At 34.8% G+C, this 115,009-nt stretch overlaps 8 protein-coding genes, 2 long non-coding RNA genes and 1 other non-coding gene across 12 annotated transcripts; 5 read left to right on the top strand and 6 right to left on the bottom strand.

Annotated features, from left to right (window-relative positions):
* Positions 1-5,557: 5,557 nt before the first annotated feature.
* On the bottom strand, positions 5,558-14,298 carry LOC117133543. The gene is made up of 2 exons (XR_004457423.1): positions 11,634-14,298; positions 5,558-11,562 (listed from the first exon to the last, which is right to left on the bottom strand). It is a non-coding gene; the product is annotated as an uncharacterized LOC117133543 (long non-coding RNA).
* A 4,827-nt stretch (positions 14,299-19,125) lies between these two features.
* On the bottom strand, positions 19,126-22,261 carry LOC103863661. Its single transcript, XR_004457421.1, has 3 exons — positions 20,274-22,261; positions 20,104-20,166; positions 19,126-19,779 (listed from the first exon to the last, which is right to left on the bottom strand). It is a non-coding gene; the product is annotated as an uncharacterized LOC103863661 (long non-coding RNA).
* A 2,652-nt stretch (positions 22,262-24,913) lies between these two features.
* LOC103863662 (calmodulin-like protein 2) lies at positions 24,914-27,666 on the bottom strand. Its single transcript, XM_033289978.1, has one exon. The coding sequence runs from the start codon at positions 25,541-25,543 to the stop codon at positions 25,085-25,087; it is 459 nt and encodes a 152-aa protein (XP_033145869.1). The 5' UTR covers positions 25,544-27,666; the 3' UTR covers positions 24,914-25,084.
* Positions 27,667-39,059: 11,393 nt separating this feature from the next.
* Positions 39,060-43,109, bottom strand: LOC117133539. 2 transcript variants are annotated; one of them, XM_033289975.1, is made up of 3 exons: positions 43,009-43,109; positions 40,099-42,886; positions 39,060-40,027 (listed from the first exon to the last, which is right to left on the bottom strand). In XM_033289975.1, the coding sequence occupies exons 2-3, from the start codon at positions 40,975-40,977 to the stop codon at positions 39,299-39,301; spliced, it is 1,608 nt and encodes a 535-aa protein (XP_033145866.1). In that variant the 5' UTR covers positions 40,978-42,886; positions 43,009-43,109; the 3' UTR covers positions 39,060-39,298. The 2 variants fall into 2 exon arrangements, with proteins under 2 accessions (XP_033145866.1, XP_033145867.1); XM_033289976.1 differs by having other exon boundaries at positions 40,099-42,875.
* Positions 42,737-45,460, top strand: LOC117133323 (replication protein A 70 kDa DNA-binding subunit D-like). The gene is made up of 10 exons (XM_033289307.1): positions 42,737-42,877; positions 42,973-43,237; positions 43,315-43,411; positions 43,497-43,621; positions 43,712-43,796; positions 43,887-44,034; positions 44,113-44,309; positions 44,413-44,536; positions 44,626-44,841; positions 44,947-45,460. Exons 1-10 carry the CDS (start codon positions 42,737-42,739, stop codon positions 45,142-45,144), a joined length of 1,596 nt encoding a protein of 531 aa, XP_033145198.1. The 3' UTR covers positions 45,145-45,460.
* Positions 45,461-45,638: 178 nt separating this feature from the next.
* On the top strand, positions 45,639-52,519 carry LOC103834537. The gene is made up of 8 exons (XM_033289306.1): positions 45,639-47,293; positions 47,385-47,826; positions 47,928-48,874; positions 48,946-49,497; positions 49,596-49,683; positions 49,764-50,425; positions 50,513-51,586; positions 51,677-52,519. The coding sequence occupies exons 1-8, from the start codon at positions 47,197-47,199 to the stop codon at positions 52,249-52,251; spliced, it is 4,437 nt and encodes a 1,478-aa protein (XP_033145197.1). The 5' UTR covers positions 45,639-47,196; the 3' UTR covers positions 52,252-52,519.
* A 12,215-nt stretch (positions 52,520-64,734) lies between these two features.
* Positions 64,735-65,205, top strand: LOC117133322. Its single transcript, XM_033289305.1, has one exon. It carries the CDS (start codon positions 64,735-64,737, stop codon positions 65,203-65,205), a length of 471 nt encoding a protein of 156 aa, XP_033145196.1.
* A 799-nt stretch (positions 65,206-66,004) lies between these two features.
* Positions 66,005-68,207, top strand: LOC103863660 (gamma-interferon-responsive lysosomal thiol protein-like). Its single transcript, XM_009141407.3, has 5 exons — positions 66,005-66,388; positions 66,692-66,757; positions 66,862-66,987; positions 67,080-67,172; positions 67,273-68,207. The coding sequence occupies exons 1-5, from the start codon at positions 66,065-66,067 to the stop codon at positions 67,411-67,413; spliced, it is 750 nt and encodes a 249-aa protein (XP_009139655.2). The 5' UTR covers positions 66,005-66,064; the 3' UTR covers positions 67,414-68,207.
* Positions 68,208-84,104: 15,897 nt separating this feature from the next.
* LOC103863694 lies at positions 84,105-85,748 on the top strand. Its single transcript, XM_009141445.2, has 2 exons — positions 84,105-84,818; positions 85,032-85,748. The coding sequence occupies exons 1-2, from the start codon at positions 84,105-84,107 to the stop codon at positions 85,746-85,748; spliced, it is 1,431 nt and encodes a 476-aa protein (XP_009139693.2).
* Positions 85,749-87,988: 2,240 nt separating this feature from the next.
* Positions 87,989-88,094, bottom strand: LOC117133868. The gene has a single exon (XR_004457908.1). It is a non-coding gene; the product is annotated as a small nucleolar RNA R71 (small nucleolar RNA).
* Positions 88,095-94,185: 6,091 nt separating this feature from the next.
* On the bottom strand, positions 94,186-97,908 carry LOC103863659 (serine carboxypeptidase-like 20). The gene is made up of 13 exons (XM_009141406.3): positions 97,549-97,908; positions 97,138-97,360; positions 96,919-97,041; positions 95,996-96,098; positions 95,870-95,907; positions 95,677-95,778; positions 95,516-95,596; positions 95,200-95,436; positions 95,043-95,108; positions 94,843-94,964; positions 94,652-94,765; positions 94,530-94,575; positions 94,186-94,438 (listed from the first exon to the last, which is right to left on the bottom strand). The coding sequence occupies exons 1-13, from the start codon at positions 97,686-97,688 to the stop codon at positions 94,355-94,357; spliced, it is 1,479 nt and encodes a 492-aa protein (XP_009139654.1). The 5' UTR covers positions 97,689-97,908; the 3' UTR covers positions 94,186-94,354.
* Positions 97,909-115,009: the final 17,101 nt, after the last annotated feature.

The following is a 115,009-nucleotide window of genomic DNA, read 5'->3' as shown; positions in this document are numbered from 1 at the left end:
TATTTTGAATATTCCAAAAATATATGTTTAACTATTGCGGCTACCATTAATTATTTTCAACAATAAAATCTATCTATGCTAAGATTAAATATTTTTGAATTACTTGTAAAACAATATGGATTGTTTATAACCAAATATTCATTTTAATCTATCTAAATATCGTTTGCTATATATATATATATCAAATATTTATAAAATATATTTTTAACCTTTTCAGTTACTATTAATTATTTTTAACAATAAAATATATCTATAATCAGATTGAATATCATTAAATTACTTGTAGAATAATATTTAACTAGATCTCAACCCGCACAACCGTGCGGGTGTTATCTTTACTTTTTATGTTTGATAATTTTGATTTGTTTTAACTTTGTAAATAAATTTGTTGACAACATGTGTTATTAATGTTAAGAACTAAAGTGGTATGTTAGATAAATCATTTGTTTTTTTAATATTTATTATTTCTTAACTTACCATTTTTAAGTTTATTTATTTCCAAATCATACAATTTCTATGATTTGTATATATTAATATATATATATATATATGTGTGTGTGTGTGTGTGCGCGCTGATAAAAGAACAGATTTTTCATTTTTTGGTTTTTATATGCTTTCATTTATATATGTTGTAATTTATTTTATATCTTGTTAGTTATAAAACTTCTAATATTTGACTAATTTTTTTTTCTAGGATAGGTCCAGCTAAAAAATCACACATGAATTAACATTGTGACTTCTATTTTAATAGAATATATGATATTATTTCCTTTTTAAGAGAGTATAATATTTAACGTAATTCTGTTTCAAAAATATAGGAAAACATTTTAAAAGGTCACGGCAACAATAAATAAGTGAGCTTGATCTCCAAGCTTTAAAATAAATACTGTATGTAGAATATCATATATTTTAGTAAAGACATGAAAATAATATATTCTCCAAAAGTAGATATTCGGTTGATTAGTTATAAGGGAATAAGTTAATAATCTTTAATTCATTTGAATTTAAATAGAATAGATGTAGATAATTCTGTTGCAACTGAATGTAGATATTCTCAAATTGTTAACGACATAAACAGTGCACTAACTTCATCTTCTCCAAATACATGTGTTCAGTAAATTATTAATATATTTTCAGAGCTTACAATCAAATAAAAAATATCATGGGAAATACGTATATGAATGCCAAACTTGAGACATACAAAAACTGAAATAATCAAATAATATGGGAAAGACGTAAATGAATGCCAAACTTGACATGAACTTCATATTTATTATAAATCAGAAACTGGATTTAGATTAGATATATAGTACATGTCTATCTGAAAAACAAAAGCACTCTTGATTATTTCATATCTTTTCGTAGGCAATGTTATATATGTGAAGATGATATTAGTTCATTTGGATTTAGATTAGATATATAGTACATGTCGATCTGTGTATTTAATTTTTCTTTTAATTAATATAACTATTATTAATGATTGAAAATGTATTGTGATCAACTCTAGTAAGTAGTCCATTTTAAAAAAAATCACACATGAATCAAGATTGTGACTTCTCTTTTAATATATAAGATGTTTCTAACAATATTCCTTTTTTGATGTATATAAATCTCACCATATGACCTATATTCAATCAAAATATTTCAAATATTATTATATTTAGAAAACAATTTCGTGTTAAGAGAAAAATTACTCAAACATATTAATGGATCAATATTTGTCTAGCGCACAAGTCAATAATTGTTTACACTATGTTAAATATTTAATTATTATGTGTATAAATATTTTAAAATAAGATAAACATTTAAAATATTAACTAATAAACATTTAAAATATATTCATATATATAAAAATAGAAATAAATACCCGTACGGATCCAACACTAGTTTTTCTTCTAAAGATAGATATGGCAGATTTACATAATTTCGGTTATCAGGAGGAAACATAAAGAACAAACGTTTAAAGTTACATGAATCTATCAAAAGCAAAACATGTAACGTGTAATCGTGGTGAGAGAGAGAGAGAGAGAGAGAGAGAGAGAGAGAGAGAGAGAGAGAGAGAGAGAGAGAGAGAGAGAGAGAGAGAGAGAGAGAGAGAGAGAGCCACCATCTGGCAAATTCACTTCCTATTCTAATCAATACCGATGAGCCACCATCTGGACATTTTCAACTTCGATGAAACTAGGTGTCCAAGTCGTTCTGCAAGTCGATCGACACTCACCGTCAAATAAGCCCGTCAGAGCAGGAGTCTCACGGCCACAGATGCTGAATACAAAGGAGAACCGACAATTGAAACCTAACCACCATAAAAATCACATCGTCTCGCCGCTGTCACACAAGTCCGAGGAACTACACACTGCTTTGTTGTCATCACGGCGGCGAGAAGAACAAGAACCCTAAAAAAACACCCAGGAAACTGCCATCCCCAAGTTAGATTTATCACCGGCAGTTTCTTTCGAAAAACAAATACAAGCGTTAGATCCCGTGACTGACTAGTGGAGACAGACTCCCTCCTCCCTCTCTGTCGGCCTGTAATGGAGCCATTGACCCATATTTCTTGTTCCCGGTTTCTTGCCCATTCTTGGCACTTCTGGTATTTTTTTTTGGCAATTGCATGCGTGATGCCACTTAACTCGGAGTCACCATATATTATGTTGATTATCCTATCGTTTCGAGGTGGTGAGGCAGGAATAGTTCTAGCCGGTTGGTTTTCTCCTCTCCATTGTTGAGGAGGTTCTTGACTTTGTCAGAGAGGAATTCTTAGAGGTATCATTTCTTTACCAGCTCGTTAATTTCCATCTTTAGTGAGATGCAATATTCTGTGTTATGAATGTGGTCATTATGGAATTCACACCATCGGTCTGGGTTCCAAAATGTTTTTGATGCTTTCATCTTCTGAGGCTACTTGAGCTGTGGGCCCATCTGCCTCATAACGCTGGCCAATTCTGGTTTAGAGATATATAGATTGGAGATATCTGGCCAGGTTGACACTGTCATTTCTTCTGCTTTCTCTATAGGTTAGTTGTGTTACCTACCACGATTTTTGCCTCATGCCTTAGACCATCTCCAATGGCTTATTTCTGCTTTCTCTATAGAGTTTGATTTTGCTCCAATGGTACTCTATTTTAGAGTAGAAAAACAGAGTGATGAACAAAGAAAAAACAAATTACTCTATATTTGGAGTAAACCTATTTTTCACTCTATTATAGAGTGAGAAATAGAGTACCATTGGAGCATTTTTTACTCTAAACTCTATTTTAGAGTGAAAAATAGAGTGGGGTTGGAGATGCTCGTATTCCCAGTCTTCTGATAGGTTTTGTCATATTTGTCGCTTTTCTCATTCTTTGCGACATGTGACTCCTGCTTATGGGAGTGTTTGGACTGATACGCTGAATCTTCTTCCCATTTTACATGTCCCCAACCCCAAGATAATACATCCTCCATGGTTCTGCATTGGTATTTTGTTAGTTCCTTGTATTGGTCCCCATCAGGCAGCATGCCTCTCTTAAAAGCAGAGATGGCTATCGAGGCGTTACATCAGGTGATTTGTACCTTTTCCTGGTTGAAGCGCGTGATATAGCTGCACAGTGGTTCAACTCAATGTTGTAGGATCTTGTAGAGAACTTCGGCCATCTTTTCTAGGTTCATGCTACTTGCAAACTATTCTACAAAATGGTTGGTTAGGTTACAAATGAGTGTATCCATCTGTTAGGTAGGTTGATGAACCACTGCAGGGTGGGTCTTGTCAGAGTTGAGCTGAAACTTTTGCACATGGTAGCTTCCAGAGTTCTTTCTGTATAGCTATAGTAGGCATCCGCTGTTTGTATTGAGCCACATGATTATCCAGGTCACTAGTTCCATTATACATCTTCATGTTTTGGAAAGAGAACTTCCTTAGCATCCCAATCAAGAAATCTCGTCTGTCAAGGGAGTGTCTGCATAGGAATCATAAGAACTTATTCTGATTAGGGAAACATCACTTGGAAGTCTCTCTATCAGTGATTGGACCGCTTCTCTTTGATTATCTTCTTAATCGAGAAGATTATAGTTGTCATTGAGTCCCATGAGAAAGTAAAAAATCCTATGAGGAATATTATAGTCAAATATATAAGGATGTGATGCTCATGATGTTTTCATAGTTGTTGATATCACTCAAATTATCTTAGAGCAATTATATCTCTCAAATAAGAGATCACAGTGTAGTACTTATGGATCGAATCCACATGGAGTGTGGTCACACAAAAAACTATAGATATCAAGATTAAGATATGCAAGTAGTTATTGAAGCAGTAAATAGCAGTAAACAAATAAATAATCAGTTGTAATATATATGGGATGAAAGCTAAACGTAGGGTTTCAGGAAATCAGAATTATTAGTTATAGATGCTAAGGGTGTGTGATGAACCGTCCTACTAGATGATTAAGCCAGCTCTTGCATGTGCCTAACAACTGATATCACTCAAATTACCCTAATAAGTGACTTTACTCTCTCAAATAAAAGGTTTAGTCGTAGTACTTAGAGATCAAATCCACAAGGAGCTAAGGCACACAATAGATCCTAACAAGTTTATGATTAAGCTAGGGAAACAGTTAAACAGTAAATATCATAGATGAACAAGACAGTTGTTCGATTGATTGATTGAGATTGTAAACAATTATGAGAAATAGCTAGATTTAGGGTTTCATGTAATTGGGATTATAGTGATATATATGCTAAGGTTTTCAATCCTAGAACACGAATTCTAATTGCAAAATATTACAGCTTCTGCGTGCGAATAAATCATATTGATATAAGTATATATCTCAGTGTTGCTCGATGTTTACCTAGTCAAGCTTTACCGAGATGTTCGATAGGTTCACTAGTTTGACTAAATCAGCAGTCGCTTTTTTAGCAATCCTAGCTCAAGGGAATTAATTCAGGTAAGAGACCATGCTTTTGCTTGCGCCTAATTATCCTAAGTCCAGGGTTCTAGTTAGCTACTCTAGAACACAAGCATTAATAACAATTCATATGAAGGAAATCTTTAACACCTTAGCGTATCTATATTTTGGACTAATCCCTCATGACCTTACTTTTAAACCTAAATCTAACAAAGGTAACTACTCAGACATAGCAAAACAGAACATATCAAATATCTGAGTAATTGCCTAGATATAATAAGGTAGAAAAACTGGAGTTCCAATCAAAATCTCTGAATGAGTCTTGGATCTTCTCTCCAAACTACTATAAGCTCTAAATATGATTTTCTATGAAAAGTAGAAAGAATGAAAGCGTGTGTTGCCCAAACTTTGAAACATACTAAATCACAAGTCACCTAACGAATTAAAATTTGACTTTTGGCAAGACGTTTCAAAAGAAAAAAGGAACACAACGAAATCATGTTTTCGATTCTTAATCTATATATAATTTAAAAAATAAAATTAAATTCCTAAATTTTCTCACCACATCTCATCCCAGATTCAAAAGTTTCGGTTTACAATTTCAAACTGTTTTTATCCTTTAAATTTCCATTTTCTAATTTATTTCCTCTTTGCTCTTTTCACTTTCTCTTCTTCATTGTCGTCCTCATTGTAATCCTTTTGTTTTTGTTAATATTTTGACTGTGTACAGAAGAACTGTACAGATTTATAACTGTTAATATTTATTGTTTCTGTTGTGTATCTTGAAGATTGAAGATGAAACTTGAATCAGAGCTTAATTCTTCAAAAGAATGTGAAAATAGAAACTTCATCATCAGCGACAGCAACTAAGGTAACGAAGTATGTTCCTCACTTGTGGCTTTAATGCATTTATCCCTCTCAAAATGCTTCCATTTACTTTCAAAGAAAAAAAATATATAACCCTGACTTCATCATGCATTTAACAAAAAAAATACATAGGCTTTGTATGAGAGAGAGATGATTACTTAGAAATCCAGACTAGCCAAGAGTATTAATATTAAGTATTTACGTATCTGTTTTGTGGCTTATGTTTATTGAGTTACTTGTGTGGCCTTGCATCAATTTTATGATTTTAAAACGAATACTCTTGATATTATGTTGGATGCTCTAGGACGTTTATCAAAAGTTATACCCTATATTAACCTATAAAGATTGAGAAGAACAAGTATTCATGACACACCTTTCATACACATAAAACCACCAGAACAATACTATAATATCACGTGTAGCATTTTAAAATCGTACATCTACTTCAGTTTTATGCCGTGAATTGATCATCATATATAAATTTTTTGTTAAAGTAGCTGATTATCCTAGAATAAGTCATTTTCTTTCAATAGTTAAAAAATCCTTTATATATAAATCTGGATTTCAATAGTTAGAAGAACAAGTACATGTGTATTCTATGTGATTGTAATTTAAACATAAATTCATAAGAAATCATAAATTTAGAAGGAAGAAACTGACCCGTGCGTAGCACGTGGGTAAATACCTCTGTTCAAAACTACGTTAGGTGCTAGTGGGGCGGCTGGTCTGGATCTAGCGAGTTAGCAAAAAATGGGGGATAAAACGGAGATTAAGCGAGGATTAGTTTTTGGTACTATTTTCAGTTTTAGGATACTTTTTGTAATACATTCGATTATTTTGGACAGGGACCATTAATTTACAGTGGCCTAGTGGTAAGAGATGTTGAATTTGTTCACCAGTCGCTGGGTTTGACACTACCTAAACGCATTTTGGTTTCTTTTTTATTTAATTTTTTAATCAGTGGCATAATCGTAATTTTCATCATCTTCCCCTGATTTTTGTTTTTAGGGTTTCGACTCTGAAGAGCTATTTCCATGGCGGCCATCAGCTAATTACATTCAAAACATCAAATTGTTGTATGATTCCGTGTTAGCTGAGTCTCAAATAGATAGATTTGCCATAAAACATCAGTATTACACATTCAAAACTCAAAAAAAAAGATTATACACCTATCTCCGTGAAATGAATTTGCCATTGCCCAGCTCCACCGAGCGACTTCCCGGCGCCTAGTCGGGCACTTATATACCATGGCTAAAAGCATGTAAAATTCATGTATATCAACAACCCAGCTCAGCATAATTATTATCATGTAAAAAACTTAATTTCGTAGATGCCTATTATCCTTAATCCAGAGTTCTAGTTAGCTACTCTATAACACAAACAGTTAGATCAATGATGTGAAGGATCCTAATAAATCACCCTAGCAGTTCTATGTATCAATAATTCATCAAAATCATAATAAAAACCCTAAATCTAATAGGATGATTGCTCATACATAATTAAACAAGACATAAAGAATAACTAAATGAATTGCATGCATAAAATAGAGTAAGAGATACTGGAGTTACAATACAAATCTCTGAAGAAGTATTTGATCTTTTATCCAAAAACTACTAAAACTAAAAGGTCGATGAATATGTGTAAGGTGGTTTGTAAGATGTGTGTTTTGCCTAGACAATGGTAAAAACTAGAAATACTAGGTATAAAGTTGGCAAGAGGAAATCTTGTAATATGTGGTATAGGTTTTGAATATTGAGATGTGTATTAACATATGAGAATGTACAAGGTATATAAGGAAATACATGAGGAGAGGAGAGCCTAGGTTAAGATCAATTACGATCAATGTGTATATACGGCTTTACATATTTAGATGCACTATCCTTAATACGCCCCCTCAAGATGTAGGGGCTTCCAGTCACTATAATCTTGGAAATTGCAACCTGGTATTGTTTTCGAGGCAATGGTTTTGCTAGAGCATCTACTAGTTGATCACGAGTTTAGACGTGTGCGACACGTAAAGCACCCACTTGAATCTGGCTACGAACAAAATGATAGTCCAGTGCTATGTGCTTCATACTGGTATGAAAGATTGGATTCGCATAGAGATAGGTTGCATGTATGTTATAACAATAGATGACTGGTATGGTTTGGAGCTTGAGACCAATTTCATAGAGTAGAGAACGCTTGAACGCTTGATCTCAGAGCTCGTTAATGAGGTTGAGATCGTCTAGCAGCATCATATTGTTCAAGTCTTCTCGCTCCGGGATTGTCTCGGCGGTCATGGTTTGACACCGGAAAAGTTCCAAAATCTCTAGATGGATAGTCAAATAGTTCTGCTATTTCTCAAGCAAGCCTTAACGACAAGCTTGTGATAAGCTGCAGTACTGTTACGTGAGGGAGATGATAAACAAAGGAGAAGAAGAAGCACATGGGAAACCAGAAAACATTTAAATTCAAAAGAAGACTTTGTATCAGCCAGCTAGTCTTAAAAGACTGGGCCAGAAAAAAATATTTTCCGTTGGAGATCGCTGAACAGCTTAAAAAGGCACATAGAGTTCATTTGTTTAGCTACCTTTGTATGAGAGATTGAGTCGTGAAACTTGATGAGAGTCCGATTGGGTTAAACCATCGTTTCTAGATTGATCTTTGATACAAAATGCAATCTCAATCTTTTTATTCAATAAACACGAGTTTGTACTATTGGGATCGAGTTTTTGAAGAAGAATCCGAGTGCAAACTCTATCAGCTTGCCCCAATCGGCACAAGCTCCTTATCAAGAAGAAACGGTTCACAAGACATGACCTCACCTTTCTTCTTCTCTATAGGTCGTCAAGACAAGCTTCTATGTGAATCAAGCTTCTCTGTCAATCAAGTTTGAGAATGTTAGTTTCAGCATAACTTCTCCACGTGGAATCAGAAATTAAGGCTCAAACTCGGCACATTCAATATATAAACTCATCATTGAGTTCTACTAAAGATGCAGCCGACTAGCCGAGGCTTGGAAGGTCATTGGACTCAAAGAACACCGACATCCAAGTCTTCAATTTATTCAAAGCGAAGTCGCGACATTAACATCTTGCTTCCTTGTGAAGTAAGCTCACCCGGCGAGCTTTCCGCAACCGGCACAAGCTTCTCGTGAATGTTTCACTACAAAAGAGGTATTGATAGCATATTATGATAGCATTTTTTTCAAAACTGCTAAGAAATATTAATTTCTGATTTTGGCTTATATTAATAGCAATTAATTAACGCTACTATGGAAAAAAGTGAGCGGGAAATGAAAACCACTAATACCGCTAAGACATAACTTTTAAATCTAAACTATCACTTTATTATTTTAAATATAAAATAATGAAGTGATAGTTTATTAAACCACTAATATCGCCAATACTTAGGCGAAAACTAGGCGAGCGCAAGACATAATTTTTTCTCTTTTTCGATAGCACATTATGATAGCTTTGTTTTGAAAATTGCTATGAAAGATCAATTTCTAATCTATGAAACCCTAAACCTAAAAATGTTTAAAACCCTAAACTCTAAACATAAACCTCAAGACTCTAATTTTTCATACTATAACCTGAAATAGTAAACTTAAATTCAAAAAAATTATTCCTTTTAATCTTCATCTATAACTTCCAAAACACAAACCTTAAATATTTAGTCAAACTTTATACCCTAAACATACATCTAAGCCCTAAAATTTATACATAAACCTTATACTCCAAATTTTATAAACACTATCATACTGTATTCAACACCCCTATTGTTCATACTTTATGTCCAAATCTTAAAATAATACTCAAATTTTTTATTTCCAAAATTTAATCTTAAAACTAAGCCTTAACATTACACTTCAAACCCTAAACTCTCTATCCAAATCATAATCTAAATATTAATTTAATAATTTTAAGCTTAAGCACCAAATATTAATATAAACTATCACTTTATTTTTCTAAAAAATAATCTCAAATCTTACCGTAACTCCAAACCCCATATATTTAAAATTCATAAGTAAAACTTCAAATCTAATATTCTCTACTTAATTCTAAAAATTTTAAAATAAAAAGAAAGATAAAGTTCTTTTGGCCAATTAGATCCATATAAACCACAAAAGAAAACATAAATATTTAATATCCTAAACATGTAAATTAAAATTCTAAACTAAATTTATTTGAAAATTAATTAAAAAGAAAGTAAAAAGTTTATGACCAATCAGAAGAATATACAAGGATAACCCTTATGAGCTGTTAAATTAACTTAAATCTAAGGGTATCGATTTATTTTAGTTTTTTATCTATCTCCCTCTCCCTTTCTTTTTCTCTGCGGACAGATCTTCATTCTTTTCTCTTACTTTTTTTTTCCGGTAATTTGCCAAAATAGAATGAAAAAACAGACTCTTTAATTTGTCCCTATAGTATGAAACCTTTTTTATCCCATTTTTTCTTTAATTACTCTTTCCATTTTTAAACTTAATAAAATAAATAGTTTTAGGCATAAAAAAATATAAAAAATAGAAATAATTGATGAAATACCCATGCACACAAACTGATATTTTTTTGGTTGAAAAACTTGTTAAATTAAAAAAAATTAATTCTGTTCTACGAAAGTAGATTTCATCATCTACGAAAAATGTCATGGTAGAAATTGAATTCCACGTTAACAGATACTCTATTTTGTCTAGAACCAACAATCTACTTTTGTAAAGAACTCTTAATATGGAGAATGTAAAGTCTACCCATTGTAAAGGGTTCTACAATTATATCCAATACATCTTCTATTTTTATGAACAATTCTAAAATTTTAGGAATATTATATCTAGACATAACTCAAAAGGCTACTTATAGTAGAATCTGCTTATAGGAAAATTGTATGGTTTCTACGTTGGGTAGAAGATACATTATATTATACGAATAAGATACACATGATCTCCAAAAATTATGGAAGTTATTTATGAAAATATTCTAAAAATATATGAATTTTTGTTTTTGCTTTCCTAAAACGTGTTTATGCAGTTTTGTTTACAACACAAAAAATCAGAGACTCCTTTCTGTAAACAAATAAGAAATGGAAATACTCTAGGATAGCACTAAAAAAGTTTATATCACAAATATAGACTCTAAGAATTAAAATGACCAAAATGTTTTATTAAAGAGGTAAATATACACTTATAACCCTCGGGTTAACTAATCCAAACCTTAGGGTTTAGAATTAAGGGGTGGAGATTTGGGTTTGAGGTTTAAAATTGTATAAAATAGAAAATAAATATTAAAAATTTGAAAATAAAATTTTTAAAAATAGTTTCAAAATTGTTTTCGAATTACAAAAGGAAAATTTGAAAAAATTCAAAAAAAAAAAATTTATAAAAAAGTTTGAATTTGAAAACATATAATCTAAAACTATAAAAAAAATTTTTTATTTTTTTATATATCTAGGGTATTATTGTCTTTTTACCTATTAAATGAAATATTTTGGTCATTTTCCTCTTTGTGGTCTATTTTTGTGACCAAAACTTGAAAATAGTTTATTTATGAGAATTGCCCAATAAGAAACTTAATAAGAACTCTTAAATTCTACTTAGAGCTTTCATATTACACCTTAGCCTTACAAAGTGCTACCTTAGTAAAGCCTAGACAGATTACAAAATAGTATCCAATGCTTCGACAATCTACAGCCTGCTTGCATCATGCAGCATGGCTATGTTGAGACATTTTTTCTATAATATTTTTAAGCGTTGACTTGAAATAAAGCCATGCAGAAGAACTTTATGAAATGAGATGTGTAGTTCACTCTAACTCCCCATTGGTCTCTGATCAACTGCAAAACTAACATTTGATTTTCTCGTTAAAAATACATGAAACCAGAAAACAAAGTTAAGATGCTCATACCCTTCTTGGGACTTGTTAGTGACGAACTCAGCCAAAACGTTTGTACTCGTCAGCAAGCCATTCAAGAAGAGACATCTTCTCCTCCTGGACTCGTAGCTCAGCGTTGATCTCTGCACAATATTGTCTGTACACTTTGGGCCTTAGGCAAAGCTGCATGGATTTATTTTTGGTTTCCTTCTTAAAAGGTCTCGTACTAATTAGAGTTGGATATCTCTTTATATATTAGACACTTCTTATCTAATTTTTCAATGTGGAATTTAGTTTGATATCTCACAAATCATGTTCTAGATTTTTAAGCTTCGTGAGAATGGTCTATTTTTGAAGCTTTGCCACTTTCTTGAAGCCTGTACATTTAAAGGTTGAGGTCTGAACATTTAAAGCTAAATCACAAATTACCAGCTTTAGCTTTGTGTCCATGTTGTTGACCAAAAAGAAAAAAAGCTTTGTACATGTCACACGGATCCTTAAATTCTAAGTTGTTGATACAAGTGATCCCGCATTATTCATAGTCAGTTCAAATGCAAGGTCTCTTCCAAGCTTAGAAGAACTCCTTGATATTCCAATATAAGGTTCAAAAAGTATGATTCTGAACAATTATCATTGTTACAAAAATGTTATCTATCATTTTTATGCATTCTATGTTAATGTTATTTTTCAAATTTTACAAAGCATTCTTTATGATAAAATATTTGGAAAACAAGAATATTTTGCAGCAGTTATAACAATTTGTAATCTAATCACACTGGTATAAAATCGCAACTATATTATGTGATACTATCTGAATTGAATTACTTTCATAATAGGAAAAATTGTAATCACTGATTGTTGTAACTTAATAGATCTCAAATATTTGATATCCCTTGAAAAGTCCTCACATTAAGCGATTTAATTTTTTTTGCTATCCAAATCATTTACCTACGTTAAGATGTATATATAATTTTAACAAATACAAGAAATATATATGCCTACTAATTCATATATATATAATTGTACTTTAATCCAAATAAAAAAAAACAAATTCTTCAAAACCCTCGCTAAGTACATAATAGTATAATTATATATATATATTATATATTTTTTATAAAATAAATATTAATAAGTAGATACTATTAATATTTAATTATATGATGAAACATGTTATTAGTGATATTTTTATGAGTATAGTTTTACAGGTTTTTTCAACAAATATGTAAAATATTTATCAAATATAAAACTAACTGAACAAAACATAAACACACATTTTAAGTTAGGCTTGAGCGTTTAGGTATCCGTGGGGAAACGGGTTGGATATTTTAAATTTCGGCTATAATTTATATCACATCATAGATTTCATTCTGGTAAATTTATAAATACGGACCGGGTTCGGATATAACACATCGATTTTGATTCTAATTTGTATCACATCCTTAGACCCATAAACTAACCTATGTAGTTTGGATTCTAGTTATATTAGTTCGGTTCAAATATATCTGAAGTTAAATCCAAAATTTAAAAACAAAACATAAGAAATAAAAAAATTTATTTATGATTGGATATTTAAGGTACTTATTTAAAATATAAATACTTATTTTTAAATATCATTTAAAAATTAATATAGAATTGAATATTTGAAGTTTTTCAGATTTTTATGTTTTTTTAGTTACTCATTCGCGTTCGGCTAATAACATTTCGAGTTCATATATGTTTATACCATCCTACAATACCCATTTTGGTATTTCTTACCTTTTGGACCGGGTACAAATATTTTTTTTTGTTTGGGTTCAATTCAGACTTTGTGTTACAGATTTTATGCTCATACCTACTTTAAATAAAGAGAAAACGTGATTATATAAATATAACCAAAAATTTGTCTTATCTATTAAAATAGAAATCACAACTTCTTTTCATGTGTGGTTTTTTGAAAAAGTAAACCATCCTTAGAAAATGTATTAAATATATTTATATATATATATACTACTAAACCATGATCTTTTTAATGTTCTCAAATATTTTTACCTCATTTTAAGCATACTTAGATCTTTTGTTATTTGGTAGAATTTAATCATTTCTGTTTATTTTACTATTTAATCATCATGAAAATATTAAAAATATTTATCTTCAATCCATCGGTCTCTCTCATGATTGTTTTCTACTCATAAATGTAGTTCACACAATGTGCCAAAAATTTGGTTAGTTTATTTTACCTTACTATTGTTAATGTATAAAAAATAAATAAGAATCAGATAAGAAATGCTTACCATCGTTATATCTTCTCTATTAAAAGAGAAGTACCATTTTTATATACTACAAAATAGTCATAATAGAACTCTAGATCCATATATTTAAATAATTTTTTATTGTTTACATTGGTTATTTAATCTATAACATTTCTAAATAATTATAAAGATATTAATAACAACTATAAATTTAAATTTTAGTTTTATGAATAACAAAATCTGTTGAGAAAAAAACCTAACAAAATCTTTTTAAAAATTTAAATATTCTTTTAATTAATGCATTGTAATTTCGCAATTAGTAGTATAATGTTATTATAAATTAATTTTAATTACATTTTTATTATAAATAAAATAATGAAGTTATTTGCTAATTTTCTAAATTTTATAATGAAATTATTTGCTAATTTTATAAATTTTATAAGTATATTCTATATTATATTAAAATAGAAGTAATTAATGAGTTACATATTAAAATTATGTTTTTTGTGCAAACATATTAAAATTATGCTGAATTGGTAAACCAATATATTTTGAAAAAATACTTTCATTAAGATAAATAAATAAAATATCATTCACCGTTTAAAGTGACTAAAATATCATTCACATTTTAAAATAATTAATAATGTTTACAAAAAATAAAATTGTTAACATATGTTAAATTTTATTATTTAGAACTGTATATCATCTATTTAGTTATTTTTAAAATGACAGCAATATATTTTCATAAATTATTATATACAAAATAATATAAAATTTTATATTTATAAATGAAATATTATCCGCACGGGTGTGCGGATTAAAATCTAGTTGCTTATAAATGTATAGTTGACCACCATTGTTATAAGGGTCTACAACATATTCATGAAAGCTTACATTCAATAATATTTGTAGAAATAGTTCTGATATATGAATAATATGAATGGATGTATTAACTTATTTAACGTGTCAACATATCATAAGTATTTTCTAATTATTTATATTATCTTCTAAAAAATATAAATCATGGCGTCTTTCAGGTAATTTTTTTATTTGGATCATATTTTAGAAATTTCATTAAATGTATTTCTTCAGGTATAATAATATAATACTTTTGATTATTTTTTCGTAAAATATTTTCATTTTAAATATAAATATACAAATTTGTTGAAATATATTAAAAATTCTAACAAATTTGTTGAAAAAGATTATAACGAGATCTTAATTTTCAAAAAAAAAAAATAGAAATATTTTTTCTAATTTCGTAATTAGTAATGAAATATTATTATACATTAATATATATTCAGTTATTGTTTATAAGAGCTAATATTAAATTAAATAGTCTTATGATAAAACATATATAAAATGTTAGCAGAACGGATTAATATTAGAAAACCATAAAATACATGCATAAGAGATTAACATATCCTAAACTTTTATATATACGATAATATATTATCTTAAAAGAATAGATATAAAAACTTCTACAAGATAATATATCACATTAAAGTGGGGATCAGAAATAAGTATAATTAAATACAAAAAATATTCAGATATGTTGTTTCATACATATATTAATTTGTTTAATAACAAAAGTCTAATAAGATAAATATATAATAAAAAGCGATAAATTAATGTGATGTTTGTAACAATTAACTAAAATGAAAATTACTAAATATAAAATCATTGTATTTGAAATAATAGTATAAATATTTAAATATATGATTAACATTAAAAATATATACCATTAATGATGTAAAACAAATATTTAATCAAATATTTATTTATATGATTAAAACAAGAGTTAGTTTTGGGATTATGAGAATATTATATTATTGGGACAAATTTATGTTGGTATTATAATGGACAAAGATTATGAATTTTTGTTCTAATTTTGGTAATTTTCCCCTTTTTTTGTCTCTCTTCATCTTCTTCTCTTTCTTCACTATCATTTCTCTCATCTTTCTAAATTTACCAATCCATCTATTCTTCAGGCTTATCTCTCAATGTCACCATTTCTAATCTTAATCTCTATTATTTATCTTTTTTTATTTAATTGTTATTTTCTTGTTTAATTTTTTGTTTGGTTTGTACGAAGGTTAAAGAAGAAATCGTAAGGTTGGAGAGAGAAAGGTTAGAGAAGACATTGTACAAGAGGGTCGTCACCTTCTTGGCCCCTAGATCTCGAGAAACAATCGTCTATACCCTTCCCTAATCACCTATGCCTCTCTCCACCTTAATAAAACTTGAATATCTAATTTTACCCTTTTGTATTTTTTGAAATTATTTTCTTTTAAATAAATTCCAAAATTTCAGAATTTCAAATTTTAAGTTTAGATGTGTAACTGGTCGGCCGATATAGTCTTACTTGGTTGTACTGAGTTCTACTTTATTATACAAGTAATACTAGTTATATTGAGTTATAGTAAGATATAGTGTGTTATACTAAGTTATACTGAGTACAACTTAGTACAATTGAGTTAGTTATACTAAGTTCACTTGTGTTATTAAACCTTTTTTAAACCTAAATCGGATAAACCCAGAAAAGAGTAACTCTAAATCAAATCCTAAATCAATAGCATCCAGAAGAAAAAAAGAAAACAAAAAATCGAAAAAACCCAAAATTCTTCATTACATCAAATATTAATAGAGGCAGAACCCTAACCCAATGAAACGAAATATAAAACAAACTCCTAATCTAAAATCACAGATCCATGACTGTAGATCCAAAAAGACTTCAAGCTCTTTTTTCTTCAATTCCTTCATTTTCTTCACCGTTTTTGCAGGCTGAGCAGCCATAGATCCAAGTTCTTTCGCTGTTGCATCAGCCTGAGCGGCTACATATATGTTTCATCACTTAGATTTCAGATCTAGGAAAAAAAAAGAAAAAAAAAAGAAGAGAAATCATAAAAGATTGGAAAAAAGAAGAAACTGAAGAACAGTTAACAGAGAACGAGAGTAGAGAAAAAAGAGAAAGAAGAATAATAATGACCGACATCTTTTATGGAGGACATGATATTATGATTAGTAAAAATAAAGGGCAAATATGTAAGAGAAATTTCTTAGGATAGACCTAAAAAAGTTTTTGTCACAAATATAAACCTTAAAAATAAAAATGACCAAAATAGACTTAAATGTTTTATCAAAATAAGTAAATACTAGATTTTGACCCGCGCTTTTAAAGCGCGGGTTTATTTTTTTATTTTTTAATTGACAAATATTTAGTAAATGTCGTATTTTTATATATTTGTCTTTTATTTTATAAAAAACTTAAATTTTTTATCTTTATTTATTGTATTTTATTTTTAAATGACTATTTATGTTTAAAAAATTAAACTTTATTTTTTTTAATGAATTAAGTTGGTATAACTCTGATAAATTAATTTTATTATGTGGTTAATATTTTAATAAAAAAAATTATATACTTTTAATAAAGATTTGAACTTTTCAATAAAAAAATTAATATTTTTATGAATGCTTAATTATATTAAGAAAAGAAAAAAATAATAATTAAGAATAGTTGAAAAAAAATTATTTTAACTTAGACTCAATGGCCCAAAGGAAAAAAAAGTGAGAATTGAATCTGATTTTTTAATAGGCTCAAATGGCCCAAGAGAGATTGATTTGAGCTAGATCAAAAATAATGACCCAATATAGATTTGTTATTAATATTACTTAATTGCCCTTAATGAAATATGCAATGTTAGTGAAGGAAACATGCCCCTAAGGTAATTATGACAATAGGATCCTGCTTTAATAGTATAGATACACTTATATCCTTAGGGTTAATTAATCTAGACATTATGATTTATAGCTAAGGGGTGGAGTTTAGGGTTTAAGGTTTAGAATTTAGGGTCTAGGATTTAGAATTGAGGAGTGGGGTTTTGGGGATAGGATTTCAAATTTTAAAAATTAAAAAAAAAATTAAAATTTTCAAAATAAGAAATGCTATTTTGGTTATTTTAGTTTTTGGAGTCTATTTTGGTGACAAAAACTTAAAAATGTCTATCTGAGAAAATCCCCCAATATGTAATCTCCTTGATTTTCGAGCTAAAAATAATTCAAAAAAAAATTGATTTTAAATGAGGTCCTTCCTCGATTATACTAGGAGATGTGGGGTAGGGAAGGTGATGTTCCTTGTAAAAGGTGATGGAGAAAGCAGAGGAACGGCGGCGGAGATGGTATTTGAGAGGGGCTGGAGAAGGACAGATGAACGGTGCCGGAGATGGTAGTGGAGCGGGGCTGGAGAGGAAAAAGAGGAACGGCGGAGGAGATGGAACAAAGGAACGGCGACGGGGATGGAACGACTTGGATGTTGAAGTTAACGACGGGATGTCTGAGATGTAGGGTTAATTTGTTTTTTTTTTAAGTTAAGCTTTAGGCTTTGTAAATCGGTTTTATTAAATTTTATTGTTATTTAGATTTTGTTTAGCTTTGTAATAATTGTAAGCCGATTAACTTTATAAAGCCTATTTCTATTTGGTAACTATTTTATTTTTTAAATCAAATTAAACCACTAGTTATTAATGAAACAATTTTAATTTAAAATTAAATTATTATAAAAATATAAATTTTATAAATATAAAATTAATTAATTAATTAATTAGTGCTATCATATCGGATGCAATAGCATTTATAAAAGAGTGATTTTGTCAGATATACACAAAACGGAAGGATATTAGCCATGTACACATGACGTAACACAAGGGTAGTTTACAGTAACTTTTATGTCTTGCACTTCCCAAATTGCCCATGTGACACCCCCGATCGTAGTTAACCAGAAATGACACGGTTCATGTTCCTCGATGGTCGATCCGAGGTTCTCAGAATACTTCTGATCGCCTTAGACCAACAACCAAAGAACACCAACGCTCCTATCAGATATCACTCTAGGCTTTTTAATCCGAAAAAACAATACCCGATAGTTAGTTCGTCCGGACAAGGACTAATATCATATGAAACCCCTACTTTAAAAACATTCTTTATATATCATACAAAAGCATCTTACAAAATTTGTTATAAATTAACCTCGAGGTTTTCGGTCAATAAATCTTATAAATAAGAAATATCAAAACGCCTTTGCAAGGATAATAAAACTACCGCTGGCTAATGATGTTCCTTCCCGTCCTAGAGTAAGGTCTCCCGCCTATTGGTTACCTGCATCACAAATGAGTCATGAGTAACTAGTTTACTCAGTGAGCCTAGTCCCGCACCCCAACATATATAAATAATATCTCAAGCAATCAACTTCATTTATATGCAGTGGAAATATATTCCATAACTAATAAAAATACATATCTAAGGGATATGATTCCATCGATGTGAATCTTATCTTAAACATCACCTCCACGACACCCGCCATTCACTCATACTTATAATATATATATACTAAGCCCGGAAAACCACCAAGGCTAACCGAGCCTAGCGGAGAAATAAATATAACCATCATCTCCATTAGATATTCCAAGATCGAACATCTAACGCTGCATGCAGTTACACGGCCTCCAGGGTACGACACAATCATCGTGTCTTCCTGATCTTGTTCCGTATCGCAGGAACACTTCACGGTAATGCGGGAACTTTCGGGAGAGTGAGTATACAATAAGACTTCACATGATTTATACTCATATATTTAATACTATACATATGTATTAGTACTTGAGAACAAGTACTTAGGTTTGGAATAAACCTCTATGATCATTCATAAATATTTATTAAGTGTTTACACTAAGTAAACACCTCACTGATACAATATTGATCAAGAGATAAAGCCTATCAATCATCTACAATCAGTATTGATCAACCATCTATCTAGACTCACCTTTGAATCCATGAGATTGCCTATGGAAAACTAGACTCGAGCTCAAGCTAAACGTTCATCACTTGCTGATAACTCCCAAAACAGAATGAGGACAAGGCATGACCCGGCTGGTAATTTCAATTTCTTCGACCAACTGAACCAAAAGCACAATGGTTGGATATAAGGTTCATCAGTCCAGTTCAAGAAGAAATCAGTATGGTTAGACTCAGCTAAGATCAGCTGGGTTTGATTTTGATCAGCTCCTAACAGTTTGGTTGAGGACAAAATTACTTCAGTTTGGAATATATCCAATCAGCTCATATCAGTTTAGCTAATGATTCCATGAGACTGATTTAATCCAAAAATAAATAAAAATTAACCATACAAAGGTATAGACAACTGATCCAGGACAAGAAGCTTAACAAATCAGTCCACTGATTCCAAACAAAAATGTTCTGAACTAGAAGCTAAAGCTCACCGGTTTTCTCAAGGTTTAAATGAACATTGTTGCTATAAGCTTCAAGCTGAACCCACGTCTAACCTGATCAGAATAAGATATCCATGATAGGTTCAAGATCAGAAACAGAACAACTCGTTTTGGTTACCTAACAAGAGTTGAAGCTCAAGCAAAACTGATCTCGATATTACCGATAAAATCAATGGCTGAAGAACTTGGGTGATTCTAAACTCTTGAACGCCAAACCTTCAGCTCTAAACCACACCAGAACACAATGATAAAAGTCATAAGAGGGTGAGAAAGGATCGTGCAAGCTCACTTCTCTTCTCTGATTTTTTTTTCTGATTTGTATTTTCCTCACAGATTTTTCTCTCTTTCTTTCTCTATTTCTCTCTGAATTTTTCTTTCTTGTTTCTGAGATGAATGAGCTTGACCAGGAAGAGGACAAGGTAATAAATGACAGGGGAAACAGCAGGAGAAGGAAGAGTCAGCAAGAAAGGACAAAAGTTTCAGATCAGTATGAGACATGTGGTGAGCTGAATCACACTTTCCTTCCTATTAAGTAATGTCATTTCCTTTCCATGAAGAAACTTCAAGCAGGTGTACAACTCACATGAATTTAATGTAGCAAGGAAGCATGAAGGTGCAAGCCCCATGTTCAGGTCAGGAAGGAAGCAAGCAGCCAGGCAGCACATGACATGCACATGACTCGCAAGCAGCTGAAAGTATTCAAGACCAGTTTTCAAAAAATGTTTCCTATCCATCGGTTCTCGTCCAGCTTAGATAAAACTCGACCATAATAATTAACACTTGGTCAGAACTATTAAGAGTACGTATTTTGGCCTCGAGACAGTCCCATCAAGAATACTTCACCGGATCGATTTTTATTTTTAATTCTGGTCGAACCAACTCCAAACTGGTCGAGCGGGATTTTTCTCGACCAAAATTTTATCTGCTCTTGAGGGTTATTACAGCCCATATCTCATCTACACCATTTCTCTTTCTTCATCTCACACCACCGAATCTCTTTCTTCTTTTCATCTCATACATCATCTCTTTTTCTTACAATCTTTTTTTTATTTTCATATAGCTTTCATATGATTATCAATATATATATAATTTTAATTAATAACATCATCTTCTCAAATCCACTGCTCGTATACTCCATATAACCAACATTTTTATTCTCCGACAACGTCCTCCTCGTCTCGTCTGTACAACCTACACATCATTTCGTTGAGGATGAATGCAAATATTACAGTGAAATCATAATCTCAAATTCTGTCATGCTTCTTGGAACAACAGCTATTAAAAAATCACTATTGCGTAATCTATTTTTTAGAAGCTAAATCATGTATCAACTACTACAAGGTATGTTAGTCAGTATATAAATTGTTAACTAGTATATTTTTTGTTACATGATACATAATTTGATTCTAAAGAATAAATATTCAACTAACAAATAACATATCAAACAAGTGTATCAACTAACAAATAATTTATCAGCTAAAAAATAATGCATCAATTAAGAATAACTATTTTTACTCCTTTTTATAAATATTTATCAGTTAAAAGTAATTTGTTTGTAACTGATAACAAAGCATATATCCAAACAATAATATAAAATTGAGATTCTCCTAAAACATAATTAATATATGGTAACTTAGAAAATGTTGGCTAACATTGTTGTTATCCAGACCGAAAACTAACTTTAAAAACTCGCTCAATCGGCTCTCCTTTGGTTACTACTCGGAAAATTTCACCGATTATGTTTCTCGCGGGAAAGAACTTCAGGAGGATTGTGTCTTAACTCATCTTAAGGAGAAGGAACACCGCCTAAACATTGAAGTAGTTTCAGCGGTGACAGACGCGGTGAACTCCAAACGAGTGCATAAATAACAGAGAAGATTGATTCTTTGATTTCTTACATGATACTTTGATTAGAAAACGAAGGCATCAGTAATAGGGGAAGAGCTAAATATTGCCGATGAGTTCATTGTTGTTATGGTATGGAAAATGAAGAGAATTTTTGAAAATTGATAAAGAATAATCTAAAGTTTCAGATTTATAATTGATGGTTCAAAAAAAAGAGGAAAAGTCACTGCAAAAATGAAAAGGAAGAAAAGAAAAGAACGAGGTAGCAGGAGAGAGAGAGAGAGAGAGAGAGAGAGAGAGAGAGAGAGAGAGAGAGAGAGAGAGAGAGAGAGAGAGAGAGAGAGAGAGAGAGAGAGAGAGAGAGAGAGAGAGAGAGAGAGAGAGAGAGAGAGAGAGAGAGAGAGAGAGAGAGAGAGAAGATAAGGGTAATATTGGGATCTAGAAAAGATGAATAATAGAAGATACTTTCCTAATATTAGTGGCTTGTGGGTGTATTTACGCTAATTACTCTTTATAAAACTTGTTATAATAAAAGTAAAACATATTATAGGTGGGACAGATAATGCTTCCAACAACTTTAACAATGATATATAATAGCTTTTTCATACGTAAAAAAACCTTTTTGTAGTGTATTAAAGAGACATGGCTTTCTCTTCTTCAAAGTCAACAATAAGGCGATGGTTGAGATTTCACTCAAAGTCTCATTTCACTTATATCCGTTCAGAATACATCATATCATTCGAAACATGAAGCAGTGGGTTCCAGTACAGCAAATAATTTGTCCATGAATAAATTATCTCGTCATCTCTAAAATCAGATGAGACCTCTCCAAACTCGTGCAACGTCAACGTAGCTCGTCTTCATGAAAGAAGAAGAACAAAATTAGTAGCTCATGATGACAGATTGTTTAACTAGAAATTCGGTGAACCCCATCTTTTAACTCCAGCAATCATGGATCTCAAGAAATCAACAAGGCCCAGAATCTAATCAGAGAAGGAGTGGTGGTGAACAACAACAATGGGAAATTCTCCATCCCAAGAATCGATTACTGAAAACAAGATAAAGGGGAGATTGACACCCGGGCCTTGTCAACAAGTCCGCAAGCTCAAAAGGAACATTGATCCTGTTCGTGGGTGCTAGCCAACACAGTAACATCTTCACAATTCAATGGAGACAATGTAAAAATTAAAGAAACAGTCTTATCTGACTATTTCAGTAATTAGCGACGATCTGCTATCACCGCCGCGTTATCATGCCATGGATCTCGCATGTTTATCAAGCTCATCAACCCATCAGAGAAAAAGTATGAGTACAACTCATGGACAAAAAGTGTGACAACATCATGAGAAAAGATATTTGCAATAAGTGACAAACCTTTGATCTTGACGATTAAGAGCTCTTTGTCCAAGCCAACTCTCACATGTCGAGTACAACTGACCCTGACAGATACGAGTTACAAATAAGTTTTTGAATAATGCCATTCGCAAGTTGGGTATAGCCTAACTTGACAGGTACGAGTTATACACCGGATTGAATAACTTAAATAAGTTACATTCAAATAGTCTTTATAATAAGGCTGAGTTGATAGATACATCAATATCACACTAGAATTGCCAAAGCGAATGATATTCGCATATCATGTCCACCTCATTACCCATATATCTGACATAGTAAACTTGGCAGATCTTCGAACGTTGGCATAGTTGGTTTTCTTGAAGGATATAACTACACAATGCTGAGTTAAAGTAACGCTCAAAAATATGTTATCTTAGACTCGAGTTCGCAACATATCGACTATGTTTTAATCAGACACTTAGTCAATACGTTTGATTGATAATGTTGGCTCTGTCCTGATCAGACACTTAACCAATATGTTTGACTGATCTCATCGACTATATCCTGATCAGACACTTAGCCGATATGTTCATCTAGGCATGAGTTCAACTCACCATATATGAAGGTAAATTCGCATTCATCAAGCAATGAGGTCAAAGTCAACTCACCTTCATCTAAGCATGAGTTCACAGTAAACTTGCTTTCATCTAGGAATGAGTTTACAGAAACTCACCTAGATCGTCATAGGCACAAAGCGCCGAGTTCATTATCTCATAACCCCTTTCGTAAAATTCACATATATCAATTTCATTTCTCTCAACGAACTGTGGGGAGGAATGCGGCTTATTGTTGGAGATAGGCTTTGCCCCTCAACTAGTTCTATTAAACAATGAACTCGACCCATTAAAATATTTGAAAATCACCAAGGAAAAGTATGTCGGCCGAAAACACTAGAAGGAAAAAGAAAGAGACAGCATACCTAGGAGGGTATATACAGAAAAACACAGAGAACAAGACAAATAATCTCTGTTAAACACTCACTTCTCAAGGCACAATTGTCTTTCATCTATGGCACGATCACCTCTCTCCAAGCACATGCCTTCATCGAGGCAATGTGTTCTTTGTAATGAACTAAGATTGGTTTAATCCTTATTCAAAGAGTACATAAGAAACTTTTAACCGGGTGCAAAAGTAGTGAAAGTATACTTTAGCTCTATTATGCTCTCTGCCTAGATCCAATCTCAAGACAAAGACTTCTCCTAAGCCCACTGTAAAAATCGTGTATACTTTCAGTAGGTATTGATTTCATATTACACAATTAGCCAAGAAATAAAGCTAGAGTTTGGGTCAGTATGATTTATTTTTTTTTCAACAAAAGGCTATTCTAATCCTAAGAAGATTTTGAAGCTGACATAGTCAGCCTAGTGGAACTGAATCAACATGAACAATGGCATAAGGCAAACTTCTATCATTGTATTCAAGCTTATCAGCCATTTTAAAAGAATTCCTTACATCACAAAAATTAAATGATCGACATCAGAAGAAAAGAAACCAAAAGATCTGACAGCTTACTAAATGATTTTTAAATGAAACAACAAAACGGTGCTGTCTATAAAAGTAATAGGAGACAACAATCATTTTAACACAAATCCTCAGTTGCTTGATTAAATACAACCTCGTTAATCTTACTTCTTTTTGCAAAATCTAGTGTTCATTACGAAAATTCAAAACGTTTTTTGATAAATATCACAAAATATTGTGAGCGGAAACAGAAGGAAAATACAAGGAACGTTTAACTGGAGCTAAGAGCGGCAAATCCACCACCTCTCATCATTTGCTTAAACTCCTTAAAGTTAACCATACCATCTCCATCAACGTCAACTTTACTAATCATCTTCTTGCAATCTTCAAGTGTTCTTCCTTGTTTCAAACCCATCGATGCAAGAACCGACCTCAGTTCTTCACCTGTGATAAACCCATCACCGTTCTGATCGAATACACGGAATGCCTCTCGCATGTCCTCTTCCTCCTCGTTCTCTTCCATCATTTCTTGATACAATGATCCAAACTCATCTATATCCATGAATCCGTCTCCATTCACATCCATCTTTGCTATCATCTCATTAATCTCTTTTTCAGGGATGAGAATACCCACACTTTTAAAGAACTCCCTCAGCTCGTTCTTTGCGATCTTCCCGTCTCCATTCTTGTCAAATATTTGGAATACCCTACTTAATTCTCCACTGTCCATTTTTATCAATAGCGTGATGATTTAAAGGCAACGAATGATCTTAACTATGAAGAAGAATCAAGGGCATGACACAGTTTCACAAAACCCCTAACTTGGTAAAATATTGTAATAAAAAAATTCAAACAAAATAAACGAGGTCAAAAAGCATACAAGTACAAATGGAAGAGAAATTTGAGGGAGAGGGAGAGGTTAACGGGTATTGTTGATAGGTTCAACACTTTCTGATCTTTCATTTTCCTTTTGTGCCAAAAATAGATATACACGCCTTGAAATAGACTACATGATCATCTAATTCTGACATAAATCAGGAGATCACATTAGTTTATCTATAATGCAACACCCGTTTCATCATTTCTCGAAAACGACGTGTCTCTTACCCTAGCGTCTCTCTCAAGTAATCTCACAAGTCCAATTATTAACTTAATAATCGTTAATCATGTTTTCATTACCATTAAATCCGATAAAGAAATCAATACTATTAAAAGGGAAATAGTTTTAATAAATCTACTTAAAAAGGTCGTTTGGACTTTTTTATTTTGGTCCAACCTATTATATACAACCAAATATTAATAATTTAATCCTATTATATTAACCAAAATCTATGCTCGATTAGAATTGGTCAACACACCCATCTAAAACTACGTGCTGTGTTATGATTATTATTTTCTACATTACGTAAGTACGATATTCCTCTAATAACCTACACTAAAGTCTTAAACGTGAGTATCATGGTACATATTTTTAATGTTTCAATGAACCACCATGGAAGATGTATTCATGCTTCTGTGAAATTTTTTTTTTGGTCGAATGTTTATGTGAGTTTCACTACAAGAAAACATCAATATTGCTACAACAAGAATAGTTATAAGATAGTTGCAAATGAAGAAAATGCAACTATTTCGCAACTATTATATATAGTTAGAAAAAGCTCGTCGCAAAAAAGGATAGTTGCAAATTAGTTGTGAAAGAGCGACTATAGTATAACTATACAACTAGTGGCATATTAGCAACTAACTTGTGACTAAAGCTACGGTTGCACAAAATTTAACACCACACCTTTTAGTCATACTTTCGTCATAAAACTGTAGTTGCTATTTAGTCTCTTTTCTAATTTGCAACTAGTTTACAACTTTTGTAATTATAAGTATTTTTCTTCCAGAATATTATTTAGTTAGAAGTTAGTGGCTAAAGCTAGCAACTAATTGGTGACTACTATCTTGATAGTTAGTTACAAATTAGTCATAAAGATTTATGACTATTTAACAACTACATTATTGATATCTTTACGAATTAGTATCAAAAATTTAGTGGTTAATAAACTCTTAATTTATTAAATATTAGTTCCGAATTCAAATTTAAATATTAATTTCATATTAATTTAAAAGTTAAATTACAGAGATAAATACATATATATATATATATATATACAAAAATACACCATCATCATCTCTATGAGTTCATCCACTGCACGGGTTCCGCCACCGCATTCTCCACCGGCTTCGGCACAACGACGAGGCACCACGTAGACTCGGAGTGATTCCATCTGAAGCGACGACAGAATCTGGTTGTGGAGCGACCAGTGTTGGTCTGGTACACACGGACTCGGCCGTTCCGATCCGATCTGTTACGTCACAACCACCACCGGCACGTCTTCTGCGTCACGCCACAATTTCTCCTCCCCGTTTCATCACTGCTACTTCTTCTCAGATCTGTAAACAAAACAAAAAAACCAGTTAGAAATTGTATAATAAGATGAAGAGAAAAAAAGAATACCAAGAGAAATGAAAGAAGAAAAAGAAAAAAAGTAGCGATGATGGGAGAGCAGATAAAAGGAAGACGAAGAGAAAGCCTGAGAAAATTCAATCTTTGAAACTAACGATGAGAAAGCACAAAGCAGAGAAGAGAAAGAAAAGAAGAAGTAGAAAATTTTAAAACTTGATTAAATCGTGACCATTAGTTTTACTGATATCAACGGTGGATAACTAACAAAGGTCAATCCTTCCCTTTGTGAATTAACCAATCAGAAACAACCTCTTAAATTATTATTAATTTTTTATCAGTCAAATTATGCTACTAAAGTGCAACTACCTTAGGACATATAGTTGCAAAATAGTGACTAACAATACCCTAAACCTTGAATATTATTCCCTGCTTTTAAAAACTACTATATCTGAAAAATACAAATGATTATATATTAAGTAAGTATAGTTTACCAAATCATTAATGTAGATCAATCTATTTGAAAAAATCTCTATTCAAATCCAAATCATGACACAAGAATGTATTATATTGGATAACATAAATTTTGTGAAGATGTGCATATATCCAAATTGTGCAAGATATGATTAATTTTGGGTGTACTGGTATTTGCTTGTAATATAATAAAATAATTTAAGAAAAATAATATATTTTGGATAATTATTCCAATAAATATGATTACAGTGGCAAAACAGTAACAACTTCGCTATTACTTGTGACTAATTTGCAACTTGATTATGTTTTACAGTCCCAAATTAGTAGCTAATGATACCCTAAGCTCCAAATATGATTTTTATTTTCAAGAATTGTATGTTAAAATATATGATTGTATATTAAATAAGTATTACTTAGAAAATCATTAATGTAAAATAATTTAATTGAGCTTTTAATCTAAATGACTATATAAACTTGAATTTTTTTGGGACTGTATACTTGATACTTCATTGTAACTCCTTTTATATTTGAAGTCACAAGTTAGTTACAGATGCTTATAGTGTGTTGAGTGGCTGAATACAAATATTGTTGGTCACAAGTTAGTTACAAATGCTTATAGTAGTAAATTAGTCACAAAATAAGATTACTCTTTTAATTTTTTTAAAAATCACATAATAAGGGCAAAATCATAAATGTTACTATATATATATATATATATATATATATGTTTGTGATGTTGAGTTCGTATTAAAATTATAGAAATCTACAAGAAAATATTAAATTTACAATTTTGAGTGAAAACACCCTAAACACTAAACCTAACTATACTGCAAAATATGTAGCAAATAGTACAACTACTCTTCTACTACACTCGGACATGATAACTGATGCTTTTCTATTGAAAAAAACAAATTATTAATATCAGCTAAACTATTTTTAGCAAATAAGTTTCTATAGCAGAAAACTGAAAAGTTGCTTTACTTTGTTATAAATGTCTGTTCATAGTCGTGAAATAGTTATAATCTCTATATAACTGTGGCGGCCTGTGTTTTCAAAACCATATTAGCCACTAAAATACTACTCTTTTGATTAAAGTCACACAAGTGTCCCAAAATATAGTTACTTATTTGCAACTACGCAATTTAATTTATATTAGCAACTAATTTGTAACTACGTATTTGTAACTGTATACTTTGGTCCTAAATACGTTGTTTTTTTTGACACTATTTTGCAATTACACCATTTAGTTGCAACTGAGTTGCAAATAGGTCATAAATAAGCAACGAAATTACCACCACAAGTATTGGTCACAAAATTGCAACTAAATTACTATTCATAAACCGTAGTCACTTAATGGTTGCAAATTCATTAGAAATTAGTCACACATCTTTGCAACTACAGAGCACAGTTGCAAATGCAGTCTCTAAATTAATGTTTTCTTGTAGTGTTTTGAAGATTATATTTGCAACACTATGTTAGTCGTCATCATCTTGCAGTTTCCGCTTCATGTTTCTACAACACATAATAAGTTCCATGTGGTAGAACATGACAATCATGTCTTATTGATAATGAGTCGTCGGGTCACGAGTCAGTCTGTTTCAAAAACAATTCTTATCAGTCCAATTAAAAACGAGTTATATGCAATGGAGCCGAGGAAGACAAAGAAGGAGAAACGAAAAAGGAAAATGAGAAGAAAATCCTCACCGGCTATTAATGAAGTTTTTCAAAAAAAAATAATTTCAAAATTTAAGGAAATTTTAGATTTGAGATTACAATATAATCTAGAAACTTAACAAATAGCTATCTCTATGGAATTATCAATTTATCTTCAGCGTATTTATTCAAAAATATAATAATTATAAAATGATAATTTTACTAAAAAACTCGAAGTACCAGAAAAATGCCAGAAACACGAAAAATACTCAAAAACTCAAAACTACCTAAAAATACACAAATATCCAAAAAAAATCCAAAAATTTGACAAAATATTTTGTGTACTTTGGTTACCCAATAGAGTCTTGGATAGGACCCGTACTCGAACAAAGCCCCGCGGGTCCAAAGAAATACACTATATGTACTTTTTCCTTGACCCAAACCAAACCTGATTTTGGTTGGTTTCGGATAATATACCTAGATTTAAGAGAGAATTACGTAATAATGTACATACAAAACCCAAATAAACTAATTCATAAATTATACTTTTAAAAAAAAAATTATCTTCTTCTATATAATACGAATTTGTAACATAATAATGGAAAACAATTTTAAAATACTAATTCATATAAAAAATTATGTACAATTTAAAATCACGCGCTTTTGAAGTGCGGGTTAAAATCTAGTAAATGAGATTAAAAATGAGTAAAACCGAATAAATACCAAAACATTAATGAATTATATCAGAAAGAAATATTCTTTTAAAATTAAACGAATAGAAAAACCGAATAAACCCAAAGAAAACCCCTGATTGTCTATGGATACCAAACCATCGAGATATCCAATTATTTGTCAAACTCATCTGAAGAAGAGAAGAAAGAGGGTTGAATAATATGAGAGCTTCTCAGTGAGACATGAATGCTAAACACATAAACCATTGACTCAGCTGTAGAATACATAACATGTAAGCATAGCTCTATCATGAAACAAACACGAAATCTAAAACACCTCACAGAATATACAATGTGCTTAATGCACCATACAAATATAATCAATACGCTGATAGTACATAACTAGTCTCTAGACCCATCACTATCTTCTAAGGATATATATGTATATCCAGATATCGCTAGTACAATAGTCCATCTTTGTACATCCACAATCTCAGGCAGCTTGTTGATATTACTCAAATTACCCTAGAGTGACTTTATTCTCTCAAATAAAAGGTTCAATTGCAGTACCTAGGGATTGAATCCACTAGGAGGAAGACACACTATAGATCTAAAGTAGTAAAGATTAAGCTAGGCAAATAAGTTTAAAACAGTGAATAAATGAAAGCAAGGTGAACAAACAATTTTTCAGTTGATTGAGGTTGTAAATAATTAAGAGAAATAGCTAAACCGAAGGTTTCAGGTAATCAGGATTATAGTGATATATAATGTTTAGGTTACAATCCTAGAACTCAAAGTCTAATACAAAAGGTATCCAGCTTCCGATGTGAATCAATTTTATTGATTAAACTCAATATCTCACATGTCGTTTCGAGCATCGATCGATGCTATTGACTTAGCGTCGATCGATTCTATTGACTTAGCGTCGGTCGATGCTATTGACTTAGCGTCGGTCGATGCTATTGACTTAGCGTCGATCAATGCTTCCTTGGGCAAGCGTTAGCGAGTTGATCAATAGGTTCAATAAGCTTAACTAAATCAGTTGTCGCTTGTTTCTAATAATACTAGCTCAAGGGAATCTATTTTGGTGCAGAACCTACCGTCGTAGTTGTCCACAATCCTAATATCAAAGTCATAGTTAGCTACTCTAGAACACAAACATTAAAAGCAATTCCTTGAGGTTGTCTATTATCACCTTAACAGTTCTATAGTTTTGGCTAATCCTTCATAACCCTAATTAAACCCTAAATCTAACAAGTGAATTACTTAACATAGCAAAACATAATATAGCAAATATCTGAATAAACTGCATAAATAGAATAAGGTATAAAAACTGGAGTTCCAATACAAAGCTCTAAAGGAGTCTTGGATCTTCTCTACAAACTACTAAATACCCTAAACTTTGTGGTATGAAGATAAGAAAGTGTGTGTTGCCCAATACAATGGCAGAACACATAAATATTAGGTACAAATCGGCTAGGGGTAGTTCTGTAAATATGTGGAACTTGGGCTTCAAGTTGGTCATGAACAAGCGGCCCGCTTTGCTGTCGATTGACGACAAGAGCTGTTTGTCGATCGACATTTGACTCTGAATGTCGACTCTGGCTGGTTCGATGAACATGTACAAGTTTCTTCTAATTTTTATCTCCAAAATGCTCCATAATCACCACATTTTTCCAAAACATACCTAGACCTGTAAAGACTCTAAAAATACTATAAGAAGACCCCAAAACATAATAAATAGATTCTAAAACACTTATATACCATGGCTAAAACTGGTAAAATCTATGGTATATCAACTCCCCCAGTCTTACCCAAGTAAAACAAGAGTGGTCATTATGAAAGAGGTTTTGAAAACAGTAGGGACACACATAATTTTAGCCAAGAAGTTTTGACATGGAAGTCCACTGGAACTAAGGCATTACCAATCTGCACCTCAAGGTCTCTGATGATTCTTCCTGAGTTCCTCTGAGAATAGTGCACAAAAGTGAATGAATCCTTCAAAGGCTATATCTCAAGACCTAGATGGTCTGCCATCATCTTAGCTAGAATGCTGACTGATACCACTCAAATTACCCTAAGGAGTATTACTCTCATCAAAAGAGGTTCAGATGTAGTACATAGGGATCGAATCCACAAGGAGCTAGGGAACAATTAAATCTAGTGTTTATTAATTCTAAGAGTTGTAAATGTTTAAATGAAATAGCAATAGTAACAAGCGAAGTAAATAGTAAATGTAACTTGATTGGAAATGATATTAGATGCAGGGCCACTATTCAGGTGTTGGAGATTATAATATCTATAGATGCCTATTTGTTGCATGCATGATATGTTAGAGCTCAACCGCTTAACTCAGTGATCAGCTGTCGCATGTTTCACTGGTTAACAAGCTAGATCTCGTGTCTCAACGGTTAGTATGTTGACAACGAAAGAGTGTCGATCGATGGTCCTATAGGGACGTCGACCGATACACCTTTACCTACATCGACCGATAGTCTGTTGAGGACATCGATCGACGGGTTCTAGCCAGGCCTATGCGCGAGTATGATATGCCCTATTAAGATACTAAATTGGCGGTTAGCCCTCTCTAGCAGTCCTAATATGATAGATAGATGTCAGGATGGGATAACAAGGGTGCTTGAGTATGTAATCCTATGATCATGTTCTAGTTAGCAAGGCTAAAACAAGCAATGAATACAAATCTATCATGAATATCACAACAAGGCAGATCTATAGTTTGGGGCTAATCCCACAAACCTATCTGAACCCTGGATCTAATAAATGAACTACTCAGACATAGCAAATCAATTCATGACAATGAAGAAATGGGAATTCATAGTATAGATGAAAAGAAATGAAAACAAGGAGTTCTAATCACAAGTGATCTTCTCTCCAAAACTCTCTCTCTCTCTCTCAAAATAAAACTGTAACCAAAAAGCTCTCACTGCCGTCAAAACACTTAGGCAGTATATAATCTACTAGGTTAAAAACTCGTCATGGCATTTTTGTAATTTGGCTTGGACATGGGCTTCAAGTCCGCTGGATCCAAAATGTCACATGTCCAATGTCTCGACATCGATCGATGTATATCGATCGATATTAATCTTCATTTGTCGAGGCATCTCATAGTATCGATCGATAGCACTGGATGCGCATCGATCGATTGTTCTTCCTCTCGTCAACCTCTATATGGTCAGCTCGGATGAAATGTCCTTTAAGCTCCAAAATTCTCCAAAGTCATAGATTTACTCTGAAATGCACTTGAACCTGAAAACATACCTAGAAGAGTAGAAAACATACATATATATATAGTAAAACACCTATATACCATGGATGAAAACGGGTCAAATCCAAGGTATATCAACTCCCCCATACTTACCCTTTTGCTTGTCCTCAAGCAAAACATACAAGCAGTCTCTCTGAAAGAGGTTTGAAAATATTAGGGACTACAGATTTTAAAGCATAGAAATCTTTTCCTCAACAATTTTGCAACCACATCTAAAAAGTCCTAATCCCAGAAGCACACTATGCAATATCCTAGCTTAGCAACCATTTCTAATATAACACAACTCATCAATTCACGTTTGACATCCTCTCTACTGACTTCATTTCTTAGCAAAAATATAAAGTGAATGCTTTACCTTGGGAGTATCGATCATAGGATGCAAGGATTTCAGACAAGTATCTGGAACTGCAGGTAAATGTTAGTTCATAATTTCTCTCTCTCTCTAATTTTCTCTCTTGAGTCAAAGTCTGCTTCCATTGCAGGATCAGTGACCAAGATTGGACAGGCTTCCATGAATCAAAACTTAATGGTGGTTGCCACCAAGCTCTGTTCACTTCTTTTTGACCTATATCTAAGAGTTCTTTGTGAAAGCGAGCCTTGAAGATTGCCTCCTCCAAGTCCCGTTTCAAACTCTTTTATTGGAGTCTTTATGAATCAAGCCTTAATGGTTTTAGCCACCAAGTTCTGTTCAGACTCATCCTAAGTAAACAATAGATCTTATTATTATTATTTTTTTAAGAAATGAAATATAAATCACTAACTATTCTAGGGTCGAAATTTAGAGAGAGAAAATGTGATAAATAATCTACACAAGGCATTACCTTCCAGACCTGTCTGAAGAATCCGATCCCATGTATACCAAGCCCCAAGACAAGCGGTTATGTCAGGTTTAGTGTTGGAAATCAGCTTTGGTTACTTCATACGGTCAAGGCAAGTGTATAGTTGATAGGTTGATCTGCTTTAGCATCTATAGTGCTATCTGCAATCAGTAAATCTTAAATGGTGCTAAAGATTGGTTAGATATTCAAGTTTAAATCATTATAAGATTATAGTCCAATTTTCAATAGCTAAGCATAATTTATTAAAATTCCTTTTATATAAGAATAAAATAAATTATATTAGTAAATCTCCCCTAGACTTAAATTACACTGTCCCAGTGTAACTCAGCCGGAGTTATGATTGAATAATTCATAGGTACGAAATGTAACAAGTAAGGAAGACTGACCGGATTAGATATCGATCGATGGGAAAATGTTGCATCGATCGTCGTGTGTTTGTCTATGTCGAGCGATGTCGACGTCTCGTCGGAGGTCGATATTCAGGTCCTCCTACTTGGGTCTCCTAAATCTGAAAGAAATAAAACGAAAGTAAATAAATGCTAGCCAATAAAACCAAAATAAAATACGTAATAGTGGGTTGCCTCCCACTCAGCGCTTGGTTATAGTCATTTAGCTTGACTGTAGTAGTGATTGGCTATATGGTGGATAAACAGTTGTTTGTTGGGAAATAAGCATCCACGTCATCTCTGCACATTCTGGACCAAGATGCAATGAAACTTCTTGTGGCCTCATCATTTCTTGTCTATTTGTCATCCATCTTCTCAAGTACATTGGAGATGTTCTGTAGCCTATCTTGAACGTTGTCAATGCTGACCTGGTGCCAGCCTATGTTGTCATAGGCGTATGCAGAAAGTTCTGTCAGTTCCTCGTGCATTGACTCTATTCTTTTGTGTATCAGCTGCTCGCCGGTTGGTGTAGACTCGGCGTCGATCGATGCGATTAAGTGTTCGTCGGTCGATCTCGGCGACTTTCAATCGAGCGATTTCGCTCGCTTCCTGTCAATCGATGCTGAATCTGGTGTTGAGCTGCGAGTTGCCTCTGAATGGCTTTGACTTCTTTCTGTAGCCATTCTGCGTGGCTGTCTAGTCCACTGATTCTGTTGTCGAATGGAAAGTAGATGTCATCGCAGCGTTTTTCAAGTCGTTCCTCCATGGTGCCTATAGCAGTGTAGATCCTGGTTGTGATCTTGTCAACCTCTGCTGCTGTGTAGGGAAGTAACTCCACAGGATTCTTGCCATCGATCCATGGCCCTCGTAGCCTGTCGATCGAAGATGAGTTTGCTTGCAAAAAATTTTGATTAGTAATTTTATCAATATCCCCTTGGGCATGAGGTATTTGACTAGACAGTTTGTTTAAATATAGCATGACTGGTGATACGAAGCGGTCATGCATGTCCTCGTAAGTCTGCAGCCTATCATCCATGGCTGAGATCTTAGCGTCAAGCGATGTGATGGTACACACGTCGATGGATGTGGCTGGTTGTTGGTCCTTCTTGCGAATGGTGTCCAGATCTTGCTGTAGTAGCTCGATTTTAGTGCTCAGCCAGTCCACGTTGTTGTTGAGAGGGTAGTACACGTCGTTTATCCTCGTGTTGATGTATGAGACTTTCCATTCATCCTTGTGTTCTGCTGAACATTGCGGTTCTGCAGGGATTTGGGCTGTCGGAAGACTGACGTCGATCGATGGGTGCATGTGGTGCGTCGATCGATGCTGAGGTCGTGGCTTCTTTCCCAAGTTGTTGTCGTAAACTCTCAATTTATGTCCTCATTTCTACCATACTTCTGGAAAGCTCATTGTAGCATTTATCCAAAGGTTGATGTGTATCTTCTACCAATGATTTGAGCTCCTCTCCCAGTTTTTTCTGAGCTCCACAAACACCAGTCACCATCTCGTTGATTTCATCTTTGGTGTAGAGTTCTGGTGCCAGTCTTGTGAGTGTGAAGGAAGTGGTATGTTCTGGAAGACAAATGTGGCTCTCTTCAAAAAGAGATGCTATTTCAAGTAGTTTCCTGATGTCGTCCTTTGTGACAGGGATCATCTCACCAGCTACGCCTCGTGCGTGTCCACACTCATCTCTGTAGACTCCATACTCGTCTCATCGTTCCCAAGTGAACTTTCTGGCTCCGTACATGTCAAAAGCGCGGCATCCAAATTCATAACGCCTGTCGATCGACGTGGGTCATCCTTATCAGTCGACGTTGGTGTTATCCTGTCGATCGATGTCTGAGTTGTCCCGTCGATCGATGATTGGCTTTTGACTGGCATGATACATCTGGATTGATTTCTGTTGTGGCGACTCCTACATGTTTGTTTGGATCAGTTTGAATGACGTCTGGAGTGCCACGTTGCTGTGAGAATAGGTTGTCAGGTCCATTGGCCACTTGAAGTATATCTGCTATGTCCTCTCTGGACACTTGTAAGATCCTTCCATCTATTGCACGTGCGTTGCCATCTGGGTCCCTGAAAATACCAAATTCATCAGGTGTTAGAAAACCGTAATCAATGTTTGCATTATCATTCAATTTAGAAATAGAAAGATTAGGTTTAAGAGTAGTATCGATCGATGTTGATACAGATGCATCGATCGAGGGCAGAATAATTTCTGCAGAACTTGTGTTCTTGAGATGATTGCTCTTCATGAATTTTCATGTTGATGTAGATGGAAGAGTGTTCATCTTTTCTGCTTGTGTGTCTGCTCTGGTGTGTGGAGGTGGTTTCAAGGGTGCAAAACGTTTTAAATAGGTATCTATAAACCTAGTTGGAGAAGGAACATTCTCCTGCTCCTGGATTTTCGCTTCGGCGCGAATATCGATCGATGTTCCTGTATGGGTGTCGATCGATGTGGACGGTTGTTTTGCTGTACGAGGGTGGGTATCGACCGATGTGGAGTGCACTTCGTCGAACGATGTTGGAAACATGTTGGTGAACTTATGTGTTTCAAATCTTTCATCCTGCAAAGATAATTATGTTGTACGTTCCTTCCAATATCCTCATCGTATTCTTCTGTATGTTTCTTTGTTAGGTGAAGTAATTACAGTGTCGACTGCAAAATTTTCATGGAAACCACTGTCTGCCCAACTACCTATGGAATAATCATCACGTCCTCTCTTGCTTGGAGGTTGGAAGGCAAAGTGTGGGTAACAATGATTAGGTGGAACGAAATGGTCAACTGGCTGAGCAACGTCGAGCGACTTGTTGTTGTGGTCATCGGTCACCGTTGACTCATTGGAATCGATCGATGGAAAGGTGTGGGTGTCGATCGATTCCGAGTACTCTGATTCGTACTCTGCTCCACAATGGCACGTGCCAATGAAGCCAAGTTCCTTTCCATAATCCACAGAATTAATAATTTTTCTCTTAGGTTGGATAGGGCGTAGTGGATGTTGGGGTCTATCAGCGTCAGACACAATTTGTTTTTGTTCATGTCACATACAGCTCCTACTGTAGCTAGGAAAGATCTTCCAAGCAGAAGTGAAGAATTCCAGTTAAGCTTGATGTCCAGGACATGAAAATCTACCGGGACAAGGGCATTACCAATCTGTACCTCCAGATCTCTTATGATACCTCCTGATCGTTTTTCTGAAAGATCCACAAAGGTGAAGGATTTTGTTGAAGGTTCGATGGTCAAACCAAGATGGTCTGCCATGATCTTAGGGAGGATACTAACTGATGCTCATGTGTCACACATTGAATGGGGGAAATTCAACACCCTTGACTACGCATGGTATTGCAAACTTCCCAGGATCACTCTTCTTCGACAATGTGATCATGTGTCTCATCTTCTCTCTGACTTGATGAAACATTCTCCTAATGTCCTCCTCAGTTACCTTTGTTTCTCTGAACAACATCCACAACCGGTGTGTGAAGTAAGCTTCATCAAAAGCTTTTTCGATTGGGATTCTGAGGATTCTTTTAGTGAAACCATCCATCTCCTTATCGTTAGCTTCCCTCTTAAGGTTCTTAGGAATTTTCTCCTTTCTTTTCCTTAACCTTCTCCCTTCAGTTTCCTGATCTTTTTGAACTGGTTCTGGTGAACTATTTAAAGGGTTGGATTTTGGTTCGGGTGGGCTAGCTAATGGTTTCGGTGGTGGTTTGAGTGCGTTGATATAGTCATTATCGATTGAGGGTAACCGCACTCGGTATGTCAGAGGTGCCTGTCGATCGATGGGAGGTGTGTTGTGACGATCGACGTCTGACTCACTCTGTCGATCGATGGTTGGGTCAACCGATCGATCGATTTTATCATAGAAAGGGGAGGGTGGGTGAGGATGCTTAGCTGCGAATTCCTCATGAGTTAGAATTTGAACTGCATTGCATTCAGTCGATTTAGCGGACGACGTCGATCGATGACTGGAGTAATCCATCCATCGATCTTCGTCATGGTCTGTCGATCAATGCGAGTTCATCGACATCGGTCGACACCATTGGGATCCGCCGAGATTCATCGAGCTTTCGATTTCGAAGTCTCCTTCCTCAAGCTTTTCATGTCTCACCACTTGCCAAAAATCATCATCCATGATGGTATTTACGTGGTGTTTTCCTTTGTCAGCTTCTGCCTCTCTAGCAAAAGCTTCTTGCCTCTTTATAGTCTCGCTAGTCTGAATCACTTGCGTTTCAAGTTTTCTCACCTGAGTCCCTAAGGTCTCGATTTTGGTGTTCAGATTGTTGTAGGCGGAGTCTATTTTACCGTTGCAATCCATGGTGATTTGTTGTTGTCCCAACAGTACTCGATCAAGCATTTCTTCGATCTTGCTTTCCTGAGTCTGGGGTGGTGGATTCTGGTAGTAGGAGTTCAGGTAGCTTTTGCTGTTGTTGAAGGGTTTTTAAAATTGTGAAGTCTGGTTACTTCTTTGACCATTTCCAAAGAAGTTTCTGTTTCCGCCCTGGTTTCCAAATTTCTGGAATCCGATACCTCCAATGTAGTTCACATTTTCTTCTCATTCTGTATCTGCTACTTCTCCTTCAGCTAAACAGACTTGCTTCCTAAGAAGCTCGTGCACCACATCTAACTTAGCTCTTACTTCGTCCATCTGTTCCTTCCCGATAGAGGCTACAGACTTCTTCCGTTCAAAGACCTACATTCTATCGCCTAGTTCCAAGCTTTCAACAACTTTTAACTCTTTCTCTTAGTAGTTACCTTTTTCTTTGATGGAGCAGTGCCTTTTTTGCTGGTGCTAGGACCACTGTTAATTTTGGTCAAGCTAGGACCGCTTGCTTGATCACTCTTTCCCACCAATTCAGTCACCACTAAACTTGTCCTGAGCTGTGTAACCTCAGCCTCAATTTTCCCCAATCTGTCGGTTACAACGGTCTCAAATTGCTCAGTTCTCTCCGAAGCTGTCCTGAGTTGTGTAACCTCAGTCTCAATCTTACCCAATCTGTCCGAGAACTGCTGACAGAATTTCTCCCCAAAAGTAGTAAAAGAAGCTTGTACCAGATCCTCCAAGAAATTTTTCATATCTGTGTCAATATTTCCTTTTGATGAAGCAGCTAGGTGGCACAAAACATTATTCTTCCTTGACTCTGCTCCTCTGTCTGCATGATTTCTCTTGTTTCTTCCCGAAACATCAGCTGTGCCATCAACATTCCCTGCAACATGACTATTTTCACCTCTCTCAGTATCAGCTGTTTGATCCTCTACTTTCTCTTCGCCAGATTCCTCAAATTTAGAGTTCGTAGTTTCTTTTACTCCCCAAACATGATTGTTCCAATCATGTTTACTATTGATCATATCCAAAATGCGATCTACTCTTTCATCTTTCTTCTCATCCTTCTGTACAAAATCAGTTACCAAAAGGACCACTCCATTTATGTGGGATTCCATGAATGAATGCAAAATCCCCTACAAACAATCAAATCATTAGTAAAGTGAACAAGACAATAAATATTTTAATTTGAAAAAAATATGCATACGTTTTCTGGGAATAAGTTCTCAACGCCAATGATATCTTCATAAGAACATTTTGCACATCCTCTCCAATTACCACACAGTGGACCTGTAAAATTTTTACTGACTTTTGTGCCACAAATCTCTCCTAAAGTAGGAACAGCTTCCATTATCCAAATTTGGAAACCAAACAAGAATCCTTCCATCAGATACCCCTCTTTCTGCTCTAATTTATGCCTTGTTTTATCAATTTGCTTCAGAAGGAAATCAAACGAATATAGACCCCATGGGTAATTCCGAAGCTTTTCCAAATCCATCGCCAACTTCATGTACAGATGCGGGATATTCACCTTCTCATCCTTCCCCATCACCACACCCATAATAACGCAAAGATATATCAGTCTCACCCTATCAACCCAAGTCCAGGTATTGCTCTCTTTCAAATGCTTCTTTTTTATGATCTGCAAATTTATTTTTCCATTTGTCTTTATCTGCTTGCTCCAAAAACCATCATCGTCTTTCCATGTCACTAACCCACTGTTATTCTCTCGCTTCACTTTCAGACCAGTGACAGCATGATACTCTTGCAATCCAAAACGCAGAGGTCTCCTAGCGAAAGTGAACCACTTCTCAAGTCTCCTGCTTGTCATCAACTCCTTACACAAGAAAGAGTGTACCAACCTCGCCGAAAACTTCAGATCATTCTTCTGGATAACCATAATCTGTGAAAAAATGGGATCTTTCATAACTTCATCGAATTCTGATTCCATTTTTTCTTTTAGCAACTCGAGAAATTTTAGTCGGCAGCTGTTATTAATCTTCTTAACCTGAGGTTCCAATCCCTCACCGTATAAATGATTAGGCAACTCCAACTCCATACCTGAAAATTGAAAACAATACAACATATATCTATTAATAACAAAAACCTAAAATTCCTAAATCTATCCCAAAAATATGATTTAAGCCATGATTGTGTACAAAATCTTCTCTAATCATCACCTTAACACATGATTGAAGCCTAAATATCTTAACTAACTCAAAAAATTTACCTTTTACCTTTCTATTTTCAAACTCTAAAAAGAAGTGGAGATAGAGTTTCATACCTTTGCAGAACGAACTAAAGAGTGATAGATTCATAAAAAGCTCACGAAATCGTATGAGTTAGGCCAAATAATCGTCCAAATCACAGAATTGAGTGAGTTAGGGTTAATGAACTTTGGGTGAGAATTTGATTTTCTCCCCCTTTGTTCGTGAATGGGAAATTATGGGTTTTGTCCCAGAGAAATCGAGCTTAAAGAGTTGAAATCATGCTTGGTCGGTTCAAATCAAGTGGGAATCAACCCGGATATAATCATACAAAACCAAAAAAATCGATTTGGGATTCTTTCTTGGGCACGTGATCGATCGATCTATCTTTACAGATCGGTCGATCTGTAAGAAATCGACCTTCGCCGATCGAGTGAAAAGGACCAGGTCGATCAGTATATATTTCGCGTTTTTTTGTTCTGAATAATGATCGGGATCGATCGATCCACTGTAACTTGTAAAGCGGGATCGATCGATCCCGCTTGTCGAACTCATTATTTATCTTTTTAAAAAAATTACAATTTTAAGGGTATTACTGCCATTTTCGAAAAAATTAGTCTAATAGGACATAAAGTAGTATAGATTAGTCTAAAGGAACATAGTTACCTTTTTTTTGCTCTAAAAAAACAGATTTCCCAATAAAAAGTCACATAAAAAGACTCTAAAAAAAAGGATAGTTAAATAAAGTATTACTATATTTTTAAATAGTAAATAATTTTTTCATAATTTGTTAAACATATATATATATACATTCACTAACAAGGATAGTTAATAGAAAATAAATACAAAACTTGATTGCAGACCAACATATATAACAATCATTTGAAATAGTGAAAATAGATAAAGTTTCAGAAAATCTGGTGCATCTAAATATCAGAAAATCCAGGTTTACCATCACACGCAAATCTATACTATTAAAGCAGGATCCTTTTTCATAATTACCTTAGGGGCATCTCCTTTTTTAGTGTTTCCTTACATTTCAAAGATTAAAAAAGGGTAAATGCGTGAATTACGTACAACACGTTTTTTTCTGAGTTTTTAATATGGCCCAACCTTGATTGTTAGCCCAATCGAAATTCTCCTTACACTTTTGTCTAAATGGCCCACGGCAAGCACATATTAGGAAGATATGTAACAAATATTTAAAATCTTAACTATATAAATCCTCTTACGATTTTCCCTTTTGTGAATCACAATATACTAGCTTGCCCATGAAGCTAACGATTTATCCTTTAATGAATCAGAATATACTAGCTTGCCCATGAAGCATACGTAATAACTACCCAAATATTTGTTTCATTTAATTCGTTTATGTTAAAAAAGATTTTTAAACCAACAGAATTGTAAATATTGTTAAGATATGTAAACAACCAGACATTAACGATCTCTAAATATATTTTCTTGATCAATACTCTAACTGTTTCCTATAGAGAACTAAGAATATACGAGAGATATTTTTTTACCAGACATTTAGAACCATCGATTAACCTACTGCTATATAAACACCTACAACATGCCTAAGCTTTCTCACATTTACTCACAACTACATTCGCAATCAAAAAAAAAATGTCTACCGCAATGGCAATGAAAGTGACCCCTTTGAAAGATGTGAAACCCTACAAAAGTGGCTGGAAAGTACATGTGAAGGTTCTGCACTCTTGGAAGCAGTACAACCCAGTGCACGGGGACACCCTCGAGATGGTGCTATCCGATGAAGCTGTGAGTGTTCTAATAAGTAGTTGGTTATTTGTTGTTTAGCGTAATATGTAGCTTTACGTTTGTTCACTAACTTTTTTTTTTTCAACCTGAACTAGGGATGTAAAATACATGCCTCTTGCAAGCGAACTTACATGGAGAGTAAAGGCCGCCTTCTTCCTGTTGGAGCATGGAGGCACATCCAGAATTTCACCCTCAGTCCTTCAACTGGCATGTACCGAGCAACCGATCATCCCTTCAAAATGAGCATCATTCAGAATACGGCAATCACAAGGTCTCCTCTGATCAACGAAGACATGTTTCTGAGCTTGGTGGACTTCCAGACTGTTTTGGGTGGATCACTCAAAACATGTTTTCTCATTGGTAATTATTTGCGCATTCTTCTAATTTGTTTTACTCTCGTGGCCTCTGTATATTTATTGATGTTTTTTTTTTTCCAGATGTGATTGGTCAAGTTGTGGACTTGGGAGATCTTGAAACTATTCAAGTCTCAGGCAAGCCAAGGATGAAAATAGAGTTTACCCTTCGCGACATGAAGTTTGTATTCCTGAACAAATTTTTTTTTATTGAGATACTCAAGTTAAATTGGTGCTGCTGATGTTTTTCTTTATATTAATCATAGTGATGCTCGTGTTCCCTGCTGTCTGTGGGGTAAATTTGCGGAGATCCTCTACGAGGGGTGTAGTAAAGACGAAGAAGGGAAGCCCATTTGTCTAATAAGGTTTGCAAAGATCGGGAGATTTAGAGGTATAAGTTTATTTCAATATAGTAATGACTTTATAATAAAGTTTGTAAGGAACGTCTTATAATATTTATTTACTTTGAAAAAATCTTCAGGTGAACTCCAAATCACCAATGCTTTTGAGGCATCACTGCTCTTGATTAATCCTGACATAGCAGAAACTGCAGCTTTCAAACAAATGTAGGGTTTCATTACTTTAATAATACTTACTGTCTATACATGTAATTCTGGAGTACTCTTTTATCTTATTTGGTTATAACACTTTGTTAGGTTTGTTGATGAGGTTAAACCCCTCGCCATTTGTGAGGGTCGTGATGAGATACTTGATTTGGAAGAGGTGAAAAGTATCCAAGACAAGCGTGACAAATGGATGCTCTTTCCCAAGAGAACCATCCATGGACTTCTTGAATCCACTCAGGTGAGCCTTCATTTTTTATTGAGGTTCTTTGTTTCTTATAGTGATTCAATTATATTTTAAAACTACCTAATTTACTAGGTGGAGAAGTGCTTGGTCGAGTGCGAAGTCTATGCTATTGACTCGGATTGGGGATGGTATTACTTTGGTTGCTGCACATGCAACAAAAAGGTAGTGAAAGTGGGAACTTTAGTTAAGACAATTCATGGAAAGGAGGTCACTACACATCTCTGGTGGTGTGAGGTGTGCAAAGAGAATGTTTCAAGTGTGTCACCAAGGTGAGAAATTTAAAACATTTTTATATTCAAACCGCATGTATTTGACTCATTCCTAATCAGTCTCTCATTTACGCAATTTTGCTTACTGATGTTTTGATTGTAGGTTTAAGCTCCATTTGATTGTTAAGGATGACACAGGAGAAACAAAACTGATGTTACTTGACCAAATTGCCAAGGGAATGATTGTCGAATCGGCTGCGACTCTTTTGAATGGATCATTTGATGAGGTATGCTTTACATAGTGTATATTTTGAGTTATTTTCGAGATACTTGAATTATTTCTAATATATTCTGATTTGGTCTTTTTGTCATCTAGCTTGAGGATCCTACAGATTTACCTGACGCCATCCTATCTGTTGTTGGAAAGACTTTCACCTTTGGAATTTCTGTGGAAAAGGAACATGTTTTGTATGGATCTGAGATTTACAAGGTTGGAAAAATCTACCGTCAAAGCCAAATTGTTTTCAATGAGTCAGCCAATGTTGAGAGTTCTGAGTCTGATCAAGATCTAGCTCTTACAAGTGGAGAAGAGGTTTGACTGTATTCTTATATTCAGTGATGTGCAGTATTATTAATTTTAATGCATTTGTTGTATTAATACTGAGACTTGCTAAAGTTTATGTTTCTTATTTTTCAGAACTCTGTCAATCTCCTTGACAATGAAGAACACATTGAATGTTTGTCCACACCATCCACCACACCATCCACGAAGAGAAAGGGAGCATGGTCAGACCCTCCACGCGATATCACTTCGACTTCAAAGAACCTTCGCTTAAAAACTATCAAGGTGGAGAAGATGAGTGATTTGGATCTTGAAGCAGGCAAGAAGACCTAAATCTGCGAGGCTGAAGTTTATGTTTTTTTTTTTTTGGTTTTATTTGTTTTCTTATTTCTGAAGCAATTTCATGTTTTGGTTTTTTTTTTAATAATTGTTTGGTTTTGGTTTTTTATTAATGGTTATGTTTTTGGTTAAACTTATTATAATAAAGTATGCTTCAGATAATTTCTTTGCCTTTTTTCCTTTAATTTTTAAATTTCTATATTTATTATATAGCATTGCTTGCTGTCTAAGCTAACTATCGCAATCGACTATGTTCCCTATGTACCAATATCAGTTACATAACTAACCTCCAAAAATCTATGTATTGCAATCCACTGTGTTCCCTAACTACCAATCAGTTTCATACCTATAATGCATTTGCTATGGTTTTAAGAATGGGCTTACTTTATCGTGTGGAGTTCTTCTATTTGGGCGTATCTATGAGGGAGATTCCATTGTTCCCATGTCCAAATCATCAACTGATTGGTAGCACCTTAAGTAAACCGATGAAGCTGGAAGATCAAAGTTGATGATGGTTAGGAATTATTTTTTATGAATTGTTAAAAAAAAAACGCCTTATACTCACAAAGGTAATTCAATATTTATAGTTTATTTTGTAACCATAACTAATAAAGACAATAAATAAACTTGCAAGGGCAATCCAGTAACAAGATTGTATCCTATATTCCCTAACTAATTATTCTTCAATCTTAACAATAGAATAACGCAGAGTCTATTTTATTTCAGAGAACGATGAAAGATACAACCAAAAAGACAGTACCAACTGGATCTACCATTAAGAGAGAACAGAGTACAAAAAACAATGAAACTATTGCTCCAACCGAGAATTCAGCTATCTTGTGTAAGTCATCCTTAGCCTATGTTTTTAAAGATATTGGATTTGTGTCTTTTGAATTCAGCCCAAGCGTACTCACATCTTCAAATTCATACTTGACAAAGCACAAGCAAACATCGTGTCTACTCAAAGCACTATCAATTCAGCCCAAGCGTACTCACAGATACCACCCATTACGTTAAGTTCACGCTCAGTAGCTCAACGTCTTTGTTATAAGAGGAAGAGAACAACCAATTCCATTGAAGGAGAACTAATGGTGTTATCTGATATTACCAATCAAGTTCCTTCTGGAACCACACAGACACGACAATCTTATCTAACTGCAACGCATGATGAGAGAACTATAGCGAATACAAGAATTCATTCAACGACTACGCCTACCGGATCTAAAAAAGATTACCAAGTCAAAGGAAACCCATGTGAATCTGCTAAGAGGCTAAGAAAGAACGATTCTTTCTCATGTAAGTCCTATGCTATTTCAGTGCTTTGAGTGACTACGTGTTGTATTGCTCTTGGCAGTTTATTTGTTCTTAAATTGTCGTTCTGATGTGATTGTCCAGCCCGTTCTAACCTTCACACACCACCAACTTCTTTTCCTACAAGCTCTATACCTCTATCTGATACGACCAATGTCAGTCCTTCTGTAAGGACACAGACACAACAAGAGGTTCTACCATCTACGTTTGAATCATCTAAGTCCAGATTAACAGCTAAAGGTGATTATTATTTGTGTAAATCTGTTTATTTTTCTGATAAACCTTGGGAAGTTATCAAGATCATAACATTATTACTGCATAATTTATAAAATCTGTTTGTTTTCAGAAAAAGGAAAAGGAAAAGCTGTTGCCTCAGGAAAAAAAGCAAAAACAGTACATGGTATGTAGTTTATGTTATCTAGGGCGTATTGAATTCAAGGAATATGTTTACATTGTTTTGAGGAATTTATACATCCGTCTTGCTTTATTTTATAGCAACAGAAACAGAAGGAGTTGGCCTTCATGTTGATGGATACTCGAGTGAAGAAAATGATGACTCTATATATCATGATTACGAGGGTAATCAATACGCACGAATCCTATCGATAGTTTAATGTTCTTTAATGTTAAAAAATTCAGAATAGCGAAAGAACTTAACATGGAATTTTTAAAATAAAAGGTGCATATGAAGTCGAAGGAGAACAACATTATGATTGCAGCAGTGAAGAAAGTGACATGGAGTCTGAATCAAATGTGGATTTTGACATGTTCTCAAAAGAATCAGACACAGTTGGACCCTCCAAAAGGAAAACTTCTTCGAAGGGGAAAAACAGTAGGCAAAATTTTTATTTTAAAGTTTAATTCGTTATATTGACTGTGCTTGCCTATAATTTACCAATTAGTTTGGTTCATGTTTTTTCCAGAGGCAGTATACATCGACGAAGGTGATGCAACCCATAAATGTGAGCATTGTGGGGCTATAATGTGGTATGGTGAGCGCATAAACAGGAAGAGATCTACCCGTAAACCTAAATTTTCACTGTGTTGTGGGCACGGTCAGGTACAGCTGCCACTGTTAAAAGAATCCCCAGCCATATTGAAAAGATTTTTGACAGAGGATGATGAAATGAGTCGATATTTTCGTGAGAATATTAGAGTTATCAACATGGTTTTCTCATTTACATCTCTTGGTGGGAAAGTGGACCGCTCTGTTAAAAAAGGTATTGGCCCTCAAATGTTTCAGCTTCAAGGAGAGAACTACCATTTGATGGGTAGTCTAAAGCCACCAAACGGTGAACCCAAGTTTGGTCAGCTTTATATTGTTGACACAGAAAATGAGATAGGCAATCGATCTGGTATTATCGGGTAATTTTTTGATTCTTAGTTTAACCAGTTTGCGATATGATTTTCCACCATAAATGAGTTTGAACTAATCTGGACGACCTCGTGTTTATATTTTTTCTCAGGAAATACAAGAAATCAACTGAAAAAGCAAGGAAAGAAGAACTTAGGAAAAAAGTTATACAGGCACTAACGGCTATGCTAGACGAGTGCAACCCCTATGTCCATCAATTTAGATCAGCACGTGATCGATTTGACACTAATCCTGACCAGACATTTCATATGCGTATCATTAGTAGTCGAGAGAAAGATGGAAGAACATATGATACTCCTACCGCATCTGAAGTAGCTGCACTAATTCCTGGAGATTTCAATTTGGACATGGATAAAAGAGATATTGTTTTGCAAGAGAAACAGACGGGATGGCTTAAGAGGATTAGTGAAATTCACCCTGCTTATCTGGCTCTTCAATATCCTCTAATCTTTACTTATGGTGAAGATGGGTTCAGACTTGGGATTCAAAAGAGGGAAACGGAGGCAACAGCAAAGCTAAAGAGGAAGGCACTCAGCATGAGACAATGGTATGCGTTTCGTTTACAAGAAAGAGAGAATGAGTGTCATACTCTTCTCCATTCGAGGAGATTGTTTCAGCAATTTTTGGTCGATGGTTATACAACAATTGAGGCGAACAGGCTGTTTTATCTTAGAATGAACCAGAAAAGTCTCAGATCGGACAGCTATGACTCTATCCAACAAGCTGAAAACTCTGGCAAAACAGATATGCATGAGCAAGGGAGTCGATTTGTGCTACCAGCATCGTTTACGGGAGGAGCAAGATACATGAAGAATATGTATTTAGATGCCATGGCGATCTGTAAATATTTTGGGTTTCCTGATTACTTTATAACATTTACGTGCAATCCTAAATGGCCGGAGATCACCAGGCATCTACAACCCAGAAAGCTTAGTGCTGAAGATAGGCCAGAGATTCTCTCCAGAATCTTTAAAATCAAATTGGAATCTCTCATGACAGATTTAACAGATAAACAACTTTTGGGGAAGACATCTTCGGGTGAGTTATTCAGTACAATTTCACCATTCCTGTTTTTGGTCTGAAATTTATCAGTCTATTTTTTTTTTCAGCAATGTATACGATTGAGTTCCAGAAACGTGGCCTACCCCATGCACACATTCTGTTATTCATGCATCCTAATTCCAAGATTAGAACAAACGATGACATTGACAAAATCATCTCAGCCGAAATTCCAGATAAAGAAAAAGAGCCAGAGCTTTATGAAGTGGTTAAGGACATGATGATCCATGGTCCTTGTGGAGCTGTTAATGTGAACTCTCCGTGCATGGAAAATGGGCAATGTTCAAAGCAGTATCCTAAGACACATGTTGAAAAAACATTTGTGAACAAGGAAGGATTTCCAGTTTATAGAAGAAGGAAAGAGGGGAATGGATTTATAGAGAAAAAAGGATTCAAGTGTGACAACACCCATGTCATCCCTTATAACAAGGAGTTGTCTCTTCGTTATCGAGCTCACATTAATGTGGAATGGTGCAATCAGAATGGTGCTGTAAAATACTTATTCAAGTATATTAATAAAGGGCAGGATCGTGTTACTGTTGCTGTTGAACCTCCGGATAATGGTTCGTCGAAAGAAAATAGTTCTGTGCCAGCAGGTGATTAACGTGCATTAGAAGTTATTATTTAACTGCTGTGAGTAGTGTGTATTTTTCGACGACATTGTATCCTCTACTAACGGATTTGCTTTAATGTTTTTCAGATGTGACTGCGCCTAATTCTGAGACTTGCACAAATACAGCTTCAAAAGAAGAGAATAAAAATGAGATCAAAGACTTTTTTAACTGCAGGTGCAAATTTTCTCGACTCTGTTAATGCTTATATTTTGATTTTTGAAATATTTAAAAGTAAACATCTATGACTAATTTATTTACAGATATGTATCTGCAAGTGAAGGTGGATGGAGGATCTTTCAGTTCCCAATACATTATAGATCAACTCCAGTTGAGAGAATACAATTCCACCTACCAGGAAAACAGATCATTGTTTTTAAGGATGATGACACATACGAAAAAGTGACCAGCCGAAAGCTCATTGAAAATACTATGTTTATGGGCTGGTTCGAATTGTGCAAGGTTAGTGAAGTTGCTCGGACTCTGACTTTAGCTGAGATTCCAACAATGTTTACTTGGAATAAAAAGGAGAAGAAGTTTTATGATAGAAAGAAAGGATTTAGTATTGGGAGAATCAATTATGCACCACGTAAGATAGAAGAAGCTTACTACATGCGTGTCTTGCTAAACATTGTTAAAGGTCCGTTTGAGGATAAGGACATAAGAACTTTCAACGGTTTTGTTTATGAAACATATAAAGAGACATGTTTTGCAAGAGGGCTACTTGAAGATGATCAAGAATATATTGATGAGCTTGTGAGGACAAGTTTTACTGGTTCGGCATCATACATGCGCCATGCATTTGTGATCATGTTAATGTCTGGTACTTTGTCAAAGCCTGAAGAGGTGTGGGAGAAAACTTGGGAATTCCTTTCTGAGGACATTCAATATAAACGAAGACAGCAACTGCATCGACCAGGTAATATATGTTCTTATTTGAGTCTGATTGCGTCGATTCGGTTACTAAAATACCACTTAAACGATTTTGAACTTGTGACACATGCAGATCTTTGTTTGTCGGATGAAGAAAAAAAAGAAGCAGCCCTTATAGAGATCGAAAAGATTTTAAAAAGTAATGGAACTTCATTGGCTAACTGGACCTCTATGCCACAGCCAATCCCAGACATCATTAATGAAAACGTGCTGATTATGGATGAGCTCAGTTACAACCGGGAGGAGTTAAAAGCTGATCATGATCGTGACTTTCCAAAACTCACTGATGAGCAAAGGAAAATCTATGATGAGATTACCGATGCTGTTTTTACTAAGAAAGGAGGTGTGTTTTTTGTTTATGGGTTTGGTGGAACTGGAAAAACCTTCTTGTGGAAGCTGCTTTCTGCTGCTATCAGAATGAGGGGTGAAATCTGTCTGAATGTGGCATCAAGTGGAATAGCTTCTCTATTGCTACCAGGAGGAAGAACAGCACATTCTAGATTCGGGATTCCTATAAACCCAGATGAGTTTTCTTATTGCAATCTGGTACCAGGAACTGATCAGGCGGATTTGGTGAAAGCAGCCTCTCTTATCATCTGGGACGAAGCTCCAATGATGAGTAAGCACTGTTTTGAATCTTTGGATAGAAGCATGGCAGATATCATTGGAAACAAAGATAACAGACCATTTGCCGGGAAAGTAGTTGTCTTGGGTGGAGATTTTAGACAAGTACTGCCAGTTATTCACGGAGCTGGAAGGCCGGAAATAGTTATGGAGTCACTTAATTCTTCTTATCTCTGGAAGCATGTAAAAGTTTTAGAGCTAACAAAGAACATGAGGCTGATGTCAAATGATCTCACACCTGAAGATGCAAAAGAATTACAAGAGTTTTCGCAGTGGATTTTAGATGTTGGAGATGGAAAAATTGGTGATGGAAACGATGGCGAAGCTCTAATCACTATTCCAGATGAGTTTTTGATTCTTGATGCTGATGATCCAATAGATTCTATAAGCAAAGCGGTGTATGGGGATGCTGTTTCTTTACTGCAGCATAGAGAACCTAAGTTTTTTCAAGAAAGAGCAATACTTTGTCCTACTAATGAAGATGTGAACATGATTAATCAGCATATGTTGGACAAGCTGCCAGGTTCGTTTGTAGATATGTTTTTGTTTAGATTACTGACTTCTCAATGAACGATTTGTTTGTTATAAATTAAAATTTTCGTTGTCAATGCAGGTGAGGAAAAGTTCTATTTGAGCTCTGATTCTATAGACTCTTCAGACAGGTTTTCAAAGAATGACCAAGCTCTTACTCCAGATTTTCTGAACAAAATCAAGGCATCTGGTTTACCTAACCATAGTCTCAGATTGAAGATTGGGTGTCCTGTGATGTTGCTTAGAAACATTGATCCTATAGGGGGACTAATGAACGGTACTAGACTCCAGATTACAGAAATGTATGACTTCATGATACAGGCTAAAGTCATTACAGGGGAAAAGGTCGGTCACACTGTTTTTCTTCCTAGACTCTCAATAACACCTTCTGATAAAAAACTGCCGTTCAAGATGAGGAGGAGACAACTACCTATTGCTGTGGCATTTGCTATAACAATCAATAAAAGCCAAGGTCAATCACTTTCGGAGGTTGGTTTGTTTCTACCGAGACCTGTTTTCTCTCATGGGCAGCTATATGTGGCTATTTCTAGAGTGACTTCTAAAAAAGGACTGAAGATTTTGATTGTCGACCCTGAAGGCAAGCCTCAGCGTCAAACAATGAATGTGGTATTCAAAGAGATATTCTCGAATCTTTGATTTTCGTTTTGCATTTGTTTCTCAGGACAAGTTATACTACTTCCAATTTGATACTGCTATTTATTTACTTTTAAGCAAAACAATTTGTTTCAAATGAGTTTTTTACATTAAGGATATTGTAGGAATTTGAACAATTCAAACAGTCCATCAAACAGACAAAAAAAACACCACAATTCAATCAGCATTCATCAAACAATCTCCGGTTTTTATCCTAACTACCAGTATCAGTTCGCAATCTAATCTATACAATTTGATCCTTCTAAAATGCACTTACTTATTGGTTCGCACCAGATTGACCCTATGTATTTGTCCCATGGTCCTTCAGCTGAATTAATCTGTGTCTTCAACTTTTAACTGCACGACCAGGTCAAGAATTGTTAAACTTTTTAGTCAGCGGACTCAAATATAAAACACCTAAAGTTTCTCATGTATGTCCCATGTCAATAAATCTGTAACTAATCAACCTATATTTATATGTAAGTTACACTTTTGTATTAATGTAAGAGAAGAAAAACTTTCAGGAAGGAACTTATCTTTGATTTTGACCCGCAAGTTGTTGTCCATAGACAGATGACATCTCTATGATCGCTGTATTTCGAATATTTTATTTTCTCTGAGAGTACATTGTTCCTGAAAAGAAAGAAACAAATAACCCATTTTTAATAAACATACTTTTAAACACAGATTCTAAAGTCGTCAATAATACTTCATCAGAAATTAGACTTTGTCAAAACAATCTTACGCTTTATTGGGACAGTTACTTGGCTTTTATTTAGGCAGAGATGTTGTCGAATCAATTTTAATTGATCAGATTTTCACCCGCTTCAGAACTTCGTCGGATTCTTGGAAACCATTCCAATCTCACCTGCAAAAAAATATCCGAAAAATGTTTCATGCATATATTTGGTGACTACAAATCTGAGATTAACTTTTACCAAATGATTAAAAACTTAAATTATACTTACCGTTTAATTTTCTTTCAAATCTGATTATCACTCGGCCAAATTGAAACCCAAATATCAAACAACGGAAATAGAACTGAAGCTTTCGGATCTGACATGCAAAACAGTTACCAAATATTTCTTTAGATCTTCATCGAAAACGATCTATATAATCTGAAGAACAAAAGATTGAAAAAATAACCGAAAGAGAAAGGAATACGAGAAGTCCTTGGTGGATCTTACGAGTTTCCAACCAACGGTTTGATTTTGTTTCCAAATCAGATTTGTTACCCTCATCGTTGAAGATCTTCAAGCCATCGTTACTGCTTTACCGGTAATGATATTGATTTCTGAACCTTTAATCGCCATGGATGGGGATGAAGCGTCGATTTGTTTCTTTCTATTTTTTTCTTTCAATCGCCATGGATGGGGAAAGAAGCGTCGACGGATTTGTTCTTCTTTCCTTTTCTGTTTTTTTTTTCTTTAAACATAGATGTGTCCGTCCCTGACCACCTATTTGGTCGGTGAAATATTTTAACAAGGGCACTAATACCAATTTCAAAAATAATTTATTATTCAACTATTGTTAATATTTTGTACAATAAACAAAAAATCAGCAGAAATTTTTTTTTGTATATTCTTTTCTGAATATAATTCAAGCATTTATAAAATAGTTGCATTTTTTTTTCAGGAAAAATATATATTTATTAAAAATAATATACTAATTTAGGAACAGTTTAAATTATACAAAATATTTTTACAAAAATAAATAAACAAGATAATAAAATATATTTATTAAAGTTATACAAATTTTGATGCACAAAAAAATAAAGTTTAGTTTTGTGAATATAAATGTTTTATTTAAAATGAAACATGATAAAGAAAAAGATAAAAAAAGTTATATAAAATAAAACACAAATATATTAAAATATGATATTTATTAAAAAAAATCCGTTTATAGAATATTCCGTTTATGGAAACTTAACCCGCGCTTTGAAAGCATAAATGACTATTGGAAACTTAAACTTAACCCGCGCTTTGAAAGCATAAAACTTAACCAACTTAATTCATTAAAAAAATAAAGTTTAATTTTTTAAACATAAATAGTCATTTAAAATGAAATACGATAAATAAAGATAAAATTTTTAAGTCTTTTATAAAATAAATCACAAATATATCAAAATGTGACATTTACTAAATATTTGTCAATTGAAAAAAAAAAACAAAAATAAACCCGCGCTTTGAAAGCGCGGGTCAAAATCTAGTTATAGATTAAATGCAATGATCTACTACGTTTATGCAATATCAACACATGTTTACCATGCAACTTTTTTAATTTTTTAAAAAGAAAAACATATAAAATCTTTAAAATATATATTAAAAATACAAAAACCGTTATAGGTGAAATACCGTATCACACCGGAAACAAACTTCCAGAACCAAAAAGTAAAAACGGAGGTGGTCCATGGTCGTATGCTTACAACTAATAAAGTACACAGTAACGAAAAAGTATTAGCAATTGTTTATACGTGATGAGCAATCAATTACTGTTAAACAATTATTTTGCATCAAACAAAAGAAATAAGATTTATGCTGATCACAAACATCAAATCCCAAAATAAATATAGGTTAAAAACCTCACATTAAATAATCATATAAGACTTTTTATAGAAATTAACAAAACAATTTAGTTGAGTTAATATTAGCCATCAACAAAACCATAGATATTATCTAAAGTTGTAAATGGAGATTAAGGAAAATTTAGAATATGAAAGTCTATATCAATAAAGCAAAATAGCTATTCTTCACAGAAAATTACATCAGCTTTAATTTTTTTTTAAACCTCCACGTGAACATGTGTAATTTAATCAATTATGATTGACTAATAAGCCCACTCATGCAAAATTCTTGAATATTAATAAAAAACATATATACAATATATATATGTTTTTAAATTTTAGTTAACATTGGTCACCAGAAAAGTCCAACCAAAAATAATACAAGGTCTGATAGAAAAATAAATCAATAACTGCCAATTAAAAAAAAAAAAGTAAATTCAAGATTAAGTAACACAAACGCATAGAATCTATTTCACCACGACAACTTCCCGACTATAACAATGTTACATTCACATTCATAAAATAAGGTTCAAATACCCAAAATACATTGACATACAACTAGAAATAAAGTAGTTTTGAAGAAAACCACCCACCAAGCATCATCAACGTATATCAACACAGCCCATCTATAACAACATTTAGGCACCAACAAAGTTACAATATTAATCATACACAAAAAGCGGAATAAACATAACTTTCACAGCCAAATAGGTTTTTTACAACGAACATCTATTATATTACTCGAACTTAAGTCTGAATTAGAATAAAATAACTAATAAAACAACCAAATAGGTTTAAACTGCTTGGGCCCAACTAACCACATATCTTAAAACATAATAATCCTGCTTAAAAATAAATAAACACAAAATTAAGAAGATTAACCAAACAAATACGACCACACACATCATATTTACGTACAATCAAATTTATAAAATCCCGCGCAAAGCGCGGAAAAACCACTAGTTAGTATAAAAAACTCACTCATGCGTGCGGTTATCATGTAACTTATAAATATACGTAGAATCTAATATTCACTAATTAATGCTAGTGAGTAATTTTATAAACTACTATTAAAGGTACTCACTCTGGCTCTTAAACATGTGGACACAAGGTCAAACAAAAAAACAATAATAAGGGAAACTCCGCGTGGAAAATGTTACCAATGTATTAACACTCAATTAACCAAAGGTAAAATAAAGCTATCTATAAAGAGATCTCATCTATAAATGCATACACAAAGCAGTCGTCATAAACCACACTCAATTCAAACTCTAGAAAGAATACTGTGAAACCCGTCACTTTCGAAATAATAAAAACAATTCGATAATTAATAGTTTATGAAATTTCCATTTATAAATATAAAAGTCAGTACGATACCATAAGGCCTAAAGGCCAAATAACGATAACATTCGAAATATAAAGTACGACATAAACCGAAAGTCCAAAATACGGGATAACATAAACGATAGATAGGAGCCCAAAGGCCCAAAAAAGCGATAAAATATTTCGAAGTACGACATAAACCGAAAGTCCGAAATACGAGATAACATAAACGATAGATATGAGCCCAAAGGCCCAAAAGCGATAAAACGATAAAAGTGATAGAAGTCTAAAGCTCGATAGTAGTAAAAACCCAAAAGCACCGGTCTGGTATAATCACTTCTGCTCATTGGTCTCACCTGAAAGGGGAAAGAAGGAGGGGTGAGCGACAGGAGAATCACCCAGTGAGGTATGGGGATGCTAAACCACAAACCACTGACTGAGTACATAGCACTACTAAAATGTAGACCTAGCTCTAGTATGAAACAAACACGGCGTCTATTACACCACACAAAACAATCAACATATGTCTAGTGGACTAGACATGCTACAACCAATGTGATGATAGCATACCGCATTTCCTTATAAGAATATAAATATATATGACTCTACAAGCGTCGTAAGTACAATAGTCCACTCTGTACCCCCGCAATCTCCACAAACAAGCGGCCTAGTACAAACGTGTCTGTACCCCACTAAACACACGGCCTAGTACAGATATCTCCGTACCATGCGATCTCTCAAACAAAACGGCCTAGTACAAACGTCTCTGTACCCCGCTAAACACACGGCCTAGTATAGATATCTCCGTACCCCGCGATCTCTCAAACATGCGGCCTAGTGCAATCACCTCTGCACCCCCACAACCTCAACACATGGACTAGCATATATACATATATATATTTAACAGTTCTTAACATCAATCATTTTAATCAACCGTTGAATCTTCTATTATCCTATTTCCGGTTTAACAATCAATATCAATAATGAACAAGCAAGACTCTCAAACAGACTCGATTCACAGAGACAGATCATGTTTTGAAACTAAACTTTCCATAATAGTAGTACTAAACTAGCAAGGGATTTAAACGGAGAAGCCCTCACCTTAGCAACAAGAAGAAGTGGTATCTATGAACTTCAGATGCTCAAATAGACTCCAAATCTGAAACCAGGCCGAGAAATCGAGTCAAAACGCCTTTCAAACGGATTAAAACGGGTCTGGTCAAGGTTTATGGAAAAGTCCACTCGCTGGTCAAAGGTCAATCCGGTCAACCCTTGACCAGAAATCAATTTGACTTAACCGACTGGTTTACCCTAACCGAACCGAAATCAAATTAAACCGGTCAAACCAACCGGTTGACCGAGTCACCGAGTTGACTCACCGGGTCGACTCAGCCGGGTTGGCGAGCCACCGGCGCCGGTCATCGGCGGCGACGGCGGAGGGCAGTGGCTTACCGGGAAAGTCACCGCCGACGGCGGAGGTGCGACGGCAATACGACGGCAGCTTCCCCGCGGCGGCCGGACGGCGGCCGAGTACGGCGGCTTCGGCGAACAGCGGCCGGAGACGGCGGCGCGTCTGTTTCACGCATGCGCGAATGCAAAACTTTGGGAGGCTTTAGCGGCTTCGTCCGGGATCCGATTACGGCGTGGTTGGTGTCTACGGCTTCGTCTCGACGAAAGGAACACGATGGTGGTCTTGCATACACGAAATTCGCAACAGTTAGGGCGATATGGTTGATTTACTAAAACGGCCGAAACTGAACTAAATGCATGGCAGTTTTGTGGTGGTTACCTAGGGGGACGATCGGTGGTATCGAGCTGAACGTGATCACGGCACACGGTTGCTCCGGCACGAGCTCCGGCGACCCACTCTCTGTAAAATGATCACACTTCTTCTCTTAGCTCACTCTCTCTCTAGCTCTTCTTCTTTTTTTTGTATAGAGTTTGTGAGAAACTAAAGTGGATAAATGTGGGTTTTTATAGGAAAATACCATGGGCCTCTGGAAATAGATTTGGGCTTCGACCTGAATTCTTTGGGTTAGAATTTGGGTCATTACAAATACTTTTAACAATGGCTTCTTCTTCTTCTTCAAACAAGCTTGTGTTCTTAGCTTTCCTTCTCCTGTTCGTATTCTCAAACAATTTGTAACGACCCAATTCCACAAGCCCAACAAGGTCTAATCAATTTACAGAAAACCCTAGGTGAGTTCCTATTTAAATAGAGCTAGCCTATTATTTTATTCAGAAAAAGTTTAAGGCGTCGAATCCCTGCAGATTTAGAGCCGTTAGAGAGAGATATTGGTGAACTGTCTCAGCCATCGTCGACTGAGATCAGATCCGTCACACCGCCGCCGTCTCACTCCCTAGGTAATCCGCAAACCGCCTTTTCCGATTGGTTAAGTGTTGGCCGTTTAGTAAACCGTCGATATCTCTCTAACCATTGGGTTTCTCGCGATTTCAAGGCTACCAGAGTGTTCGTGACGTTGAGACGAGTCTGGAACAGGAGTAAATCAGCCGGAGATCCGCCGCGACGCGCCCACATGCGCAGGAGGAAGATTCCCGCGTGAATCTCACGTACGCCATCTCCGCCGGACGTTCGCCGGAGCCACCGCAGCCGGCAACCGTCCGTTTGCCACCGAGAAGCCGCCGCTGCATCGCCGTCGCGTCTCCGCCGCTGCTGGTGATTTTTTGGTAAGTCACCACCGTCATTGGCCGCCGCCGACGAACGGTTTACGGCGACTCGCCGGTAACGCGGTGACTCGGCCGAGTTGACTCAGCGAGTCAAGCCGTTGACCAGTCAAGCCGGTTCGGTTAGTCAATTGATTTTATTATTGATTAAACCAATCGGTTATTGGGAATTGGTTTGGTTTGGATTAAACCGAGTTGAAATCAATTTTAATCTCGTCCAATTGAAATCGAATCCGGTTAAGGAAAACCGATGGTTCAATTCGATTTCAATTTGGTCAAGGGTTGACCCGCTTGGGTCAGAGTAGACTGGGTTGACCTTTGACCGGCGGGTTGACTTTTTGACCAGATCGCCGGTTATCCGTTTTGGACCGTTTGGAGGGCGTTCTGACTCGATTTTTCACCCTGATTTCAGATTTGGAGTTTGTTTGAGCAGCTGAAGTTCATAGCTATCATTTTTATGCATTGCTAAGGTGAGGGTCTATTCCGTAAATCATGTACCAGTGTAGAATTATCTCTATCGTAGTTTAGATTTCGAATCATGATCCGTCTGTTTGAATTGAGTCTTGATTGTTAGTTAGTATATTCATTGTAAAACTGGAACTAGGGGTCTAGAGGATTCAACCTTTGATTGGATTGTGTGATCTTAAGAGATGCGATATATATATATGTATGTATACATAGTTATTAGTAGGGACTATGTGCGCGGACGGGGGCTCAGAGATGTCTGGGCTAGCGACGCTACTTTGGTTGTGCGGGCAGGGGTTCAGAGACGTCTGGACTTGCGATGCTACTTGTGCGGGCGTGTGGTGCAGAGACGTTTGTACCATGGACGCTACTTGAGAGGGCGGGGGTACAGAGACATACTGTACTAGCGACGCTACGTATTATATATCCATATTAGGAGAGGCGGGGTGTATGGACTAGCTTTATGCTATCTATCATCGCATTGTTTGTGTTTGTGTGATGCGCTAGGCATCGTGTGTATTCATGTTAGAGCTAAACTTCCATAGTGGAAGTTATATTTACTCAAGTCTGTGGTTTTTGTGTTTAGCATCCCATACCTCACGGAGTAACTCCCCTGTTACCCACCCGTCCTATTCCTTCCCCTTTTAGGTGAGACTGACGAGCAGGAGTGATTGCTATCGGATTGGTGCTTTGAGAGTTTTATTTAATTTCTTTTCCAGACTTGCGGTTTTATGCTTTTACCGATATTTTTGACATTTATTATGTTAGTTGGATTTATGGCTATTTATTGGATTTATGGCTTGGAGTTGACTTTTGGGAAGTAATAAATGGAGATTTCAGACTTTTTATTTATTTAAGTTATTTTGGAAAATACGGGTGTTACAATTTGGTATCAGAGCGGGATTCCGTCCCGGCTCTGACCTGGGATGACGATTTGTGGGGACTCGGTTTTTAATCGGTTTTAGACGATTTTTAAAATATTTATGGGAATATGGGGATTTTAAAAATAAAAGTAAATATCACCTTTTTGCTTGGCATTATGTCTTGAATCGTTAGTGTTTGGTTTCTGCAGAAGATAATTGAATTCCTATTTCTTTCAGATGCCGCTGCGTAAGAGAGTTGTTCTCACTCAGGCCGCTAGTGCTCCTCGAGAGGGTGGAGATGAGAATGTGCCGCCACCAGTTCCACCGATTGATCAGGATGCCCGTAGGCAGATGGTGCAGGATGCTGCCAGACAGGCCGCACAGGAGGCAGTTCAGCAAGCTGTCCAGGAAGCTGCTAGAGTAGCTGAACAGGAAGTGGTTAGGCAGATGGCTGCAGCTCAGCGGGGTCAGCAGGTTCCGCCAGTTCAGGCTCAGGGGCATCAGCAGCCCCCTATTCAGCCGGTTCCACCAGTTCAGGTTCAGGGACAGCAGCAACCCCCTATCTAGCATGTTCCAGAGATTTTCCAGGTTCCACCACCAGCCCAACGCGTTCTACCAGGGCAAGTTTCAGAGGTTGTGCCACCCGTTCTTCCAGGGTAGGTTCCTGAGGTTTATGAGACGCTTATGCGGGTAATGAGACAGATGAAAACTGTGGATTTGGAGACTTTTGAGGGAACAGTAGACCCTGGAGCGGCCTATAAGTGGAAGCATAGGCTGGCTTCGTGTCTGCAGACAATCAATTGTCTGTTTCGCCTTTGTCTTAATATCGCAGAGTTGTATCTGCGTGGAGATGCATTAGTATGGTGGGATGGAGTGCGATCAATGCGTGATGGCGACGTGACATATGAAGATTTCCTCATTGCATTCGACAAGAAGTACTTTCCCAGAGAAGTGTTGCATCAGAAGAGGAATGCTTTTGAGCATCTGAGGCAGGGTACTAGGAGTGTCAGGGAGTACGAGCGAGAGTTTTCCCAGCTCCGCTTGTTTGCTGGTAATAATTTTGATGCAGAGGATTTGATCAGGAGGTTCTTAGATGGTATGCGAGTCGATCTCCGCGGTAGGTGTAGTATTGTTACTTACACCAGTTTGGAGGATATGGTAGAGAAGGCTGTTGTGCAGGAGGCATGTATTGCAGAGGAGCAAAAGTACTCTAAGGCTCCACCTAAGACTGGAAGGACTTCAGAGCCAAAAAAAAGAGAACATGGGAACAGTTGGGAGAACCTAGTTGCGACAAGTGTCGTCGCCATCATTTTGGGGAGTGCATCACGTGCTTCAACTGTGGGAAGATGGGACATAAAAGTAGGAATTGTCGGAGTAGGCCATTTGGTGCACGGGGAGTAGCACCAGCAGCACCAGCAGCACAGGCAGCACCAGTAGCACAGGGAGCGCAGGCAGCACCAACTGCAGCATACGCACCAGGAGCTTGCTTCACTTAAGGCCAGTTTGGCCATATCTCCAGGTTTTGCCCGACTAAAGGGCCTGGGGCCAAGCGTCAAGCCATCACTCCGCGTGTTTATGCTCTAGGAGAGGCCAATGGAGCTGAGCCGATAACCGGTATGTATTTTTATCATACTCGTCTGTTTTTGAGTAATTGTGTTTTGATGGATATCATGTGTAGTTAGAAAAACAATTTGTGTGTAGGATCAGTTTATGTTGGAGGTGAGGTAGCTCACACTCTATTCGACACATGAGCTTCTCACAGCTTCGTGAGTTCGCGTTTGGCTAAGTCTTGGCCTTTTCGAGATGTCTTTGAGCCGAATTTTAAGCAGATTCTAACAGTCGGTACTGAGAGATTGGGAACCACTGGCGTTCACCGAGATGTACCAGTCCTACTGGGAGGAGCCGACTTCATAGGAGACCTAGCAGAGATGAAGATGGATTACTACGATGTCATACTTGGGATGGATTGGCTGTCACGGCATCGAGTGGTGATAGATTGCATGCAAGCGAAAGTTAATATTGCTAGAGGAGATGGGAAGATCACATTCCAGTGTCTCCAGGCTTACCAGGGAATTTCTGTTATTTCCATGTTGCATGCTGAGGACTTATTAGAGAGAGGAGCAGAAGGATTTCTGGCGACTATTTCGATGGTTAAGGATGATGGACATCCTGAGTAACAAGTTATTCCAGTGGCTGCAGAATTTCAGGATGTATTTGAAGCCTTAAAGGGGCTACCACCAGCCAGAGGAGATGTTCTCAATATTGAGTTGGAACCAGGAATGACACCGGTTTCACGGGCTCCATACCGTTTAGCACCAGCAGAGATGGCTGAACTTAAGATGCAGTTGGAGGAATTATTGAGTAAGGGTTTCATCAGACCTAGTACTTCACCGTGGGGAGCGCCGGTATTGTTTGTTAAGAAGAAAGATGGGAGTTTTAGACTTTGTATCGACTACAGAGGTTTGAATAAGGTGACCATCAAGAATAAGTATCCTCTTCCCCGTATCGATGAGTTATTGGATCAGTTGCAGGGAGCTTCATGGTTTTCAAAAATTGACTTGGCATCGGGTTACCACCAGATTGCGATAGCTGATGAGGATGTGCGGAAGACGGCTTTCCGTACACGTATGAGTTTGTGGTGATGCCATTTGGGTTGACGAATACACCTGCAGCGTTGATAAAGCTTATGAATGATGTCTTTCGCGAGCACTTGGATAAGTGTGTAATTGTTTTCATCGACGATATCTTGATCTATTCTCAGAGCAGAGAGGAGCATGCAGAGCATCTGCGGATTGTGTTGGATAAGCTCAGGGATCATCAGTTGTTTGCTAAGCTGAGTAAGTGTAGCTTCTGGCAGAGGAAGATTGGGTTTCTGGATTACGTGATCTCAGAGGCTGGAGTTGCAGTAGATCCGGAGAAGATTACTGCAATATCAGAGTGGCCTTCACCTAAGACCGCCACCAAGATTCGTAGCTTTCTGGGTTTAGCAGGATACTACAGAAAGTTTGTGAAAGATTTTGCCAGTATCGCGAAACCGATGACACGGTTAACAGGCAAAGACACCAAGTTTGATTGGACGGATGCTTGTATGGAGAGTTTTACTGAGCTGAAACGAAAGTTGACAAATGCGCTAGTGTTGGTACTACCTCGGGGGTACCTTATGAGGTTTATACAAATGCGTCAGGTACTGGTTTGGGTTGTGTATTGATGCAGGAGGGTCATGTTATTTCTTATGCATCACGTCAGTTGAGGCGTCATGAGGTCAACTACCCTACTCATGATTTGGAGTTAGCAGCAGTTGTTTTTGCGCTAAAGATTTGGAGGTCATATTTGTATGGAGAGAAAGTTCAGATCCTCACAGACCACCAGAGTCTGAAGTACATATTTACTCAGGCGGACCTAAATCTGAGACAGCGCAGATGGATGGAGTTGTTAGCAGACTACAACTTGGATATTATGTATCATCCAGGTAAGGCCAATCAGGTGGCAGATGCCTTGAGTAGACGCATGAACGATGTTTCAGGAACTAAGGAGGTTCAGGAGCTAACTGGGACACTGGCTAGTCTCAGATTGTGTGCAGTTACCGCAAAGGGAGAGACTGCCGGTCTTGAAGCATTGGAGCATGCATATTTATTATGGAGGATGCGCAGAGCTCAGGATATTGATTATACTTTGGTTAAGGAGATTGAGATCGAGAGTATTGGATATCATACAGCTTTGAGCGGGATGTACATGTACCGGAACCGAGTCTGTGTGCCAGATGATAAGCTGTTAAGGAAGGAGATTTTACAACAAGCACATAATTCACATTTTCCGATCCACCCAGAAAATACCAAGATGTACAGAGATTTGAAGCGCTACTACCACTGGCCTGCTATGAAGAAAAATGTGGCTACATTTGTATCGCAGTGTCAGACATGTCAGATGGTTAAGGATGAGCATCAGGTGCCTAGCGGGTTATTGTAGAACCTCCCGTTGCCAGAGTGGAAATGGGACATGGATAGTGGATATACTTATCAAATCTGCTCATTTTATAGCAATCAAGAAAACAGATGGAGCTGATCAGTTGGCGCAGATTTACCTTATAGACATTGTGAGGTTGCACGGAGTTCCTGTCAGTATTGTATCAGATCGGGATACCAAGTTCACTTTTACATTTTGGAGAGCATTTCAGAAGGCGCCTGGGACAAATGTTCATATGAGTACAGCTTATCATCCGCAGACAGATGGACAGTCAGAGAGGACTATTCAGACATTAGAGGATATGCTTAAGGCTTGCGTCCTTGATTGGGAAGGAAGCTGGGGAAAGTATTTACCTCTAGCAGAGTTTCTTACAACAACAACTATTACTCGAGTATTGAGATGGCACCGTATGAGGCGCTTTATGGTAGGCCTTGTCGTACACCACTTTGTTGGACAGAAGTGGGAGAGTGGCGAGACTTAGAACCAGCAATGGTTCAGGAGACAGTAGAGCACGTAGAGATGCTCAAGACTCGGCTTAAGGAAGCCCATGACCGGCAGAAGAGCTATGCAGATAAGCGCCGTAAAGACTTGGACTTTTAGATAGGACACTTAGTATACCTGAAAATGAGGATATTCCAAGGAGGATCTAAGACTCGGAAGCTTAAGAAGCTTAAACCGAGATATATGGGACCATACCCTATTGTGGAGCGGATTGGAGAAGTGGCTTACAGATTGCGGTTATCAGCAGAGTTGTCAGATTTTCACGATTTGTTCCATGTGTCAGTCTTGAGGAAAGTTGTGAGAGAGCCAGAGCTCATTTTGCAGCAGCCACCCAATGATCTTGAGAAAAATTTGTATGCACCTTGTCAGCCAGTTGATATTTTAGATCGGCAAGTGAAAGCCGTTCAGGGGATGATGACCAGTTTAGTTAAAGTTCGTTGGGAGAGAGACGGGATCCAGGAAGAAACCTGGGAGGCCGAGACTCCGATGAGGATTGATTATCCAGAGTTTTTCCAGAACAGTATTGGACAGTCGGTTCAGGAGCCGAATTTGGAGACGAATTCTCCATTGATGGGGGAGAATTTCAGTCATTGAACTTTACCAACTCTGCTACCGAACTTGTGAATATATATTATAGAGACAATTATATTTCGAGTCTGTACTTATATTTTGTAACAGTTTGATATATTAGATTTGAACACTAACATGTGAAAAGAGTTTGCCGGTGATTTTCTTCAAAAATTTGATTCTTAGATATGTATATGGAGTGGAACAAATTTTTACACATGTCCATCTTTTTAAATTGACAATTATGTAATTTACCGAATTCACAAAAGAAGAAGTTAAAAAGAAACAAAACTGATCATATCAGTGAAATAGAAACGAAAACGAAAACACAATTTTATAGTGGTAGAAAATGAAATCGAGAGTTAATAGTAAACAAATCGAGAAAAAAAAACCTAGCCTTCTTTTGTTATTTTATAATCGATGGTTTTGGTGATTTGTGTCAGCAACAAAACTTAATTTCTTTTTGTGCATATGAAGTCTTAAAAATAATTAAAATGAGTTGTAATACGTTAATTTTTAAACAACGATTATACATTTAAGATGCCAATATTTGTATTCGTCATTTTACAATTGATGAAGATTGCATTGTTGCAAAATGTTAAAACGACCAAAATCTTAGTATAAAAAACTTACTCATGCGTGCGGTTATCATGTAACTTATAAATATACGTAGAATCTAAATATTCACTAACTAATGCTAGTGAGTAATTTTATAAACTAACTATTAAAGGTACTCACTCTGGCTCTTAAACATGTGGACACAGTCACAAGGTCAAACAAAAAAACAATAATAAGGGAAACTCCGCGTGGAAAATGTTACCAATGTATTAAAAACCAATTAACCAACGTTAAAATAAAGCTATCTATAAAGAGATCTCATCTATAAATGCATACACAAAGCATTCGTCATAAACCACACTCAATTCAAACTCTAGAAAGAATACTTTTAACAATGGCTTCTCCTTCTTCAAACAAGCTTGTGTTCTTAGCTTTCCTTCTCCTGTTCGTATTCTCAAACAATCTTGTAGCTGGAAAACCCCAGAAAGTGAAACTCAATCTTTACTACGAATCACTTTGTCCATACAGTCAGAAATTCATAAACGATGATCTGGTGAAACTCTTTGAGTCCGATCTCCACAGGATCACCGATCTCAAGCTCGTTCCATTCGGTAACGGAAAAGTCTCTGATAACCTAACTGTCACTTGCCAGGTTCTTTTCAACCTTTTTTGTCAAAAGGAGATTCTTTCAGTTTAGTTGACCATTTTTTTCCCAATATAAATGTTTAAGAAGACCATCGATGAACGATATTCTTCTTCTTTTTTTTGACAAAATGGATGAATATTCTTCAGGATTATTCTTTTAAAAAAATATATACGTTCTGTTCTTTCTTGTTTATACACTAATCAATCTCTGTTAATAAAAAAACACTTAATCCCCTCCTATCTATATATCGGTTTAATCACTTGTATGCTTATTCTATGCTGTTTTAATTTATAATAAAATTTTGTGAAGCATGGTGAAGAGGAATGTAAACTAAACGCCATTGGAGCTTGCGCCATAAAAACTTGGCCCAATCCGGTAATAACAAATAAAAATATTACTTCTATAATATCTACTGTCTTCAAAATATATACAACGCAAATGATATCTGAATTTGAAATGGGATGATTTTTGGATCACAGAAAATGCACTACTGGTTCATAAGGTGCGTTGAAAAGGACACGAAAAACTGGGAATCATCATGTTTTAAAACATATGGTGGTGAGAAAGCCATAAGAGATTGTTACTCCAGTGATTTCTCTAAAAAAGTACGTATGCATAAAACAATCTTAATAATATACACATATATTGTATTTGTACGTATAATTGTCATATAACCCTATGCTTTATTTCAATTCAGCTTATACTTGGTTATGCAAAGCAGACTTTGAATTTGATGCCGAAGAAAGAATACGTCCCATGGGTCACAGTGAACGGCAAGCCACTCTATGAAGTATAACACTTATTTTCCTTAAGAAAAACGGAATTCATTTATTTGGATTGTTTAATAATCAGTTACATATATATTGCTTGTTTTGGTTTCTGGGATGCAGAATTATGAAGATTTTGTGGCCCAAATCTGCAAAGCGTACCAAGGAAAGGCTCCTCTCCCAAAAGTTTGCAATTCTTCTGCCTCGGCAAAGAAGAAAGTGTTGAAGCTTCAAGTCTCGTATGGTGAAGCTTTCCATCACTGAAAAAGTACTTATTTAACTATGTTGGATTTAAGCTTATGTTTTAGGCTGAGAGTGATTAATAAAATAATATTTGTACGACCCATCATCCCCTTGATCAACACAGCAACCTCAACTATATATAGTCATTCCAAAACCCAACATTCTAATAATTTTAGTGTAAAAATCATTCAAAACTATCTTATTTCAAAACAAAATCCAAACAAAAATCAAACCAGAATCTTAGACAACTCCCGTAACTCCTAGATCGTACCGGAAAAAATGAGCAGTGGGTAAATTGAATTACTAGATGAGGACATGTTCAAGGAACTCACAGTTCTTCTCAAACCAAGCAACACAGCAGCAAAATAATCATAATCTAATATCATCCTACGAAGAATCAATCAATCTATACTTCTATACCTACCCGTTTGTGGCTTGGTGTCTCAACCAATGTTTTCCATCATGCACCCACATGCGTCGTGGCCCCTTGGCTCATCTGATACTGTCCACCCCACAGTCACCATAGTCATTTATGCTCATGCATGGTATGACATAAACTTAACATGCCCAAACCCGACACCACATCATCATCCACGACCACACGATGTCACATTCTTCAATATCTCATTATCACATTCCTCAATATCACAAAACCGGTTTACCTTTTGACAACCTATCACAATATATGTGCTTCATCACATTAACACAAATCAACAACTATATCTAGAGCATATTATCACAACAACATAATTCAACAATAAGATATAGTTTAACGTTAACGATGTACTAACACACCAAATCATTACAAAAGAAAAACAGAAAGTCTACAACAGGTCCTCACTTTTGCCTTACTCCACGATACATCCAAATATAGAATAAGAAGGCAGCCAAAAAGGATTCACGTTCGGATCTGCCACTGGTTGAGTCTGGGATGAAGACGAGTGAAAGAGGTTAAACGAGGCGGCGTGAGCGGTTGACATTGGTGGCGTGAGCGGTTTACGGACGAGGCAACGATGGCGGTCGTCAGAGCGGGGCGGCGCCAGCTGGTGGCTCGAGATCCAGAAGAGCTTATCTACAAATTTCTCTGATGAGAAAAAAGAGAAGGCAACACCTCCGTGTAAAGGGAAAAGAAGGAAAAAACCCTAGTATTTACCTTATCGGCCTATGGGCAAAAAAATCTATTCCATAAAGTTGGACCTAAGATATCATGATCCTCCCCTCACTAATTAAATTATCATTCCGAATTCAACATGATATTCTATGATTTTTAATAACATTTTGGGGTGACTATTTTCATTTGTGATTATGGTTCCCAAATTTCGTTGTGGATCCGTTACCATCTGGTCTTCAGGTTCAAAATGTCCGTTGACTACTGACACACATTTACACACATATGCCGACCGTTTTTAGAATCAACTCATGTCCTCTAGCAACCTTTTGCATTACCGACACACAAAATCCATTGTAAAATCAGACATCTTCTCAACCGATATGCCATTACATCAACCCTCTCTATCAATCACAATCGGTCCCATGTACCACATCCTTAAATTAATTAACTTACAATACATGTCACTTCCCCTAACATTCATGCCAAGATATACTGTATCCCCCTTCTGATTTTTGAATTCAACCATTAGTAGATACATTTTCACTTGGAGTTCCATTCAAGGGCTTTTTCCAAAATTGACCTACAACTCAAAGTTAAACACAAAACTAACCTTTTTTTTTTTTGAAAATTGATTTTACCCTATTCACCCCACAAGTTCACATAATTCACGAAAATGCCATCAAATTTTTTTTTTTCCGAAAATGACATTTTTACTCTCTCACCCTCATCATCTTCAAGTAATTACAAGATTGTCATTGTCATCAACACCCCAACCACCATGAACAACCAATTTGAAGCTCTTAATGCTCCCAAAATCGATTTACCCTTATTCTTTTTCTATCCTTCTGAGCTAAACACAACATATCTCACTTTCTCTCCACATTAAGCTAAAAAAACCCAAGATTTTGATTCTACATTTTTTTTATGGTTCACAGAGTCATAGAAGTTAACGATTCTGGGTGGGTCACTTTCGTTTGAGATTTTGTGTGCTTGGAGAAGCCTTATGTGTGCTAAAGAAGTTATCTCACCAATTTAAGGTATGAAATCGAGTTTTTTTTCAGATCTGTTCGTCCAGACGACTTTCCTGGGAAGTCGTCTGGCTGTAGACAACTTACCTGGAAGTCGTCTAGTCAACGCAGAAATTATTTTTGTAATTAACTTTAAAATATGTTTTATGCGACGACTAAAAGTTAAGTCGTCTGACTTTGTCTGGTTACAAAAAAATCTCCAAAGAACCTAGACGACTTACATTTCAGTCGTCATAGGTTAGTTTTGCATTTGACTGGATTATTTCAAAAGTTTGACTTTCCTGGACGACTTACATTTCAGTCGTCTGGTGAAAATTGAAATATCAATATTTTATTAAAACTAGACGACTTACAATTAAGTCGTCATAGGTTAGTTTTGCAATTGAAAACAAAACTTTAATATTTAATTATACACAGACAACTTACAATTCAGTCATCCGCCCGACGACTTACATGTAAGTCGTCCAGGACATTATTCCGAGATTCTGGTCAAACCTCGTAAATCCTGGATGGACGACTGAATTGTAAGTCGTCTATATATAATTAAATATTGAAGTTTTATTTTTCAATTGCAAAACTAACCTATGACGACTTAATTGTAAGTCGTCGAGTTTTAATAAATTATTGATATTTCAATTTTTCACCAGACAACTGAAATGTAAGTCGTCCAGAAAAGTCAAACTTCTGAAATAATCCAGTCAAATGAAAAACTAACCTATGACGACTGAAATATAAGTCGTCTAGCTTTTTGGAGTTTTTTTTTAACCAAACAAAAGTAGACGACTTATTTTTCAGTCGCCCCAGATAACAGATTTCAAAGTCAATTACAAAAATAACCTTTGTGTTGACCAGACGACTTATATTTTAGTCGATTGGAAGACTTAGATTTAAGTCGTCCGTGTCGACCTAAATGGACGACTTCTCTGGAAGTCTACTAGACGACCTCCGTGGATGTCGTCTGCGTCAATGTTTAATAAACTTGCATTTTCTCTAAAACTATAAGACTTTTTAACATTTTCTTATTAATTCATGTTTATTTATGAATATTTGGGCTACTGAATGAAATTTATAACTTAATTAGTAATATTTATGAGGTTACCAACATTCACGTTAATTAAAGTTTCTAACTGATCCGATAAGACTTCCGTGGAAGTCTTCTACGCTAGTTTTTGAATAACTTATATATTTAAGAGTGATAAATAACTTCAAGATATGTAAAACTCATATTTTCAAAATATGTTTTCTCCCTTAGTTTTACTAAATTTGACTAAGTTTTTCAACACAAACTTATAAAAAAAAAATGATATGCTTTGACTAGTTACTATTGTTTGTTTCCATCTCTTAAGTATTATTGCTATAGATACTAATGATAATTATTGTTATGAGTTGGAAGAAGGGTTAAAATGCTTCTTAAATATTGTATCAATATGAAGTTACCAACATTCTTGTTTATAAAGATGAGAAAAAGGCCATTGAAGTTTATTATTGCATATGAGAGATCCAAAGATAAGAAAAAGGCTATTGAAGTCTATTATTTCATTGATTTGTAAATATGTAAACACATTGTTAGCACATGTATTAGATCTTGGGAAACATTATTACTGATGTTACAAAAAAATTACAACTAAAAAAGTAGACAAGTAAATCACAAAACATACCACAAACAAAACTATTATAGATCATACCTCTACAAAGACAAGCTTGGACTCCACTTCAAGTTTTCTGGACGACTTACAAGTAAGTTGTCCTGGAAGTCGTCTGAAAGACTTTTTGGAAGTCGTCTAGAATACTTCCTGGAAGTCGTCTAGCGCATTATATTTTAGACGACTAACAGGTAAGTCGTCCCAGAAGACTTCCAAATCAGAAAAACCTGCATATCAAATCGAGATCTAAAAAATCTTCATATCAAAAAACGTTCAAATGAGTGGAAGATTAGATATATCTACCTTTATAGAACACACAAAAATACATATCTAAAATTAATAGACCTACCTTTAAATGAGTGGAAGATGAGTACCATCTGATTAAAAACCTGCAAAAAAAAAAGATAGATTAGTATGAAATACATGAGACAAAACTGAAAAAATTCATATAAAGTTTGGTGTTTTCAAGTCAAAGAGATTAGATTGGGTTTGAAGAGTTTTACTTTGGGAAAAAAGTAAGAACTTTATACAATAAGAAGTTACCAAATAAAGAAAAATCACATAAAAGCTTACCAAAACGCTCATTTCTATTATGAAAGGGAGACTTCATCATAAGACTTCCAGAAAGTCCAGACGACGTCCAGGAAGTCCAGACGACTTCCAGGAAGTCCAGACGACTTCCAGGAAGTCCAGACGACTTCCAGGAAGTCCAGACGACTTACTTGAAAGTCAAGTAAGTCGTCTAGAAGACTTCCTGGAAGTCGTCTAGTGCATTATATTTTAGACGACTAACAGGTAAGTCGTCCCAGAAATCTTCCAGATCTAAAAAACCTGCATATCAAATCCAGATCTGAAAAACCTGCATATAAAAAAACGTTCAAATGGGTTAAAAACAGAGAAAATGAGTGGAAGATTAGATAAATCTACCTTTATAGAACACACAAAATACATATCTAGAATTAATAGATCTACCTTTAAATGAGTGGAAGATGAGTACCATCTGATTAAAAACCTGCAAAAAAGATAGATTAGTAAGAAAGACATGAGACAAAACTGAAAAATTCATATAAAGTTCGGTGTTTTCAAGTCAAAGAGATTAGAGTGAGTTTGGAGAGTTTTAGTTTGGGAAAAAAGTAAGAACTTTATACAATAAGAAGTTACCAAGTGAAGAAAAATCAGACATAAAAACTTACCAAAACGCTTAGATCTATTATAAAACGGAGACTTCGTCAGAAGACTTCCAGGAAGTCCAAACGACTTCCACGAAGTCCAGATGACTTACAAGTAAGTCGTCTAGAAGACTTTCTGGGAGTCATCTAGTACATTATACTTTAGACGACTAACAGGTAAGTCGTCCTAAAAGTCTTCTATATCTGAAAAACCTGCATATCAAATCAAGATCTGAAAAACCTGCATATCAAAAAACGTTCAAATAGGTTAAAAACAGAGAAAATGAGTATAAGATTATATAAATCTACCTTTATTAGACACACAAAAATACATATCTAAAATTAATATATATATATCTTTCAATGAGTGGAAGATGAGTAACATTTGATTAATTTTAGATAGATATATATATATATATATATATATATATATATATATATATATATATATATATATATATATATATATATATATATATATATATATATATTAGAGAGAGGTTAAAGAGTTTTAGAATTATGACCATTACATTTTTGTTGCAGCCATTTGAGAGGAGGAGAGAGAATGTGTAAATTTTTCTTATTATAGGGAGACAAAAAAATCTAATTAGGTTAAATATTTTTTATCCAGAAGGCTTTAATATTTTTAGTGGGAAATTAAAATATTTTTAGTGAGAAATTAAAATATTTTTAGCAGGAAACTAAAATAGAAGACTTCTCAGACGACTTACAAGTAAGTCATTTGGTTTAAATTATTTAAGCGGGAACATATTTTTTTTTAATTTTAAGCGGGAATATTTGGACGACTTACTTGTAAGTCGTCTGTTTTAATTTCTTCACTAAATAAACACTTCATTAAATCAAATTAAACTTCAAAAGTGTTTACTATACACAAAAATAAATACATATAGGTAAAATTTTAATTTATCAAAAAAAACATTCAAGCTTTCCAAAATCTAACCCTAAGAATACATACAATAATACAACATATGTTTCCAAACCCTAGATCAAAAAATACCATGATTCACTACCTACAGTCATCTATGTTGAAAATAATTCAATTTTGTTATATTTTAATTTATATCACTTAAAATTGCTTATAATTACATGATTTTTTATTTTTTCTCTTATCAAAATATTTTTTAAGAATTTTAAAAATTATTTTTAAGATCAGCTACACCAGAAGACTTACTTTGAAGTCGTCTAGACGACTCAGATGACTTACAAGAGACTGAGCTGTAATTTCACAAGGCTTTTAGGATAGTTTTGCATTTGATTCAAGTTTGGGTATAGGTTTGAGGTTAAAATCAAGGTGTGGGTTAGTTTTGGCAAATTCTCCTCCATTCAATCTGAAATGCACACAACAAAAGTTGACCTCCATGTCTTTGGCAAGGTCCATAATTACCATGTCCCATTTTCGTTGTGGTATAAGTAACTCTTGCAGTACTTCACTATGGATTCACCATTGAGTTTTATTACATGTCTAAACTATGAAACTCATGTAACAACAACATTTTTCATACCATCCTTGTAATAACCCATATGAAAGACTGACATGTGGCCTCAAAAGAACTGGTTTAACCAGTAACAGAGAAACACACAAAGAAAGAGTAATATTTTTAGTAACACTTGAAGGCTATTAAAGGTTGAGGAAATTTATATGCCCTAAGGATAAAGGTCTGGCTATGGAAAATTATATATGGTTAAGGCGCCTTACTCGGTTTGGCTAGTAAAGTGACCAAGCTCCCTACAATGGTCAAAATGCATCCATAACTATTGTTTTGGATTATTAAGGTTGAGAAAACCTTGACGCAGCCCAATTATAATGAAGAATAATTAGGAATGACATGAATTGTGCGAAATGATAGATAGGACATTCTGAGCATATGTCGGGAATTGTTGAAGTCAAGACCGTTTGCGTTGGATCAGATTGAATGTCAAAATCATAATTTCAGGAATTGACACTAGTTTTTTAGTTGAGTTGATTACAACATTTAGTAGGACGTTTCAGTTTTATCGGTTAAACTTGCTCAAAAAGGTTTATTGGAAGCTGGACGGTTGCTAGCCATGTTCTTCTGCTTCACCAGCTTAACGGTGACTCACCTGCTTGTTGATATACCATGGATTTTACCACATTTATACCATGGTATATGTTCTTTTATTTAATTTATTATATGTGATTAGAGTTTTTTACAGTGTTTTCAGATTCATGTATGTTTTGTAGAACTTAGTGATTCTGGAGCATATTGAGGTGCAGAACTGCACAGATGTGTCATAAGTTTAGCTCTGGATAGAGAAATTTCTACTGTGGGATTGAGCTCATTGTTTAACACAAGATAGAACTTTGAGTTAGCTTTCCAATGCCACCGTTTTGAGGTTTATATGGCGGTTATATCTAAAGTTATGCTCATTCTACTGAAGGTTGGCATGTCTGCCTCGGGAGAGGAAGCTTTCGAGGATTAGAAGGAGCGTCGATCGACACCACTCTTGGTGTTGCTTGACACTGATGCCAGAAGACGGGCAAGTATATTCTATGACCGACTTAAGCCTAGAAGTCACCACATATTACAAGATTGCCCTTGGCCGTCTCTAAATCCTATTTATGTATTATGTTCTACTAGGAGCATTGCCCCTGTGCAAGCGCGGGGTTTATCGACATAGTTTTTGTTTCATCTCAATATTTGCTAGGGTTATTATAGTTGTGAATATTGCGTTTTGAGTTGTTTTTCAAGTTTTGTTATTGTTATAAGGTTAGAGTTGTGATGATGAACTGTGTATGCATTGTTCTCCACTTATGAAGGATTAAACTGTGTTAGTAATGTGATTGATATAGTTTGTGGTGTCGTTTGCTTTGTCACTGAGAGTTATTGTTTTTTTGTCTTTTTAATTTGTTTCTTGTACTGTTGAGAGTACATAAATTATATTAAAATTGTTGAGAGTACCTTTTGTTTCTGGATATTTTTTCTCCAATTTAGTTGTGTAAGTTGTGTCTTATAAGTAATAATTTTCATTATCTTTATTATGTTTGTTGTACGTTTCTTTTTTATTTTTAACCTTGTTTCTCTTACCGGACTTTTAAAACAAATACATGATGACTTGTAGAAATAACTATAAAATGAGTGACAGTTCTGAGTATTTGGGTCTTAATGGGTTTTTAACGAATTTATGTATTTCTCATAAGAAGACAATAGCACTGGCATGTTGAGCAGGTGGAGATGTTCTTGCCTCCTTTGTGTCTCTCGGGATAGTCTCTTGTATCTTCTGGTGTGGTTGTGTTTGTTTCTCTTTAATTTGATGGGTAATATGTAAAAAAAATCAATGTTAGTTGCATTTATCAGAGTTCGTAACTTACTCTGATTTTTTTGTTTAAGTAATTTCACTGATCTTGGTTGTCGTCTTCGTCTTTTTTGTTGCGAAAGTAAGTTTTTAAATTGTTAAATAGTTGGCCATGTAATTTGTATTTGTTTAGCTGACTTGATGTATGTGTCGTTGAGTTTTAGTTGAGGTGATTGGTTTGGTATATTTGTTTTGAAGTTTATTTCTAAGCTTAGACAAAAAAAGAGAGGTGATCATTAATGATTCGTCTTTTTTTGGAATTCTAGTTTTTGGTGTTTTGATTGTTTGGGTTGTTGTGTTTTCTTCTAAGCTGTAAAATAAAAGTTTGTGTAAAATTAGTTTGATAAGTAAGGGAGATAAATAGACGATCACAGATTTTGGGTAAGAAATATTTTTGATTATTGATGTTAGCACAATATAGATAATAATATAAAGGGAATTGTGTGTTGATTGTTTCTTACGGATCAATAAGAAGACGAATAACGACTCGAGTTGTTTCTTTGGTAAGGTCAGAGGACATAACGGATTTGCCCAACCACATCTGCAAGATTAAATATCAGTTATGATATCAAAAAATAATATAAACCCAAATGCAATATGATAATATACCTGAGAGTTCTAGGTTTGTGTTCGCAATCACTTGGAAATTGTCGAACAGTTTATTTTTGACTGGAGATTGATCTTAGGAGCATCTGTGATGACTTCATCAAAAATATTTGGTGACATGAAACGAATGAGGAATGGATGATTAGTTATTTTGTACATGCTTGAGCACCTAGCAACCTCAAAACGATCGACTTTCACAATGAAACCAACTTTCAAAGATGGCATGTAATGATTAGCACGTCCGGCGGGAATAAACCCATGAATCACAGAATCTGCAAATAATATTATTCATCAAAGAATCAGGAAATCAATTAAAACAATTATATTAAATAAGTGTTATAAATCGATGATTAACTTACCTTATCAAGGAAGAGAACTGTGATTCCTATGAACTCACTGTCTTTCTTGAAATTCAGGGAATCCAAGAAGCGGGGATGTTAGAGGCTATGCTCTGACTACTACGACCAAGACGGAGGGACGCAAAGGTTGAGTGACGGACGCCGGGGACGCCGGTTTAAGGAACTGAAAAGACAGAGAGAGACATTTTCTAGAAGATGGTTAAAGCTAAGAGGAACCAATGAGTTTTGTGGAGATGAAGATTGGGTTCATCAAAAATTAGAATTATATATATAGGGTTTACGTAAGGGCTACAAATCAGGAACATTTATGATCAAGCGATTTTAGATGGGGAGATGAAGAGTTCACCGGTGAAAAAAATAGATTACGAACAAACACACGGTGTAACTCTGTAACTCATACTTGTCTGAGACAATGATGAAAAGAACCCTAACTCATGTTAAACGAAAACAATTTACAGAATGGAAAAACTATAATTGTTGCTTTTTTCATATAACGTGATGAATCTCATTTAAAAATGAAACTCATAATACACTTGTAGGCCCGGCCCACAGAGAAAGGCGAAGAAGCAAGGGTTTCCGGCCTTCATAAATATATAAGTTTCGGCCATCAATGTACAAAGTATCATTTAGTTTAGTGGTATAAATGTTGGTGTTTATATCTCAATAACCCAGATTCGAGCCATGTGTTTAACACTTTTTCACACTTTTTTTAAGTGAGGTCCACAAAACGCTGACGTGGCGTGCTGAGGAGAGAGCAAAAACTCAATCATTATAATATAGATTGTTGTAGGTTTTCTCTTACGTTAGGAGGTAATCTAGGAACTCCTTCAGAGTCCTCTTGAAACTTATTTGGTTCTTTTCTTTATTTTTATTATAGCTATTCGTCTATGATTTATGTGATAAATATCATGTTTGGACAGCTCTCCTGTTAGGTTTAGGGATTTTCTAGGGTTTTGATATTTTTCTGAATATAGAACTGGTAGGATGATTTATTAGGATCTTTCACAGAATTGAGCTGACTGCTTGTGCTCTACAGTAGCCAACTAGAACCCTGAACTTAGGAGTATTGACAATTGCAGTAATAGCTTCATTACATGAATATAATTCTGCTGAGCTAGGTTGTTTGATACATGTGAGAGCTGGTCTAGACATCTAGTGAACATATCAATTAGGTTTTTAATGCTTGTCTATTGAAGTATCGATCGATACCTAATCAATAGTATCGATCGACATTCATTCCTTGTTCACATGCGAGAGCTAGAACAAAGACTTAGTCATCTCATTAGTAATTGCATGCGAAAGCTGAATTACTTGCTTATTGAATTTGAGTTCTATGATCAACCCTTATCATCTATCGATTATACTTCTGATACATGAATGAAACTCTAAGTCTAGCACCCTCCTTCCATCACAAACACACAACTCTGTTATTTACTTTACTGCTTATATATTTATCGCTTTAAACTATTTGACCTAGCTTGTTCTGAAACTCAATTCTTTTGTGTGAGATATCGAGTCTCTGTGGATACAATCCTCAAGTACTACAATTGTTCTCTTATTTGACATTGTTGCCCTTGGGGTAATTTGAGCACATCAAATTTGGCACCGTTGCTGAGGAATCTGATCACCATTAGACTAGGTGTAGGATTTTGTCTAGGTTTTTTTTAGCTACTAATTTTTTTTACTTGTGTTTCAAGGACATACATATCAGTACCAGGAACAATAATAAAGCGAGGCTTTTGGGTTCTTCAAGGAAGGAACCTACTGATCAACGCATGATTCGTAAATCTATGAAGTATCGACCGACAAACTCCAAGCAGCGTCGATCGACATTGTAAACCATGTATCGAATGACACTACTCATCAAGTGTCGGTCGACACCATATGCATGAGGACAGAGAAGGTCAGGGTACTTATACTGAGTATTGATGAGAATGGGGTCTTAAGAGACAGAGAAGGTCGCGCTCGCAACAGTGCATGACAACTGATTTATACACAAGCTCTTGTAATCCCTGATACGATTCCTGAGAGTGATTTTACTCTCTCAAATAAGAGATCAATTATAGTACTTAATGATCGAATCCACAGTAAGCGTGGGCACACAATAAACCAGATGAATAGTAAGATCAAGCTAGAAAAATAAATATTATGACCGTAAATATTAAATAAGCAGTAAATAGGATAGATGGAATGTGTTTTCACGGATAGAACGAAAGCTAGACTTTCAGGGTAAGTAATCCAAATTATGATATAGTTGCTAAGCGCATGTGATAATCAATCCTAAAACTTGAATACTAATATAAGATTTTCCATCTCTCACTGCGAGTCTACGTGTTGGAATTCTATGTCCACACTCTCGTGTGTCACACAGAACAGGTATCGATTGATGCACCTATAGGGTGTCGATCGAAGCTCTTCCGACAAGCATTAATGATCGGATCGATAAGCTCACTAGGTTTCTAGACCAGATCTCTCATGCGCCTAATAACTTAGCTTGGCAGAATTACTATCAGGTATGAGCCTACTCTCGTAGTTGTCGACTCCTGAATCATGATCCTAGTTAGCTACTCTAGAATGCAAGCAATAAGTCCCAACTCTGTGAATGATTTCAATTTATCACCTTATCCGTTCTAATATCAATAATTCTTCATAACTATATAAACCCTAAGTCTAAAAAGGTAAATACTCAGACATAATCAAACAAAAAATAAAGATAAACTGAATGAATTTCATAATTAGATAGAGATAGAAAAACTGAAGTTCCAATACAATACGCTGAATAAGTTCTTAGATCTTCTCAGCAAAACCTTAAGCTAAAAACCTATTATGAGTTTTCGTCTGTGTGTGTTTTTGTGTAAACAATGGCACAACATATATATATTCTAGGTAAAAACTCGTCATGGGCATTTTTGTAAATATGTAGACTTTCGGGCTCAAATCTTGATCTTGACTTGCGAAGCTTCTCGCATCGGTTGTCGATCGACACTAAAGATGTGTGTCGACCGACACTTCCTCTGGTTATCAACTTTATAACTTCGTCATTTGCTCAGCTATGAGTTTGGCTCCATTTACGCTCCATAATGTCCACAATGTTTAATAACGTACCTAAACCCGTAAATACACTAGAGTAGACACCAAACATAACATTTTTTTTTTTGACAGCAAAAACTATTTACAGACTCAACTTGACTCTGTAAACCAAATCGGTAACTCCACATCCATGTGAACGACGAAAGACGGTTGTTTCCTAGCACTGTGTGCTAAGCTATCCGCCCGTAGGTTCTCCATCCGTGGTACATGAACGATGTACTATGTGATAACTCGCGCCCTGCGCGGGATGAGTTTTGTTTTTAATGTATTGGATTTTATTATTATAAACAATACACATTTTGTTATTAATATACTATGTGATAACTCGCGCCCTGCGCGGGATGAGTTTTGTTTTTAATGTATTGGATTTTATTATTATAAACAATACACATTTTGTTATTGATAACCATTTTTCACATTCGATTATCGGTGGGCATTTGGGTACCATGGGTTCATTTTGGTTATATTTGGCTTTCAGGTTTTGGGGGTTAAAGGTTTTAGCCGTATTCATGTATTTATAAATTTCGTTTTGGGTTCAGGTCGGATTCTTCGAGTTTGGTTCGGGTTTGGATAATCCGTTTAAATTATTAAAAAAATGAAAATTTATATATACTTAAAATTTCTCAAAATCTAAAAATAATATAATATATAACATACAAATTTGAATAATGTATGCCAAAATACTTAAACTTAACATAAATATTGGTTTGGCTTAAATATTTGGATAGGAAATCAATAGATATTTTCAAGTATTTTTTGTATTTTGGATATCGTTTAGCTATTTTAGACAAGTATTTTTAAGTATATATATATATTTCCAAGCATTTTGAACAACCTAAAAACATCTTATATATTTTGGATATTTTTTAGATATTAAACATAAAAATGATTAATATATTTAAGTATATAAATCTAATTCATATATATTTGAATACCTGAAATATTTTGGTTTGGGTCATGTTTGGTTTCGGTTTTCTAGATACCAAAATTTTGAATCTGTTCGAATATCTAACCAATTTCGGTTCAGATTCAGCAATAATTTTTTGGTTGAGATTTGATTCAGTTTTCCGGATTCAGATTTTTTTTGCCCAGCCCTATATTTGATTTTAACAAAGTTTTAAACGAAAGTGACGGTGGTTCATATTGATTTGGGTATGTAACAATTTTAAAACCAAAATACATTCTACCATATATGCGGCCCATTTAGTTAATCATTAAAAATTGTCATATGGCCATTTACAGAAAAAAAAATGGGCTGAAAGAACCGATTCACAAAAGTCTATAAAATAAGAGAAAATTTTGAAAAATTGTTAGATTGACTAGCTTACAAAATAACCATAAAAATCCTTACAAAACGTAGGGGGTTTGGTTTACAGAAACACAGTTGCAAAAAATAGTTAATTTATAAGATCTAACTAGATTTTGACCCGCGCTTGGAAAGCGCGGGTTTTTTTTATTATATTATAATACAAAGTCTTATTATATCGAAAATATAAATTTTAACAGTTATATAATCTATGAATTAGTTTATTTGATATTTTATATGTACACATTTACGTAAATTTCTTTTAGCCATGAGAATTATATCCGGATCAAAAAACAAACCGAACCGACTTGGAAATATAGGTTTAGTTCAGGTCCAGAAAAGATAATCTATTGGGGTTTTTTATTAGACCGGCAGGTCTTTGTTTGAGTCAGGATCCTACCCTAGACCCGATCATAAATATGTTGGGTTTATTAGGCATATTTAGATATTTCGAATATGTTTCCAGCATTATGGATATTTGTTTTTGGTTTTTTGTTTACGATTAAAGTTTTTGATTTCAGGTAAATTTTCAAATTAAAAACAAAATTTGGTATTTTCAGTTCAGTGACAGATTTTGAATAAGATTATGAATTTTTAGGTATTTGAATTTTTTGGGTATTTGTTTGGAGTTTCAAGTACTTTTCGTGTTTTAGATATTTTTCAGATTTTTTAGATATTTTTCAAATTTTCTTAGGATCCTAAATATCTGAACAGGTGTGGACCTATTACGTCCATATCGGGTCCAACAACCTTTTGATATAGATTTTTAATGTTATTGTACAAAAACATGATTGATGAAATATTTTTAGAAAACTCATTTTTAAATATGAAAATATCTATCAAACTATAGACGGTTGAAAGTTTAGTATATAATATGAGATTTTAGTAGGAAAGTTTATATATGATATGATTACGTTATTATAAAGGAAAGAGGAAGCTAGAATGTACACATATATGTGGTGTAATTTCTCTTGCTTTAAATCATATATTATATGATAAAAGTGATAATATAAAACATTAGTTTCAATGCTTTTATGATTAAAAATCAAAATGGTAAATATAATAATAGTAATGATTAAGATTTAGGAGTGATATTTGAATAAATAAAAGAATTGAATAAATTATTATAGAGAAATATATGGTAACATATTGTTAGTCTAAGTTTAAAGTAAGACCAAAAAAATAATGAATTAAATGAAATGGTCCAAACAACTTTTATAGGTAGACTTTTTAAGACTTCTTCCCTTTTAATAGTATTGATGTGACCATATTAAGCTCAACCAACTTCTCTCCCAAGTAGTATATGTTAATTTATAAAGATTTAGGCAGTTATTATAAGGGGGTGTTAGTGGGACTTAGATTTTTATAGAGTTTGTTGATTTTAAAAGTTGAGAGATTTGTTAAATTTGGAAAGAGATTTAGAGAATTTTGTATATTGTGAAAATCTATGAAAATAAAGTAATGTAATGATTCTAAGAATTCAAGGTAAACATGTAGTTTTCTCAAAATCTTAATTTGTGAGTTAAAATGAGAAGAATTCAACTCCCAATAACACTTACTTTAATAGATTTGTAGAATCATTAAAATCTAAACTTTTTAAATAACAAATGATTTTGTATAGAAATATAGAATCATCAAACCAATAACAATAGATTTTAATGAGAATATGAGAATCTATAAACCAATAACACTAGAATTAGACTCATTATAAATTTCATCCCCACTAACACCCCCTAAGTCATATATACAATGTAATAAATTCAGATATACTCTTTCACCAAGTTATTACCCCCTCCAATACGAATACGAATATACTATTGATTTCCATTATTAATTTCACACGTTTGAGTACACAATCAGCAAAAGTTTTTTTTAATACATTAAAAGTCGTAATACATGTAAGGAAAGATTTATAAGGTTATTTATTTACATATTCGAATAAGGTTCTATATATTATAGTTTTTAGTCATCCATTAAATGTTTTGCCATTTCTATCCTAGTAAATTCGGTCGATTAAAACAAGGAAAATTTGCCAATATGGAACTAAATCGCTAAAGTATTGTCCTCTTAGAACTAAATTCACAAACCTTGTCCGTATAGAAGTAATCCTTGTCATACCTAGTGAATCAACTGTTTTGTTCTTTTCTTTACAATATAGTTAATAAAATATTTTAAAAATTATATGACACTTAATTGAATAAAAATAGGGCAAAAAATTCCCAAATATCAATATCGTTCTCTCCGACTCTCTTTCCCAATCGAGAGACGATTTCTTTCTCGCCGGCGACACCTTCCGCCTCTGAGATTCTTGGTTCTTCGGAGAGCTTCAACTAGTACTCACATCGCTTCTCCTCCTCCTTCTTACGTATTTCCTCTTTTAGAGCCACCGGTTAGATTGTCGTTCTTATCTCCGCCGCGGATGATGATCGGAGCTGTTCAAGCTCGGGAGTAGCTTCTCCTCCCCGATCAAGGACGATTAGTTTCACAGTTGTTTTCTTTTGCTCTTCCTTCATCTCGGTTCCGACAATTTGAAGGTTAGGCTTTGAAATCCCCTTTACGATTTTGATTTTTTTTGTTTGTTCGTTATGTTTATTTGCATGTACTAGGAAGAGAGTTCACTGTTTAAAAACACAAATCGTTTCAAGTTTATGGTTTTCAGAGGCGGAATGTGGTTGAGTGGGGTGTGAGTTGATTGTGGCTTGTTGTTGAGGTGATGGTGATTTTGAGTTCTATTTTGTTTGGTATCGGCTTTATTAAGGTTTAGAATTCCTAATAGACTTGAAAAGGCTAATGACTTTGACATGCTTTAGACATCAATTTTACATAGTTGTTTGGGATCGGATTTGTTATTTGAATTGAATTTGTCGATAGTGTGTATACTTTTGTTATTCATTTGGTACATAGCTTTGACTCTGTTTTCTTTTAGAGGAAAACACATTTGCGAGTTGATTATATTTTGTTTCGAATTGTGTTTCTATGTAGTTTTGAATTGTCTTATAGACTAGTAAATGTGAGATGGTTATATTTGGTTTGCTGTTAAGTTATGAAATTCATGTTTTTAAGAATGGCTCACCAGTTTCCTAAACGCATTCTTCAAGAAAGAGCTGAGACGCAGATTGATAAGATTAACAACACATGTAGATGGACGCTTCTGAAGGCGGTAAAGGTTGCTCTGAAAGATGAGTATGAGGAAGTTTTGAAAGACCTTGTCTTCGGGCCTCTTCTTGCGATCATAGAGAACAACCTCATCTACTCAGGGAAGATTATTCACAGCTTCATGTGCAAGCAGCTCAGGGTTTCCAAGATTCACGAGCTGTGGTTTCTTTTTGCGAAGAGGCCTCTTAGGTTTTCTATGCAAGAATTTTATGATGTGACTGGATTGAAGTACAAAGAGGAACCCGACGTAGACTTCATTAACTGGAAGAATGATAAGGGATTCTGGAGCAATGCGCTGAAGACCAATGCGAAGATCAACTTATATACTATAAGGGATGAGCTCCTTAAAGTGTGTAACGAGTGGTCGTATGTGGACAGAGTGAGGTTAGTGTATCTGTCTATTATACAATCATTCCTCATGGCTAAGGATTGGAAAGTGTATATCCCTCAAGAATACATCCGTTTGGTGATGGATTTTGAGAAATTGAGGATGTATCCTTGGGGTCTTCGCGCTTATGATGAGCTGATTGCATCAATACTCAGAGCAAAAGAAGATGTGCATACGAAGAACAGCTACGTGTTGAATGGATTCTCATATGCGTTTCATATATGGATTATGGAGGTAATTCCAGACATTGGTTCTATGGTGGGTAAAAAGATAAAAAAAAAACGTGAAGAAAATGAGATGTAGGAATTGGAAAGGTAGTGGAAAAGTATCCTACCAAGATATCACCAGCCTAGAGTCCCACTTTGATAAGGTAACTGATCTTTCTTCTATTAATATTGAGTTCAATAATTGTTCAGTGTAAGCTTATTGTTTCGTTTGTTCTTGCAGGGAGAGGCGTTCACATTTATATCATCTACTGGTGATTTCGATGTGATTGATAATACTGAGTTCTTTAGGAAAGATGAAAAGGACGAAAGAGTTGGTCGTATTGTTGAATTGATCAATGCCAAACAAGACTGGACGCATTTCGATTGGGAAGTTGAGTCTTTGCCTGCACATATGGACCTTTCTGATTCAGAACAAGATGAACCGGCTGATGTTGCAGAGGAACCGTCTGATGTTGCAGAGGAACCAACTGTTGTTGCAGGGGAACCGGCTGTTGCTGCGAAAAGAGGCAAGCGCAAGCTAATTGATCCTGGTGCCGAGTCTCGAAAGAAACAACTGCTTTGTCAACGTGCGGCTGAACACAACAGTGGTGTCCCTAGTGAAATGAAGACCTTCATTGAAGGTTTGTTCACCGCTTCTTTCAACTCTTTTAAGGAAGTGGTGCAGAAGGACATCCATGAGCGTTTTGACAACGTTGCCAATGAGGTGGCTCAACTCAAGGAACAAGTCTCTCAGATTAAGGGTCTATCGGATACAGTGGGAAAAGACAACGCATCTGAGATTTTGTCTCCTTCAGCAACACTTGGGAAAGACCAAGGACCATCATCTCATAGTACGGGTCCTCCGGCAGCAAAGGGAAAAGGCAAGGCATCAGCAAATATGGATCCTCTTCCGGTTTGTCGTAGCCCTCGGCCAGTAAGAGAGGTAACCAAAAAATGAAGCTCTGTAATATACTTCTCTATGTATTTTGTTATGTCTACTGATATACCTTGGATTTGACCCGTTTTCATCCCTGGTATATAGGTGTTTTACTATATATATATCTATGTTTTCTACTCTTCTAGCTATGTTTTCAGGTTTAGGTGCATTTCGGAGTAAAGCTATGACTTTGGAGCATTTTGGAGCTTAAAGGACATTTCACCCGAGCTGACCATGTAGAGGTCGACGAGGGAAGAACAATCGATCGATGCGCATCAGTGCTATCGATCGACACCAAGGGATGTCTCGACAAATGAAGATTAATATCGATCGATGTACACAAGTACCATCGATCGATGTCGAGACATTAGACACGCGGCATTTTGGATCCAGCACACTTAAAACCCAAGGCCAAGCCAAATTACGAAAATGCCCTGACGAGTTTTTAACCTAGTAGATTATATACTGCCTAAGTGTTTTGACGGCATGAGAGCTTTTTGGTTACAAGTTTTACTTTGAGAGAGAAGAGAGTTTTGGAGAGAAGATCACTTGTGATTGGAACTCTTTGTTATCATTTCTTTTCATCTATACTATGAGTTTCTATTTCTTCATTGTTATAAATTGCTTTGATATGTCTGAGTAGTTCAATTATTAGATCCAGGGTTCAGATAGGTTTGTGGGATTAGCTCCAAACTATAGATTTGCCTGGTTGTGATATTCATGATAGATTTGTATTTATTGCTTGTTTTAACCTTGCTAACTATAACTTGATCATATGATTGCATATTCAAGCACCCTTGTTATCCCATCCTGAAATCTATCTATCATATTAGGACTGCTAGAGAGGGCTAACCGCCAATTTAGTATCTTAGTAGGGCATATCATACTCGCGCATAGGCCTGGCTAGAACCCGTCGATCGATGTCCTCAACTGACTATCGATCGACGTTGGCAAAGGTGTATCGGTCGACGTCCCAATAGGACCATCGATCGACACTCTTTCGTTGTCGACATACTAACCGTTGAGACACGAGATCTAGCTTGTTAACCAGTGAAACATACGACAGCTGATCACTGAGTTAAGCGATTAAGCTCTAATATATCATGCATGCAACAAATAGGCATCTATAAGTATTATAATCTCCAACACATGAATAGTGGTCCTGCATCTAATATCATTTTCAACCAAGTTACATTTACTAGTTACTTCGCTTGTTACTATTGTTATTTCATTTAAACATGTACAACTCTTAGAATTAATAAACACTAGATTTAATTGTTCCCTAGCTCCTTGTGGATTCGATCCCTAAGTACTACATCTGAACCTCTTTTGATGAGAGTAACACTCCTTAGGGTAATTTGAGTGGTATCAAATTTGGCGCCGTTGCGGGGGAGCTTTGATCGCCATTATATTTAGTTTTATTGATTTTTATTCTTTTCTCTACCCCCTTTCTAACATAATCTTTTTTCTTGTCTTTTCAGGTGCATGCCCAGCGGTAATAGAAGCAACAAGGAAAAAGACTTGATGTTCTCAGACGATCCTGCTCACTTGGAACGCACCATCCGTAGAGGTCAACGTTCCACATCGCTCGACGCAACAACATCGTCGTCGATCGATACGCACAACCCACCGTCGACCGACACCAGACCGTCATCGTCGATCGATCCCAATCGTTCGACAACGATCGATATTACACCGCGTACGTCGATCGATACCGTGTCGTCAAAAATGGTAAACATTATTATTCTAACACAGGGACGAGAACGGAAACCTGTATGACCAGAACGGTCATCTGCGTAATGCAACAGGTCAGAAAATAGACGCTCAGGAGACTGTAATCCCTGAGGCTAATGCTACAGGAGCTGCTCAACCTGTAGATGAGGATGCTCGATCGAAACCACTGGCCGACTACAATCGCCCAGATGAGTACTATTCCAACAGATCAGCTATTCGACTTCCGGAGATCCAGAAGCAGAATTTCGAGCTGAAGCCTCAATACTACACTCTTGTGTTGCAAATACCCTACTCTGGGTTACCGCACGAGCATCCTATGGACCATCTGGAACGGTTCGAGGATCTAATCGCTGTAATTCGGATGGAAGGAGTCCCCGAAGATTACCTGCTGTGCAAGCTCTTCAGATACACACCGAATGGAGAAGTGATGCACTGGCTTAGGCAGCAACCCACAGGATCTTTAACATCCTCGGCATACATCAAGAATGCTTTCTTACGAAACTTTTTTGATGAGGCGCGTGCTGAAGAACTTCGGAACAAAATTTCCACATTCTCGCAGGAGGCTGGAGAGTCCTTCAAAGATGCGTGGAATAGATTTAGGTTCTTCCAGCGAGACTGTCCACACTACGGATTTAACGAAGTGCAGCTGTTAAGCACTTTCTTCCGAGGTCTCGCCTTACAGTATCAAATGGCTCTTGATACAGCGAGTAAAGGAAAATTCACTACTCGGAATCCGTTAGAAGCTGTGAGACTTATCGAAAACCTTGCTAACAGCAGCAACACCAAAAACACTGACTCTGAACGGAAGAAGTCCGTAACCTCTATCCGGAAGGAACAGATGGACGAAGTAAGAGCTAAGTTAGATGTAGTGCACGAGCTTCTTAGGAAGCAAGTCTGTTCAGCTGAAGGTGAAGTAGCAGATACTGAGGGAGAAGAAAATGTGAACTACATCGGAGGTACCGGATTCCAGAAATTTGGACACCAGGGCGAAAACAGAAACTTCTTTGGAAATGGTCAAAGAAGTAACCAGAGTTCACAATTTCAAAAACCCTTCAACAACAGCAAAAGCTAATCGAACTCTTACTACCAGAATCCACCACCCCAGACTCATGAAAGTAAGATCGAAGAGATGCTTGATCGAGTACTGTTGGGACAACAACAAATCACCGTGGATTTCCATGGTAAAATAGACTCCGCCTACAACAATCTGAACACCAAAATCGAGACCTTAGGGACTCAGGTGAGAAAACTTGAAACGCAAGTAATTTAGACGGGCGAGACTATAAAAAGGCAAGAAGCTTTCGCTAGAGAAGCAGGAGCCGACAAAGGAAAACACCACGTAAATGCCATCATAGATGATGATTTCTGGCAAGTGGTGAGAAATGAAAAGCTTGAGGAAGGAGACTTCGAAATCGAAAGCTCCATGAATCTCAGCGGATCCCAATGGTGTCGACCGATGTCGATGAACTCGCATCGATCGACAGACCATGACGAAGATCGATGGACGGATTACTCCAGACATCGATCGACGTCGTCCGCTAAATCGACTGAATGCAACGCAGTTCGAATTCTAACTCATGAGGAATTCGCAGCTAAGCTTCCTCACCCACCCTCCCCTTTCTATGATAAAATCGATCGACCGGTTAAGCCAACCATCGATCGACAGAGTGAGTCCGACGTCGATCGTCACAACACACCTCCCATCGATCGATGGGCACCTCTGACATACCGAGTGCGGTTACCCTCAATCGATAATGATCATATCAACGCACTCAGACCACCACAGAAACCATTAGCTAGCCCACCCGAACCAAAATCCAACCCTTTAAATAGTTCACCAGAACCAGTTCAAGAAGAACAAGAAACTGAGCGGAGAATGTTAAGGAAAAAGATGGAGAAAATTCCTAAGAACCTTAAGAGGGAAGCTAACGAGAAGGAGATGGATGGTTTCACTAAAAGAATCCTCAGAATCTCAATCGAAAAAGCTTTTGATGAAGCTTAGTTCACACACCGTTTGTGGATGTTCTTCAGAGAAACAAAGGTAACTGAGGAGGACATTAGGAGAATGTTTCATGAAGTCAGAGAGAAGATGAAACACAGGATCACATTGACGAAGAAGAGTGATCCTGGGAAGTTTGCAATACCATGCGTAGTCAAGGGTGTTGAATTTCCCCATTCCATGTGTGACACAGGAGCATCAGTTAGTATCCTCCCTAGGATCATGGCAGACCAGCTTGGTTTGGCCATCGAGCCTTCAACCGAATCCTTCACCTTTGTGGATCTTTCAGAAAAACGATCAGGAGGTATCATAAGAGATCTGGAGGTACAGATTGGTAATGCCCTTGTAGATTTTCATGTCCTAGACATCGAGCTTAACTGGAACTCTTCACTTCTGCTTGGAAGATCTTTCCTAGCTACAATAGGAACTGTATGTGACATGAACAAAAACAAATTGTGTCTGACGCTGATAGACCCCAACATCCACTGCGACCCCATCCGACTTAAGAAAAATGTTATTAATTATGTGGATTACGGGAAAGAACTTGGCTTCATTAGCGCATGTCATTGTGGAGCAGAGTACGAAACAGAGTACTCGGAATCTATCGACACCCCCACCTTTCCATCAATCGATTCCAAAGAGTCAACTGTGGCCGATGACCGCAACAACACGTCACTCGACGTTGATCAGCCGGTTGACCATTTCACTCCACCTAATCATTGTTACCCACACTTTGCCTTCCAACCTCCAAGCAAGAGAGGACGTGATGATTATTCCATAGGCAGTTGGGCAGAGAGTGGTTTCCATGAAAGTTTTGCCGTTGACACTGTAATTACTTCATCTAACGAGGAACATACAGAGGAATACGATGAGGATTATTGGAAAGAACGTGCAATAGAAATGTCTTTGCAGGATGAAAGATTTGAAACACATAAGTTCACCAACACGTTTCCAACATCGATCGCCGAAGTACACTCCACATCTGTCGATACCCACCCTCGTCCAGGAAAACAACCGCTCACATCGATCAACACTCATACAGGAACATCGATCGACATTCGCGCCGCAGCGAAAATTCAGGAGCAGGAGAATATTCCCTCTCCAACTAGGTTTAGAGACACCTATATAAAATGTTTTGCACCCCTAAAACCACCTCCACACACCAGGGCAGACACAAAGGCGAAAAAGATGAACACTCTTCCATCTACATCAATAGGAAAATCCATGAAGAGCAATATAAGGATGATTCTCAAATTTGTCATTTAACCAATACTTCATGATTAATATATAGGAAATATATTGAATAATTAAAAAGTCAGTAACTATTACGTATATAATTAAATTGGTGCGAATATATAAATAAATTTTATTAATCCAAACAATAATTGTATTCACTTTTTATGTTTACCACTTTTTTGCTATCACTTTTCTTTTTTACCAATACTAAACGGACATTTTCAAAAATATCTTCTTCATTAAGTGGCAAAAGACTCTTATGCCCTTGTTCTTTGTATATATAAAAAATAAGTATTTAAAACATCAACTCTAAACCCTAAACCCTACACTTCAACCCTAAACCCTAAACTTCAACTCTAAACCCTAAACTATCAACCCTAAACCATAAAAAGTAATCAATAAACCCTAAACCCTAAAAAATTAACCCTAAACCCTAAAAAACAACTCTAAACCCTGAACCCTAAACCTTCAACTCTAAACCCTAAACATAAACCCTAAAACCCTGAAACATCAACTCTAAACCCTAAACTCCAAAACATCAACTCTAAACCCTAAACCCAAAACCTTCAACTCTAAACCCTAAAACATCAACTCTAAACCCTAAATCCTAAACTTCAACTCTAAACCCTAAACCCTAAAAAATTAACCCGAAACCCTAAAATATCAACTCTAAACCCTAAACCTTCATTTCTAAACCCTAAACCCTAAAACATAAACCCTAAACCTTCAATTCTAAACCCTAAACCCTAAACCTTAAAACCCTATAGTTGATGTTTTAGGGTTTAGATTTGAAGGTTTAGGATTTTAGGGTTTAGGGTTTACGTTTAGGGTTTAGAGTTGATGTTATAGGGTTTAGATTTGAAGGTTTAGGGTTTTAGGGTTAAGGGTTCGAATTTCAGAAAAAATATAGGGTTTAGGGTTCACGTTTAGGGTTTAGAGTTTATGTTTTAGGGTTTAGATTTGAAGGTTTAGAGTTTAGGGTTTAGAGTTGATGTTTCGGGGTTTAGGGTTTAGAGTTGATGTTTTATAGTTTAGGGTTTAGAGTTGATTATTTAGAGTTTAGGGTTTACATTTGATGTTTTAGGGTTTAGATTTGAATGTTTCGTTGTTTAGGGTTTAGAGTTGATGATTTAGGGTTTAGAAGTGATGTTTTAAGTTTAGATTAATCTTATGTTTTTTTTGTCTAAGTTAATTCAAAGGTTATAAATGTCTTTTCTCATTCATTAAAGATGAGTGTAAAATTAATAAGTGTAAACATGAAAAGTGGTATTTTGAAAATTGTATTTTTGGCAATTTCCCTTTTCTATTTGATATGGTATATAAATAAATATAAATGATATTAACATATATATATAGTATATTTTATATTATTATCTATTAAATGCTATGTTACATGGAAACGGAAGCGGAAACGTGGAAACGGAAGCGTATGAAAGCGCAGAAGCGAGCTTTTTAAAAAAAAATTAAGAAGCGGATACGTGTTGGAAGCGTATCCATATATATATTATATATATATATATATGAATTTATATATACATATGTAAGATTATTTTTTAAAATCTAAAACTAAAAATTATATGATTTAAATTTAAAATAAAGCATTTATTCATTTATAATAATTTTCAAATGACTTCATATTTAAACTGTGAAAATACACATAAATTAAATTAAATAAATAATATTATATTTTTTTATTATTTATAATTAATTGACATAATATATTTGAATATATGATTTATCTTTAATAAAAACCTCAATGCATAAAGATAATTTATAGTATTAGTTTTAATATTTGTATATTTCTATTCTCTCTATTCAATACTATTAAAATTTGGATTATATATAAATTAAAAATTATAATTTTATATTTTTATTGATATAAGACATTGTGTTTTTTTTTTAAATGGAAGCGATTCTAAAACGGAATCGTAAGCTTCCAATGTGTTTTTAGAGAAAATATTTTAGAAGCGTTTTGGAAGCGAGATTCCGTAAGCTTCCACAAGATTCCGATTCCGGTTCCGAAGCGGGAAGCGGACGTCCGTTGAAGCTTCCGTGCAACGTAGGTTAAATGATAATTTCTACTCATATAGATTTTTTTATCAATTGTATCTTTTATACCAAAAACTTTAAATTACTGATAACAAAATTTTCATTGTGATATTAATAGCTTTAGTAATTTATATTTTTTAAAAAAATTAAGTTTGCAATATTTTGTTTACAATTGTGAGATTAATAGTTTTAGATATATATCTGGAGTCAAACTTTAAATTAAACTTGGCTCCATTTAAGCTCTATAATGTCCACAATATTTCAGAACATACCTAAACCTATATATACACTAAACTAGACTCCAAACATAATATAAACACTCTAAATAAGATATATATATTATGGCATAAAAAGTGGTCTAATCCATAGTATATCAAAGGCTCACCAATGATCAAATCGTACGCTGGAGGAGAAAAAAAGCAGAGTACCTCACCGGTTAGGACGTCACCAAAACTTAGACGACTCCACGCGCTGAGACAAAACCGAAAGATACACACGCCGCAAAAGAGAGCCACCTGACACCGGGATGAGGAGAACCACCTAAACGTGCCGAGAAGAACCAAGTCTTACAAGCCTCTCTTCAGAAAATCCTAGAGCTCCTATGCAGTCAGGACACCAAGACATGGAGGAAACCGTCGGTCACCACTCCACATCGAAGAAGGTTCCGACATACCGAGCCGAGAGAGCCCACACCAGAAGCACTCGCCTGCGAAACCGACAGAAAAGGAATTCCTAAAAACAGATCTAAAAAATCGAGGAAACCCTTCCCTATCTTCCTAAACGCCGACATCCGCTTCTTCCCATTTACAAGTCTCGCTTGGACACCAGAGGGGACCGAAACCAAGCAGATATCATCTCTGGGGCCCTGGATTTAGGATTGACAATCCAACAGATCTCCAGGTTTTCATCATGTTGATTGGAAGGGAAGGGAAAGAAGGAGGCAAAGAGAAAAAGAGGGTTAAGAGAGAAAACGGCCACCCGTCGTGGCCACCATTCGCTAGAGGTGAAGCTTGGAGCATGAAGAGACAAGAGAGTTTTAGTAGAGAGATAACATTGTCTTTAGAGCATCTTCAATGTATGTTTCTATATTTTCCTCTAAAATAAGATCTCTATTATAGTAGTAGAATTGCTCCAATATATTTTAGAGGAAAATATAGAGTAAAATTATTTTTTTCTTTATATTTATAGGTGAAAATAACATATCTTTATACTTTCCTCTATAAATAAAAAAACTTCTATTATAGAGGCATACATTGGAGCAAATTCACTTCTATAATAGAGTTTTTTTTTATTTTAGAGAAAAATATAGAGATAAAATAGAGATGGATTGGAAATGGTCTTACGAGTCCGTTTGTTTCAACTGCACTTTCATTTCGGCTATTTTTCTCCTATGAACTCAACTTGAATTTCACTTTTTCTGAAAGGCGAAAAGTCCATCTGTTGAAGTTAGAAACGGCAAGCATTTTACTGGAAGAAGAGGTATGCATGGTGTTTTATCATGAAGAAAGAATCAACCATTCACAAGCTGAATAGGACATGGTCTTTTTTAATCGAAACGAGTCAATACACGATATGATGCTCTGTACTTATTTTTCAATAGAGATCTCTCTTAAATCTTGCTTCCTGCTAGAAATCGGCTATAGAAATCCAAAGCCTCCCGCGGTTTGTACTCAGGAACAGTATGTCCTGCACCCTGAAATTACCAACACAAAGATAATAACATCATAAGAATATAAACTAGGCAACCATTTTTCCAATTTCAGTAGAGAATTGTGATTCAGTGCCTTTATGGTTAAAAATGTGAGATTGTTTGCATATCCTTCGGTATACCTGCAAAAAAAATAAGCAACAATTGTAGAAAACATTTTGAGCTCCAGAAAATATTACTACACAAAGAAAAGTTTACCCTGCGACTTGGTCATTTGATATCCATGCCCTCCATTCATCAATCACCTTGTATCCAAGAGAATGTGTCCAAGCTTCAGAGCCAGTAAATGGAACACACATATCGTGATCACCGCTTCAAATCAAAACTTGATTCATTATATTCGAAACTACAGGCGTCAGAATCATTGTTATGAGTTTTGTTTGAAGTACCTGTAAATGAGAGCTCTATATCCACTTAGAGTGAGGTTTCTATGGAAGCTGATCATACTTCCTGCATCGTGATGGAACCATAGCTTACCAGTGCAGAGTTCCCATCTTCCTATCTCGCTCTCCTGTAATATTTTCAAGCACATCAGTGGTCCGGTTTTCTTAATATAATATTGCAATAGGATCAAAACAGAGTTTGAGACCTCTTTAGCATGAATAGCTTTCCTGATCGCTGGATCGTTTAGCCAAGCTGTTGCAACTCTATCATCCTGCAAATATAAAACGTAGACTGTTTTTTTTTTTTACTAAGAAGTGGAGAAAGGGAGAGAGAGAGACATTATTTTTTTCTTGTTTACTTACGATGCAAGGAACAGAAACGTCAGCAAGGAGTTGAGACCAGCTAGGAACAATGCCTGGAAGAATAGGCGCACGAACAGGCCACGCTCGACCAAACATTCTTTTTCTTACAGCCAAAGGCTTTTCGGTTTTGCCTAACTGAAGAAGAGTTGAAGGCAGCGATTTGATGTCAAATGCTGACAGCGATGTTCCATGGTAACATGGCTCAAGAATGTTGTATATGTTCAACCTGTCAATATCCTGGAAAAAAAATGAAAACTTTGATCACACAATATTCTTGATGTCTTTAAATTAACATCTTTGAAAACATTATATTTACCATTGAAACTTTAGCCATCTGTTCCTCGCAATCAGGGCTAAGATTGTCGTAGAAATTTCCATTGCAAGCTTTTGTAACGTTCTGCTTGTTTTCACGCTAGGTGTTAGATTTATTAACCAGAAATAGGAGTGCAAGAAAAAGTAAGAATCCATTGAGAAAACCTCAAAGAGCTGATCAGAGACTAGTCCCATCCCGTGTGCAAACGGGACAAGAGCGTTTCCGTCATACATGGAATCTGCAACTCCATTTCCAACCAAATAACCCTGTACCAAAACAAGAACAGATCATCCAATCCTTGAATGAAACCAAACGATAATTCATGAAACTGAATCTTGACTCGTTTTATATTGCTACCTTTAAATTAAGAGCCGGCTTTAACCCTTCTTTGTTCCCTGCAACATAACCAAACAAAATGGAGGAAAAAGCTCAGGAAGATGTATAGTCGATTATGTTTATACATGGAAGGAGAAGGTACATTACCTTTGACAACTTCTGAAGCCAGAGTTGGGACGTAAACTCCAGCATAAGATTCTCCAGAGATGTAAAACGGATTTGACTGAAACTCGGGAAACATCTGGAACCACTGGTAAGTAACATTCGGAAGAAGCATTTAGTGATCTGAATAACACCCAAATACTTGGGGTGTGGGTATTCAAAGAGATACATTTCTATTTAAAGAATTTTAATTTCTGAAGAACTCTCTTGGTTACTTTTGTTACTGGAATAAGTATTCGAAAATCTTTTTTTTTTCAAATTTTTTATTTTTTTAAATTCCATTATTTGTTAGAGTTTTCATGGTAATTTCTGTGAAATATTCGTTGAAGCTCTCATTTTGATAGCATCAATTAAATTCTGATAAAGCTTTAAATACTTTTAAAAAAAGGGCTATTGTCAATAATAGCACTTTTTGAAGTTTATGTCTTAAAAATAGCACTAGAAGGAGAAAATCATAAAAATGACATTCATTAAAGGGTAAAATATCCATAATATCCTTAGTTTAAAATTAAATAAACAAACAAAAATAAATAAAAATAAATAAATAAAAATAAAAAAAAAAATTTTATAGTTTCAGATTATATGTTTTCAGATTCGAAATTTTTATAATTTTTTTTTTGAATTTCTTTTTTTGAATTTTTTTTTTGAATTTTTTTTATTTTTTTTTCAAATTTTCTTTTTATAATATAAAAATACTTTTTGAAACTGTTTTTAAAATTTTTATTTTTATTTTAGTATTTATTTTTTATAAAATTTTAAAATAGAAGTGCATAACATTTAATTAAAAACTTTTTTCCAATAGAAATACATAACATTTACCTCTTAAAAAGTAAATTATATACGGTATATAGTTTATGAGTTCATTGAATTAAGTTTAATCTTTGAATGTAAATATTTGTTTGATTTACCTTGAGAAGGAACGCGTGAGAGTCAACCGCGGTTTTCATATCACCGGTTATGTAGTCAGATTCGTTCTTTGAGTAAGAGAATCCCACACCAACAGGTGAATCAAGGTATATCATGTTAGACACCTGATAATGAAAACAAATCGTACATGAAAACGTTATTTACAACTAGGGAAAAGAAACAGTAGATATTGATACGATTTATAAACTTCGAAAGTTTACCTTTGACCAACTATAAGGATTAAGATGCAGGAGTGGGAGACTATAATTTGTCTTTGCTGGTTCGAAATTGAAAGGACCATGCTCGTATACAAATCCATCCATGCTTGAGCAACCTGGACCACCATTGAGCCAGAGTACGACCGGATCTTTCGAAGGATTCATCTCTGATTCAACAAAGTAATACCACAGATTTTTCCCATGCTCCTTATCAATTGTGACGTACCTTTAGAATCAAAACCAAAGAATAACATAGAACCTCAAAAATCCAAAAAGATAGAACGTGATCTAAACTACAAAATTGATAATGAACTCAGTTCTGGCCATTGTACACGTTTCAAATGATGTTACTCGAGTTTTCGGCTTATAATGTATACAGCTCGAAAGAAAGAAAACAGAGAACTCAATTTTTACCCGGAGTAGTGTTTTGAAGGAAAAGTGCCACTGAAGCCAGGAAGTTTGGTGATAAGAGCAGACTGAGGAGCTGATTCTGTTGTTATTAGAAACACTAAAAGTAGTGTCACAAAGGCAAGAACTTTCAGTAAGAATCTCATTCTGATCTACAACATAAACTCAGGACAAAGAGATATTCGCTGTGTGATAATGAGAATTGTGGTATTTCTTTATATAGAACAACAAGATAGAGAAAAAAATTGGGAATATTCGGGTGAGTTTGCCTTGGAGTGAACAATAATTTAGCAAGAATTATTGGTGAATATCTATGGGAAAAGAGACAAAAGAGATGATGTGGAAAAAAATGATTATAAGAAGAATTGGTGGAAACATAGGATGGGATAAGTACATATGTGATTCTGCAAGCTACAATTTCCTTAAAAGGCACGATTCTGATATTTGAGCATCTCTATAAAGATATGTCTGTATACACATGTATGTATTTACCGATGCGAGCTCTGCGTATTTGTTGGGTTGCGTAAGCAAATTGAGTGGAAGCAGAGAAGCCAGAGTTGACATGGGGACCGCGTACATAATAAATCAACAAGCGGTTACATCAAGTGACGGCTGGCTTACGGAACAGTGACATGTGGCAAGAAGGACTCTTCTTTTGACTACCGTTTAAAAAAAAAAAGGATTCCAGAAGTAACTGCAAGAATGAATTAACTTCCAGACTCCGGTTATTAAATTCTGTAAAATAATAGGGAAAGGGTAAAATATTAGACAAACTTTGTAACCGTTTATTTTTGAGTTTTATACTTTTACTAGTATTCTATCCCGTACTCCGTACGCGGAAAGAAAATGATTAGAGTTAAAATAATATTATTTGCAGCAAAAATTGATTGTCGATCGGATGTTAATTCTCCGTGTGGTGCAATACTTGAGTTCTACTAGAATGATACTAATAATCTGTTCTTCTTTTTCTCGACGGAGAAGTGATATTATAACACTTATCAAAAAAAGAAGTGATATTATATTTTTCAAATTCATTTTATTTGATTGCAAGGTTTGTGTAATCTTTGGTATGTTTCTCAAAAGGATTCCAAAAGTAACTGCAAGAATGAATTAACTTCCAGACTTCGGTTATTAAATTCTGTAAAATAATAGGGAAAGGGTAAAATATTAGACAAACTTTGTAACCGTTTATTTTAGAGTTTCATACTTTTATTTTCTAAGAAGTGGCATTTTATCCCCTATATCCCCTATATATTATTTGAGAAGCATTACAACATTTTTTTTGTGGCCACGTGTTATCACTAGAATAATTTTTAGAATCCTTAGAGAAATAGGTTGGTCCTTCTAAATATATAATAATTTTTTTATTAAACTAACCATAAATACACTATTAATGTTCTTCATTATTTCCTTAAATAAAATCACAGAATTTCTTAATATGGCTAAAGTATATATGACAATTAAGGATTTTGAATAATAAAAATTTGATAAAAATAAGTGTATCTTATATTATATTTGTTTAATTTTAAACTATAAAAATAAATTAAACAACCATAGTAACCATATAATAAACATTAAAAAATTCTTTATATGTTATATTTGTGGTCCATGGTTTAAATTTTTTGTTATGACATGATACAAATGATTAAAAAAATCATATAAGTTGAAGTCTCATTTAATAATTATTAAAAATAAAAGATATATAAATATATATATATATATCATTTTAAATTAAATTATATGCCATTTAAAAAATACATAAATATCTTAATTTTGAAATTTACTTTGATCAATTTTTTTGATAAAAATTTTGAAAATATATTGACAATTTAATTTATAAAATATTATAATTTACTTAACCTATTAATCCTACAGTGAAAATGTTGTTATCAGTAATTTTAATTTTTTGCTATAACATATACAAATGATAAGAAAAACATATGAGTAAAAAACATTATTTCATAAATATTAATATTAAATTATACTATATATATGTTACTATCATTAAATTTAATTATATACCATATCAAATAGAAAAAATATTTTTGGATTAATAAAATTTATTTATATGTTTGCACCAATTTAATTATATAAGTAATAGTTACTGAATTTTTAATTATTCAATATATATTTATTATTTTCTAATATGTTAGAAACATATAAAATATGAAATAATTTATATATATAATGTTTATCCCGCACAAGGCGCGAATCTTAACCTAGTATTTATTATGGAGCATTACAACATATTTCCGTAGCTATGTGTCATCATTAAGAGGTTTCTTAGAATCTATAATAATAAAAGAGTTATTCTTGGGTTCACCCCCTAGGGTGAACCTATAGGTTCACCAACCAATAAGATTTAATTATTTCAAATCCGATATCTTTTAAAAAAAGAAACAAAATATTGTCAAATTATATTACGCTTTTAAAATTAAAAAAAAAGTATAAATAAATAAAAATAATAGTAGTTGCAAAAAAAAAATTTTCAAAAAAAAATTAATCAATAAACAAAACACTAAACTCTAAATCTAAACCCTAAACCCTTTGGTAAACCCTAAACGCTTTCATAAATTTTAAATTCTTGAATTAAAAAAAAAATATTTTTAACACAATCAACAAAACACTAAACCCTAAATCCTAGTTCTAAACCCTAAACCCTTGGGTAAACCCTACACCCTTGGGTAAATCCTAAACCCTTGGATAAATCCAAAACTCTTGGATCAAATCTTAAACTTTAAGATTTATGATTTATTCAAGAGTTTAGGGTTTACCTAAAGGTTTAGGGTTTAGGGTTTAATAATTGTTGGCAGCGTTAAAAATACTTTTGAAAAACAAATTCTTTTTTTTTGCGATTAAAAAATCTTCTTCTTGTGATTAATACAATTTTTATTTTAAAAATATAATATAATTTGATAATATTTTGTTTCCTTTTTTTAAAAGATACTGAATCTAAAATGACACAATCTTATTGGTTGGTGAACCTACATGTTCACCTAGGGGGTGAACCCAAGAATGTGCGATAATAAAATTGAGCTTTTGAGGCTTCATAGGGCGTCCACATCAGCGGAAAAAAACTTCTTCTAAAAGATGACACGTGACATTTAATTGTGTATGAAAAAAAAGTAAATATATAATATAAGTAAATAGAAATATTACATTAAACAATAATAAGTAAATATACAATATAATAAAAATAAATAAAACGTAAATATAAAATATAAGAAATAGAAATATTACATTAAACATCTATCATAATTTATCATTTGATATAAAAGCAAGAAAATTAGAAACTAATAAAAGGGAGCTTTTGAGGCTCCATAGGGCGTCCACATCAACGGAAAAAACTTCTTCTAAAAGATGACACGTGGCATTAACAAATCTATACTAATAAATATACATTTAAAGAAAAATAAATAATAAGTAAATATACAATATAAGAAATAGAAATATTATATTAAACAATAATAAGTAAATAAACGATATAATGAAAATAAATAAAAAGTAAATATACAATATAAGAAATAGAAATATTACATTAAACATCTATCATAATTTATCATCTGATATAAAAGCAAGAAAATTAGAATACGTAAATATATAATTAAAAATGAAAAAACTAAATTAAATATCTATCTGAAAAATCTATACTAATAAAATAGAGGCTCCATAGGGCGTCTACATCAGCCGAAAAAAAACTTCTTCTAAAAGATGACATGTGGCATTTAATTGTGTATTTAAAATAAAAAATAATAATAATAAGTAAATATGCAATATAAGTAAATAGAAATATTAATAAAAGGGAGCTTTTGAGGCTCCATAAGGCGTCCACATCAGCCGAAAAAACTTCTTCTAAAAGATGACACGTGGCATTAAACATTTATCTTAAAATGTAAAATATAGATATTAAGGAAATATATAATATACGAAAATAAAATTGATAAGTAAATACACAATATAAAAAATGAAAAAGTACGTTAATCATTAAACATCTATCTTAAAATGTAAATAATAAAAAATGGAAATACTCCATTAGACATCTATATGAAAATGTAAAAATTAAACACATGTAAATATGAATTTAAATATGTAAATATATAATATACAAAAAGTAATAATAATTAATTACAAAATTTAAAAAATGAAAATACTGCATTAAAAAGTAATATACAATATAAACAATGTAAATACTACATTAGTCAAAATAGTTTTTTTATGAAATTATTAAATTTATAAGAATTTATGATTTCATAATTAATTATCTATTTTTCATATTAAAAACTAACTGTTTTTCATAGACCATCCACATAAATATAAAAATCTATTTTTCAAAATAAGCCATGTGGTATTAAAAATAGATAATAAATATACAATAAAAGAATAAGTTAATATATAATTTCAGAAACAGAAATATTACATAAAACTTCTATCGTAATATTATCATTCGATATCAGAAAAATAAAAATATATAATAAGTAAATATTCAAGATAAGAAATATAAATATTACATTAAATCTATCTTAATATTATCATTCAATATAAAAACAAAAAAAATTAGAATACATAAATACACAATATAAGAAAAAATAAGCAGTAAAAATATACAATATAAGAAATATAAATATTACATTAAACATCAATATTAAAATTAGTAAATATACAATATTGAAAAAACAAATATAATATAAAAAATAGAAAAAGTACACTAAAAATCTATCTGCAAAATGTATAATAATAATAAGTAAATATTACATTAAAAATTATTATAATATAATCATTTGATATAAAAGTAAAAAAATTTGAATAAATAAATATACAATATAAGAATAACGAGATAATTAACATTTGAAAATCAATATAAGAGCAAGAAAAAATAAACAATTTAAGAAATGAAAAAAAAACTATATTACACATCGAGCTGAAAAGTCTATAGTAAAATAAATATTAATTAAACATGAAAATAAATATTACATTAAGCATCTAAAGTAATATTAAAATAAGTTAGTTAATAATATAAGAAAAAAACAATACTAAATAAATATATAATAAAAAAATATAAATATTTCATTAAACATCTATCATGTTATTATAATTTGATATAAAGCAAGAAAATTAGAATATGTATATATAAAATAAAAAAATAATAATAATTAAATAAAAAATATAAAAATGGAAAAACTAAATTAAATATCTATTTAAAATGTATATAAAAAATACAAAATAAGAAATATAAATTTACATTAAACATCTATCATAATATTAAAATAATTAAATATGCAATATACAAAATAAAAAAACTACATCAAACATCTATCTGAAAACTGTATACTAAAATAAATAATAAGTAAATATACAATATAAAAAATTATTACATTAAACAGTTATCATTATATTACCATTATATATAAAAGTAATAATATTAGATTAAGTAAATATACAATATAAGAAAAAATAAATAACAAACCTCTTTATAATATAAAAATAAATAATAAGGAAAAATACCATATAAGAAATAAAAATATTACATTAAACATTTATCGTAATATTATCATTTAATATAAAAGCAATAAAATTAGAATAAATAAATATAAAATATAATAAAAAATAAACAATAAGTAAATACACGATATAAGAAATAGAAAAATAAATTAAAATAAAATAAATAATCATTAAATATACAATATAAAAATATAAATATTACATTAAACATCTATAGTAATATTAGAATAATTAAATATGCAATATAAGAAAAAATAAATAATAAGTAAATATGCAGTAGAAGAAATACAAATATTATGTTAAAAATTGATCTCAATACTGTTATTTAATATAAAAGCAAATATATTAGAATAGATAAATATTTAATATAATTAAAAAATTAAACAATAATTAAATGTACAATATAATAAATAAGAATATTATACTAAATATCTAGTGTAATATTATTATAAGTAAATATACAATATAGAATAAATAAATAATAAAAAAATAATATAAGAAGTAGAAAAAGTATATTAACTATCTATCTGAAAAATGTTAAATAAAATAAATAATAAGTAAATAATACTTTAAAAATATATTTTAGTATTACCATTTGACATAAAACAATAAGAATAGTTAGATAATTAACATTTGGAAATTAATATAGTTCCGCGCGTAGCGCAGATTAATACCTAGTCTTTAAAAAAATAAGTTGATCCATACAAATATAAATTATACTAATTAAAATAACTATCAAATTGATTAGTAGTGTACAAAAAAATATTCTCAATTTTTTTCTTATATAAAACCTACGAAATTAACTAATATGATTAATATATATATATATATATATATATATATATATATATGTCAATTAAAGATTATAAATAATATATATTTGATAACAATTTTTGTATCTTCTCTCTTTTTTGTTTAATTTTATATTATTAAAAGAAGTTAAACAATCACATTAAGCATATAATAAAAAATTTAGATATTTTCTTATATGTTATATTAAGTTTTTTAAAAACATCAATAAATTACTAAAATGATAAAAGTCTCACATTGAAAATTTGTGATCAATGGTTTAACTTTTTTTGTTCAAACAAGTTATATGATCATAAATCCTATAAATATGAAGTCTCATTAATAGATATTCACACATATATATATATATATATATATCATTTAAATTAAATTATAGACAATATAAAATATGTTAATTTCAAAATTTGCAATAAAAAATTATTGAGTTCTTAATATTTTAATTTTGAAATTTGTATTGATAAATCTCACGATAAAAGTTTTGTGATTAACAGTTTAAATTTTTGGTACAGCAAATATAAAAATGTTAATAAAATCATATGAGTAGGAAGTGTCAATAATAAATATTTATATTAACTATATATACTTCTATGTCAATATCACTAAAGTTTAATTATATACCATATAAAGTAAATAAAATAATTGTTTTATTTATTTACCAAAAACATGACTGTACATAAACATGACTTATTCTAATGTATATATTTTATGTATACAAATTATTTTTAAATATGTGTTTTCTAATATGTTATTTGATTGTGACAATCCCATATATATACTTCTTCAAATCAAAGTAATTTTTGGAAGCACTATATATATATATATATATATTATTTCATTCAGATTAAATATTTTAGTTTTGACTTTTATTCCTAAAATTTTTTTAATGAAATATCATGACAAGATTTCAATCACCTCCCTTTGATTTTGGTCAAAAATGAGAGATTTGATCATTCGTCTAATATTTGTTTCTCCCTAATACCCTTTCTAACTATTATAACGGTAAGAATGCGAAATTTGAACTATTTAATAAATCAAATAGTTCTTACTTTAAACATAGTTTACATATACTAGAATGGTAAAATATTATATATTTTTTAATCGGTATAGTCTTAAGTAACTAAACCCAAAAGTGTAATTTAATAAAATAAGTAATTTGTTTTGTTGTTCTAGAACTAGATGATTTAGACCGAGCTGGATAATATATACTAGAGAGATATTTATATTTCGAGTCTACACTTATATTCTATAACAGCTTGGTAAATTAGATTTGAACACTAACTTGTGATAGAGTTTGCTGGTGATTTTTTCAAAATTTTGATTCTTAGATATGTTTCTGCAGTGGAACTAATTTTTACAGATGTCCATTTTTTTTAATTGATACTTATGTAATTCATCGAATTCACAGAAGAAATTAAAAAAAAAATCAAGACTCATATCAGTGAAACAGAAACAAGAACGAAAGCAAAATTTTATAGAAATAGAAAATGAAATCACTTATGGAGAGTCAATAGTAAACAAATCGAGAGCAAAAAACCTAATCTTCTTTCGTCATTTTACAATCGATGTTGCAAATCTAGTTATTGTTATTTGTGTTGGCCGCAAAACTTAATTTGATTTTTTGGATATGAAATCTTAAAAATAATTGAAATGCGTTGTAATATGTTAACTCTTCAACAACGATGATACATTTAAGAACCCAATATTTGTATTCGTCATTTTACAATCGATAAAAATTGTAGTGTTGCAAAATTTTAAAACCATTTAATGAGCAAAACATTAGTATAAAAAATTCACTTCGCGCATGCGTGCGGGTTATCATCTAGTATTTATTATTTTCTGTAATTTTTCCCCACAACAAAATATTATTCTTTTTTTTTGTCAACCACAAAAGGTTATTTTATTACTCAAAAATTTATTTGGGTAGATACACCAAAATATAATAACTCACAATACTAAAATCCTATGAAATGACAGTGTAGTTCTACCTAAAGAATTGTCAATCGCATTCTATCTCCGATGTATATATAATATCTTGGAATCTTCTTTGCAGCTTTGTTATCTCCTCCAACTCTTTCGAGAAAATCGATCATACCTGAGGTCCTTTTAACATCACAAACCAAATCTTTCAGTCTGATTGCATGTGACTATGTGAGTTTGTGGTGATGCCATTTGTATTGACGAATGCACCTGCATCATTCATGAAGCTTATGAATGATGTGTTTCGCTAGCACTTAGATAAGTGTGTGACTGTTTTCATCAACGATATCTTGATCTATTCTCGGAGCAGAGAGGAGCATGCAGAGCATCTGCGGATTGTGTTGGATAAGCTCAGGGAGAATCAGCTGTTTGCTAAGCGAGTAAGTGTAGTTTCTTGCAGAGGAAGATTGGATTTTTGGGTCACGTGATTTCAGAGGCAGGAGTTGCAGTAGATTCAGAGAAGATTACTGCAATATCAGAACGGCCTACACCTAAGAGCGCTACCGAGATTCGTAGTTTTCTGGGTATAGCAGGATACTACAGAACGTTTGTGAAGGATTTTGCCAATATTCCAAAATCGATGACAGGGTTAACAGGCAAAGACACCAAGTTTGATTGGACAGATGCTTGTATGGAGAGTTTTACTGAGCTGAAACGAAAGTTGACAGATACACCAGTGTTGGTACTACCGAGACCGGGGGTACCTTATGAGGTTTATATAGATGCGTCAGGTACTTGTTTGGGTTGTGTATTAATGCAGGATGATCATGTTATTGCTTATGCATCACGTCAGTTGAGGCCTCACGAGGTCAACTACCCTACTCATGATTTGGAGTTAGCAACAATTGTTTTTGCGCTAAAGATTTAGAGGTCATATTTGTATGAAGAGAAAGTTCAGATCCTCACAGACCACCAGAGTTTGAAGTACATCTTTACTCAGGCGGACCTAAATCTGAGACAGCGCAGATGGATGGAGTTGTTAGCAGACTACAACTTGGATATTACGTATCATCCAGGTAAGGCCAATCAGGTGGCAGATGCCTTGAGTAGACGCATGAACGATGTTTCAGGAACCAAGGCGGTTCAGGAGCTGACTGGGACACTTGCTAGTCTCAGATTGTGTGCAGCTACCACAGAGAGAGATACTGCTGGTCTTGAAGCATTGGAGCAGGCAGATTTATTATGGAGGATACGCAGAGGTCAGGATAGTGATGATGCTTTGGTTAAGCAGAATGAGATCGAGAGTATTGGATATCATACAGCTTTGAGCGGGATGTACATGTACCGGAACCGAGTCTGTGTGCGAGATGATAAGCTGTTAAGGAAGGATATTTTACAGCAAGCACATAATTCGCATTTTTTGATCCACCAGGAAATACCAAGATGTACAAATATTTGAAGCGCTACTACCACTGGCCCGATATGAAGAAAGATGTGGCTACATTTGTATCGCAGTGTCAGACATGTCATATAGTTAAGGCTGAGCATCAGGTGCCTAACGGGGTACTGTAGAACCTGTCGCTGCCAGAGTTAAAATGGGACATGGTGACTATGGATTTTGTGACTGGGCTTCCGATAACCTTTAGTGGGAGGAATGCTATTTGGGTGATCATGGATAGACTTACCAAATCTGCTCATTTTATAGCGATCAAGAAAACAGACGGAGCTGATCAGTTGGCGCAGATTTACCTTAGAGATATTTTGAGGTTGCATGGAGTTTCTATTAGTATTGTATCAGATCGGGATACAAAGTTCACATCTACATTTTGGAGAGCATTTCAGAAGGCGCTTGGGACAAAAGTTCATATGAGTACAGCCTATTATCCGCAGACAGATGGACAGTCAGAGAGGACTATTCGGACATTAGAGGATATGTTTAGGGCTTGCGTCCTGGATTGCGAAGGAAGCTGAAGAAATTATTTACCTCTAGCAGAGTTTGCCTACAACAACAGCTATCATTCGAGTATTGAGATGGCACCGTATGAGGCGCTATATGGCAGGCCTTGTCGTACACCACTTTGTTGTACATAAGTGGTGGAGCGGCAAGACTTAGAACCATCAATGGTTCAGGAGACAGTAGAGCACGTAGAGATGCTCAAGACTCAGCTTAAGGAAGCCCATGACCGCCAGAAGAGCTATGCAGATAAGCGTCGTAAAGACTTGGAGTCTTAGGTAGGAGACTTAGTATACCTGAAAAAGAGGACATTCCAAGGAGGGTCTAAGACTCGAAAGCTAAAGAAGCTTAAACCGAGATATATGGGACCATACCCTATTGTGGAGCGGATTGGAGCAGTGGCTTATAGATTGCAGTTATCAGCAAAGTTGTCGGAATTCCACGATGTGTTCCATGTGTCAGTTTTGAGGAAAATTGTGAGAGCGCCAGAGCTCATTTTGCAGCAGCCGCCCAGTGATCTTGAGAAAAATTTGTCTGCACCTTGTCAGCCAGTTGAGATTATAGATCGGAAGTGAAAGCTGTTCAGGGGATGATGACCAGTTTGGTTAAAGTTCGTTGGGAGATAGACGAGATCCAGGAGGAAACCTGGGAGGCCGACACTTAGATGAGGATTGATTATCCAAAGTTTATTTAGGATTGTATTGGACAGTCGGTTCAGGAGCCGAATTCGGGAACAAATTCTTCATTAGTGGGGAGAATTGTAACGACCCATTATTCAGTCCGATTAATTTGGCCCAGCAAGAGACATGCTCATTGCAGGAAACCCTAGGTGAATTTCTATTTAAACAATGGTAGGCTTAATAGTTTATTCAGAAAAGTCTAAAGCGTCAAAACTCTGCAGAGATTGAGCCGTCGAGTATATCTGAGATTGACCAGTCCCAGCCATCGTCGCACACGCCTAGATTGGATATATCACCACCGTTAACCGCCGAAGGTAATCACACAAAACTGTCGTGGCTTTGGGTTATGTTTTTCCGTTTGATAAATCAATCATATCTCTCAAACCGTTTGGTTTCTCGCGATTTCAAGGACATCACTGCGCTCCTGACGTCGAGGCGAATCCGGTGGTAGAAACTCAGTCGAGGAGAAGCCCGGACGCGCCGTCACGTACCACTTGAAGATCCGCGGGCGAATCTCACGCGCCACCACCGGACGTTCACCGGAGTCACCGCAGCTGGCCACCGCTCGTCCGCCGCCGGGAAGCCGCCGCCGCATCACCGCCGCCGGTGATTTTCCAGTAAGCTACCACCGTCGTTGGCCGCCGCCGGCAACCGGTGAATCGCCGGTATCGATTCAGCGATTCAAGCCGTTGACCAGCCAAGCCGGTTCAGTTAGTCAATTAATTTTTGTTATTGATTAAACCGGAGTAACTCCCTTGTTACTCACCCCTCCTATTCCTTCCCATTTTCAGGTGAGACTGACGAGCATGAGTGATTGCTATCGGACTGGTGCTTTGGGAGTTTTTTTTTTCGGACTTGCGGTTTTTACGCTTTTATCGATATTTTCGGGATTTATTATGTTATTTGGATTTATGGTTATTTATTGGATTTACGATTGTGGAGTTGACTTTTGAGAAGTAAAAAATGGAGATTTCAGACTTTTTATTTATTTAAGTTATTTTGGAAAATACGGGTGTTTCAATTCTTTTTATGTGACAACCCGTCCCGTGGATCCCAGGCTCACAGCGCTGCAGATTAATTGGTGATAATTTATCCTGGAGAAATGTTGTTAGAGGGTGAGGTCCTGAGTTCGAGACTCACCAACAACCTAATTATGGAATCAGAGAAAACTTATAATAGAGGGGTTGGGGTCGGTGCGCTGTAGCGCTGTGAAACTAGGGTCCACGGGGCATATAGTTCCCACGAGGTAGGTTGTAACAAAAACATTGCATGTGAGGAAGAACTAAAGAGATTAAGGGAGAGTAACATAAGAAGAAGTGGCATGTCCACATCGAGTTTGTGGAATATTGGATTAGAGAAGAGAACGTGATTCTTAAGCAATATGCAATAATAGAATATCTTTTTTTTTTATCAAAGCAATAAAAGAATATCTTTGCACAAATTTAATGATAAAAATGGAGGTACTTCTTCAGAGATTGGTTGATCGTGAAGGTGTAAGGAGAAGAACCGTCCGAAGAAGTGGATTGAGAAAATATTTTTGTTTTCAAGTAAAAAAAAATTATATTAACACATTTTTAGCTTTTTGCATTATTGTTCTCTAATGTTTTTATTATTTTAGATATTTTTATTTTGAAATTATGTGGCAGAACATAATTGGTTGATTTACTTGTGATTTAAGCATATAAAATATGTATTTATTATTTTGTTATTTCATAATATGTAAAAGAACGTAAAACAAGTAAGAGTACATAAATTAATTTGCATATACAACTAAATTAATATTTTATGCTTCTCAATTATTGAATATGTATCTATTTTATTTTGTTATTTCATAATATTTAAAAGAACTTAAAATAAGTAAGTACATAAAATTAATTTGTTTATGCATAACATTTAGACCAAAAAAAAAATTGTTTATGCAATGTTCAATCCATATATACAAGGCGCCGAGGTAAGAATATATAACCAAAACTATTCAACCTTCCTCATTTATTCCTTCTGGGATTATCAGTTGCTAACAACGTAACATGCAATACTTATCCACGTAAGTTATGATGATGCATGAAATAAACATGTACACATAAAGTTAATTTAAAAAAAAAAAAACTAAATGTTATCAAGTAGTTAGAGTATGAAAAATAAATTTGAGATTTATCAAGTAGTTAAAAATTTAAAATTACTGAAAACTAGTGTAATTGAAATCGGCGGCTCTCCGTTTGCCCTAGACAGAGAAGCCTTCACTGGAACTCCTTAAAGCCTTAGTAAGTCCTGTCTCTCTTTTCGCTACCGATTTGCTTGTATAACTAAAATCATCGGCTCTTTGTTCGCCCTAGGGCTAGTACCCTTCATTGAAAGTCTTCGAAAGTCCTCTCCCTTCTATGCTTTTGCTTCTTTCTTTTTTGTCTCTAGCTCTTTCTCCACCTTGAAAATATAATTATCTTTGAAAAACGGTTTCAGCTCAAGTATTTTGAATTAGACATTTTTGGTTATAATACAAACTGTAACGGTCCGGTTTCTGGCCCAAAAATTTCTTAAGGAGAGCCCGTTAGGACTGCAGCCCATTAGGGTAAATGACATAGGGTTTCCTCCTATTCCTATAAATGAAGCTGTCTCCTTTCACTTTTCTCTCATTCTGAAACTTGAGCGAAGCTCTGCAGAGATTTAGAGAGACAAGGAAACCCTAGCCGTCAAGCTTCTCTTTTCCTTTTTCTCTCTTCTTCTCTCAACCCTATCTCTCTCTCCCCTGCGCAGTCTCTCTCTCTCTCCTTCTCTCTCTCCTCTCTGCCTCCTCCTCGCCGGTGCCGTGTGGTGGTGGTGGTGGTGGTTGCAGCCGATTGGTGGTGGTGGTCAGATCTCGCAGCTCTCTTGTTTCCTTGTTCCAGATCTGTTCAGATCTCCTCTCCCTTGTCTTTTGTTTCCAGATCCGGATCCAGATCTAGGTTAAGGTGGAGTGTCTCGAACCCAACTTCCTCTCATGATTCTGTATACTCCTATATGTTGGAGTTAGGTTTGATTAGACCCTGTTTGAGAGTTAGGATGATATAACATGGTTATTACTAGGTTGATAGATGAATGGATCATGATGCATAAGAACCCTCATACTGTTACATGGGACTTAATGAACTGAAATGAATTTGTGGTAGTGATGATTGATTGGGATTGATGCTTGTATGTTTGGATGTGTAGTCCCATGTGTTGTTGTGATTAAAGCTAGGATGCTAGAGAGAAATGAATACTAAGCTGATAGATGAGTATTGATTGTTAATGTTATTGAAGTAGAAATTGAGTGCGATATGTATTGTGTGTGACACCGATAACGGGTGGTGTCTAGTGAATGAGTCCAAGTACAAGTCTAAATGAAAGGAAAGTGAATGAGAATGGGAAGGGATAAGTGGAAATGATAAGGATGTGAAAGGATAAGTGAAAGTATAAAAGAATAATGTTAAGGTTAAGCATGGGTGGGGAAAGCATATAGAGTCTAAGGAAAGTATGTGTGGCAGTAGTTCACGCTAGGTATCCATAGGAGATGTGGCGAATCCACAAGAATATGGAAGCACCCATAGGAGATGTGGCGAATCCACAAGAATATGGGGTAGAAGCCTAGTGGGAGCTACCCACTATGATAAGAAACGAAGTGCCAACCGCGAGAGGCGGGATATAAAAACGTGCATTGTAGAGTTCTTAGTTCATGATCGGGTAACGGGGTGTTAAAGGCGTCATAGGATCGAGTCGGTCTGGTAAGATGAGTCGGTTAAGTCTAGGGTTTAACATGTGTGGCAATGAGTGAGATCATTGTATTGATTGATCACTAGGTTGTTAGAAATGTATGGAATTGAATGTGGACAGTTAGTGATGACAATATGAAATGATAAAAATACATTACCTGATTGTAGTGGCTATTCAGTCCCAGTTCCCGCATAGAGAAGTATAGAGTGTCATGCGGGCAGGCTGGTCTAGAGCCACTTCACTGAGTAACTTGTTGCTCACTCCTCCATTTCCATTTCCCTGTGCACAGCACTGTAAGTAGAAGTATATGGATGTGGGTGTGACGGTATTTCAAAGAAGGTTATGCGCCCGTCGACTCTCGGGACCAGTAACGGGACACGTAGGGTTGTCTAAATGAGTAGACACGTGTCCATACCGCCCCTTCAATAACCCCGGTCGGACGCCGGGGGATCGGGCCGTTACAATTGGTATCAGAGCGGGTTAAGATCCCTTAGTTCTGTCCTAAGGGATCAGGATTTCCGACAGTTAAAAAAAAAAAAAAAAAAAACTTGTTTTCATTGAAAGAAAAGAGTTCGTGAAAGTTTTGATTCTCCTAAAAGTTCTGAAAACGATTCCAAAACCACCCACTATATTTATACTTCTAGTTTGGTTCTGATCGGATTTCCACTTGAAGGATGTCTTCGACAATCAATAATGACCAGAGTGACAATTACGGGTATCGTGGACCTGCATGGTGGAACCCGATCTACGCTCGGACTCAGCGCACCATAAAGGGAAAGGTGGTACCCTATCGGTGACGCCCATTGACGAAGTTTCATCGCCAGACACATGAGTTGGAGTGGTTGGAGGAAAGCCAGAGATGGAATCCCGACTAATGTAACTACCGAGAGCGTGAATGTTGTGGTGGATATCATGGGTTTGGAGGAACATTAGAAGTGCAGTGAAATAAGTTGAGGTCATAAGTCAATGAAAGTATTTCCCGAGGAAGGACATATATCTAATGGATGGCTAGTTCTAAGATATCCGCCAGAGAGACATGAATGTAAAGGAATACAAGGATGTAACCCCCTGGGGAGATTTGTCGGGCACCCTCTAAGGGGGCGAGAACTGATTCACCGCTTCCTGAAGGAAATGAGAACCGATCTGAAGAATAGTTGTGACGTGCAAGATTACTGGGATCATGAGCTAATCTAGAAAGGTGCATAGTTATAGTTTTGGTTGTAAGAAGATCATAGGCTAACCAAGCATCACATACTCAGAGCCCAAGGGGAACTTGCGACATCGCCATTACCACAAGGTGGTTTTGTTGTGACAAGAGCGGAAGTGCGAGAAGAACCACACTAGGATATAATGGATGGGAGCATACTACCAGTACAACCAATAGGGCTATGATAGGAGGTTTGTTCATCAAGGAAAACATGGTCAAACCGAAGGACTCAGAGGATGAGGATATGTTTGGTGCGGAGTAGCTAAACACCAAGTCGGGGCTGCTGGACTCGACTAGTAGGATCCACGGTTGAAGTGCTATCCTAACTACCGGTCCCGGCAAGGGCAATTTCAATTGGGGCTACACGGGTTAGGACCGAGGGAGTATAGAGAATGATGACCATGAGAGTTTATGTGGTAGTGTTAATATCTCTTGACAGTGTGAACCTGCATGGAGACAAGCTAGGGTTGGAGTTTGGAATGATATGAAGTGACATAATTTTGGGATGCGTATTTAGAGGTGTACCAGTGTTCGGGGATGTTGCAGTATGTTAGGGATAGCATCGGGGCTTAGCGAGAATCTATACGGAGGTAAAAGATTAATGAATAGGAAGAGAGATAGGAAAGCAGACCGGGACCAAGCACATGGAGTTAATGTATTGTATTGGCATGTACTCATAATCCTCGATAGGAGAGGAGAGTAGTCCTTAATGGAATAAGGATTAGAATATGGATATAAGCTATATTGATGTTGAAAGCTGAAGAGTTAAGTGGAAAGGAGAATGATTTGTATTTGGAAGTGAAAGCTCTAAGTATTGGATACTATTGCTGTAGTAGCCGGGGATGCAGACGCTTTTGAGCATTTTTAAGGACCCATGGAACTGAATTAGTGCATACACCATAGAGCGAAAATACAGAACATCGTCTAGTCAAAGGAACCATATCGGTTAGCAACATATATTTCGTTGAGTTGTTGGAAACTACAGCAAGTAGCTTTGGAGTTACTAAGAGCGATTTGACATTAAGGTATTGTCAGATTCTGATATCAAAGAAAAATATCCAGGAGACAACAATACGAGTTGGTAATGGACATTACCAGTTGTAGAAGTGTGTCTTTGGATCAACTGATGCGCAACATGTTCACGTGAAGTGGATGTACGATGCCGCAAGCATATTAAGATAAGCACGCGGTAGTGATGATCGAAGACACAATATTCTATTCCACCCAAAAAGTGTGATGGTACTTGGGAGTAGCTTGTTAAGCTTTGTGAGATGAAGTGCTCGCTAAGTTAATCAACGGAGATGTGGTTGGGTACCACGCAACGGTGAAGGAAGAGATCATGGGACAAGTTTATTGGTCGCAATGAGCATTATAGTGGGCAGCAAACAGATTTATCAGAATTCGAAGAGGAACTGCCATGGGTAAAGATAAAGAGGGTTCTAATGGAGCTTTGCAGTTGAGATTTGTTAGTTAAGAACAGTGGGGTGTAAGGCCGTATATGATTGATGCAAAGAGTTGTATGTGTCAAATGGAAATGGAATATGATAACAATATATTTTTGTTGTTGGATCGCCAAGGACATGGCAATCAACCTAAGAGGTGTACATGTGTGTTGAGCTTAGAGAGGAAGATGGTTAATGGATCTGATATTAGTTGAATCCATACAAGACATTA

Source organism: Brassica rapa, chromosome A04 (assembly GCF_000309985.2).
Source record: "Brassica rapa cultivar Chiifu-401-42 chromosome A04, CAAS_Brap_v3.01, whole genome shotgun sequence".
In the NCBI taxonomy this organism is placed as follows: domain Eukaryota; kingdom Viridiplantae; phylum Streptophyta; class Magnoliopsida; order Brassicales; family Brassicaceae; genus Brassica; species Brassica rapa.
The sequence above is the reverse complement of the archived record's forward strand: the minus strand, read 5'-3'. Positions and strand labels throughout refer to the sequence as shown.

Coding starts and splice junctions, on each gene's coding strand:
- LOC103863662 (XM_033289978.1), bottom strand. CDS start 25,543: ATGGACAGTGGAGAATTAAGTAGGGTATTCCAAATATTTGACAAGAAT.
- LOC117133539 (XM_033289975.1), bottom strand. CDS start 40,977: ATGTTGTATTGTTTTCAATTTTCAGGTATGGAGTTGGAGTTGCCTAAT. Junction 40,028..40,098: donor AGAACTTATTCCCAGAAAAC/GTATGCATATTT, acceptor GATTGTTTGTAG/GGGATTTTGCATTCATTCAT.
- LOC117133323 (XM_033289307.1), top strand. CDS start 42,737: ATGGCAATGAAAGTGACCCCTTTGAAAGATGTGAAACCCTACAAAAGT. Junction 43,238..43,314: donor CAAAACATGTTTTCTCATTG/GTAATTATTTGC, acceptor TTTTTTTTCCAG/ATGTGATTGGTCAAGTTGTG. Junction 43,797..43,886: donor ACTGCAGCTTTCAAACAAAT/GTAGGGTTTCAT, acceptor ACACTTTGTTAG/GTTTGTTGATGAGGTTAAAC.
- LOC103834537 (XM_033289306.1), top strand. CDS start 47,197: ATGGAGTCTGAATCAAATGTGGATTTTGACATGTTCTCAAAAGAATCA. Junction 47,294..47,384: donor TTCTTCGAAGGGGAAAAACA/GTAGGCAAAATT, acceptor TGTTTTTTCCAG/AGGCAGTATACATCGACGAA. Junction 51,587..51,676: donor TATGTTGGACAAGCTGCCAG/GTTCGTTTGTAG, acceptor TTGTCAATGCAG/GTGAGGAAAAGTTCTATTTG.
- LOC117133322 (XM_033289305.1), top strand. CDS start 64,735: ATGAGGATATTCCAAGGAGGATCTAAGACTCGGAAGCTTAAGAAGCTT.
- LOC103863660 (XM_009141407.3), top strand. CDS start 66,065: ATGCATACACAAAGCATTCGTCATAAACCACACTCAATTCAAACTCTA. Junction 66,758..66,861: donor TAAAAACTTGGCCCAATCCG/GTAATAACAAAT, acceptor TTTGGATCACAG/AAAATGCACTACTGGTTCAT. Junction 66,988..67,079: donor CCAGTGATTTCTCTAAAAAA/GTACGTATGCAT, acceptor ATTTCAATTCAG/CTTATACTTGGTTATGCAAA.
- LOC103863694 (XM_009141445.2), top strand. CDS start 84,105: ATGGCTCACCAGTTTCCTAAACGCATTCTTCAAGAAAGAGCTGAGACG. Junction 84,819..85,031: donor TTCATATATGGATTATGGAG/GTAATTCCAGAC, acceptor TTGTTCTTGCAG/GGAGAGGCGTTCACATTTAT.
- LOC103863659 (XM_009141406.3), bottom strand. CDS start 97,688: ATGAGATTCTTACTGAAAGTTCTTGCCTTTGTGACACTACTTTTAGTG. Junction 97,042..97,137: donor ATCCTTATAGTTGGTCAAAG/GTAAACTTTCGA, acceptor TTTCATTATCAG/GTGTCTAACATGATATACCT. Junction 95,908..95,995: donor GGCTTCAGAAGTTGTCAAAG/GTAATGTACCTT, acceptor GTTATGTTGCAG/GGAACAAAGAAGGGTTAAAG.